Source organism: Clytia hemisphaerica, unplaced genomic scaffold, assembly GCF_902728285.1.
Source record: "Clytia hemisphaerica strain Z4C2 unplaced genomic scaffold, Clytia hemisphaerica genome assembly, whole genome shotgun sequence".
Lineage (NCBI taxonomy): Eukaryota > Metazoa > Cnidaria > Hydrozoa > Leptothecata > Clytiidae > Clytia > Clytia hemisphaerica.
Window position 1 is genome coordinate 1 of NW_027103625.1, and position 110,733 is coordinate 110,733.

General features: G+C 35.4%; 8 protein-coding genes and 1 long non-coding RNA gene across 14 annotated transcripts; 5 read left to right on the forward strand and 4 right to left on the reverse strand.

Annotated features, from left to right (window-relative positions):
• Positions 1-11,820: 11,820 nt before the first annotated feature.
• Positions 11,821-20,550, forward strand: LOC136802455 (transient receptor potential channel pyrexia-like). Its single transcript, XM_067059185.1, has 11 exons — positions 11,821-12,636; positions 13,543-13,704; positions 14,303-14,643; positions 15,504-15,676; positions 15,828-15,912; positions 16,170-16,545; positions 16,898-17,049; positions 17,597-17,729; positions 18,238-18,380; positions 18,944-19,181; positions 19,540-20,550. Exons 1-11 carry the CDS (start codon positions 11,952-11,954, stop codon positions 20,079-20,081), a joined length of 3,030 nt encoding a protein of 1,009 aa, XP_066915286.1. The 5' UTR covers positions 11,821-11,951; the 3' UTR covers positions 20,082-20,550.
• Positions 20,551-24,191: 3,641 nt separating this feature from the next.
• On the forward strand, positions 24,192-33,718 carry LOC136802456 (uncharacterized). 2 transcript variants are annotated; one of them, XM_067059186.1, is made up of 8 exons: positions 24,192-24,538; positions 24,800-24,890; positions 25,744-25,867; positions 26,775-26,950; positions 29,060-29,225; positions 30,250-30,359; positions 31,514-31,901; positions 32,915-33,718. In XM_067059186.1, exons 1-8 carry the CDS (start codon positions 24,218-24,220, stop codon positions 33,186-33,188), a joined length of 1,650 nt encoding a protein of 549 aa, XP_066915287.1. In that variant the 5' UTR covers positions 24,192-24,217; the 3' UTR covers positions 33,189-33,718. The 2 variants fall into 2 exon arrangements, with proteins under 2 accessions (XP_066915287.1, XP_066915288.1); XM_067059187.1 differs by having other exon boundaries at positions 24,529-24,576.
• Positions 33,719-40,130: 6,412 nt separating this feature from the next.
• LOC136802457 (retinal homeobox protein Rx-like) lies at positions 40,131-42,186 on the forward strand. Its single transcript, XM_067059188.1, has 3 exons — positions 40,131-40,323; positions 40,774-41,003; positions 41,244-42,186. Exons 1-3 carry the CDS (start codon positions 40,293-40,295, stop codon positions 42,051-42,053), a joined length of 1,071 nt encoding a protein of 356 aa, XP_066915289.1. The 5' UTR covers positions 40,131-40,292; the 3' UTR covers positions 42,054-42,186.
• Positions 42,187-42,815: 629 nt separating this feature from the next.
• LOC136802465 (adenosine receptor A1-like) lies at positions 42,816-59,742 on the reverse strand. 2 transcript variants are annotated; one of them, XM_067059198.1, is made up of 3 exons: positions 58,347-59,742; positions 44,524-44,660; positions 42,816-44,065 (listed from the first exon to the last, which is right to left on the reverse strand). In XM_067059198.1, the coding sequence occupies exons 1-3, from the start codon at positions 59,296-59,298 to the stop codon at positions 43,532-43,534; spliced, it is 1,623 nt and encodes a 540-aa protein (XP_066915299.1). In that variant the 5' UTR covers positions 59,299-59,742; the 3' UTR covers positions 42,816-43,531. The 2 variants fall into 2 exon arrangements, with proteins under 2 accessions (XP_066915299.1, XP_066915298.1); XM_067059197.1 differs by having other exon boundaries at positions 58,341-59,742.
• Positions 46,964-54,719, forward strand: LOC136802466 (uncharacterized). 4 transcript variants are annotated; one of them, XR_010846008.1, is made up of 6 exons: positions 46,964-47,034; positions 49,303-49,362; positions 49,707-50,031; positions 53,544-53,621; positions 53,859-53,920; positions 54,619-54,719. It is a non-coding gene; the product is annotated as an uncharacterized lncRNA (long non-coding RNA). The 4 variants fall into 4 exon arrangements; XR_010846009.1 differs by having other exon boundaries at positions 47,020-47,034; positions 49,231-49,362; XR_010846011.1 differs by lacking the exon at positions 46,964-47,034 and adding an exon at positions 48,753-48,767.
• A 1,784-nt stretch (positions 59,743-61,526) lies between the features above and the next one.
• LOC136802458 (uncharacterized) lies at positions 61,527-63,937 on the reverse strand. The gene is made up of 4 exons (XM_067059189.1): positions 63,709-63,937; positions 63,017-63,426; positions 62,574-62,742; positions 61,527-62,217 (listed from the first exon to the last, which is right to left on the reverse strand). Exons 1-4 carry the CDS (start codon positions 63,779-63,781, stop codon positions 61,625-61,627), a joined length of 1,245 nt encoding a protein of 414 aa, XP_066915290.1. The 5' UTR covers positions 63,782-63,937; the 3' UTR covers positions 61,527-61,624.
• Positions 63,938-66,515: 2,578 nt separating this feature from the next.
• Positions 66,516-92,189, forward strand: LOC136802459 (amyloid protein-binding protein 2-like). The gene is made up of 17 exons (XM_067059190.1): positions 66,516-66,653; positions 73,596-73,760; positions 73,953-74,041; positions 76,066-76,238; positions 82,680-82,806; positions 83,471-83,639; positions 83,968-84,024; positions 84,956-85,056; positions 85,654-85,759; positions 86,182-86,306; positions 86,869-86,954; positions 88,299-88,404; positions 88,710-88,794; positions 89,235-89,294; positions 89,614-89,719; positions 90,303-90,380; positions 90,819-92,189. Exons 1-17 carry the CDS (start codon positions 66,639-66,641, stop codon positions 91,007-91,009), a joined length of 1,839 nt encoding a protein of 612 aa, XP_066915291.1. The 5' UTR covers positions 66,516-66,638; the 3' UTR covers positions 91,010-92,189.
• A 3,975-nt stretch (positions 92,190-96,164) lies between these two features.
• Positions 96,165-98,957, reverse strand: LOC136802460 (uncharacterized). The gene is made up of 3 exons (XM_067059191.1): positions 98,700-98,957; positions 96,799-96,985; positions 96,165-96,415 (listed from the first exon to the last, which is right to left on the reverse strand). Exons 1-3 carry the CDS (start codon positions 98,883-98,885, stop codon positions 96,303-96,305), a joined length of 486 nt encoding a protein of 161 aa, XP_066915292.1. The 5' UTR covers positions 98,886-98,957; the 3' UTR covers positions 96,165-96,302.
• A 2,093-nt stretch (positions 98,958-101,050) lies between these two features.
• LOC136802461 (KIF-binding protein-like) lies at positions 101,051-103,269 on the reverse strand (the record flags this gene model as incomplete). Its single annotated transcript, XM_067059192.1, is given in 1 exon segment — positions 101,051-103,269. A coding segment is annotated over 1 exon segment (1,788 nt). The 3' UTR covers positions 101,051-101,474.
• Positions 103,270-110,733: the final 7,464 nt, after the last annotated feature.

Below are 110,733 nucleotides of genomic sequence, written 5' to 3' on the forward strand. Positions count from 1 at the left end.
CTGATGATGGATAAAAACATAAGCAAAGTTAAGAATGATCTTACATTCATTAACCTTTAGTAGCGAGTGATTATCTCAGCAGGGTTGATGGTACGATGACGTTTTAAGGAATCGATCGTCCAATTTTTTCATTCTGTCTGCGTACCGTGGTTACAAATCCGCCATTTTATTTACAAATTCAAGGACTTTCGCTTTCGTTTTTTTTTTTTTTTGATTTCTTAAAACTCCAAAAACTTGGACCCAGTCTTCTCAAAAATTTAAAGCTCAGTTCTCATTGGATAAGAAAGAAGTAGGCGTGGCATTTACCACCGCCGCGTAGTCTGTACACAGACTCCTTTAGCCCCTTTTCTCTCTTGTCGGTATGATTGAGGCTGTCTATATTCAGTTTAACATAAATATATTGATATTTAATACGAAACTTATATGTTTATTTTGTTAGTGTAGTGTAGTACCCTGAGTATCAGAGGTTAATTTTCAAAAAATATATTAACCTCTGAAGACCAATAATAGAATTTTAATCGCGCGGTGTCAATCTAATCACGGTACAAAATATCAAGATGAAGAGCAAATATTACCATATTAATGTCTAGCAGACTGCTATGAGTATGCAGTTTACTATTTACGAATTCCCCAGAAACCTCCAAGTGTAATTGAAATGAGTTTATTTGAAGAAATCTTTATATGATCCCCAAATGTATAACAGTAATTACTAAACTTCAATTAGGAAATGTCACTTTGATTGAATCGAAATAATAGACAGACTTTATGTTATGATTCTCTATCACTGACTCTTTTTACAAAGCATTGATGACTTTTTGTAAGTTGTGTTTTCAACGACGGAATAAAATATCAACTTTGTGCCTCATCCAAGATCTTGGGATGGTCGTCATGGTTACTTTGTCTTCGTTGATTGGCGCTGAATAGAATCTCGATTCGTCGGCACAGCGTCAATATATGATTTGCCTGTGCTATTCACGTAGTAGTGTAGGTCAGGGTTTTTTTGACTTTATCACCTTTTTTTGCCTACTTTTCCTTTTGGTCCCCTTCACATTCCCTATATTTATAGGGCGATTTCCCTCTTGTGTCAGAGTTGCCTGAAATGGTCTCCAGTCATGTATGGATAGGCCCCATAGCTTAACTGCAGCCTTCTTTAGGCATAGTAGGTCCCCCCTTTACCCTTCTTTGGGTAAATTTTTATCTCATAAAAACGAAATTTTTACTGCATTATAGGAGGGGAGACGGGCCTTTGTTGATGGGGTGGGTAGGTTTTATTCTGTGTTATATGATATAATGCTTGTTGGTCTCTGTTTGGTGTGTGTGTGAGTGTGGTGTGTCGTCTAAATAAACTCTTCCCTCTTCTATATTTCTAGTGGTCATGAGTTGTCTCGTACGTGTCTTACATACTGTAAGACTCAACTAATCTATGATGGCGTGGCGTGTCTATGCCTCTTAGCTTCTGAGGTGTATTGTGATACGATGTGGGACGTTGTGTGTGTTTGTGTTTGTGTGGGGGATCGGGGCGAGCCTTGTGTTGGTGTTTGGGTGTCTGTCTGTCGCTGATGGTTTGTCTGTTGTTAGTCTTTGCTGCGTGTGTTTGTGTGCGTGGCGGTGTGAGTGACGCTCGGCTTGACGTGGTTGTTTGTCTTTCGGGTTGGGTACTTTTCGGTGTATGGGAATTGTTTTTTTCTTTGTCTTCTTATAGTCTCGTGTGGAAAACGGTGTAGGTGTCTATGGCGTCGGTGTTTCTAGACGTCATTGGGGGTGGTCTGCTGTGTCTCATTTGTCTTCTCTCTGTCTATCTACTGCCTATATACGGCTCTCTTGTTTGATCTCGTTGTGGGTGGGTATAATTTTGGGGGAAGTGGATAATGATGGTGGTCAATTGTTTGGTAAAATTGGCACAAAATTGGTCAATTTTGGAGGAAAAATTCCACATTTTCTTGGAAAATTGCAAAAGTTTTCACCCTTACGCGTTACGGGCGAGAAATTTTGAAAAAGTGCACTGTAAGGGTATGATTTTTCATGGAAATTCACTGCACTGTAAGGGTCCGATTTTAGAAGCCAAAATTTTTGGGCCGAACGTATGGTCGTTTTCAGATCGAGTGCCCCGGGCCGCACCCTCCCTTCCTTTGTCTCTCTGCTCTTGCTATCGTCAATTTTTCAATAAGTTTAGTTTAGACAGCCGGCATATGTGATTTTCTATTACGTTTCATGCATTTTAGACATACCCCTTTGACAAATGAGAAATAGGGCTTAGACAGTTTGATGGCTGTTAGCAAAATTATAATGACACACTATCGTAAATATCGAAGCTTTCGAAGCTTATTTTCGTATTTTCTTATAAAAACAGGATAATGATTAGACAACTCAAGTTACTTGGTTATCGTGTGATTAAAACATTAAAAAGGTGTTTCCAATGTTACTATAGAAATAAATTTTTATTAATGACGACATACGACACTTCCTAAAGTAAACCACGTTTGTCTTTTTTTCTCTCTCTCTTCTCTTCTCTGTTTTTGTTGTTTACACTTGATTATATTTATCATTGTAAAAAAGGTAGTCAGCTTGGTTGATGGTTTATGGTTGCTGATTTGATATTTCATTTTTCTTTTCTTCAGGTCCTGGTGGCAACGGACAACACCCCTTTTCTATTCTCCTTTCTGCTACCCGCCCATGTGGGGGGCGTACGGTTTTACGGAATTGCGGAAATCGACCCTTTTTTCTTCGGAATTTCGGAAATCAGGCAAAATTCTTTCGGTATTTCGGAATTCTGAAATTGTTTCGGTATCGGAAACCCGTGAATTTTTGCTTCGAAATTTCGGTATTATAAAGTTTTAATCCCCTTTTTTCGGAATTAATACATGAAAAATCAAAAATTAGACTAAACGGGGGAAAAAACCCAAAAAATCGGTATCGGAATTGCAAGTATTTTTTTACGGAATTTCGGAAATTTTGGCAAAATTGTACGGTATTTCGGAAATCGCAAACCCCGTACGCCCCCCCCCGCCCATCATTCATTTTCCTCTCTTTTTTTCTCCCCGGGCCTTTTTCAAATGTAGACAGGGCTTTACATTCCAGAATCAGCAAACCAGAGCAAACACGGTTCACATTTCACGCCAGTTTTCTCCAGGTCAGAGTCAAGCTGTCAAGGTAAAAAGCAAAATTATGTTGTATCCTTGTATGTCATGATTTCAAAAATATTTGAAATCTTTTTATGTTTTTGTGTCACTTTACCATTCTTCTAACATGTTTTTTGAAATTTGCAGTATTAGACTAGTCAATAGAGCAATCTAAAAGCTCTAACCAGTGCATCTAGCCAGACTGACAGAGCGAGCCGTAGGCTAGCTGGGAGACCCGACTTCTCTGTCTATGTGGTTTCAAAAAAATATCAAAGTATAGACAGTAGTAGCCAGGAATTATACAAGATGCAAGAATTAATCGCAGAATTTGATTGGCTAATATCTTATTGTTATGATTTGATAAACAAAAGTATGACGTCAAACAGCTCTATTGTTTCAAGAAGTGGCGCGAGCTTTTGAATTGTTTTGAAAAAATAACGGTTTTTTCTATTGTGATTTGAAGTGATTTGAATCGAGTCAATAATTCCATACTCTGTATTTCAGTGAAGTTGTTGGGATTTTAACAGGATAGAAATATTTTTGTACAGAGTATGGTCTCCAGACTAGCCGTAGCCAAACCATTTTAATTTGGTAATCACTTACCTTAAAAAACTCAAAATGATTATTTTACAATTGCTTAATGACTATACTTTGAGTATTGTGAGACATACTGTCCACAAATTTTCAATAACGCAGCCAGTTAGAGTGGAAGCAATTCCCTTTATGAAGTGTCTTTACGTCACATAGACAGAACAAAAGAAAATAGCAAAGGAACAAAAAGGAATACCCATAGTCAGTTCGGCAAATTGCACAGATCCGCAACGCTGCAAAATTCTGCATCTTTAGCATTGTGATATTCCGCAACGTTGCGAAATTCCGCAGCTTTACTGCTGCATAATTTCACAGCTCTGGCCTTTGGACCAAAATCGGCATCGCAGGGCCTGGACCGGGGTCCCAAAATAATGTGCATTTTGAAGAACAACCCAAAAGGAAACTTTTCACCCTAGCATTTTAATTTCCTACCTAGCGATTATTCACAATCATTCTTGGAAGAAATGCTACCAGATGCTACTTCGTTCAAAAAAGCGCTACTTTGTTCAAGAAAGCAAGTTTTTGCGTTTTTGCCTGATTTTGCATGTGTTTAGAAGAAAATTGGTAGGCGCTCATAATTTTTAAAATCACAAGCTTCAATTCTTCGATCTATGCAATTTGCCGAACTGTAGTCACCAGGTGAAGGCTTCTTCATAAAAAAAGCGAAAGACAAAAATATATTTTTCGAATCTGGCATGTCTGGAATAAGTGTCAGGACCTGCAGGAATAGTGTCAGCTTAGGACCTTCAGGCAACCTAGTAGGGTTGGGTATGGGTGTGGGTGTGGTTAGGGTGTGGTTACGTATCAGTTTGGCTAGGAATTGGGTTATTATCAGTTAGGGTTAGGGTTGGAGTTTGAAACAAGCAAGCACTATAATAGACATTTACGCCTTTCCATCTGCCATACCGTAAATTGGTCTAATTCCGACACCCTTTTTATCAGCTGAAATTGACCCGAAATTGATAGAAAGGTTGAAACTGTTTTCTTTGCTTTGTGATCAGAGAAGAATAATCCTTTTTCAATCAGTGATTCAAGCTTGCATACTATTCTTGTCTCTTAAAGAAGGGTGTCCGAATTAGAGGAGGGATGTTTATATTAGACCAACTTAAGGTATTGAATTGTATGCAAAAATTATGTTGGCTGAATTGCAGTGGTGAAATTCTTTTAGAAAGTATGCAAAACATAGGCAAAAAGAAAGTATTTAGTATAAAACTTACATATGCATATTTGGCATTATATTAAAAGTGTAATCTTGTAGAAGAAAGATTAAATTTGCTTCTTTTGAAAACTAGAAATAATCTAATTTGCTCATCTTTTAGATCAAGTACTTTAAAAAACCATAACATTAGACATAAACTCAAGCTGAAAAATCGCCCGCAAAGGTACAAAAATAAATCTTATTCGGCTGACGGTAAATTATTCTCCTGGGAATAGAACCACCAAACAATCAAATCAAAACATTGATCTAAGCCCGCTGAATGTGTGACGTCATAATTACCGCTTTCATTTTGCGTGTTTTGAAAGTTTGATGTGTGTACTCCGTCTTGGTGGAACTTTTTAATGGCATGAAAACAGAATAATTCTTTATATATATAATACTTTTTGTCTTTTTAATGTTTGTGTGAACTTGCATATGTTTTGCATATTTTCCAACTAAATCAAACCACAACTTTCCTTTCGTTCCTCTATTTTTGCATACAATCCAAGATGTCAGATGGAAAGGCGAAAAGGTCTATTTTGTAATTTTCTCTTAATAAAGTATGGTCTGTAGTTTGTACAATATAAAAAGCCGTCAGTAATGCTTTCTGGCTTGAATTCGTGGCACAGTGGTTAGGATGTTGGGTTTCTGATCAGAGGAACTTTGCATTTAGTGAATTCGAATCCAAACGGTGGCAATCTTTTGATAAGTTACTCCATTAATCGGAAAACATAGAAAAAAACTCACAAAGTCCCAGAAAGTCAGAAAAACTACAAACTAGATATTGAAAAATATGAAATAAGTCCAGATCTGTCTTTTAGAATCCTGAAGTTTTTCCAAAGTTTATTATTACGCTTACGGAAATCCATGTCGTCCATATAGGGGGGGGGGTAACGGATTATAACTACCTGGTGTGCCACAAATAAGTTACCCTCTTTGATTTGATATTGTAGGCAGTAGAAAAAAGATTTTTCAAAGATTGTTTCGGAATCATTCAGAGGAAAGCCTTAACTTAAAATTTGGTGTATTACTTTTTAATTTTACTTCATTGGTTCAAAAGTTATGTTCAAAAACCTAAAATGTCAATTTTAAAAAATATTAAAAAAGGTGCCCTGTTTAGTGGTCTTGAGTAACCGGGACTCAGGTAATCACTGTTTGAAACCTGTTGGTGCCCTAGGTACCTTACTTTACTAACCTTGGTAATTTTGCTCAATTTAATTTATAATAAATACAAAGCCAAACATATAAGGTACAAAGCTACAAAGCCTAACATGTAAAGTATGCCCAACATATTAGGTTTAAAGCCCCAGAAATAAAAAACTTCACTTTTGGATGTTTGACTGGGGGCAACAAGGATTTTAAGAACAAGACATTGCAATGCTGCTTAAATTAATAAAAACAAAAGACTAGCTGAGGAAAATTACATAATGTAAATCATAATGAGGTAATTTAGTAGGTGTGCGCAATTTCAAAACAAGCAATCTTTGACATAGGATTCAAAAGATTTGAGCTGATTTGGTAAGACTGGAAAGCAAAACAAATAAAGCTCCTGCATTGAAAAAGGCTTATTGATTTAGATAAGACCACCTTTTACAGTTAGTATCCTAAAAGATACTAACCAGTACTAACTGCAAATTCCAAAAGTCACCCATAACGGTACTAACTGCCATGATGTTTGGTATCAACTACGTGCCACCCCCCCTGACGGGGCTTTAATTTCAAAACATGGGCTGAATGAAGTATAAACCAGGCTCTATCCGATTTTCGGAAAATGTGAAAATAACCGGCCGATATTTGTGTGACCTAAACTAATCTTGATGTTCGGTTATTCATGGCCTATCTTCTTTATGACTAGTTCCTTAATTGTAACTTTCTTCTCTTATTGGACCTACCTCGGAGGTCCTTTAATTTAACCTTTGTCCGTTCGTTCGTCTGTTACCAGCTTTTCTCAAGATTGGCTCATTAGTTTTTTTCTGATTTTTGGCACAAAGATGCAAAATATTATATTATTAATGCCCAAAATGTGACGAGCCCGATTTTCAAAAAAAAATTTCCGGAAAAACTGTTTTTTTTTGCATTTTCTCAAGATTTTATCATTAGTATCGAAAAAAATTTTCGGCCAGAAATCACTGTTTTTCTGGATTTTTGTTGGCCTTATAATTGATTGTTTTTTCATTCAAAAACATTATTAATGGCAATGCCCACCATCAAGCATGTTTCAATTTTCAATAAAATTGATTTTTGAAGCCGGAACTATCTAAAAATTGGCAGAACAATCTATTTTCACTGTAAAGACAGTATTTCTTGAATTTCTCGAGCTGTACTTTAAGGTTTTTTTATGAAATTTTGCATACTGATGCAAAATGACAATACCTAAAATGTGATGGAGCCCAATTTTTGAAAAACATTTTTTTCCGGCCGAAAATGCCAGAAATATGCCGGAAAAACCGTTTTTTTTTAACCTTTTCTCGAATTTTCATCCTTATTTTTTTCTGATTTTTTGCACGGTGACACAAAAATGGTGATTCCTGAAAAGTAAAAGGAGCTCGATTTTCGAAAAAAAGATTTTCCCGCCAAAAAAGTTGGAGATATGCCGGGATAACCAGTTTTTGGCTTTTTCTCGAGATTTCATCATTAGTTTTTTTTTGAAGCAATTTTAGCAATGCCCAAAACATGGCCTATTCGGATTTTTTAGTAAATTGACAATACCTAAAATGTGATGGAGCCCAATTTTTTAAAAACATTTTTTTCCGGCCGAAAATGCCAGAAATATGCCGGAAAAACCGTTTTTTTTTACCTTTTCTCGAATTTTCATCCTTAGTTTTTTCTGATTTTTTGCACAGTGACACAAAAATGGTGATTCCTGAAAAGTAAAGGAGCTCGATTTTCAAAAAAAACATTTTCCCGCCAAAAAAGCTGGAGATATGCAGGAATAAGCAGTTTTTTGGCATTTTCTCGAGATTTCATCATTAGTTTTTTTTTAAAGCAATTTTAGCAATGCCCAAAACATGGCCTATTCAGATTTTTGAGTAAATTTTTTTCCGGCCGAAAATGCCAGAAATATGCCGGAAATCGTTGTTTTTGCAGATTTTCATTGGACTTTTTCCTCATATTTCTTTGTTTCACACAAAAACATTATTGATAATAATGCCCACCATCAAACATGATTCAATTATCAATAAAACTGATTTTTGCAACCAGAACTTTCTATGTTTTTCTCTACTCCCCTTCCCTCTCCCCCAATCAACAATCAATGATAAAATTTAATGCGTTATGCAATTTCGCTAAACGCTATTTTTTCTGACTGATTGTTTTCATTTTTCTCCTTATTGCTATCTAATTTTCATCATCAGGTAGGTCCATTCAGCATCTAGCTTGTTTTTTGGTTACTTCAAACTATATTTCTTAGTAACTTTCTTTTCTAATTTCGTCGTTACTTCAAACACTATTCCATTGTGACTTTCTTCTTTTAACTTCTTTGTTACTTTGAAATTCCTTTGTGACTTTTCTCTCTAATTTATTCGTTACTTTCACTTATTTTTCTGTAACTTTCTTCTCTAATTTATTTGTTACTTCGAATTTTATTCTTTTGTGACATTCTTCTCTAACTTCTTCGTTACTTCGAGCTCTATTCCTTCCTAACTTTCCTCTCTAATTTTTTCGTTACTTTAAACCCTGTAAAACTTTCTTCTTTTAAAATTACTTCCTTTTATCTGAACTTAACTTAGCGTTTTATCACTGATGTCAGTTTGTCTTATGTTTTCCACTTTTAAGTTGAGAGATTTATATATACTAATTGACATGAAAATAAAGGTTTTAAAGCCATCAAGAAAGACAAATTTTCAAATTGTATGTCACACTGATGCACTTAATTAACCGATCAGAAGGAAAAACCTTATTTTGACCACTGTAATGAAAACAAACTTATCGAGAACAAAAACATTACTTGAGAAAATGAAAGTTACACACAGACAGTAAACAAACAAACATACTACCACTATTACAGTCTTTGCCTGGAAAAGATGTACGGGCCAGCACACATCTTAACTTGTTTAGGAGATTTGTATGTCTAGTCACTCTCATAAAGAGTGTTTCAAAGATCACGTTTATCATCTAACCATTTTCTTTAGTACTGAAACGAGTCGTTCCAAATTATCAAGAGGATTCAGGGTTTTGTATTTGATTTTAGTAGGACATGATGTTCTAATGACTAAAGATATTTATTTGCAGCCCTGTATCTAATTATTAATCGTACATCTGAAATTGAAATCAAGAGTACTATGATTCCATCTTAAATCTCTTGGGCGTACGAAATACAGTACTTGTCTTATTTATTCAGGGCAAAGACTGGCAATTAGATAGGTAGATATAGATAGATAGATATGCCCTCTAATGCATCAGATTTGGGTCCTACCCACGATGGAGTAGGAATTACAGCGCAAGCAGACATTGCAACCCTGCAGATGCGAGCTGCTGAGCCATAGTGTATACCACGACACTCAAACTACACGGAAGAACGAATGTCCTTGCAGGTTTAGAACCTCTTAAGTGTTGCACACCACAATGCTTGGAATATCTACCCATACTCTTGTATCAGAGTTATGGTACCCAGTCCCCCTCACATGGTAAGTGAATCGTAGTGCCATGGTGGGTATCAAACTTGGGCCTCCTGGACATAAGTCAAGCACAATAACCACTATACCACTACTCTCGGGTATCTAATAGCCGGGGGGTTCGGAATAAGCAGGGTGTTTGGAAAAAACCTCAAAACTTAATAAGCGAGGGAGGAGGTTGGAATAAAAAATGTCCTGGGTGGAAAATTTTCGAAAAGGAGGCTAATACAGCAGAATTAGGGCAAAATCAATAAGCGGGGGTTGTATATATAGGGCCCCCTCAGCTATTAGGTACCCAAGAGTACGCCTTGACTGGCAATTTATGATGATTATATAAAAGATGGATGAGATGCTGCTCTTGAAAGTGTAGATTTATGACTCCCTCCCCCTTGTCCTTATAAAACATCTTGCAGAATACCCAAATAAGAAGATTAAAAGCATGATATTGTTTTAGCTTTTTTACTGTCAGAAAGTCTTAGAAGGATCAGGAAGACTGCATTATTACACTGACTGTAACAATCCCAAAAAGAAAAAAAAATTTTCTCTTCCAGTTGATAAAGCAATCCCAAAACTGTTTCTTTTATTTCATTATTGCACAAAGTTCTTTATCTGGATTGTCATAATAATAAAAATTGTTACAATTAAAAACATAAAACTGCTGAAACTGCTACCAGTGGATACCCCTTAAAACCACATACCCCTTAAAACCCACAATGTTGCATTTTTGGCTTTCATAACTACCAGATTTAATTTTATGTGGTATGTTTCACTTTTTTACAACCTCTTATAAATGTTCTTTCATAAAATACCAAATTTTAAGGATTTTAAAGATGCTAAAGTATCTTAAAATTCGAAGTTATTCAAAATTTTATCAAAAATCCCTTCAAAAAATCAGGTTTTTGGACCTAGAAATTACACAATTGAATTTAAGGTCATAAAACCTATACTTTTTAGATACCTATACTTATGGTAGGTATGAAAAAATCATTTTCATCTTCGTGAATAGACCCCAACGAAAATGACAGGCCCTTAAAATTCTACTTTAAAGCACTTTTATGGTGATGATCAATAAAATCTGAAAAATCGACTTTCTCAAAACCTGGTCATGTTTGCATACCAAAATGTCACAAATTTGATGGAGATTTAGAAAAACATTAGAACCATAGGTCAAAAATGAAGCGAATGAAGGTTTTGGCCTTTCGTAGCCGTTTTTGACGAAAAAACCACACACAATTGCATTATGGGCATGAAATCCTGAAAAATGAAAATATTGTTGTGGGAATGAATTTCTAGCAAGTCTTTGAACCATTGAATCACGAAGCAACACCAAATTTGTATCCATCAGCTTGAGTATCCCGTTAGCAAGGGTCGGACTTTGTGGTTTTTTAGCCTTATTTTTGTAGGTTTTAAGGGGTATTTTGATTTTAACACATATTTTTGAGATCATTTAGGTACTAATGGTATATTCATAACATTAGTAACTTTACAGTGAATCACTGTTCAAAATTTGAGGTCAAAAGAACTTTTTTGTAAAAAGTTATTCGAGAAAAACCATTTTGTAGGTTTTAAGGGGTAAATAGCTAAAACTGCACTTTTTCACTTCCTCGTGAAAAACTGAAAACTGTTTTCTACAAAACATCACTGCTAGGGAAGACAATCATAGACAACGTACTTTCAACACAAAAAGTTTCAGCCTTACACTCCAACTAAACAATGAGATAGAGGGTACCACTTTTTATTGTGGGTTTTAAGGGGTATCCACTGGTACATGATATAAAGAAATTGTAATTGACAGCAGATGGCGTCTACTACAACCATTGTTATTCGAAAACATTCCATCATTCCATCATAATGTGAATTTACAATAGTATTGAAAACATTTCACTTTTTCTTTTTAATGTAGTTTTTAAAAGTAGTGTAGTAATCGTATAATAGTGTGATAGTAAGCTAGTTTTCCTTTCATTCCCTGGAGTTCTGTATCCAAAAGGAAATTAGACGAGTAGTGAATTGACAATTAGATTTTCCTTTGTGGAAAAGTTGATTTACATTTTTGTTGATTTTTTTGATAATCTCTATCACTGTTCCTTTTAATAACTGTTGCTAGGTATTAACCCTTGACCTCTGGACGTCAGGATTGATTTAAATGTCATGTTTGACTTATGAAAAGCTTATAATGATTATAAGCTATATAAAAAAAACACAAGATCTGTTAAACAGATCAAATATGTTTAACAGAAAAAAATCTACATAGTAACAAGTGTTTTACTACGGATTCTTAATTTCGATTCTCTGATTTTTTAGAGAAAAGTAGAAAATACAAAGAAGAAGGAGAAAATAATTATTTAATGAGGTGAATGACTATTAGAGATACCACTCTCACTTTATTTAATTTATTAAAACACACACAGCACAAGGCATTTAAGGAAAGGTATGTCGTACCATCAATTACGTTCTGACGATCCAGATAACATGAGCGAGATGACAGAACAGACTTCCTTTATAAATCCAGCTGATGCTATTGCAAACCAAATCTCCAAAAACATTGCACTGGACATAGGATCCAAATGGAAAGATTATAACTCGAATAGGAGAATCGAGAAACACAAAGTAGACAGTCATCGAAAGGGACCAGCTCCCATTGAGGAAGCAGATGGCATGAAAAAAGGAGTCACCAAGGCCACATATGGTACTCTTGATTCAGATGTAGAGGAACTCGAATTTGATGACATTGATACTCGACAAAATGCAGCATCAGACTCTAATCCATACAATAAAGTGAAACCTAAAACGAATGCTAAGGGTGACTCTTTAGCCAGTTGTCGAGCATTGATTGTTTATTTTTCAAAACTAGCCAAGAGTCGAGATGATGATGAGACTATAGATATGAATTTTGTTGATTCGCTACTACAAAATGGTGCTGATATCAATTTCTCTGATAAACACGGCCAAACAGTAATGCATGAGATTTCAAGGGCGTGGCACCCTGATGTCGCCAAATTTGCAATCCAGCATGGTGCAGATGTAAACAAAGCAGATAAACACGGCAGGTCAGCTTTACATTTAGCGGCTGCTGTTGATTATGATGATATGATTGAGTTTTTGGTACACAATGGAGGTGAGTTTTTTTAAATCTATTTGTTATCTTTTTGTTATCTTTCCCTCACTTTTTTGACATAAAATCTAAAATAGACCCCTGAGAGCATTTGCTTTTTCACCAAATTTCACTGGACTTACCCTTTATGGAACAAGAGTTTGAAGACTGGCGCTTGAAGGGCTCTAGCTTCTTCAAATGGTTTTATTTTAGATTTTCTTTCTAATGATTTTACTAAAAAATTCTCTTTGCTTTTTTGTCTTGCTCTATTGCACACTTCATTTTGAATGTCAGCTCAAGATAGCATAGTGTGTTTTCAGGTCATGAATAGTGTTTTAAATGAAAATATTACCACTTCACTTTCCACAGATCAACATCTGTAAATAAGACCCTGTTTACATCATACAAAACAGGGAACTTTTTCTTTCCTCCATCATTAAAAAGATTAGTTAATTAGAGATCTTGATATAATGACTTGTAGGTTTTCATTTTGTATAAATTATTTGGGAGTGCTGGTTGCTATGGTAGCTAATTAATCCTAGACCTTCTATTTTAACTAACTGACAATATTGCATAATATGTTTAGGTAGTTAACTTCTTTGCTTTGAACTATTTTCAGCAGATTTTACTCATTAAAAAATCAGACCTTAAAAAACTTTCTAATGCGGACCGAGCTAATTAAAAATCCTCAACATTCAGCTTTCCCCTAGCAGGCTAGCCCCTAGAATAAAAAAAATGTTCCCCCCCTCCCCATTCTATGTGGTATTCCTGATTCTTTCTTCTTTATTCGTGTCAATATATCACGGAACAACATGGACTATACCCCTTTTAACTTCAAAACAAATTTATAAAAGAAAAACAGCATCCATTGGCAACCCCTTTATTTTTCTTCACGATTATTTAATGACTAATCGTCTTTTTCAATTCCAGCCAACCTTGGTGCGAAAACGGTCGGTGAAAACCAAACTCCGATGCACTATGCAGCCAAGAACAATGCAGCAGCATCCTTGAAAATGATGTTAAGGCTCGGTGCACATATCAATGACCGTGATTACAAGAAGAGAACACCACTTTTTGTAGCTGCCGAAACAGGTAGGTTACTGTTCCTATTCGCAAATTTTGTTGAATTCTTAAGTTTCTCAACAACCCTTCGCGATTCTTCATTTAAGGATTACGGTAATTTTACTACTACTGTTAAATCTTTCAACTGCCTTATAAACCTTCGCTGGTATTAGCAGATTTTTAAAAGAGTCGAAATAGTGTAGTGGTTACCAACCAATGGCTTACGTAAAAAGGTCACGGTTCGTTTACACTTGGTACTATAATTCACTTGACAAGTGATAGCATGTACCTTTTTTCGGGTCAAACTACATGACATAAATGCCAGGCTTTTTGTCGACACTTATCAGGTTTTCGCCTTTGCTAGGAAAACAGCGTTTCTCTCCTACATGACAGAATAGAGTCATAAAATCATAAAATACGGCCTCATTTTCAAGTAAAATATGGTTACTTGCTACCGAAATTTAATACATATTCCGAAAAGATTTTCATCAATTATGGTGAAGAAACACAAACGTCTTTTAAACGCTGTATTTGTAATGACGTGAACAGATTTTGCAACAAGGACGCTGAAAATGATTTCTTTCGATTTTTTCATCATGTAACACTTGAACATTTCTTTTTACCTTAGCTCGAGCTGAGGCAGCACGTTTTCTGATTGAGCAAGGCGCACCGGCTGGTGTTTACGATTCGAGTGGAACATCATGTTTGGCTCTCATGATCGAGAAAATGCCGCACGTTGCCATTGAGGCGGCCGAACAGTTCCATTTGCTCGACCGCGCGTTCAGGAAGCATTATTACTACCTATCTTACATAGAACCAGATCCTCTCTTTCTTTTACCGCCTATACCGACCAGTAAACGTGAGCGGCGTGAACAAAAGGAGAACCAAAAGGAGGAGAAACGTTTGATGAAAGAGCAAGGAAAGAAAGCGAAGAAACGGGAAAAGACATACGCTAAAACACCACTAGAAGTAAGCATGGAGGATAGATTTTTTTTTGTTTTGATTAGTAACAGAAGGGATAATCAGATGGTTGAGATTCATTCTCTTTTCTTGAGAAAAATATCTGAATCTTTTGTCAGATTATTTTCCAAAGTTGAAATATTCATGACTTTTTTTGTAATTACAACGTAAAAACCATGCGTAAGACCCTTTTACGGTGACTTTTAATAATTATTCATCTCAAGTTTGGAAAATATTTAAAGGCCGGTCCATTTAGAGGATTTACTCGGGAATGCAGAAGGTTTCTGAGTCAAAAATCTCCAACGACCTGATTGTATCTAAGCTCTGGTTTAAACGGCCCACTTCTCGCCCTGCCTATTCTAATTTTGAATTACCGTGGGCATAAAGTGGGCTGTCTAAAGTCAATGCATTGCCCTCTTTTGACGTCAATGCAATGACTTCTTTCAATCTTTTTCAAGCGAAGATTTTAACTGCAAACTTTGTGCCTACTTTTTGCCTACTCTAACAATTAGAATAGGCAAGGCAAAGAGTCGGCCGTCTAAACTAGAGCTAAGCTTTTAGCATCACTTATACAAAATCAAAAAAGAAAATTGATCACCGTAAGAAAGAAAGGGGTCAGATAATAGAAGTTCATACCTTATCGGGGAAAACTTCGTCGGGGAAAAGTGACGAAATTTTGGCCAAGTGACGAATATTTTCCCCAACGAATATTTTCCCCGGCCTTAATGCGTTTTCCAACTACCAGCAAGTGACGAATATTTTTCCCCGACGAATATTTTTCCCCGACGAAAATTTTCCCCGACGAAGTTTTCCCCGATAAGGTATCAGAAAATAAACTTTATCAATAACTTCTCTGTTCATTTCAACAGGTCATCGTGCAATTCAACCAGTTGGATATGGTGATGCATCCAGTCTTCCAACGTCTACTACACGTCAAGTGGGGTTTGTTCGGAAAATTCGGCTCTCTCATCAATGTCTCTATCAATTTGGTTTACACGCTTATTTGGACTTTCCTTGGTATCTTTTTGCCCAAAGATCATGTGTAAGTTTGATTCAATTTTTAACACTGAAAATTGTAAATTGGTTTGGTATTTATAACTGTCAATTAGAAAATGTTCTACCGTTTCCTAATAGAAGTATTACAAATGTTTAGCGAACAAGATGTTTTGACATTTTCGTTGCCGTTCTTGTAGATACTACACTCCAATGTCATCAATGTGGTGGCGATTGGTGCTTGAATTGATTGCTGTTAGTTTGACTTGCTATTTTATTTACATGGTGAGTATAAAAGTCCGTTACTACTGGGTTCACTTTCTTACTCTATTCTATTCATGACTAGTTGTGATAGAGAAATTTTCCAGCGAATTCTATGACGGCCACCCATTGCTCTGAATAAACACAGGCTCTCGCCTATTTGTAAATTTGAAAGCAATAAAACTAATGATAAGTTCGATGTGTAAAAGATTACATCATGAATACCATGAACTCGAGTGAATTCATGGTGTAAATGGTGAAAATCTCTTTATGACTTTTAGGAAATATCTCAATTACGAATCACAGAGAAAGTGCACAATCGCTGGCGTCAATGGCGGACACGCCATGTCGAGAAAGATCTTCAGTATTGCCACGAGCGTTGGCCGGAGGAGAAAAAGTACCTGGAATCAGAGCTAGCCCAGATCCGGACCTTCCAGCGGACTTATTTCCGTGAGCCGTGGAATATTTTTGAATGGATTGCGTACTTCGTTGTTCTTACCCTGGTTCTAACGCGTATCCTTGCCGTCGCGATGAACGACCGCGTGGCCGAATCCATTCACCCGAGGATTTATTCGCTAGGCTTGATTGTTATTTGGTTGAGATTCATGAGAGCGTGTCGTGCGTTCAGAAGTTTGGGTCCTTTCATCTGTATCTTAGGTACGCCAAATTTGTTCAAAATATTCTTCTTTGACTGACACACGGGAGGTTTTTTTTTAGATAAAAAATCGTCCATGGGCAGTGTGGCAACCCGACCTACTTTTCCTCGTTACGGTAACCTACCCTATGTCTCCTTTTCAGGTTCTTCAATCTTAGTTTAATTATAAAATAATTTATACCTTAGACTGTCAACTTTTGAAAGGGGCTCCTTTTGACATGACATGATGTAAAGGATTATTGAGATTCGTTCTATGGAGCGTCCCCATATTGGAAGAGATGGTATGAACTGAAATATCTGAACAAGGAATCTGAAGAAGCTGTTTTATACCCTTAGTTTTTCCTCTTTTCTCAGGCTCTGTCATTGAAGACACGATGAAGTTTGCATTCCTGTTCTTTGAATTCTTCATTCCGTACACTGTTGGGTTCTGGATCATTTTTGGTGGACCAGAGAACCCGGGCACCGATTGGACTGAATTCAATGATCTCATCTATTCTGTCTGGGGTGTAAGTATCTGAATGATCTTATTCTTTGGTGGGGATTTAAACAAGTTATTTACTTTTTGTCAGGAATTCTTTGTTGGTACAATTTTAGCCTCGCTCTTTATTGGTTAGACAATTTTATAACTTTAAGAGGTTTTGATTGAGTACACCTAAGTCAGCCATACTTTCAAGGAAGAGCTGCAGCGTAACTACGACGGTTTTTTTGTGAAAGTGATTTTTTTCTGGAAGTAAATAATAGTATTTTTTAAGAATTGAGAAGATAGTAGTCAAAGGGAACCAAGAATTAAAGCAATAAATGTTATCATAATCAATGGAAGAAAGCAGAGAGATAAAGTTTACAGAAACAATGCAAGAGAGAAGTTAACAGAGTGATGTAGGATGACCAGGTTTGTCAGCAGCATTATGACTTTTTTTTTATATTTCATAAAGTTTTTGCTATTGAGACATTCAAAATTACGAATTAATAAATTAGTCTAGCATCAATCGACAAAGACTTTTATTAGTATTCATTTCAAAAGCTTTAAGTTTCCATCATCTCTTCATCTTTCAGATGACCTTGATGGGTGACTTTGATTGGGACGGTTTGATCAAAGTTGACCGCTTGATGGCTCAAATCCTTTGCGGAACGTATTTCGCTCTTGCTGGTGTGGTCTGTATGAATCTCTACATTGCTTTGTTGTCAGGTAAGCCAGGAAAAAAATACACGTATTTTACAAGCATAAACTTCTTCAAGAAGATTTAAGAAAAGTAGAAATAATCATTTTGACAGTATGAAGTATCATCTGCAGTATTTTTCGCCCCATTTTCTAGCACCCTTAAAATGTGTCATCATGTTCGGCTTTGAGCATAACTGATTCTATTAAGTAGAACCATTTCCTTAATGCCCCATCCGAACAAAATATCTTTTCATTCGAATGGCATCCAAGATTCTTCACAAAACTCTTTTCAAGAACTTGTGCAACTCAGAGTTAAAGAAACTAACGTATGGTATTACTTCGAGTAAACGTCCCCTTCTTTAAACGCCTAATAACCTAATAACCAAAAGAATTGATGAACACCCGGGGTGGTTTATTCAAAGTAAATACTGTATTCTTATTATGTTTGTTTGCACTGCAAAATAGAGTGTTACAAATTAGACTAAAAAAAAAAAAAATTACCAACTTGATAAGAATTTTTTTTCATTAACGTTAGATACGTTTGCACGTGTGTACGCTCAAGCGCAAGCCAACGCCGTCATGCAACAAGCCAAAACTGTCATCTTGTTAGAAGGAAAACTTGAAAAAGAGAAGAAATTGAAATTCGGACATTACTTACAAGATGAATGCTCTCCTGAGGTATGTTAAACGTCTTTTAGTGGTTCATATTAATTAAAATACATTTCATAATTTTTTCATGTTTTTCATAATTATACATTTTTAAACTCAACTCACTTATATTTCTGATATTTTTCAGAAAATAAAGCTAAATTTGATGGTAAACTCTCTGGTCGCCGACATCTGACAAGTACAAATAGGTCGAGCCTTTTCCGTGGCAAATAGGTCGAATTCTTAAAAAATACCAACGGCATTTAAAGGGTTAATATCCATGTCAATCCTTCACAGATAAATACATTTTGCGCTTGTTGAATTTGAATAAAATCTTCTAATGTTTTAAAGGTTCAATATGGTTTTATATGCTTGATCTTTTCCATTACCAAGTACTGCCTTAGGCTAGGTAACTTGTCCAGAGGTTTTGAAGGGATTTAGAGTTATTCGGTAAAACTACCAATTTGATCTAGAACATTTGGGACTATTTAAACCCCCTTTGAGAATTTTATTTGAAGAAATAGTCATCTTTATAAAGAAAGTGTATTTAGAACATCTTAAGAACAAGCTACTACTTACTTCTTCTCTTGCAGGAAGTGTACTCGCGTGATGAAGGGAATTCCCCTGATGACCACGATAACGACATGTTTGAAAAAGTCACACGTCAAATCACCAACCGTATCGATGAACTTGAAGATAACATGAAACGCAGTGGACAAATGCTCTCTGATGGACGCCATGGTGGACCCGGTGGCGGCGGTGGAGGACCCGGAGGACCTGGCAGCCCTGGAGCTGATGGAGGTGTCTCGTCACTTGTCAATCACCAAACAGGTAGGGATTTTCAGATGTTTTCACATGTTGACAAGAGAAGCGGAAAACTCGTTTCAGAGTTACTTTGTTGAGTTACTAGATCTTGTTAGTTAGCGTCTTTGCGTTAATGCAACATTTTGTCTTTTGCCAGCCAGCAAATTTTTTTTGGAAGTTTTCCTTTTTTTATACGGTAGACTCCCACTAATTCGAAATATTTTTATCGAATCTTTACATGATTTGTACTCATTTTTAGTCTCCGTCAAGAAGAAATTAAATTTTCTTATCGAGTTCCAACTAGTGTGGCGTATAAGTTGAATTTACGTTGGATAAAAAGAATACCTTTTCAAAATTTACCATCTTTTTCCACCCATCAAAACAGGTCAGATTGATGACGTCAAGTACGAGTTGAGTGAACTGAAAAATCTGATGCACAAAATGATGTCTTTGCCTCCACCTTCCAACAAGGAGCCCTCTGAAATCCCTCCCAAGGGTCTTGTCGTCTCTCTTGATCCAATCTACCCCCCTGCCCATCCGTTACCGGGGTATCAGCAACAACCACCACCAAACCCCTACCCACCACAGACGAACAACCCCTATCCCCCACCACCATCCATGGGGTACATGCCTCCACCCAACTACGCAACAGACGCAGAAGCAGATCGTGGCAAGGGACCACGACGACGCGGCCGACGTGGTAAAAAAGGTCCAGGTAGCGGTTACGATAGTGACAGCAATAGCTTCTATTCGGAACAAGTTCCAGTGCAACATCATCAACGCCCACCGCCCCACCACCAACAACAGCAGAGACGCCCTAGGAGTCCATCTTCAGTGCAATCAGCACCTATCAGCAAGAAGAACAGAAGAAAGAAGAAGAATCTTGGTGGAAGCTGGGAAGATATCCGAGCTGATATCAATACTTAGATCATACAATTTCGATTTGCAGAAGCGATCGATCCTTATGTGAAAGTTACTTACTAAATTTAAAATACTACCGTCAATTGTTTCAAGGCTGTTGCAGGCTGCACCGATCTTCAAATGGTCAAGTCATTTTGAATAATTTTCATATAAACTATTTAGTTGTTGGATCTAACGAGAAGAGTTGATTCTCCACCAACACCTTGCTACACAGCTTTTCACTTTCACTTCTTAACCTTCAAACATTCGAAACAATGTGCCCTACTCAATATCTATTGTTAACCGCTATCTGCTCTCTGCCAACATTAATTATTTTACTATGGTCTTAATAAAGTGGAGGCTTTGTCGGATGTTCAAACTCAACCCTCAGTCACGTGACCCTTAACGCCATTTATAATTGGGTATTTTTTTGTTTGAGATTAATTATTTTTTAGGGTATTAGAATTAACACATTAAATTATTTTAACTTTTTTGTATGAAAAACGACTCATTTTACATTTTTTAACATACAGTATATTTAGGTAACATGATAAAATTGAGAGACTTAAACACCCTCGCAAAAAGCCTATAAGAAACTTATGGATCTTTCTCTAGGAATTATCGGTGTTTCACAGGCATGACGAGTGCTGAATAATTGCCAATAGATTTATGAGACAGGGGTGTTTTTCAGATGAGGGTTTTAGATCGATTGATTAGGGATAGTGCAGAAAAAGTAATTTATATTTGTATTATATGTTAACCATCTAGTAATCGACCGCCGAAGGCGGTTAATTTTCCGAGCTGTATACGGGTAAAAAAGTTGGATTCAAAATTTGTCACAACTGTGCTATCCTTTTGAATATTTTAAAATTTGACTCGCCCATTCTGCACGTTTTGCAGAAGTTTTTCGGTTAAAGGTTTGAGCAGCTGAGACAAATTTGAGATATTTGTAGAATCGCTTGTTTTCTGAAATGTGTGGCGTTTTACTACGGAGATAATAAAAGCATTTTTTCGGAGATAACGATGTTTATCATGAATAGATGAAAAACATGCTGTGGCGCCCTGCTAGGGAGATAAATGTTAAGTAAATGAAAAAACTTATTATTTACCAGCTTCTGATTCAAACCACAAGTGATTAAACAACTCAAAATATACTATACTAGCTCATCATTTCCACAGATTTCGTCAGGCATCTTACACATGTTTTTTTATAAGCATACAAAAATCCGAAAACAGGCTCAGAGATGCTTAGGTTCAAAGCTTAAGGCTGAAAAATGCTTGAGTGGATGCTAAAATCTAAAACAGGAAAAAAACATTTTTCGTAGGCTCAAGTAATGTTTGCCATATGCTTAATTTTTCCCCATATCTGAGCCTAGATATGCTTATAAGTGCAATGCTTATAAAAAATATCCATATTTTCAAGTTAAATCACGCAAACGAGAGTGTCAAAGTGGATCATTGTCTAAACCGATGAATTCTTCATCAAATTTAAGGCGGTCGTTATCCAGTGATGTGAGCACTGTTCTAGTTTTAGAATTGACGTATGGATGCTTATGTGTACAAAACTAGCTAATGTGATAGACTCTCCTAATTCGAACCTCTATAACTCGATTGCCTTCTTAACTTGATTTCTCGTCTCTTAACAATGCCTTATAAACCTAGACTCGAAATTTCAATTTCAAATTCAAATCGAGTTCAGACTTTTCGTTATATTTTCTGAGGAAAATATAGAAAAGTCTGAACGAGGAAAATATATAGCACATATTATACGAGTGAAAATGGTAGTTTTTCTCTCTAAGAAAGAAGTTTTCACGATTGTTTTTGGCTGTCGATTTTCAGAAAAGTGCGCTTTTTTGCTTCTGAAAATACATTTATTTGGTAGATCAAAAAATTTATAACGCATCCTCAAACAATATTTTTGTATTTACGCTCTCACTATTCATAAAGACATTTTTTGCGTTTATTTTTTAGTTTATAACCTCCATATACTATTTTATAACAAAAAGTTAGAAATAAAAATTGATAATCAAAACATTTTGAATTTTGTTTCTCTACTATGAATTGCGTGCTCTTTTCTCTCGAGGGTGCGAAAAATCACTTAGGTGCCTAATAAACTAGACTTGAGTCTACCTCTGACCAAGGAATTATTATAGACACTGGAAAAACAACTCGCTGATTTTTGCCAATTTCTCATGTACAAGCCTTGTCCGCAGTAATGACATTATTGTTCCCCCTCCTTCCGCCATTAACATGATTCTTCATAGCATTTTAATTGCATTTCACATCAAAATACACTTATCCAATTCCCAAATGAGACTTTAAGCTCTCCTCCGAGATTCAAATTCATCTAGTTAATTACTAATTATACGTCGTTATGACGTTTTAAAATGCGCGGAAGATGCAAAAACAAGCTATGTATAAGAAATTGAATATTGACACCAGAAATTTCTATAAACTTCAACCTCAAAAAATCCACCGTGCCACCACGTGCCACCAAAATATTTTCATACCACAGTGGAGCTCTTCTCAGAGAAATATTGGAAAGATATTCCCAATTCAAAATTTCGTGTCATTATAAGCATTTTGTTTGAATTTACTCGTCTGATGATGTTTTTCTCACACCAGATTTCATAAATGTATTCGTTTGGTATTCTAGCATTTATTTTCAAACTTTTGGCCAGCAAAAGTACGATCAGAAAAACTTTTTAGAAATAAGAGTATGAATCATTTTTCAAAATCAGAGTCTTTCGAGCCGCCATGACAGTTGTCCTTTGCGGACAAAGCTAGATCCTCGATTGTTTTCTTAAACAAAAGAAAGACAATACTTCGCTCTCCACCGTTTCATTCGATGTTTATCCAGAGTCTCTATAATAAATCCATGCTCTGACTGAACTTTGCTTTCTGATGATTTTGATGGCGCCAGACTAGACGTTCGCCATTTTGAATTTTTTCACTTTCGTTTTCGAAAATTATATCAAAACAATAAAATATATTCATAAAATAAAATCCTAACAATAAACTCAAGAATACCTCCTAACTTTGAAAACAATCGGTCCCTTGGTTATAGTTTTTCTATTTGTTTTTGTCCCAATCTAGTGGCATGTATTTGCTACTACCTCAAGCAAAGCCAAAAAATTAAGAGTGCCAAATTACACCGGGGGCCATCCAGTCTATCAGCTATAAGAAGCCCCTGGGCTGCTAATAAACGCACTCCTCCGTCCGTCTGTTAATTTTTCAAAGAAAGAAAGAAGACTCGCCTAATTTAATTGAGTAAATTATATTAAAAAACTACACAACGTTGGAAAGACATTTTTGAGGAGATGATACCTTTTCAGGCCTTATCATCGAAGTGACGTCAGCTCTTTAAAATCGTACATCAGCAGCAATGATTTCAAGTGATGTAGTGCCCCGCCCCCCCCAAAAAAAAGTCTGTGAAAGTCAACGCCCTCCCTGTACAATCGATAAAGTCGCTCTTTGTTTTTGAAACAAAGAGTAATTTCGAGTAATGATTTTACATCCCTTCTCACAGATCCGGTAGGATTTTTTCAGCCAGTGGGGATAAAAATAACGGACCATAACTCGATGAGGATTGATATTTCCATCTTTATATATAGCTGGGGATCTAAATTCCATTATTTTCGAGCCTGAAAAATCAGTGGTATGGAATCAATAGCACAACAAAAATTACTTAGTTGCTACCATAGTTACAACTGTGCATGATGAATAATGGATGAAATAGGTGCTGATTTTTATTCATAACTAAGTATCATTTTCATAAATTTCTTTAAAAAATCCAGAATATTACAATTGGTTTGAATCATGCCTTGCAAAAGATCATCGGGTGTGGGTAAAAATTTTAAATTATTTATTAATTCATTTATTAATATCTATTTTTATTTTTAAACAAATTCTGAAATTTTTGTTCATAGCCGATACATTGATATGTATATGTATGTATTTTTGTCAATTTAAAAATAATATTTCATAAAGTTCCAGTTAACATTGCAGTCTGTTTTACGCCTTACAGACCATCACCAGATGAAATATAATTTTCTTGAATTTATATTTATATTCCAATAATAAATAGCTTTTTAATAAAGCAGTAATTTTGAGAAATTGTCGCAGAGTAAAGTATTCATATAAATTTGAGACAGATTAAAAAGATGAGTTTGATGGGTAACACTCTCTTTGTTTACTTATTAACGGCTCTGGTGTCGACACAACGTCAAGTGACATTCACTGACGTACGTCAAAATAAACGAGTAGTCGCCGACATTATTGCCAGAATCACGACTTCAACTCAAAACCCTGTCGAATGTTTAAAATCGTGTATGACGAACAGTGTAAAGTGCAAATCCATCAATTTCAACAAAGAATTGAAAAGCTGTGAATTATTGGGAGCTAGTCTAAATACAGATAACGGTTTGGAAATTGAAATAAATGAAGGATGGACATATTACGGACCAAAGAATTATGATTTTGAGGTATAATGATGATTTGCAAAGAATCTTTCACTTCGAAGGTGAAAGTTTGCTTTTTCACAAATTATTGAAATCTATTTTTTTATCTTGAAGGCAGCTGAGTGAGTTGCTTTAAGGGGAAAACATTTAAGAAGGAGATTACACCTCTTCTGTAAGCCCCAAGGTCAGTTAAAACGAAATACAGTCTGATGTTCATGAATGATGGCCAAATTTTGAAATTTCTATGTTGAATCATCTTAATTTTTAGAATTCTTTGAATTCTAGGTATATGAAGATTGCCACAAACACCGTTTCGTAGATGGGAAAGAAATTTGTTGTGCTGGAGGAAAAAGAGGACCCAATTGTCAAAATCAAAGTAAGGAGAAATCAAACTCGTTTCCAGTCTCTTAGCTCAATAAGTTACATGATATTGTCGTATTCTTAAGACTTTCTCAAAATTTTAGAGTCAATTTTGAAAATTCTCATCTCTACCACTCCCTTTTTGACTGTCCCCATTCTGGAAAATTGTACTATTTATCATCTTCTAATATTGATAATCTAAGCTATATTCAATTGGAAACTGAAAGTTTATTGACTAATGATTAAAAAGTTGAATGCAAATTGTTACAATCATCTCCCCTCTTTTGAAGATACAACTAAACCCTCCCTTGTAAATAACCCTTCCCTTTTAAAGACTGCCCTTACTTTTCCTTTGCTCTATTGGGCTATTCCATTTTTAAACCATTATTGCGGTATTGGCGAACTTTTCCAAGGGGGCTATTAAAGGTTTCCAGGGGGTTCTCTCCTCATAAACTGACATTAATAGTTATTTTCCAGGCCCTTTTCTACAAAATTTCACTTTCCATGGGTGTCGACCCTTAATTTCAAGAGGATTAGTTTGCTATCCAAAATTCCCAGGGGTTAGTGAAAAAAGTTCGTCCAATACCCCTGTATAAACAATTTTATTTTTTGGAATAGCCCATTTTGGGGCCATTTTGAGAAGATCGCGCTTCCTTGATAGAAAAGGAGAAGGTTTCAACATGAAATTGTACCGTAACTTACGCATAACAATTCAAAAGTCATCTCAACAATCGAACGCTTTTTCTGAACACTGATTGTTTTTTTCGGCTCAATCGCATCATATTTTGAGTTTCAACCAATCAGATTGATTTGATTGTTAAGGGAACTTTTGAATTTTTATAGCTAAGTATGGTATTCTTGTTATTCAGCACTATGGTGCGCAGACAAATATCATGGCTTATGTCATTCTTCATCAAACGAAGTACAAACGAATGATAAAACATCCTTGGGAATTTTTCCATCTACCAATCAATGTTTCAAAGCTTGCAAAAGGTACGATCATATCTAGGCTACGTCATACCTTCCTTCGTTTCGAGCGTAAAACTCCTACTCTTCGGGCTATGAGCACTGCTTTTGTTTTGAATATTGAAATTCTCCAGATAAATCGCATGCGCACTGAGGTTTTAATGAAACAATAGAGAGTTTCGAAACCTAAGCCAATCAGCTGTGTTTTAAACATTCTTTTATTTAAAATCTCTATCGATAAACATCTTTTGTGAATGTTGTCTATTATGTTTAAACCTATTAATAAGCAATTCCCGGTGGGGGTCACTAGTGGCCGCCTATAGCAGTGCCTATAGACCAAGAGTAAGGCCTAAAAGCCTGGATCTGTCTATTGTGTAGACTAGATCATATCATTCTTATCTCAGTTTAAAATTACGTCTTAAAATTATTTTTTAATTTAATTAATCAGTTTAAAGGGACAAAAGTTAAAATGTAAACATTGCCCGAACCACGTGTCATTAAAGAGAACAATTAAAATCACGTGTCCAAAACAAACTTGTAAAACAATTGAAACAATCAAAATCAGCCATATTTGTTTTGATTTTTTTTTGACATGTGACATTTGTTTTGATTTTGTATCCCGCTGCATACGGTTGGTTTACAAATTTCGTCAGTACTTTTATGTCCCTTTAATGTCTTTAATTTCATGCTAAGTTGGAGCTACCTGTTGACAGAAAAACAGTCAGGGTGTAGCCAAGTAATCATCAACTTTTGTTTTGGAAGGGGGTGAGTTGGCAAAGATTTTATCCTCGTAAATGTAACGCCGCTAGTGTATTTTTCTGGCGATTTCGACAGACTTGTGTTCACAAAAAAATTCATGAAAACAACACAAAATTTCTGAAATACTCCACTTTCAGAATGACATTTAAGTCTTTTCTTTATTCTGAACTTTTAGTCATATCAAAAGAAATTACCAAACAGTATGGACGGCTTGTGAAGCAAATGAAATCCTTCAAGGATACGAATGTCACATTTTCTCCAGTTATGTTCGATATGGCAAGGAAACAAACAAAGTTGGGCTTTACTATGCATCATGTTGGATCTTGAGGAAGTGTCTTGAAAGAAGCCATAGTAAGCACTTTTAAAGCATCATCGCTTTCACAAAATTTTATTTACTATATCTGTGTCAAAAGTATACGTACAGTATATTGCCCCCAAAACGGTGACGGACCCAAAACGTAGGTCGTTATTAAAATGAGGATTCTGACCTTTAGATTTATCAAAATTAGACAATTTTTGTTCATTTTGAAAGAATGATGGTTATACTTAAAAATGAGTATGTTTTTGATGGTTTGAAACAGATCCAAAATAACATATTTGCGTCGGAAGGAAATATTACAGCACCAAAATTTGATAAAAATTGCATTTCACTCTAACTCCTTAGATATTGAAAAGTAATTTACATAATAATATAACCAAAGATTAATATTATTTAAATTTTTTTTCGCTCGTTCAGTAAAAACGGCAAATTATGTCATTTTCTTCCAAAATATAGGAGAGAAATAACTTTAAAGCTTAATATTTTCAGTTTCAGTTGACTTGTTTTTCTGAAATTTCCACAGCATATTCCACACACGAATGGAACATTTCTAAAAAGAAATTTGTTTTCAGAAACTTGATAAAGACCTCGTTCAATCAAGATTGTCATTTTGAAAATTTTTAAACTTTCAGTTTGTACTTTGCATCATCGAAAATCTTGAAATATTTTATAATAATCATAATTTTACATCCATCAGGTCGTAAATTTAAGGGAAAACAAAACTATAATTTGATTTTTCATACACCTACATTTTAGGGGCCCCAAACTTGCGTTTTAACAACCAAGGGTATACTGTAAAAATTTTATCAAACAAATTTATGCCCAAAACCCTCTAAAATCACATTTCCAAACTATGGTAAAAAAATTGCAAACCTACGTTTTGGGGGCCATTAGAAAAAGCTGCCTATCTTTAAGCGATCGAAAAATATTGTTGAAATTGAAAATTTTGAATAAGAACTTTCGGGAAATAAAGTAGCGATGTTAAGTTTTGCGTGCAGCAAATATTTTTGTAAAACATTTCCTCTGTATTCGAGAAAAATTTTAGATTTGATCGACGTTTTGGGCACATACCGTAGACACTTTATTTTTTAACAACTTTGCAATGCTATATTAAAAAGCTATACACTGCGTTGGAAAGATAATTCCAAGGAGAATAATCTAACATGAAAGATTTTGAAATTGAAAAAGAAAAATGAAGATGGAAAAAAAAAGATTTCTTCTACTGGTTTAAAAATCATGACATTAGACTATCTACTGGCGTATAATTTTTTGCTAAATTTTGAGAAATTATCAAAAAAGTGTCCCCTTTTGAGACAACCTTATTTTGGGATTTGGAGGTACAATATCTAGACCCCCGGTAATTAGCCCCCCATTTATTAGAATTTGAAAATTCTTTCAATCTCACCGTTTATTAGCTAGGCACCTGAGAGTACCGTCATTCTTCTAATTTAATCCGTCCTCTAATTAGTACGAATTAATTATTTTGGCAAAATGAAATAATTTATCTAACTCTAATTATTAGTACGAGTCCATGATCACGAATTTCTGATTTTCCTCTAATTTAGTACGATAAAGGTCAAATTTTCCTCTAATTATAGTACGAATAGTAAAAATAAACGAATTTTTTTTGTTTCAAAGACACTTTCTTTTTTAAAAAAACATGAAAAATTTTTATCTAATCTAATTTACAAATCAAATGGATCGTCTTCAGTCAGATCGTCTCCACTGTCTAGGATGATACCAGCTGATTTCATTTTCAAAACGGTCAATGCAAAACTTTACAGTCAAATGAGAGAGAAAGTTCTCAAGGAACTGGAAACTTTTGAAGAAAAGAGAAAAGTTGGTCAAAATAAGAGTTTGAAAAAGAAAGAAAAAATAAATAAAAAGTACCAAAAAGTGTGTTTTTAATTTTTCAACCCCTAATTTAATACGATTTGATATCTCTTTTACTCTAATTATTAGTACGACAATCAACGTCAATTTCCAAGGTATTTTATTTCCTCTTATTATTAGTACGACCCCTTCAAAATAATTATTTTTTCCGGAGGATTAAATTAGAAGAATGACAGTAAGGAACTTGGTCCAAGGTTGATCGAAAGTCCTACGTACCGTTATAGTTTCTTTTTTCTTTTTCTTTACAGCAACCAGCTGCCATTTCGCTAAACTCAAATTCCATTCAGATGAAGGCCACATCTTAGCGGATACAGTAACTAAGAGTTACCGTTTTAATTGTAAAAAACATTGTATTACGTTACGAAGAACTACCAATTCTTCAATTAATGCAGTTAAATACAATCCGCAAAACAAGTAAGTACTGCATTCATTCTGGGAGGTGACCCATTAATTTTGAAAAGCTGTGATGAAAAGAAAGAGTGAACTACATTTTTAATCTGTGTGTTACATCCAAATTTCCAATAGTTATTTTAGTACGTAAAAAAAAAGTTATTACAGACTCTCACTTATTCGAACTTATTATTCGAATCTTTCTATAATTCGAACTTTTTTCCAGTCCCCGTCAAAGGGAAACTAGCCTATACTAGATGTCATCCGCGACTTACACAATTAACGTCTATTCCACTTTGCGACTTTTTCAAATGAACAATTTTTCGGGGTCCAAACATTCGATTTTTGACGTCACTTTAAACTTTCGAACTCCTGCAGAGTAGCAAAAATATCGAATTTGCGTCAGAACACTTTAAAGGCTTCTATTTCTCGAAAATCGTCAACGTGGACTTCACTAAGAAACAAGATGCAAAATCCCGGTTTTTAGTGAGGTGCTTGCTAAGGAGAAACCCTCATAAAATAATTTTTATAATTCAAATCTCTCTGTAATTCGAACAAAAGGTATTCCATGTTTGAGTTCGAACTAGCGAGAGTCAGCTGTGCTATTTTATTAATGTAACATTGCAAATGTGTCAATGAGACGAGTTTATAACCATGGTTACCTTTTTATAATCGACTGTTTTTTATGGGGAGAGGTGCGGTACTAGAATTGAGTAATGCTGGGTATGTGCCAGAGAACAAGTGAATAAAACACCCCTGTGTCACAGACCCGCTAGACCCTAGTCCCCACTGGAAAATTTTCCCTAAGCTTCGTCCCCGTTGGAAAAAATACTTTCAGCCCTACTGGGAGATCAACTTGGATTTCGTCCCCACTGAATTTTTTGGGCTCGGAATGATTGAATTTCTATCTCCAATGAGGTAAAAACTTGCACCTAGACTGGGAGACCGGGATGTAATAAAATAGAGATTAAAGTAAACCTCGCCAAAAATTTCGTTCTAACAAAAGTGCATCTATTTTATTTTGACTTTGTCTTAATTAATTTTCAAGTAAATGTTCTTGTATGATACTCGTTGGTAATGGAGATAGCACATTTAAAGTTGGCGACAAGCGAGAATCGTGTGTCATTCGAGATGAAGATTGGGGAGTGAAACACGCAGGTAATAGCAGTTGTTGGATTCCAACACACTAGGGATGTGTAGATGGATTTCTCCCAATTCACTACCTTTGACCAGTCAGTAGACAAGGATTCGCTTCAACTTCTAGCCAGTGGCAGTTGAGTCCTCGGATTTCACATTGACCCGTAGCTCAATGGTAGAGCAAATACCCGTGAATGGCATGGTTGTGAGTTCGATCTTCGCCGGATCTGTTGGTTTTCCAATGGTTCTGGTGGCTGGTCAAAAGACAACATGAGAGCGACTGTATTCACTTAACCATTATTTAAAAGCTGGATCAGTCCAATAAAAATCTTGATAAAGCTGGGTTTCCATTCAACGAGCGAGCAGTGACTTCTTTGCCCCAAAATAAATACGTTTTTTGAGCAGTCTACTGGTCATCAGCTACACTAAAAACCAATCAAAGCTATTCTTTGAAAGTCTTATAAAGTCAGCGCTATTCCCATGTGCTTTCGCCTTGTACTTGACCCATTTGATATAATGGATGACACTGTTTAATTCATTGTGGTTTCCAGAAATGTTTGTTGGGAAATCCCCCCCATATTTTTGAGACAGGGGTATACATTGAGTCTTTTAAAAGGCACATAGCATTGCAAGGATAGCACTTTTCAAGGCATTTTATAGCGAAAATGGGTCCTTAATGTTTTCTTCCATCAACTTTTTTCCCAAAGGGCCTCAACGTGAGGCTCTGAGTATGTTAAACCTTATAAAATTCCGCTTCCAACGGTACCAAGAAAGTTTACGCGGAATTTATTTCAAGGTCAACTTTTATTTCTGCCAGTCTGTAAGTCCATTTTTGTTGTTTTGAGAAAGTCGACTTTAAATAATTCTTCCTTAAATCCTGAAAAACCATTAACATTTGAAATATTTTTGTGTTAAAAAAGCCTTGGGTCCATAATTGTTTCCACACTGGTTTTAATTCTTATTTTTTTAAAGCTTAAAATTAGGCCACTTTAGGTTTGGTTTTTGATGGATTTAAGCCAAAAAGATGATAAAAATGGGTGTAAATCATCGGTATGGTCATAACTCAATTTTCCAAAAAATGGACTTAAAGCTTTTTTATTTTGATGCGACAATATGTGCATCTTGGGAGGGAGCAAGAACTGAAATAAGAAAAACAATTTTTTCAACTATTTTAGAAGGCTTATCAGCTGACAGCCCAGGAATATCTTGCCAACAATTAAAACACCGACATCCGGAATATCAAAGTGGGTATTATTGGGTATTCTATAAACAAGAATCTACTCAAGTGTTTTGTAAAATGACCGACAATGAGGGCTGGATGATGATCGGTCATTGGAAGTTGGATGCAAATAGCGATAACAATGCAAATACGTATGATTTGATTAAAGCGTCTGCAGAAAACATGCCCTTGGATATCACGGAGAAAAACAGAGCGTATGGCTTGAGAACATTGAGCCGTTTTCATGTCGCAAATGAGTTGACAGAAATCCGAATAGTTTGTTCGAAACCATCCCACGGACGAAAGATCGATTTGATCATAAAGAATGAACGTTATTTCATGAAGTAAGTGTTAGTGTTCAAAACCTTTAAAAGATTTTTCGTCTAAAGGCCGGTCTCCACTATCGCGCGAAATGGGCGACATTTTTTTCCTTAAAGGCTCTGCTCATAGTGAAAAATCTATTTCCGAATTTGAAGATAAAACCTTATGTTTAAGAACAAACTTCTTTTGAAAAAATTAATTTAAGTAATTACATCATGAGTAATTAAGGAATAAGTGTGGCATGGACCTTGATAAAACGTCATAACGACGCTATTCATATACTTTTCACAAAAAAAGCCTAATCTCCTTGAGGAAATCATTTTATTGTTTCAAACTGTTTTTAAGTTAATGACAAATAATTTCTTTATTTAGATTTTTTCGGAAAAATTTTCTATTTGGCTGCATCCCAAGTTATAGCTGTTTTCGTATGGAAATTTAGTGGAGAAAATTGCCAAAAATGAGGTTTTTTGGAGATTTTAAAAGAAATATACTTCTACAAAAATTTTCTGAAATTATATTTTTTAGATACTAAATAGATACATCACCTGAACCAAAAAAAATTCCAAAATGTTTGATTTTTACTGAGATTAGGGCTTTGAAAGGTGAAATACTCTTCTTCGAAAAACTCTTCGTTTTCTTCTTCATTCAATTTTTTCATTTCAACTTTTCGATTTTTAAATTTTAAAATAATAGGTTTAACAGGACATATAAAAAAGTTATACATTAATCTTTTTAAAATGCAGAAATTGCCATTTAGTTGGTCTAAAATCGAAAAATTCAACTTTTTTTTGGTTTGCCTGAAACTTTTTTATGATGTAATATTTAGGCAAAAAAGGTTGAGAAAAAAAAAAGAAACCAATATGAACACACTCGAACGAAAATCATACCGGAGTGAAACGGAACAGTAACGTGTGAACATGGTCTTAAATAAGCGCTGATTGAAAATAGAGACAAAAAAGCAGACAAGCAACCCCTATTTTGCTTCACCCTCTTCAATATAACATTTACTACTGAATAATTTCACATTTTTCTGTAGTTCATACACTGGAAACGGTATTAAGCAAATGTCGATGTGTTCTCCTAACACTGGTATATCACCCAACATTGTACGATTCCTGACCGACGATACGTCACTAATGATGAGTACAAGTTGTTCATCATTAATAGTACAGGAACAAATTGGAAGCGTTTTTACATACCCTATTTTTGTTTATGGCGCATATCATGTTAACGTTAACCAGGTAACCCGTTTTGAGTGCGATGATCATTTGGGAGAACAAATTGGTGAATGGTGGTTTTATATGCGCTAAGATGGAGAACAAAATATATGAACATAAAGCCCCTCCTTCACAGAGGCATAGCTACTACCGGCCCTCGATCCGCCACCGCCCATATTCGAGCTTACGCCAGTAAAGATATATAACGACAAAACCTTAATAGTAAATGTCGACTTAAAATTATATGGTAATAAATGTTATACTCCGGCTGGTGAAATGTTGAAACGTATTGCATCAATGTTTTTTCGTGATGATCTGTTTTATTTCTCCGTAAATCTTATCGCATTTTCTACGACAGTAGCTTTGTAGAGAAGCTAACTAAAATCTAAGAAAATTACAAGGCTTTAAAAATGATTATAGTTTGAGAAATAATATTTGCCAAGCGTATTTGAGTTCGTTATGTTATGTTCAGTTTTGTAATTTCTGCGCCAATTTTTTTATCTCTGCGTAGTTTTGTAATTTTGAACTGCACAATATTGTAATTGCACTCTTGCAAAAATTAAAAAAACCTTTTCGAAGCAGTTTGTTCTTATTTTATGTGATTTAATAAATCAGTATAATCGCACGGTGAGTAATTCTTTCTTATTTGGCGCGCCTTCAAAGAGAGCAATTAATCGTTAATCACACTCTCGATGCCGTGCCAATGTGCACAAAATTGATTTAAATGTTTTTTCTTACATTTTTTTCATCGAACGTTTTAATTGCATTCGAATTTCATTTTATGAGAAAGAAAATCTATAAACTTTAATAAAAGAAAAACGTAGATAGAAGAAAAAATATAAAACTTTCAGTGTAATTTACTTTCCTAACGGGGAAAAAGTAGTGAAACAAGTAGTGCGATTAGCTCGTAATCACATAATAACTCGTAAAATTCGAAAATTGCACTCGTGATTTTTTTGTTTCGAATTTTCCTCGTCCTTTCGGACTCGGAAAATTAATAGCAAAAAAAATCACTCGTGCAATTATTCTCGAATTATTCTCGTTATCATGTGATTACATATACTAATTATCAACTTGCAGAGCTTGTATTATTTCCAATGTCGCAATACTGAGTTTGTTTTTTTTACCGGCTGTTTCGAAAAAAAGTGTACAAGTTTGAAGGATTTCGAGAAAACTAAAAATGTTAAAAATATAAACTTTTCACTATCAGAAAGAGGAAAGGCTAACAAGAATTTTCTCACAACCTCACTTCAAATTTGTAAACTTTTTTTTTAAACACCCAGTATAATTTGCATATATATTGTAAGGAAAAGTTAGGTAGATTTTTCTTCAAAACTACAAATTACTAAAAGTTCACAAGGCCGTGCATAATAAAGTTTAAGGGCTCTGACCACAGTGAATTTTTAATATTTGCCACTTACAAAATGTAAAGTTCTACTTGATATAGCCCACGAAACTGTGGCATGTTATACATTTTCTGTTAGGCCAATTATCCGTGAGTCTGAAAACTTAAGAATCGCAATGAAAAAATTTGATGAAGAAGAAAATGAAGACTTTTGCGAAGAAGAGTATTTAAACTTTGAAAAGCTTATTTTCGGCGAAGAGAAAACAATTTGCAAATTTGTTTGCGCTAGATGGTGTATCTTTTACCGAACTAAAATTAATTTTTCGGAAAATTTTTCTAAATGCTTATTTGCTTCAAAATCTTGAAAATAGTGCTTTTTGACCAGTTTTCGATCCCAATTTTTGATAGAAAAACAGCCATAACTTTTTACAGTATGCATTAATATAGAAAAATTTTCCGAAAAATTTAAAACAGTTCAATTTTTTGTGGACAGTTTGAAAAAACTTCGAAACAAAAAGGTTAATTACCCATTAAAACTTGGCACTTTTTATAAAAGAAGGTGCTGCAACATATCATTAACGTCTTTCTTTCCGTTGCCCGTCCGGCTTTAATGACCTTAACCGTACTCGCTTCTACTTGCTTCGAGCCTGATGATATAACAACGATTATACAAGAACGCAATCAGTACAGTAAATTTTTAAATGTACTTAATTCGGAGTTTGGTAAAAAAAACTATTTTTATCTTTTTGAGGTACTTAGTTTGGCGGTAAGCCAATTTTGAGAATTTCGGCAGGTACTGCCGTTACTGTTGGTTTAGCAAAATTTCACTAAACCCGCCAAATCTAAAAAATATCAGAGGGGATGCGTTCAGCCTAAAACATCCCCCATAAATTTGTGGGACCTAAATAAAAATGTCAATGAAATTTCTGTTAATCTTCTACAGGCTCTTTTTGGAATATGACAAAGAAATGAAAATTACAACCAATGATATAATTAAAGGGTCATTTTCATAGCACGTACTTCATAAAGTAAGGCTTGTAAATAACCTGGAAACTGTGATTCTGATAGCACTCCCGAAAAGACTGATACGATTGCAAATGGATCTGGGTACGCGATTGAATAACCTCATGGTATCTTTTTACCTGCTCCGTTACCTCTTCAAGGCAAGGATTATGTTAAAGATTAGCTGTATATCCCTTTCCGTGCCCATGTCGACATATGCCGACATGCGAGATTTCGATTTCTTTGCCGATGTCGGGATTTGCCGACATGGGCACTTTCCATTTCTTTGCCGCAAAATTTAACACTTCTAAAAATATTTTGTATTAGATGGTTTGAAATGAAAAAAGATAATAGTTAAAAAATTTTCTATGTTGAAAAATAACTATTCTACAACGTTCAACTTCAAATTATAGTCCTTGGCTACTACTTCATATATCATTCAGAAAATTAAGTGAAAATCGTGACCTTTTGCCCATGTCGGCATATGCCGACATTGGGCAAATAGGTCGAACCTGTGGTCCCTTATACTCACACCATGACTTTGGATAAGAATGCTGAATTTCAATGCCAAGCTAAGTGGAGTATAAAAAGGCGAAAACACACATGTCTGATGTATTTAAATACTTTTCTATCTTCTATATGCTTGTTATTTTCGTACCAACTGTACTAATTGCGTATCGTATAGCTTAATTAGTTAGTTACATATGAGAGATCTTAAGTTTCATCAAATTCGAATGGGTAGAGGTTAATACAATTATTTCTAAACCTTTGAAAGAAAACTGAAACATGGTACCCCAAATTTGGGGTAATTTTGCGGAAAGGAATTTTATACACGATGTGCATCCTCTATATCAAACCATCTCAGAGGGGATGTGTGGTGTTTAAGACTCCAGCGACAAGGCCGTATTACAATTTAGTCTCCGCACGACGAATCTATATATTAATACGCTTAAACGTGTGTGTCTACAACGTCCTGTAAAAAGTGTTCGAAATTCTAACAAAGCTCTAAAAAGCCTCTTCTTCACGGCGTTGAACCATCGTCTCTTTGCACCCCATGCAGTTTTCCTACCACTAGACTAACTTTGAGACGCCAGTATACTATTTTCTTTACAGCAACCTTGGAGCTGGATGGGTTAAAATCAACCTTCTTCACAAATATATTTTTTGCATTAGAAGATTCCTTATTCAAATGATCTTTAAAACTTTCTGTTTACTATAGCGGCTCCCTATCACTTTCAAAACTTTTCAAAGTCTTTCAAAGTCATACTCTCGAATGTCCAGCCACGATGGCCAGCCACGATGGCTAAAAAGATCGAAAATATAATTCTTCTAAGCCAATTACTTAATTGTGGTTAAAAATTACAATGCAATGTTATCTTTTATCTATTTTTTTTCATTAAATGAAAATCGTATCACTATTTCAGCAGCTATATTTCTTCCTATAGAGATTTTTTATATGTATAGTGATTCGCTGGATTGGGACACGCAGCGTGCGACGCTGCGCATACGGCTAGTTGTAATTAATAGGCGACCAAGTCGTTGCGTATTTAGCTTCAACTTACGCCTGCATTTGTCTCACTGCGTTTACTGAGTACAAACCAGTGCCCCGCGGAAATTTATCTTTTTTTATAATCACTCTTATCCCGCGTTCCTGTGTTTCATGACATTTACTAGTCTATACTTACCGTTAATTTTTGGCAAGGTGTTCGCTAACAGAATATCTGTCTGTCTTTCTGAAATCTTCAGGATTAGTGTGGAGATTTTAAAAACTTGCTCCTTTATTTTGTCAATTTTTTTACTTCTATAATTTTGTATCTTATTAAGGCTTGTATTCTCGTGAAGTCAGGCAAAAATGAGTTGACATCGAAAATGGTTCCTGCCGTTAGGCGCGTGCGGTGTGAAAAGTGATAAAGGAAGTGAAAGATCTGCTAATGAATCAAGGGACGGGACCGATTTGAAGATTGGAAATCATAAAATGGGGAAATAAAATTTCATAATTTTTAAGGGAGTTTATTTATATAATATATTAACTTTATCAAGTAGAGACCTTTTATAGTTTTGCTGAATAAGAATCGTGAAAATCAAGTTTGAAAATAATGAAAAAGTAATAAAAAAAGTGATAGAGAATAAATTAAAAGGAAAAATTTTTAACATTGTAAATTTGAGATCTATTTTCTTTTGAAGGGAGAAATCTACCCTGATTTTTTTCTGATTATTTGAAGACTAATTAATTCGCTGTTAAATTTTCTTAATATTCTATAATTTGATATGAGCAGATTTAGAGGGGTGTATAAAATGACGTTTGACTGTGAAAAATCCAAAGTTCAATACAATGTACAATAAATTAGAAAGATATGAGATAATATTTTTGTTTGAAAATAAAATGAACCTAGATCAAACGAAATTTTACCCTTGATAGCCCCATAAAAACATATGTTGTTTTCATAATTAAAACGAAGTTGAGATATTTTTAGTAAAGTTTATTGGGTACAAAAAAAGAAGACTTTTCAATCGCTTTTAGAAAAATGGTTTGATAATTTTCCCTGAATGTCCTAAACCAGATAAACTATGGCTACTCAATAAAGTATAAATTTTGGCGGGTTTAGTGGATTTTGGCTAAAGAAATCCGCATAAATAAACACAGTACCTTACCAGACTTCAAATTAAGTACATTTAGAAATTTATACAATAAACATAACATTGATTTTGGTAGTATACAAAATTATTTCATTGCTTTACAAACTTCCAAAATTTCAAAATTTTTGTAACTTTACCAAGGTTTTGAAAATTTTATGTTCAATTTTTCATTTGTTCCAAGAATTCGAGCTAATCTGTGTCTTTTTTTTCTATTTCCATTTCTATTTCCTATTTCCATATTCGTCGACCAACCGACCCTCTTCTTTGGGTAGCTAAGGAATGATAATTTCACGAAATTCACTTTCTGCAAAAATTGTCATTTTAATTTCCCGCTTTTTTCAACATTTTGCAGTTAGCCAAATTTTAATGAAAAATTTATAACTATATCACAGTAATGGCTTACTGTCCCTATTATTAACCTGGTCATTCATAGTCTATCCCCCGGTGAAAAAATCCCAATCTCACTAAATTCTCCGGATAAATTTTGAGAATCATTATTAGTTCTACCCCCATACTAATCAAATTATTTAGGTAATTACATTTTTTTTGCCTCGTTTGCAATCAAAATATTTTACATCAGTTTAAACATTTGTATCAGTCCCAAAAAATTCTCACCTTACAGAGCAAACAGAAAGAGGAGTCGTTGTGTATCGTGTCGAGTAGAAAGAGTGGAGGTTCGAAACCGAGAACCCATAACTTTTTTAGCTTAGCCTTTTTGCAGGAGCCTTGGACTTGGACCAGAAAAAACATTTTGAAGCAAAAGTTCTAGAACGGCTAAGAATCTCGCTTAACGTAGCGTAGTACGGAAATGAATTTTCTGTCCCGGGGGGGGGGCACTCGATTTCTTAAAGACGACATGTGCCGCCAAAAAATTGCCTTTCAGAATGTGTAGTTTGATTTCATGTCTTATTTTGGTGAAGACACTCCCTTTTCACAGACCCGGTGGGATTTTATCTGCCAGTGGGGATAAAAGAGACGGACCGAAACTTACAGTGATCTAGTTATTTTCAGCGGGGACAAAAGCTAGAGTATAATTTTCCAATGGGGACGATATTTTGGCCAACTTTTCCAGTGGGAAGGGTTCCAAGTGGGGCTGTGAGAAGGAGGTGTGTGAAACTTCCTGAAAATGCTGTCCGGAGATTCATTGGAACTTTTTTGATAAAGTTTTTGCCATTTGGTGTCCCATCAGAAAGTGTTTCGAAAATAAGCTAATTTTTCTCGAGGGAAAAAGGGGATAGAGCAAACTGAGTCAGAAGACACAACAGGCTTAGAGCGTCCACACGTGCGAGACGCGCGCCGGATCATTGTACAAAAAAATCACTAAAAATATTGATTTTGATCAGATTTGAATATATATTTTATTCACAAAAAATGAAACAGTGTTTTAATCCTTTATTGACTTATCTAATTTATAATTCTTTCAAAAAGTCGAACATTTTTGATTTTTCTTCATCTTCATTTTATCAAAGAGCAAAGTGGACATTTGTTTGAATTATTTAAGTAATTATTAACATCAATCATTATAAAAAGCAGCGGTGATTTTATATAAAAATATTAAAAAAATATAAAAAGAGGGAATATTGGTTGGAATATAATAAAAGCCTACCCTCATTAAACAGCCTCACATTCAAGAGTTAATCAGATAGACTAATATTTAGTTACATTAATTAATCGTTTCAATAAAGAAATAAAATCGAACTCTCTCTCTATAATTTTTGTTTGTGACGTTTTATTTTCAAATTTCAAGTTCATTAGTTTTTCATTAAGCCTCTTTTTCTTTTTTTGTTTCCTTCTGCCCTGCTAGAGCCAACCAAATCTAATGTAAAAGAAATCTCTTAACATTTCTACACAAGACACCTGCTTAAAAACTTTCCAGAGAGAAACACTGTGAAAATTGCTGTTAAAATTTTGTTAATTTAATGTCTAAATAAACTCTGTAAGACGGGAACTCTCTACATTATTTCTCTTTTTCTTTCTTTCCATAAAACAATAGACAAAGAGACTGGGATCTAGTGGTTCATGGGAATATAAGATAGCTGCGTTTGGTATTTTAGGAATCAATTGCGTAGATTGTAGAATAGATGGTTAATTACTCCTTCGCTAAGGCTTACAATAAAAAGCTGTATTTTGTGGTCCGTGGTTAAAAACTCGTCACATTTTTGACTAAAAATCTCCGATAACAGACTCTTTTTTTTCTGTGTGGAGCTATCATCATGTTTCCTTGGTCAACGGCAACTTCAATGTGTAAGAATTTTATTCATGTACCCTGTATTTAAATTTTTACCATAATCTCTCGTTTACTTTTAAGTTTAATTCATTTTACCTTAAGGGAATAAATTAATGCGAGAATAAATTAATGCAGAATAAATTAATGCGCATTGGCCCTAATTCGCATTATTTAATTCCGCAATTCCTAACATTGGTCAATTCGCATTAATAAATTCCGCATTTTAAATAATTTTGCTGTGATTTTATCATGAATAAAGTTTAAAATGTGGCTCATTCGTATTAATTAATTCCGCAAAACATGAAATTTTTGAGGTGTCATTCGCATTAATTTATTCCGCATTAATTTATTCTCGCATTATTTTATTCCCTTTTTAGTCTTTTTTAGTGAAAACGAGTGCATACTTTAGAGGACGGATTTTCTTTGGAAATTGAAAATATCTTTAACTTTTTCATCTTTCATTGAAGGTCATTCCAGTTGTTGTGATGACAAACACCTACATTCTCCGACATCAACATCCGTCATTGACGACGAATATTACTCCATGTGTCGTTCAAAACAACGTCGTAATCGCACAACTTTTACTAAGCAACAATTAGAGGAATTAGAGCTTACCTTTCAACGTAAACATTATCCAGACATTAACACGCGTGAGGCTTTAGCAGAAAAAATTGGCATAACGGAAGCTAGAATACAGGTAATCTTTTCATCGCTGAAATTTCTCAGAAAGTGTCATATGCATGTCTAAAGCAGATAAAACACCACCTTCTAGACTTTTCAGGAATAGTACCAAAACTATATAGCTGTAAACTCTATGACCTGTTTGAAGTCTGAAATTCAAAAGGAAAAAAAACACAGAAATATTTCTAATCTTTGAAATACAGTGAAGTGAAAGGAAAGATCATTTTGATGTAAATTCTATTTCACTGTTTTATAGGTATGGTTTCAGAACCGACGAGCAAAATGGAGAAAACTTTCATCTGCTAAACAAAAACTGATTCAAAAGAACGTTCAATTACGAACACATACCACAGAAAACAACTCTGATAAACCACCATGGTTTACTGGCATCCCAAGACCTCATAGTCTACAAAACGAAAGCGAAAGACATCACCCTCATCCAGTCACTTTACTACCAAGATTGATCTCAGACGAGGTACTTTCTTCTAAACACGCTAGATATTCGGAACGTATGCACACCCATTATCATTTCCGAGGACATCATGAACCCTCTTCAGCCGAGATCAGCCACGTTCGCGGGGCCAGAGACCATGAAAAGTATTTCTCACATTCACCACCGCTTTTCATCAAACATCATCACCGCCATGCAAAGCTTCCATCTCCTCAACCATCCCCGTCATCCGATCGTGTTCATAGATCTCCCGATATCAAATCCGAATCAGAAATAGAACACAGTCCTAAAAATCCAATTTTCTACCCGTTTTCAACTCGCCAATTAGCGTGCCCCTGTCGCTCTTGTTACTTAAAATACGTCGAATCAACGTACGCTGCTAATCATGAGAAATTCGATCGGCGGCACCGAGACACTGATGACGTCATACTTCGACGTGATGACGTCGCATCACGTCATCATGATGACGTCACTTTTCTGAAAGACGAATTATGGAAGGAAAGAGAAGCAAAGAAAAGTCCGGCTTCTTCCATCTTTTCGAAAAGTCCGGACAATATTAAAACAGAACCGATTGATCACCAGTCTTCTTTCGAAGGAAATGATAGTGTTGAATAATCAGTGAACATTATATCACCCATGCGCTCGAATGACTCGTTCCAGTTCGTTTTAAAAAACAAAACGAAAATCGAGACAAAAGGCCGAGAAGTTCGTCTCTCAAGCTGTTAATCTATTTGTTTTAAATGATATTCGCCAGAAAATTCGATATTTATTTTGGAATTAGAATTATATTTTTATAGATCATTAAATTTGAAAAAATTTGATAAAAAACAACGTAAAACCATTGTATTTTATTTACTAGTACGGCCTTAAGCTCCTCCAATTATATGACTTTCACTTTCAGTGCATCTCACTGGACACGTTAAACTTTTAAAAATGATCGGTTTTCAATAGAACACTTAAGACTAGAAGATAGCACATAATATTCTTCTTTGATTAAAACTCATTTCAAATATATACGGGGTTATAAATTTTATAAAATGCAATAAATACATACACCACAGATAATGACATTATATTAAAAATTTTCCTTTAAAATCTCTTAACCCAATCGCTCCAACTGAGTGTTGTAAGCTCAAAAGACCAGATGGTATTTTCAGCAGCCCTTAGGCACTGTGGTTCGATTTTCACTGTGCTAACGAGGCGCTCATCGAAAGCATTCATAGTTGCAAAAATGGACCTGGAAGCCTCCTGCAACTCAATCAAATAGAAATAGGTTAAGTTAAAAATAAAACTCACAATAAACTTTCAAGGCGTAGAATTTCTAAAAATAGGCTTGTACTAACTGTTATACGTTAACATTGTTATTCTTGTGGCCTTAAAATTGAATTTGTACGATCATTCCTCAACGAAAAATAAACTGTAGCCTCTAAACTTTATCAATTTAGTAAAATTAATAAATTGACTGGTCCTAAACCATTTGACTTGAGGTTGTCCTTCAATATTAAAACGTTACTCAAATGAAATAAGTTTTGAAAATCTTTGCAATTATATCTGATCCATCCTAAATCTCTATCATAGATCAAATTCCTGTCATTCAGGTATTCATTATTTTATTAAAGTTCCAGGAGTATCAGGAAATGAGCTTCTTCGGCAATTCTAGTTCCTACCAGGGTTTTATAAAAGTTCTGCCCAATATTGATGAATAATGATAACAATCCAATAACGAACCAATCTGATGTCTTCATGCAAGACGGCAAATAATATGCATGTAGTTTATTCCATATCTTTATTTCTTGACTTACAACACAATCGAATTGTTAGTCGAAAATTTATCGTTAACAATGATGTCTGACAACCAATCACACGCCTTCTTTCAGGTATCAGCCAATCAAATGAACATAGTCCATTGAAGCACTAATGATGCATTTTTAACAAATGAACATCTCAACTATTTTCTAACTGAAGGTTTGTCAGATTTCCATTTATTAAAGTTACTTTGAATCAACGATATAATAGCCCTAATATTTCAACTGCTCGCCTATCGAAAAATCTCAAACTGTCAAAGGGATGCAATGCAACAAACTTCGTATCTTTCAGCTATCAGCTGTTGGATAAGACATGATTTTGAAAGTTACTCGTTTTCTTGGCCTACGATCAACGGAAGATGAATCACTCATTCGGTCATCATACATCTTCGCTTCATTGCATTGCTCTTTCAAGCTGTTCCGTTGCCGTTGCGTTAATATAAACCGATCAAAAATAGCAGGGAAGTGAACAACATACTTCCCTATCCGTTTCGATCGGGGGCCGTAACTCAATTCATCCGAATGATGGTGATGGTGATGCTGATGACTGTAATCGCAACGCAACGACGATACGATATGATCCTCATTATTCCTACGACTGGCCCCAGATGAGGAATATCCGGCCGCTAGCAACTCGGCCTCTTGACGCCGTTTATCGTACGCCTTCAATAGTTGCCACCCTTTACGTTTTTCTTGTACTGGCTCTTCTTGTTGTCTGGATTCCTGCTCCATTCGTTTCTTCTCTTGCATCATCCGTCGTTGTCGGCGCATGCGTCTACGTTTCTTCTTCAATCTCTTCTCGCGCCGTTCGTCTCGCCATACCTTGATTAAAGTAAAAGTTATTTTTTTGTATTTCTTCTGTATTTCATCTTGTGGGTATATAGAAACATACAATTCATGATATGCATCATTGAAATGTCTTCCATGGAACCAACAGCTAATTGGTTGCAAGTGACGCATTGACTGATTTTATTTACGTCACTTACAACCAATCAGCTGTTGGGTCCTTGGAAGACATTGCAATGGTGTATATCATAAATATAGCGGACTCTAACCCGGTTCCCGACAGTGTGCACTACTTAAAGGTCCAGTGTACTGCACCATTTTATACTTAAAAAGTGCAATGCTTTTCTTTGTAGTACAATGAACTCATATTAATACAGATATTCAATATCATTCGACATTTGAGGCCAAAATCTTACAGACGTTTGGTGAACGATCTGAAATTTATTTTCAGACACACATTTTAGTGGATTTACAGTTAAAAGACAAAAAAATACCTTTTTTCCTATAACAGCGGTACTCAAGGTTGTGGGAGCTTCGGTTGGTACATATTGATCGTACCATCCAGTTGTTACGACAGGTTGAACTAAGGGCGGGATTACGCCCTCTGCAGGCGTGGGCCGGACTTGCGATCCTAAAACAAATGAAAAATATAGATTTTTGAGGATTTAGATCTATGATGTCAAGGGTTTAGATGACTTGTTTAATATTTTCAGATCATTTATAGATAGACCAGCTCCCTGAGTCAGGATGGGTCACGAGACATGAGGGACTGGAACCGTCAAATCAGTAGAATCTTTTATATTCCATCAACGCATCCATTGGACTCTTCCGGAAACGAATTTTAAGTTCTAGATAAATAAAACAGGGATAATTTTTCAAACAAAAGTGACAACCACCCACATTGTTTAGTTGAATTGTCTCTAACTTGACTATGTCACTCATCTTAATCTTGGGTGGTGGGTTGACCAAATTTTGGTCAAACTGGGGAGACGTATTTCCAAAGTTGGCACTAAGTGAGAAAAGAATGTTCGGAAGAATTACGCAAGCATTTTTGGAAAACTTTTTCTTTTTGTTTGAAATTGCTAATTTGAGGTGTAAAAAAGCAAAGGGTGACAAAAGTCGTTTGCTGTGGGAGGCATATGCCCGATTTCAAAATAAATGCCGCGGATGGGAAAGAGGGAAAAAGACCAGTGTTTTTAGACCTAATCCTGGGATGTGATGCTGAAAAGTCTATAAAAAAGCTGATATTGAAAATATTCGAAAACGTCATTAGGTAGTTGGATAACGAAGGGTATTATTGGACAAATCAATTTCAACCTTTTTATTATACAGTGAACTTCGAAAGCAGCCACCGAGGGCAAATGATGGAAAAGCCGTTCCGGAGACCCCCCTCAGCTGGAAATGGCCTAGGCGTTCCGGGAAAATTTCAAAAAGTTTGCTCCTGGAAATGTATAGCCGTTCCCTGGAAAAATTTTGAAAGTTCTCTAACAATTCTCCAGCTGGAAATTCACACGTGTTCCAGGCTGATTTTACGGAACTTTTTCACAGCTGGTAGAATTTTGAAGCTGTTCCTTTAACCAACTAGCTGGAAATCTGGAGCCATTCCCGGGACGATTTCTAGCTTCTTTTTCTTTTTTTCTGAGCCGTTCCTTGAGTTAGCCAGCTGGAAATTTGGAGGCGTTCCGGTAGGTTTTTTCAGAGCTTTAAAACCAGCTCGGATCAAGATGTTTCCTGGAAAAGCACCCTACTGGAGGGGAACGGCTCATTTTGATGTTTTGATTCAGCTGATTTATTAAAAATTGACCCGTTCCACTGCAGTAGGGTACTTTTCCAGAAACCAGGAACGATTAATTTATAATGCAGTTGAATTTTCTAGCAAAATATACCCGTTTACTTTTTTCCGACAAAATATTAAAAAACTCAATCGCGAGTTCACCGTTTACAGTACAAGGCGAGAAAAAAAGATCGGTTACTAGTCTTGCTCAAAACTCGATCTTGGAGAGTAAAATGGCGAAACAGAAATGTTTTTTGAAATTTTTCACTGATACTCGTATTGTAAAGGGATCTATTTATCCTTTAGCAGTGTTAATATTAACTGAATTAGTTGTTGACATCATTCAACTATACGTGTATAAAGTTTTTAGGTGTATTTTTCAGTGATGATGGAGATACAGTTAGATATAATTTTTAAGGGTGAAATTTAAAGTGTCTAGCAAATGGTTACCAACTGCCAATATGGATTACAAAATGCAATAACATATCTGTATTTTGAAATTTTAGAAGTATAGAATCATGCCTGTTATAAGTCTCAATCAAACTACCTTTAAAATTTGGATGCAAAAGAAAAAAGAGCTTGGATATACACAGAAAACACACAGTGCATTTGCACATTTTCTGGTAACACATCTGACTGCTGGTGAGAGTGAAAGTGAACCAGAAACTGATTCCTCAAACAGCCAACAAAGTGAAACAGATGAAGAAATAATTGTTGCTGATGTTATTGAAAGTGATGACGAACAACAGACTGTTGATGTCAACGACCCTGGACACCGCCGTACATTGTACGGTGTTGTACGGTGGGGCTTGATTTAAATGTCCGGTGGGAATTAAAGGTTAACTTTGAAAACACCGTACATTTTCCCACCGTACATTAAATTTCCCACCGTACAATAGTACGGTGGGAATGCGATCGCGAAAGACAAGTTCCGTGGTCAGACTTAATGTACCAAAGAAAGTTTTTCCGACTTAGAAGTTTTTCAGTAAGTCCGACCACGGTTGAATATCTAAAAATTTGCATGCTTTCTGAAACTGAAATCAAGTTAAAATGTTTTTGGTACGGTGGTGAAATAGGTTAACTTGAAATCCACCGTACACCCCACCGTACCCACCGTACACCCACCGTACAACACTGTACAATGTACGGCGGTGTCCAGGGTCGTTGATGTCACTGGTGGTCTAGAACCTGAACATGATGATGGCAATGCTCTTCTTCAGCAAGATACAGAGTGAGTGATTCTTATAAATCCCTAAATTGCAGTAGCAATTTTTACTGCAATTAAGGTATAAAAACCAGGCGTAGTTAATCGATATAATCGATAATCTTGAGTAATCGATAAATAATTGATAAGTAATCAATGGGGATTAGATATCGATTAACCGATAGAATCGATAGGTAATCGATACTCAAGATTTTTTCAAAGCTCGATTATTTATCGATCAATCAGTTACATCAAAATGCCTCGAAAATGTCAATATGAAAATTGCGTAATCAGAGAACGTATGTCTCGCTCATTATAAAAAGGCCGAGACTTGTAAACTTTCAATAATTGGATTGTAACATCGAGTTAAGTCTCTTTTGTTATCACCAGGGGGTAAATAAAACAGACCTTGATACATTTATCGTTCGTTTCAACTTGACTATTTGTTTAAAACTCAGCCTCCTAAATATTTGGGGTAGGTAAAATATGTACAAAGAAATTCATACTTTTCCAACCCGGCCAATCTTTAAAAAAGAAGCGAACAATAAAATGTAATTACACTTTCCAAATAAATCTCTTCGGTGGCGAGCGTAGTCTACTCTGTAGTAATTGTAAAATTTATGTAATGGGAGTTTGACATGTAATGTAATGTTGTTTGGGGAATTATGAAGTTCTCTGGTATTTCGATTGCATTTATTCAGGTCTATTTTTTATGACTTCTAATGGTATATACTTTTTCTAACGAGTTTGATTACTCTGTTCTCACACTTATGTCTTTTATTTTTGCGTCCTTTTCCGTGATTACTTTAATTTATATTTTTAAAGACAGGTAAGAAGGCATATTGATATAACTGTCAATTTTGTCATCGATTGTTTATCGATTATAGATCGATTATACTTCGATTAAATTAAGTATCGATTAAAAATCGATCGGCTATCGATCACAGCTTTTGATCGATTACATATCGATCAAAAATTGATTAATCATCAATCAAATAGTTAATCGATCAACTATCTATTCGTGATCGATTATTTATCAGATTTTAGGGACTTTGGATTAACGTTCGACAATCGAATTTCAATCGGTCAATTGCGTTCTCGATTTGGTTCGACTGGTTCCATCGTCAATTCCGTTCGATTCAGATTGTCTGGCCGTGGTGAAATTCCCTTAGAAAGTATGCGAAACATATGCAAAAAGGAAGTATTAATATAAAACTTACATGCATAATTTGCATTATATTAAAGTAATCTTGTTGAAGAAAGATAGAAAATTTCCTTCTCTTGAAATCTAAAAATTTAAAACGGCAATTCGGCCACCATTTCACCGAACCTCCAAAGTCATTTGATTGGAGTTAAGGAACGGAGTAATTAAAAATACATGATTTCACTTTCAATTTTACAGTAAGTGAATATACAGACCAGATATGCAACAGTCCCATGTTTCGACCAATCGTCCCAAGTTAGAGTAGTCGACTGTACCCAAATCAAAACAACATTTTAAACGCAAAAACGCAGCTCTACTCTACTCTACCATTTTTGTTTCGATTTATTTTCGTATTTTAATGACCAGCCGGGCCTTTCATTTGAGGGCTATGCATGTTAGCCTCCACTGACGCAAGTTAACCTTTTTCACGGTATGTTGTGTAAAATTGTATATAATTTGGCTTCTTTTTTGATTGAAAGGATTGTAATGTTTACTGAACTTCTAGTTTGATGGATGAACTTGTTTGATAAGAATGATACCAAGAATTTCATTGAAGGTTTGTTTTGAATAAATATAAAAAATAAAAAATAGAAAATTTGTATCTTGTTTGTCTCAAGCATAAGAATCGTAAATTCCCTGCTAGCACTTCTGTTTTTTATTCAAAATTACCTAAATGTAAACAAACTGATAACCCTTCCATGGACGAAAATTTCATAAATTGCCAAAATAAAAAAAAAATTCTGACCGACCAACCCACCTCCACAATCTAGGGTCAGGTGATGGCAAACCAACAATTATTTAAGCCCAGCCCCAGCTAGATCTATATCGATTCTTTTTTTAAATTGAAGCAAATTATAGGTCCTGCTTTTATATATCATCACAACTCATTGTTGGTGCATTTTTATGTAAACAAAACTTGAGTTCACATTTTTGTCTGATTGTATGTTTGATGGCTTTTTGAAAGGAACTTATGTTCAAGAGTAGCTTTTTTAAAAGCTATTTCAAATTTTTGCTTTCAGATCACTCAATGTAACCCTCAATGTAAATATAATGCGGATAAAATGAAAGAATGAATGACTAATTTTTCATAGGAATGTTTGATGATCAAATGTACTCTACAACATTGGGGAAAGCATTGAGCACAGTCATCTGTGAATATAACTGAAATTCTATTACTACACATTTTAATGGAACTGCTGTAAACAACGTCACTTCTCAGAGCTAAATGAATTAAAAAAAATTTCTAGCTATTTTCATTGAAAAGTATGAATTCTGGCCCAAATACTTTTAAAAGGCTTTTTCGTGAAGGTGAATGCCTCTTTATTATATTAAGAATTCTTAACAAATTGCAAGAGTTTATGCTTGTATTCTCACATTCAATTTTTTTTTAAATTTGAAAATCTTTGAAGCTGTGAAATCAAAATTTAAAATGTCCCTAGTAGTAAAATCAATCATTGCCTTAATTTTAAGACTGACATTTTTAAAAAATTTTTAGAACTGCTGATAGTGAAAGAACATTGACTGAGAGTGAAAGAACATTGACAGCATTAAACTTGTCAATACATGATGAAGGAAAAATGAGTGGGTTTTTACAGAAATGGCAATGAACGTGTCAAGGAAATTTATTCAGACAGATAGAGGGAATCAGAATCAAGTGATGAAGAAAAATCTGCACTAAATGTAGCATCCTTGATGGTGGACAAATAAGTGACTGATAATGAATATGACAAGGATATTGATACATACACAGATACTGAAACAGAATCGGAAAGTTCAAGTGATGAAGAAGAATCTGATACGGATCAAATTGAATATATTGGGTATGTTTTGCTTACTTTTTACTTGATCATGATATCCAATCTGTTTTTCCACTGGTTCTCAACTTCAATTGAGCTAGAATCTGAGAATGTATGTCTGTTAGTCAGTCAGTATGTAACCTCAATAAAACATTTGGACAGACTGGAGACTTCAAAAATGGTCAGATTTGGCTTAAATTTTGCTCACTTGTTCCTTGTGTGAATATCTGGGGGTGTTTTTGAAAATTTACAATTTTGTACGCAACAACACAATGGCCTTACTTTTTTCTTTCTTTGTTTGGATATGTGACAAAATTATGTGGTTAGCTCGGTTGAAGTGTGCCAATGATTATAAGATGGTTATCTTTCAATTAGCAAAATGATTTCCTTTCTGATTTGATTTGATACACATGTTATGGATATAGCATGTGGCTCCCTAGATTTTGTAGAGAAGGAGATCTCCTATAAACAACTTAACTTAAATTATTATGTTTTAATAGCTAAAAAAAGACATGGGTACAAGCTTTTTGCTTATAGCTATATAGGTAAATACTTTTGAAACATGAACAGCCATGTGTCCTACATTCAGGTGACAGGGAGAGATTCATCCTCAAAATTTGGCTTTGCGTCAAAGTTTTACTAGCCAAAGGAATATTCTTGCTAAACATAAGATGATTATGTTTATATATTTCCTACTGTCTGGATTTCTGTCTCATTTGAATGGTTTAACTCTTTAAATAATACACAAAGAAATAAGAAAATAACATAAGAAATTGATTAAAGTTTATGAAAATGTTTGACTTCATTTGTTGTTTCTATTTATTATCAACACTTGCCTTTAATTCATGGACATATACCTAAACTTCCACTTACATTTTCATTTGTCAGATATTTTTATGATCAGGCAGACAAAGTCAAGAAAATTGAGATACAAAAACTAATATTTTGTAGTATGAGTGCATAGTGCTTTGTGACTTGGTTTATTGTACACTCAATGATCGATATATTTCATATCTAAAAAATTTGGGTTGGGAGACAAGATACATGGTGACGACGCGCCCCTCGAACTAGCTTATTTTTTCTATTTATTTTTTCATATTTTCATAGATTCCAGAGTTGTTTGCGACTTGCCTGTATCTTGTGATTTTTTCAAAAACAAAATTGTCTCTCGGGATTGATATGGAGCGACGCGCTCCTTCTTCCAAGGCGTTTGCGAACTACAATACTTTCCCTTTGAGATGATTCATGCTAAATGGCATTAAGCAAAACGATCATAAGAAAAACCACGACAAAGCATCACAGTGAGTTCATAACCAATACAGTTAGTCAGCGTTTAATGAAATATTATTTTGTTAGATCTGGTCAGCTTAGTGGAGTCAGTCTTGGTTTACTTGTGATTTGAAAAATCTAATTTCATATCCTAAAGAATTTGGGCTGGGAGACGAGATACATGGTGACGACGCGCCCCTCGAACTAGCTTTTTTTTTCCTTATATTTTTTCAAATTTTCTTAACAATTTATATATTTTTAAATTTAGTCAGGAATATTTTTTCCATTTTTATTAGAAATTAGGGATTCCAGAGTTGTTTGCGACTTGCCTGTATCTTGTGAGTTTTTCAAAAACAAAATTGTCTCTCGGGATTGATATGGAGCGACGCGCTCCTTCTTCCAAGGCGTTTGCGAACTACAATACTTTCCCTTTGAGATGATTCATGCTAAATGGCATTAATAAGCAAAACGATCATAAGAAAAACCATGACAAAGCATCACAGTGTGCTCATAACCAATACAGTTAGTCAGCGTTTAATGAAATATTATTTTGTTAGATCTGGTCAGCTTAGTGGAGTCAGTCTTGGTTTACTTGTGATTTGAAAAATCTAATTTCATATCCTAAAAAATTTGGGCTGGGAGACAAGATACATGGTGACGACGCGCCCCTCGAACTAGCTTATTTTTTCCTTATATTTTTTCAAATTTTCTTAACAATTTATATATTTTTAAATTTAGTCAGGAATATTTTTTCCATTTTTATTAGAAATTAGGGATTCCAGAGTTGTTTGCGACTTGCCTGTATCTTGTGAGTTTTTCAAAAACAAAATTGTCTCTCGGGATTGATATGGAGCGACGCGCTCCTTCTTCCAAGGCGTTTGCGAACTACAATACTTTCCCTTTGAGGTGATTTATGCTAAGGCATAAATAAGCAAAAAAGATTGTAACCAAATCAATACCAAGCTACAGTTTATTTATATACCAAAGACATGAAGTTAGATAACTTATGATGAGAAATAATTTGAGAATGTTTGTCTTTGTTTTTCTCTTCATCTGCATGTCTGTCTGTCTGTAACTTCAAAGATGTTCGGTTTTTTTGGGTGAAACCTGGGGTAGTTTTTGTTTTAACCAGTAGGTTTACAGTTTCTCAGGCTTTGTCATTTCAAAATTCCAGAATCATTCCAAAATTGCACTCCTAAAAAGTACTTTAGGCATGTGATGAGGAGTGCTATGAATAACTTTAGTAGTAAAATCCAAATTTATGGCCTGTGTTTGATTGTGTGAATCGTTAATTCAAACAACTGCGACCCAAGTTTTTCTTTATACATACCATAGATACAACAGAACATAAATTTATCTTTAAAAAGCTCTAAACACTAAAATAAAATCCTCCAAAAGCCAAAGCAAGCTTGGAAACACAAAAATCCTTCCTCTCGCTAAGGGCGTCATCTTGGTTTGAAAATGTTTAAATCAAAATGTCTCGTGGATTTCAGCGAATGGCAACATTTAGTGGGAAAGAGGATTTGCTGACTATTAAGCAGCCTCTATAAGAAACTTTTTCGTTAAACGATGAGCAGAAGCCTAGAGACTTCCAAAGACTTAAAGGGGAGTCTTTTATTTTCAATTTCCTAAAGGGGGTTACCACTTAACAGGGGGGATTCCCATAAATATCTGTTCTCATGATAATACTTGAAAATAGTATATCTCAACCAGTGAATTATTTCCCCTTGATAATGATATTGTCTAACCTTTTTAACAATAAGCTTGTCATTCAAGGCTTCAGGGGACTGAACAAAAAAAATTTAAGGAAGTTTTATGGGTGTTTTTGAGGAGATGTAAATCTGAACCTTTTCCCAAAAATTCAAACCTTCAGACAGACAGGAAATCTAGTATTATTATTCTGGAAAGATGATTCAAGTTCTTGTGGTTTTTGTTTTGATTTTTTTGTTTACTCATGAGGTCTTGGAAATGTTCTCAATCTACACGTTCTATTATTAGTTTTAACAAATTACCAAGATAACTGCTTTTGCTGCATTCTTTGTAATGCCAAATTTAAGATGGACTGAAATTAATAATTGAGTTTTAGAGGGCACATTGCTATACATTGTAATTGAGTTTTAAAAAGAAATCATTTGCTAAAAGAAAACTATTCGAATAATTGATAACCAAATATGAGGCACTATTCCTATCACTGTTATCCAACTTGTCAGATTTTCATACTTTGAAATTGAATTTCCTCTATTTAGCTTATTTAATTTCTTACTTAGACAACATTTCAGAGGAGCCGTGCTTTCAATATGTGAGAGGACCTGGAATATTAGTTGAAAATTCTTCTTGCACTTATGGTAAATGAGAAAGTGAAAAATATGACTTATTGTAACTGCTTCTGCTTACTAGTTTGGTTTTAATTTGATTGTCTTGCCTACTTTTAATTGTGATTTGTTACATTCTAGTAAATTTGTGTTCCTTTGAATGAGCTACTATAGCATTTTTATCTACGTTTTGTTGATACAATATTTTCAAATTGAAGAAAAAGTTTGAATCAAATATTTTTAATCTGATTAATTTTTTTTTCACTCTAGTGATCAAGTGATTTATTTTGATGGATAATCAGCATTCAAAAGATGTCCAAATTGAAGAAATGGTAAAATTATTGTTTCTTGGGTTTAATGGAATATTACATTCTGCTGGGGGTCTCAAAAGGGGGTGGCAAATGTTTCATTTCAGGGAGATTCTGAAAAGGAGAAAGAAGGAGAGCATGGGAAAAAAGTTCTGACAAAGCTCATACCATTTGCAGCAAATTTATTACTTATCAGTTGAAAAATCGTGCATTATTGGTTAACTTACAAAGGGCTGAATCACTTTCTAAAAAGTATGCATATTTTTGGCAAAATTTAAGAATAATGGGCTAAACGTCTCAGAGGGAGGGGCAAAAATGTTTCGATTTTCTGGTTTGGAAGGTAATTTTTTGGTTTACAGACATTGGAAAGGAACCTCTAGACCGGATGATGGAAAAAAATTAAAATTAAATTGTTTTTTTTTTCAAACTTGAATTAATGGTTGAGAAAATAAAAGAAATGTGTTTTGAGATACCAGAAAACAACGAAAGTTTTGTAGTAGTTAACTTGTGTTAAGGGTGCAATTAAGGAAAGCATACAGTATTGGAGAGCTTTTGTTATTCCTTTCTATCGCATCATACCATTTCATCCGATACGATCAGTTCCATTGATATCCTGTGTCGTGTGGCCTTCTTGGTAGAAAATTAAAACTATCCATCATGACGCCTGCTTTTAACCATGCAGATCATGGCTTATGATTGAAGCAATTCCCTTTCCATTTTAGCTGTTAACTGGATGCTGGACATTTATGCTGCCATACGTTGAAGTTCTTGAACGAAATTTGAAATGATAACAACGTGATCATACCTCAAAAGACTGCCATCGGAGAAAGAGTATATCGTGCTATTTCGATTGATTGACGGAGAACATATTATGGTAAACGATCGAATGAGACAATCCAACTTGTAATGGTTATATATTACATGATTTTTTTTAGAAGCATACAAAAATCCGAAAACAGGCTCAGAGATGCTTAGGTCGAAAGCTTGATAAGGCTGAAAAATGCTTGAGGGGATGCTTAAATCTAAAGCATAAATTTAGGAAATGCTGAAAATCCGTGAAATTCCAGCCAAAAAAGCCAAAATCAGGAAAAAAATATTTTGTAGGCTCAAGCAATGCTTGCCATATGCTAAATTTTTCCCTATATCTGAGCCTAGATATGCTTATAAGTGCAATGCTTATAAAAAAACATGTATTCTGCTTTCACTGAAACTTTGGGCGCGTTCACACTGGAAAGTTTACTTAATTAAATCTATCAAAGTTAAACAAAGAGATTTATGAAGGATAAATACACTGGTTTATTACAGTTCTTTGTAGGTTCACGAGATCTATTATTAACACGGTAATTGATTTTGCTTAAGGCTTCTCTTTGGTTTATTTTTTATTGAGAGTTTCGATTTCACCTGTGATTGGTTGATATTGGTATCCATACATCACTTGAAATCCGCAAACATATTTGTTCTAATGGTTTTACTCAATAACTGCATTCATCTTACACATCAACAACACCGTTTGCACTATTTCTAATTTTTTCCTCAGTTCATTCGTTTTTGAAATCGTAAAACTTTTTGTTCTCTGCACGCATTCTTTGTTTATGCTTCCTTAATAAAATCTTTTGTTTTAAGGGAAGCCTCTACCCTACCCTTAAGACAATAGAGCTTACGACTCTTAATTAAGGCAGATCGATTAAAAATTACAATACTACGCGTTCGACTCTTTGTTAAATGCACGTTCTGTTTTGTAGTCAACAAAAGATTCTCCTAACCACATTTTTATTAAGGAAGGTCTGTAGTGTGAACACGACCTTTAACTTGGTTATTAAAGACTGATTGACAATTGACAATTCAACGCAGACTATTTCATGAAGGAAGTAATGCATCATAAACTCTCGACGCCTAGATATTTTTCAATTTATTGTACTCTTATTAGATCAATATAATTCTATGATTATTTTGTAAAAATGGGCTCTCCCAGAAAAAAAATTGTACATGGGGGGGGGGTGGAGGATATTTTGTCCGGGGGTAGCAAAAAATCATAAAGATTTCCCTTGTCCGGGGGGTAAATTTGCTCTGTCCGGGGGTAATTTGGGGTGTCCGGGGGGTCAGCAGATGCTTGTCCGGGGGGGTAAACCTATTGTCCGGGGGGGCCAAAAGTTACCCTGTTCGGGGGATAAATCACTAAAAATTGTCATATCCTCCAACCCTCATGTACAATGTTTTTCTGGAAGAACCCAATACATGGAAAAGATAAACCTTAATTAGTCCAACCGAAAATAAACCCTTAGAGAGGTAAAATTCTTTTTTTGGGAACCCTTGGAAAGACTTCCTAAATTTTGGTAGATTTTCACCAAGTTTTGTTCGAAATTTCTGGGAATTTTGACCCTTTCTGAGGGAAACTCTCGATTTTCGTGATTTTGGAACTTCTCCTTCAGAGACTAACTTATAAATCTACACCCCATTCGAGAGACTTTTGAGGCGTGAAAAAGGTATCCTTATGGCTCGCACATACCCGTCCTGTTTTGATCAAGTGCAACCGCTGGGCTCTTTTGCTATGCTATCAAAATGTTCGAATAGTGCCTTCAAAATTCCCAATATCCAGAACATTCGGATTTGGAGAATTTAAATAGACTTTTACTCCACAGAAGGGCCTTTAGCGAACTTTCTACTTGATTTTCAACCTTTGAATAAGTATACGCCTGTGATAGATTCTCATGGCGTTATACTCTGCAACTATCGTCCCGGGGGGGGGGGGGGGTAGGATACTAGGGTTGGTGAATGAGGGGTATGTGCGGACGGGACCTCCGAAAAACCGACCCTTAAAGAGACTGATTTTTGCTGAAAAGGTGACCCTTAGAGAGACTTTTTGAATTTTTTTATTTAGATTTTTGAAAAAAGTGATACCCTTAGAGAGACTTTATTACAATTTTTTCTCTGGAAATCAAAAAAATTCCTAAAAATCTTGAATTTTCCGACCCTTAGAGAGACTAATTTAAAACTTTCTGATTTTTCCCCTTAAAGAGACTTTGAAAGGTGAAAAAACCGACCCTTACCGTCCGCACATACCCATCATCCATTTTTGCCTAAGTCCCCCCCCCCGGCCTATCGTCACTTGAAAGACTGCCAAATGCCTGAGCTAAGAGTGCTACATTTTCACCTCTTTTCAGCTGGAAATACAGTGCCGTTCCCATTAAATATTGTAATCATTAGGCAATTTTGGGACAGTTATTTTTGCATTTTTTATTTCCAGCTGGAAATAGAGAGCCGTTCCCATAAAATATCTATATTGCTCTGACGTTTGCTACCTTTATTTTCCTTTTTGATCTCCAGCTGGAAATAAAGAGCCGTTCCTATACATTTGTATATCTCCTCCTGGCAAATGTGAACGGCTATTTTAAGGAAAAGGTCGAAACTTTTTTTTTGAGAGCTGTTCCCGTGCAATTTGTTCCATTTTCCTGGCATATTTTTCTTTTCCAGTTGGAAATTTGGAGCCGTTCCGGACAACCCGATTATGTTCATTTTATAGAAATTTTCTCCTGGCTGGCAAAAAGGAACGGCTTTTTCGTGTTTTGCCTCGGTGGCTGCTTCTGGAACTTTGGCCACTGTACAAAATAGTCAGATATCGAAATTGTTGAAAAATCAAAACTGGATGAAAAATAGGGAGTGGTACGACACAAAAGTATTTTTAGCTCTTGCACCTGCGTTCGGTAATTTAGCGTTTCCCTTATACATTGAGTAGGTAGTTGTTAGAGAAAAGCTCATAAATTTTTAAATAAAAAATAATTCAGAGAACGCAACTTTTCTTGTTTGTTTTGATGCCTTAGTATCACGCCAGAAAATTTCAAAATAATATTTTGGTTAATTTTATTCTGACAGATTTTTGACAATCATTTTCAAAACGAGCTATTCCCTGTGAATAAAAGAAAACCTTGATATTTGAAATGTCACCTCCCCGACTGCGATTTGGGCAAATAGGATTTTTTATCGTATGGGTTGCTTCATTTTTTTATTTGCTTGTGATAAATGCATGATAGGGCCAAATAATTTGAGGTGTGATGCGTGATTTGGGCTATTTTTTGAATAAATTTTAGCGATTTTCGTGATAGTGATTTCAAATTTTACCTTTCGGCTCACAGCTAGGGGGGATTGGAAGGTGCACCACTTATGGACGAATATTAAATTTTTATAGTCAAATAGCTATATTAGAATCTTTGGGATGCAAAGGTTTTTGTTGAGAAAATGTGCTAGGAAAATACCTTAATGTTAGGTTTCCTCTCATATTACCCCCCCTACAGTCATTGTAATACGTCAGATTTGTGACATACCTTAACAAAGGAAATACATGAATCTGCCTAGCCTAATCTACTAGGAGCCCTTTCAGAATAAGGATAAAGTTTGAGTTACGGGGAGGAATAAAGAAATAAAGAATAGAAAAAAAATGATAACGTACTTTTACCTTGCTTCCGAACACCGAGGAAGATCGTAAACTTCTCCCATTGAAATCGAATCAATTTACTTGCGTGCCTATTATTATACAAGAAGATGAGGGCGTTGGCGCCCGCACTCAAACAAAAAAGGGCGTAACACCCTAAATGTGTAAATTGCATCCACCAAGATAGACGGCGGCCACTTCGGTCTGACACGACGGCTTTGATGACGGTTGAACAGAAAAACGGGATTCTAAGCGGCAGCAGGGTACATAAAGTAGACAACATGATTTTACGTAAAACTTTCTCTGAATATGCCGTATAATGCATCATGTAGCTTGAAACGGCTTTACGTCGTTTGGCAACAAGCTCTGTACGCCTGTATATCAATACAACCAGCACGATTAAAAGAACGCCAATAAAAGTCTGGAAAATCTCTGTCTGTAGGTAAGCGTCGACATCCCCATTACTATCAGCTAACAATGATATTAAAGACATTGATCCAGCTACGATAAAAGCCAACAAAAAAGCGATGTTGACTCGTGTATGGGTGATAATTTGCTTTACGCGTATCATGTGTCTTGTATGAATGTACCGGGAGATCGCTATAAGCACCACTAAACAAAGCGATAAATCAGCTAGAACAGATGATGAAAATTCCACTATAAGGTCAAAAGAGCATGGCAGTTCTGGATGGAAGATCTTTACAGCAAATAAAGTTTGTGCTGTGATGGCAAAACAACAATCACTCATACAAAGATAGACCAACAATGAAATAGAAGGTCTACGTTTGATTTGTTGCGACTTCACTAAAGCGTATATAGAGAGTACATTTGCACACAGATTGACGAAAAGGATGCTCAAATCAATAGCGATTAGGATTGCACGTTGTCCACTGGTGATGTCTAGTTTCCCAGTAGTGAATGCAGTTGTGCAAGGTGCTTTTGTCGTCTCGTTCCCAGTACTTGTATGATTTCCCATGGTGGAATTTTTCTTCTTCTACTCTGTTATCTGTTATCTGTAGAATTATTCGATTATGATTTTTGATTCTCTTTACGTATGATTCTTCTGTAAAAATCTTTTGAATTCGGATTGGTGCTTCTGGAAGTTTTATGATTAAGATACATTCGATGATGGAAATATGATATTTTACCTCCTGTTTCCTGATTGCGAAATCGGAAAATCTCGAAATTCTTTCAAGCCATTTGAGTTGCTAGTATTTGTTTTTGGAAATTATCAGTGACTCCATATTTCATAAATTCAAATCCAGGCAAGTATATTTCTGGTTAAAATGTGCGACCACTAAAATGAAACTTCAAGTAAGTGATATTTGCAATCAAATCACAGCAGAGTTAAAATCGAATCAAAATAAGTATTGTAGATTTTCTGGTAAGCTTTGGCTCTGCCTGGAATCAAATTTGCCGACGCAGAAATAAAACCATGTAGAAATGACACAATCTCAAAATCATTTCTTTCTCTAGGCATCGAATCAAAAAAAGAATTGGACAATTCTTTTGTCTTTTTTCTTATTCACGTATTTTTTCATTGCAATAGAATTTGTCGAAATTTTTCTTGAAGAATCTTTTTTTGAATATAAATTTCTTTCATTTTTTTGTGTTTGAACAATAGGTTAATTAATACAGACCTTTTAAACTACTGTGTGAAGAAAAATTGACAGTGCCACATGTTGAGAGTGCAAAAAACCTGAATTTTGACCTGTTGACAATAGAGGGATTTTTGTATATGCATGGCTGTCATGGTAACTTGCATCTGCCTTGACAACAAAAAAAAACAAAGAAACAAGGCTGAAATGCTTTTTGATTGCGTATGGCCAGATTTTCTCGTGAATTTTTCTTGAAATACGAATTTTTTGATGACTTATTTTTCACGAAAAATAGCCTGTTGCATTAAATTTTCCCAAGTCGAGTTAGTGGGTGAATATTTAAAACGGATAGGAGCTCTATGGTATTCCATTCTAATTTCTGTGTTTTAGAAGTTCAAAATTTTCCCATGACGCTCTATGAGTTTATGTAAAGATCCTTGACAAAAATCAAATTGCAATGAATACAGTAGATCATGTAAAGCTCTTCTTTTAAAGCACCTATTTAAAATTCATATCGACATGGCTTCACCGGAGCATTCAATTTGAAATTAATGTCCATCCGTTGGTCCAAAAAATTTGTTTTTTAAAAATTGAGGTTCAAAAAATTGATCGTGATCCTGAACTTTTTGCTGTCAAAAATTATCAAAATATGTGCATGACAGTTGAAAGAAGAAAGCCACCATAAAAATTTTGTTACTCTAAGTATATATTCCAAATAAATATACCTCATTTTGAAGGACGAAGGAACTGATTTTTTCAAATTAATTGGTAGAGCTTTGAAATTTCGTGACTCAAGAAAACAAGGCAAATTACTTTAAAATACCTATCAAATCAGTTTTTTCAAAAAAGATGAACAAAATAAAAAAATGTTAAATGAAATAATAGAATAAAATAGCTACATGTCATTCGAGCATACCTCCAAGCTCGAACAACTTATCCACAAATTAAAACATTCGAAGCCCTATATTCTTACTACTGCGAAAACCGCAATTATCGAATATAATCAAATAAAGAAACTGCATGAAAAGGGTTGGGTTCTAGCATTCAAAAGAATTGGCGCGCTCATCAGACAAGGCCATTTGAGCTTTTGTAAACTCGTTCTCAATTCCCTATTGTTCTAATATCGAACAAGTTGTCTAACAACATGACAAAAAGCCCGGGGGGGGCACTGGGTTTGCGGACTGACGGTATATGCGGGCCAAAAATTGGCTTTAAAATTGCACCCTTACAGTGCAGCAAAAATCAGTGAAAATCATACCCTTAGAGTGCATTTTCCCCCAAATTTTCGATCCCTTTTGTGCAAAAAAATGGTCAAAATTCTAGCATTCTTGGTCAAAATACCTAGATTTTTCAAGAATTTTCTGAAATTTCTACCCTTACAGTGCATCTCTAGTTTTTCCGACCCTTACAGTGCATTTTAAACATATTGGAAAAGGTACCCTTAACACCCGCACAAGCCCGTTGGTCCTTTTGCCCAGCTGCCCCCCCCCCCTCCGGGACAAAAAGGCTTCACGGAGATTACCAGCTGGCACACAACGTTGTTCGACGTTGGAAACGTTAGATAAACGTCGAAAAAACTTTGTGTGCCAGCTGGGTTGATTCCTGCCATGGTCAAATTATTTATTCGTGTTCACCATAGAAAACGATGCGTTAAACCCTTATAAAATTGATTGGACTTGATACATTTGGATTGCATATCCAAATTTACAACTCAGTTTTAGGTTGGTGTATTTCATGCTCACTTAGAAAACCAAGTGCGCCCTTCCTGACGCCCACATCGGGCGCCATATCTTTCTCAATAAATGGACATCTAATTTTCCCAAACTCTCCCTTATTTCCATCCCCAAGCTCTTCCCATTGCCATGACAACATCTCACAAATGACGTCATGTCTAGTAAATGGTGTCGCTGCCGGTTCTTTCGAACATTGAACGAACGGTATTGGAGTAGCTAACGAATGGCATCCATGCTCTTGCGATAATAATTCACTTCGTGCAGCTTGCACACCGTGCATTACAAAGTCCTTATCGATCTTCTTTTCGTCTGTGTAGGATAAATGTTTCTCTAATGTTTTCAAACATTTCTGATCAGCTTCTGATCGTTTGCAAGCCTTATAAGGTTTTGGACAGCAGCATAAAAAGACGTTTTCTTGATCCTGTAGAACAGTCAAAGGGTTTGTGTCTTCACAGATTTTCTCTAATTCGTCCAAGAAACAGCCTGATTGTTGCCAATAAGGACATTTTCGTCGGTCAGTGTATGAAGCGATTCGATAGAGTTGAGGAGACGTATCTGTTAAAGCTGAAAAGAAGAAGCATCTGGTTGTGAGTTTGTTGAGCTCTTAAGTGAGTCTGGGTTGCTGGGCTACTGAGGCAGCACTCTAATAGTTATGAATGTGATAAAACATCTTCCTTTTGTAATTTCAGCAAATAAGCAATAAACTTGTATTATAAAGTAAATTTAAGTATTTCGGGCTTATTCAAGGAACTCTTAACAAAGCATTTTTTTGGAAATTGCACCACATATTTACAAAATACTGAAAATTAGTAACATTTTCAAGCTTAAGACCCCAAAATTCAAGGACAATTCAAAGACAAAGACTTCAAATGTTTCTTGGCGAAATTACATAGAAACAAAACGTTGAATAGCTTAGATACCTGCTTCTTCTTCCTCTCTATCGTTAACGGGATGCAAGATTCGTTCGCTTGCATCGTCTTCATTCGAGGCTCGATATTTCCTTTTGAAAGGACACTTCGCTTCGAGCATCTCACCTTGATTGTCTATACCTAGTTCTTCATAAATCCAATATAGCTGTTCACATTGATGCTGCAAAGAGATGAACAGTTATCAGTGAAGAACTGAACATAAAAATAAAGTCTTTGAACAATAAAAGTTTGAAGCAAGTTCCTTATTTGAAGTAAAGTGACAATTTATCAAAAAAACTTTTGAGATTATTTGCTGACTTTTTCAGAAATTTTTCGAAATTGTATGAGGTCAGTAGTTTTTTTAGGAATGATTAAAAAAGATTATGGTTTTCGGCTGACAGGAAGAATATTCTTAGATCTTCTTATTACAATTAACAAAAACATAGTATACTAACCTGTTGCAGTTTAAACGGTGGTATCCCATTATTATCGCATTGCACTGGTTTTCTTGTCGAAAGATATTTTCCACAATTCTCATCTTGTTTTAATAGCTCCCGTCTAACATCGTTAAAAGCTTTTAAGGTCATTGCATAAGTTTTTTTCTCGTGGTCAACTTTGTCCATTACTTGTGCGAAAATGTCCACACATCTTTCATCTTTGTCTAATTCCCGGCATTCCTTGAACGGTTCTGGGCAGCAACAATGTTCTGATTGTATTAACAAATGTAGTTTAGCTTGTCCAAAATCTTCAGGGTTTTCATAGAAGTCGCACACGTTTTCGAGGATGGTTAAAAAACAACCCGATTGTTGGAAGTACGGACATTTTCGTCGGTTTTTGTATGAACCAATTACCGGTGACTTCTTTCCTATAAAGAAAAAAATTTTGATTTAAAATGTGCTGAACTTTTTAGCAGTTGCAATCCACTCACGCGAAGACTGTTTGTTTGTTTATTAATGGGCGGTGATGGGCGGCAGGCGCTAAAGAATTCTCAAATTCTTCAGCTATTTTGAAGGAGAAAAATATTAAAAAGGGAGCGCTTACAGTGAGAGTTCGTTTGTCGTTGTCTTAGTGGAGAAGCCGATGTTACAGCCTAAAAATGCGATTTTTCGTCCTAAAAATCACAATATCAAGTGCAAATCTGATATACCTTTTTTGCATTCCACACAACAGTGTTGCATCAGTAGTACTGCCAACAAAAATAACAAACCCAAAACCCTCATGATAACTGATTAAATGTTACAACAGTTTCACAAAAAACCACAAAGAACGTATACGTTGTCTCTCTCTCTCTCTTCTGTTTAGCAGTAACCTCGGAGTGTTTGGAGTGACTTTTTAAAAGAGTAATTGTCATATCATATCATAAGCAAATCATGACTGTTTTAATGTGTCTTAAAGAAACCAGGTTTTTTGTGTTACCATTATCATTTCAAGAGAAATACTAGAAATGGCAAAATAGTGGTTTTCACTCGCACAAGTTAATGAGACCTCTCAATTAATAAATTTACTAATATTATCTTCTTTTTATTCAAAAACTGCCATCCTTTCTCATCAGGGAGGAAGATATTTTTTAATTACGCTTCTTTGGTTGTTGCCTACTTAATCCAATTTTCTCTTTTCATGTTGTGTTGCGAGCACACAAGAAATCACAGTCAAAAGTCTATTTGTCTGTCAAAACCACATATTAAAAACGGAAGAAAAATGAGCTCTTTTACCCTTTGATTGTTAATCGCAATTCCAGCCAACTCTCTCCAAATCGAATCTTTATTATTCGAATCTCTCTGTATTTCGAACTAAAATGAGGGTTCTCTTAGCTAAGAAATGATTTAAATTGCTCGCTCTGTAATTCGAATCTTTCTCTCATTCGAATAAAATTTTTGGTCCCTGGAAGATCGATGGTCAATTGTATATATGGGGGTATTAAAATTCAAATAGTTTTTTAGCATTTATTAATCGATCGGGCTCAATTAATCAATCGAAGATTTGTGTATTTGGAATGAAAGTCGACATAAAGCCACAAGTCAGCTTATCTGTTTACTCTCTTATCCACTGGTCCAGAAAGATCAGGTCAGTCAAATCTTCCTAACATGCACCGTGTTAAATTTTCTCCCTTCTGGAAAAACTTTCCTGTTGTCTCTCTAACTCTGGAAAAAGGCAAATACGGTCAAAATACGAATCTTGTCTATTTTAATTGTATGAAACAATCACATTTAAAATAGCAAAACTATATAATTATCTGGAATAGTCACTTAAATAATGTTATACACTTGTTTAACCTAAAGAGGCAAAGATATTGATGATGATATTATTAATCTATTCAAAGCTGTTATCATCTATCAATGAAATTGTCTGTAGACAGGTTGTAGTGGTTCGAAATACCGTTTTCCCGTCAAAATCTTGACTGAATCCCGAAATCCCGAAAATTGAAAAAAATAATAACAACGTCACATCGGAGAGGTTAAAATACCGGAATACTGACAAAAAATAAAGCTAATCACCGTCACCGTCTGGTCTTGAAATACCGCTTTCCCGTCTCTTTTTACGTCAAATTCCGTAATACCATACTAAAAAAGGGTCAATCCCGTCACACCGTGGTGTGCTTCATTTTAAAGGTTGTCATACCTTGGCTATGCTGTATTCTTTGGTCCCGTGCTTTTATTTATGTCAAGAAAGCAGCGATGTCATAAAGTTCTTTTATGGTATCATTGGATCCCGGGGGGGGTACTAGGGTTGCGAGCTGACGGGGGGGTGCCGCCCGACTTTCGAACTTTGGACCCTTACCGGGACTAAAAAGGAGAAAACAAAGGAAAATTTTGGGAATTTTACGACCCTTAGCGGGACTAATTTGACCAATTTTGACCAAATTTCGATCTTTCAGGGGGTAAAAAGTTGAAATTTTCCTATTTTTCCGACCCTTACTGGGACTGAAATTTGATTTTCTGATTTTTCCGACCCTTAGCGGGACTTTGGAAGTCCAAAAAAGGTACCCTTAAGGGCGGCACATACCGTACCCTCCATTTGCCTAAGTACCCCCCCCGGGCATTGGATTGTTCTAATTTTGATTAAATCTCTATAGGCTCTTGCACAGTTACGGCAGGTCAAAATCGCTAGCGAAAATAAAAACGCTGCAGAGAAAGGCTTCAGACACGTTGGGCTATTATGATTGAGAAAATTTTGGAATTTCAGTCCCATTCAGGGTCACTTTTTTCGCAAATTTCGAGTCCCACGTAGGGTCCATTTTTCGAACCTCAGCGGAGCACCCCCGTCGGTCGACAAGGGTAGTACCCCCCCCCGGGGGACAAATTCTTATTCTATTTAGCGCATATTAATATTAGGACGTTAGGATATTCCAGATTTATTCGTTACCTTTGAGAGAAGAACTATTTTGGTTTAATTTGGTGGATGGAAGAAAAAGTTTTTTTCAGAGGGAATTTACAATAATTTAAATTTGGGATCAGGGGAATCCTTAGAATTGTGATCTTGATAAGTACTCAAATAAATTTTCCCGTTGTTTGAAATTATTTTGACCCAGTAAGAATCAGAAGAATTAACAATAATTTGATTTGACATTGACAATTTTAAATGGTGAGTCAATGATCGCTCAAATTTCGAAAATTTATTTTGTAAGTCATGAATTTTAATTGCGATTTTGACGCCTCAGTATAGCATCTCACTATTCAGTGAATGAAAAATCACCGAAATTTCAAATGGATGCCATAGAGAAGTTTCTTTGATGCCGCTATATCAATCTAACAGATATGCTCAATGTGAGCTTCTCCAGCGAAGAGTTTTTCTCCGAAATTTTGCTGCGATATTCCACTTTCACTTTCGCTTTCCCTTACGCCGGTTTCCGTGGTCAGATGGTGTCGCTACAAGGTCAGAGTTTTTATGTTTAGTAAATGCGACCGCGGTTTTGTAAACAAGCTTTTCGATTTTTTGAAAGCTTCTACAAAAAAAATTTTGAATGGATTTCTGCAGCAAGACATCAAAATGACTCAAAACTTTCAGCCTGTTAATAGCAAGGCAAAAGTAATTTTTTAAGCATGGAAACATCGTGAATCTTTGAGTATTTATGTCATCATGGATGAGTTAATGGTATGTAAATCTCACTTTTATCATATTAGTCTGAGGAAACAGATTTTTAGACAGCCATTTTTTTCTGTTTTGATTGGTTTGATGCTAAGCAGCTAAAGCTGGGATCCCGATAGCTGAGACCAGACTCTCTCACTATTAACTGCACGTGATAAAATTGATAACTTTTTCCAATCAATGACCAATTGATAACCAATTAATTGATTTGATATCAATTGATTCCGATAGGCATGGCAAAATGAAGATATCTTTTTCAACAAGATAAAAAACTACATATCTCTGCAGTGCTGCAAATAGGGAAACTTCAGTTGGCCGGTAATTTTTTGAGTGTAACGAGGGAGTCTGGCGGAACCATCTTTGTAGTCTGTTATTACAGATTGACTTATTGGATTATTAGATTGGCTAAACACTTATTTTAATTTAAAAACTGTTCCTCCTTTAATTAGAAGCGCTATTAAGTATTTATCTAAGCCTCTAATCTTCAAATTTTAACCGGACAAAATGAAAGATTGAGGCCGGTAGAAACTACGAAATGACCGGTAATTACCGGTCACCGGCCGTTATTTGCAGCACTGCTCTGAACTGAGTTTAGTCCAGACAGTGTTAGAAACAAAATTGCGATTGAGTCAAGCCAGTATAATCAAACACAATTGAAGAATTGCAATTTGATTATCGAATGCAATTGAATCTCAATCAAACAGCCCCAATTCCTGAGTATTATTATATTTTGTTCAATATTGCATTCAAATAAAACAGCAATGGCATGGTTTCTATCGCTAAGCGATTATGTTCAGTTGGTTTGATTCATTTTCTACGTTTTATCCATCTTTGATGATGTTAGATTAGTTCAATATTACGATTGATTGTATTTGATAATTTAAATTGCAATACACCTTTCCTTTATTTTGCAAAACAGTTGTGCGCACATATTTTATTACCATACGTTGGTCTAATGTCAAAATCCCTCTTCTAATTTTGACTTTCTTCTTCAGTGCTTCAAATAACGGCCGGTGACCGGTAATTACCGGTTATTTCGTAGTTTCTACCGGTCATTCTGAAGCTCAATTTTTTATTTTGTCCGGTTAAAATTTGAAGATTAGAGGCTTAGATTAATACTTAACAGAGGAACAGTTTTTAAATTAAGATAGGTGTTTAGCCAATCTAATAATCGAATAATTCATTCTGTAATAACAGACTACAAAGATGGTTCCGCCAGACCCCCTGCTCGTTACACTCAAAAAATTACAGGCCAACTGAAATTGCCCTATTTGCAGCACTGCTTCTTTAGAGATATGAATAATAGGAAGGTCACTGATGGACTCCTCAGCTGATTACTAAGCAAAGAAAATTAGTTTCAATCAACTATTATTCCCATCTCTAAAGAAGGGTGACAAAATCAAGAGGGATGTCGACATTAGACCAACTTACAGTTCTCTTCATTGTTTGGCCTCTGGGTGTTAAACATACCCATTTTTGACTGTGTTTCCTTAGGGAAAGTTGGCAAAAACGTGTTTGCTTACCTCCAAAACAATTTTATACACAATTGGTGGAGGGCGCATTTTCCTGGGCAATTTCTAAGAAGTTCAAAAGGTGTATCAAATTCGGCAGGTACAAAATGCATAAAACATAATGCATATTGCATAATGCATAATAGTATTGTGTAATTTACAGAACGATTTTATATTATCTGAAACTCTCCTTTGCAGAGGCTAAAACCGCGAAAACCTCTCTAGAAGAGTTCCTTGTAAACATTCCAATCAGAGGGATTTCCCCAGACATAATATTTACTTTTCGAATCCGAACAGATCCGAACGAAAGAGAAAATATTCGAATCATAACAACAAAGGGTTTTCCGTCAGCATAAATAATAGGCCATAATAAGAAGATGCAACAGATCAGATAAAAAAACAACATAAACATTCGAATGTAAAAAGATTCGAAGTCTATTTTCTTTTATCTAGCTTCCGGATGAAGCTCTTTAATTTATGTATATTGGCTGGATATTGGCTTATCTAACAAAAAAGCATTCACATGGTTCAGTAAGAGAGAAAACCTGTTGAAATTTATTAGCAATTGTTCGAAAAGATCTCTGAGAAAACCCAGAAAGATCTTGCTATAAAATTTACGTTTTCGGGTTAGAAAAGTAACATACGGAGTAGATATTTTCGTGTTTTTTCTACATTATACTACGTTCTGTAAAATACAACTATGAAAATCAAAATGGCGACAAGCATTTTCAGTGGATCATGGATTTTCTTCATCTTTCAAAATTCAAATTTACAGCTTTCTACCCTTTATTTTCTGGTAGAAATTGGTATATTTGTTTTGTTGAAAGTATAATCTTTAAAATTCTCCTTATTATAGGCTCTAAAATTGACATTTTTCAAATATTATGCATTATGCATTATGCATTATGCAATATGCATTATGTTTTATGCATTTTGGACCTGCCGGTATCAAATTGACCCATTCCTTTCAGTTAGCCACACTTACGCCCCCTGAAACGTATGCATTAAAGATTAATTTTGCAATAAGTGCTTTATCATTTACTTGGCGTGCAAGCAAAAGAATGCACCACAAAACTTCTAAAGTGTTTTATGAAAAAATAAACTGGTGCTTTTTAATGAAATAAACATTTAACAAAACTTTGAGAAATTACCTAAGTTTTGAGTCATAGATGAAAAGATTTGACCTGAGTCAACCTCAAAAACTAATTTGAACCAAAATTCTCAAGAAAAAGATTAACAGATGAGGAAACAACCACCTAAATCTGCGCACAACAAGATAGGCTATTTTCCAGGAAATTTTGCTGGACCTCGTTTACTGAGCTATTTACATGTGCAGAATTACTTTTACTTCAATGTATAAGTGTAATCAAGGCCTAAGAAATCAAAGCAATATCTCTGGAATTTAAATACGGCGATCTGTAACTAGATTAGTCTGATTCAAAATGTTCTGTTTTAGCCAAATTTTGAAAAATTGGCGAAGATTAAATACTCTCTTTTTATTTTATCCTTTAAAGAGCATAATAGAACACATTCTCTCAAAATTTCAAGTTCCTAGCACTTCCCGATCCGGAATTATCTTCATTCCTATTTAGAGGGATTCAGCCTGGGATAAAGAAGGAATAGAGGGATCTCTCAAAAACGAAAGTGCGTCCCGGAACTTATGACCTGGTGGATATATCGAAAGATTTCTTTCTTCTACGGAAAATCAGATGGTAGTGAGCACATAAGTACTGTACTGTACGTTTCTAAGAGAGGAAATATATAAAAACGACTGCTTTGAAATTTTCAAATAGAAATTTATTTGAACATGACAGCATTTGGATAATAATAGACCTTTTGCTAGTAAGGATGAATAAGTGAAAACTTGAGCATCAAAACAATGATAACAAAATTAATGCATACTTATAAAATAGACCTTTTCCTAGGCTTGATGCAGGGGGGGCTCGGTACTAAAATCCAAGACATATATGAGTACTAAAAGGTTTTTTGACGATTTTTGACATACCCCCACCTAATTTTTGAAAAAGGAATTTTAGTACACATGTACTAAAGTTTTTTTTGACATTTTAGCATAGTGACCACCTAAATTAGGCTTACTTTGGAACTCGTTTCAGAGAATGGGTCTTTGGACTTTCAATAAAATGCCAACTCTGGTTATTTAAGCTGTTAATGAACCTGATCTATCTCTCTCTATTCTAGATATATAAAGACTCAAAAACAGTCAAGACACTTTTGCTCTGCTCTACTTTAGTTATTGCAAAGATTGATTGGTTATTTTTTACCTCTAATTTACAGCTTGCTATTTCTTTTCTGTTCAGTTATCCATGGTTCTTTACAAAGACAAAGCATTCAACTTCGAAAACATTTTTTATTCCATAGTATATAAAAGCAGAACATTAAATACACCCCTGTTTCACAGCCCCGGTGGAACTGTTTTCCTCAGTGGGGATAAAAATTCTATTGTTCCAAGGTTAAAAAACCCAGTTGGGATGGTTCTGGAGTGCAATTTTTAAACATGGAATTTCGAGTGGGGATGAAATCAAAGTCAATTTCCCAGTGGGGCTGAAATTCAAGGGTATTTTCCCACCGAGGACGAAATTTTTGCTTAATTTGTGACACAGAGGTGTTAAAATCTTATTTGAAAAGTTTTTATTTTTTTCATTTTGCCTAAAATGCTCGGTCAATAGTTAAATTTCCTAAAATTTGATGATTTTTTTTTAAAACTTTTCTTAAATTTCTTGAAGACCCCACCTAATTTAGGATTTTAGTACACATGGTACTGAAATGCTTTAAGGCTTTTTTTGTAATACCACCACGTCACTAAAAGTCATGATGTCTGAAATTTTAGTGCTGACCCCCCCCTGCTTGATGTCCATGTTGGATAATTGAAAACTCCAGCATAAATTGTGATAACTAAAGTTTCCCTCACATCTGTTAAAACATGGAGGTATCATGATTTATGCTGGAGCTTTTTGAAAATTATCTGACACATGACATTGTGCCTAGGAAAAGGTCCATAGTTATGCATTATGTGCTATTGTTTTAATGCTGAAGCTTTTAACGATTCAACATGACATCCTAATTAGCAAAAGGTCTTTTTCAAACGTTTGCTAAAAGTCAATTCAAGTCAATGTAATCAAGTCTAATTTATAAATCTTGAGTATAGATTGATCATTAATTGGTTTTTTCATCAATTCACGATTGTGGCTATTGATTGTATTGCATCTTAGAGTCAATATATAATATCCAAAATTTATGATCAATTGATAGGCAATCCCTTAAAGTCTTGATTTTTTATTGTCTATTACTGTTATTGGTTATTGGCCATCAATTAGCAAAAGTTATTGATTTATCAAGTGGGAGAGTCTGGCTGAGAGCAACAGAGTGATAGACCTTTGCTAGTAACTATAAAAAACTCCAGCATCAGCATCAAAACAATGATAAGATAAAATTAATGCAAACTTGTAATAAATATATGCATTAATAATGTTTCATTGTTTTGAGGCTGGAGTTTTTAAACTATTCAACATGACATCATAACTAGCAATTTCAAGGTCTATCCCCCTCTACTTGTGGTGTGTTAAGGCAGACGATTTTGGTAGCCTATAATGCTCAAAGTGTCAAGCTGCTGCTTTTTGGACCTACCCCGGTGGGGGGTGGGGTGGAGGTCCTATAAATTAACCTGTGTTAGTCCGTCCGTCCGTCCGTCCGTCCGTCTGTTACCAACTTTTCTCAGGATTGGATCAAAGGAATCTTTTGATTTTTGGTACAAAGGTGCAAAATGGTAGTGGCCAAAATGTGACGGAACCCGATTTTCGAAAAAAAAAATTTTTTGGGCAAATTTGGGCCAAAAAACGGCTAAAAAGCGGGTTTTTTGGACTTTGTGAAAAATTGGATCATTAATTCTTTCTGATTTTTTGCATGAAAATAGGCTAACATCATTGGTAAAAGATGGCTCAAGCAGATTTTTGCAAAAAAATTTGTTGGCTCAAAAAACGCATTTTTATCTATAAGAATCACTATTAATAAGCATACATCAATGTTCTTAGTCAAATTACTCAATTTTTTTATGAGATATATGTTTTTTTGCTCATGAGGGCTTACTATTGAAGAATATATGTGTGTTTAGACAAGAAATTTTGGTTGCTTGGCGTGTTTTTATAGAAAAACTGGCCAAATTCAATATTTTTTTATAAGCACATTATCGATTACTTAGGTATTAGCTTTTCTCGAGATTGGCTCTTTCATTCTTTATGATTTTTTGCACAAAGATGCCTAACTATAAACCCTCGAATGTGACGGAGCCCGATTTTCGAAAGAAAATGTTTTTGGGCAAATTTGGGCCAAAAAACGGCTAAAAAAACGGGTTGTTTGGACTTTGTGAAAAATTGGATGAAAATAGGTAAAAGATGGCTCAAGCAGATTTTTGCAAAAAATTTTGTTGGCTCAAAAAACGCATGTTTATCTATAAGAATCACTATTAACAATGTTCTTAGTCAAATTACTCAATTCTTTGATGAGATAGATGTTTTTTTTGCTCACGAAGTTTTGAATATGAAAGAATATTATAAACGACTAATTTTAATAGATCGTCACTATTTGTGTTCTGAATGATTGTTTAACGGTCATGCTCACGTAGATATCAATTATATGTGTTAAATTCATAACCAGGTAGGTCCATAAAAGTATCACTTGTTTAACCAAATTCTATACAATAATCTGGCTGTACTGACCACCTGGATATTGCATTTGGTAGCAATTTCGGCCAGATCAACTTGTTAGGTGCCTGTCATTGGACATTTTAAAACCATACAAAGGTATTGGCAAACTTATCTCGCTAACTACGCTCTGAAAATTTGGACTTTCAAATCTCCAGGAAATTAAAGGGGTAAGCAAGTGAATTCTGCACTGTCTAAAAAGCTTCTCAATCACACGCTTTAAAGTCCAAGGAACCAAGTACACAATTAAACAGTTACAAGTTATGCCTGCATATACAAGTGCTTGCTTATCCTACCCGGTTTGAGATTCCTTTGACAGATGAGTAGGGTTCAGGTTTTTGCAGAATTAGGTACATGCACAGTCAAACAGAAGTTAACATTTTTTTACTACATCATTTCCTACGTTAATTTTCAAGTATAAGACAGTTCAAGGTTTTAAAAACCCAATAAATTGTAAGTAAAAGTGATCCTGAAAGTGAATTTTTGTCCCGATTCCGAAATGTAAATGTTTTTCTCTACACATTGTCCTTACCTAATGGGTGGCAGGGTGGTTGCTAGGGCACGTGGCATCCCTTGATTACAATTCCACTAAGACAAGCTTACGAAAAACAAATAAAATAACCTTTAGAATAGAATAACTAGTAAGTGTTTAAAAAGTACAAAATTAAATAGCTCAACCTCACAACTCTCTTAAATCATTTAATCTATATTTTTTTTAGGATCTAGAGTGGGTCCCGCATGAAAAGAAAGATTTGAAACCATCCAAACCAAACCTTCTACAACTACGAGTGATTAGTTTGGAATATGTTGCAAGAAATGTTCATTATTTCTTTGAACAAGTCCAAGCTCTCCCATCTTCCCAATTGATTGACCTCTTCAAAAAGGTAATTTTGTTTTTCTTTGGATTAATCTTAAAGTTTAACCTTTCTTCACCTATTTTTCAGCCTTATTTAAAGGAAACGTTACACTTTTCGATTCTCAGTTTAGTGAATGCATACCATAGGATTGGTTATTGGGCTAACATTTGCAGTACAGTACTGAACTTAACTGACGCTGTTATTGTTTTTTCTTTGTAGATGTGTCAATTGAAACTTGTCGATAATTTGCAAAGATTGATGTCCAATCTATCTCTGTTGGAGAGGCTTATTAAACATCCTTGTAATTGGTAAAGCTATTTTTGAATTTCATTTATCATGGGAACACTTAGGCTTAAATCAGATGCTTGAGTACGTGTCTTAAGTGTCACTCTTACAATCGATAAAATCATGCTGCTCGGAAAAACCTTTTGTGACATGATCAATAAATTTCCATATAGGGTCTGCAACAGTCTTTTTCAAACATCTTCAACTTTAAAAGCTATTAATAGATAGATCTTTACTCCAAAGTGACGATTTAGGAAAAGCTGTCAATATCCAATAATTTGAAATTAAGATAAACATGTATCAGCTTCAAAATTTGATCATTGGAGATTTTGAATAAGGAAAAGTGTTAGTATAATAATTTTTGGACCTACCCCGGTGGGGTGGAGGTCCTATAAATTAACCTGTGTTCGTTAGTTAGTTAGTTAGTACGTTAGTTACCAACTTTTCTCGAGATTGGCTCATTCAATTTTTCTGATTTTTTGCACAAAGGTGCATTATTATAAACCCTCGAATGTGACGGAGCCCGATTTTCGAAAAAAAAATTTTTCCGGCCGGTAGAACCGGAAATGTCCCGAAAAAAGCGGTTTTTTGAGATTTTCTCGAGATTTTATCATTAGTTTTTTGCGATTTTTTGCACATAGATGCACATTAGTACTGCCGAAAAGGTGTCGAAAACCGTTTGCCGAAAAAAAATTTTTTCCGGTCTGTAGAACCGGAAATGTGCCGGAAATCGTCGTTTTTTCACATTTCCGTCACATTTTTTTCAACTTATTTAATTGTTTCTTTACAGAAAAATGTTCTTTATGATGATGCCCAAAACTTAGCATCGTTTGATTTCCAAAAAAATCATCCTTTGAATCCGGAACTCCTTAAAAATCGCCGGAACAGCCGAAAACCGGCGTAAAACGGTTTTCCTTCATTTTTTCAACTTATACTCGACAGATTTTCATGATTTTTTGCACAATGATGTAAAATGGCAATGCCCAAAATGTGACAGAGCCCAATTTTCGAAAAAAAAAATTTTCCGGCCGGTAGAACCGGAAATGTCCCGAAAAAAGCGGTTTTTTGAGATTTTCTCGAGATTTTCTCATTAGTTTTTTGCGATTTTTTGCACATAGATGCACATTAGTACTGCCGAAAAGGTGTCGAAAACCGTTTGCCGAAAAAAATTTTTTTCCGGTCTGTAGAACCGGAAATGTGCCGGAAATCGTCGTTTTTTCACATTTCCGTCACATTTTTTTCAACTTATTTAATTGTTTCTTTACAGAAAAATGTTCTTTATGATGATGCTCAAAACTTAGCATCGTTTGATTTCCAAAAAAATCATCCTTTGAATCCGGAACTCCTTAAAAATCGCCGGAACAGCCGAAAACCGGCGTAAAACGGTTTTCCTTCATTTTTTCAACTTATACTCGACAGATTTTCATGATTTTTTGCACAATGATGTAAAATGGCAATGCCCAAAATGTGACAGAGCCCAATTTTCGAAAAAAAAAATTTTCCGGCCGGTAGAACCGGAAATGTCCCGAAAAAAGCGGTTTTTTGAGATTTTCTCGAGATTTTCTCATTAGTTTTTTGCGATTTTTGCACATAGATGCACATTAGTACTGCCGAAAAGGTGTCGAAAAACCGTTTGCCGAAAAAAATTTTTTTCCGGTCTGTAGAACCGGAAATGTGCCGGAAATCGTCGTTTTTTCACATTTCCGTCACATTTTTTCAACTTATTTAATTGTTTCTTTACAGAAAAATGTTCTTTATGATGATGCTCAAAACTTAGCATCGTTTGATTTCCAAAAAAATCATCCTTTGAATCCGGAACTCCTTAAAAATCGCCGGAACAGCCGAAAACCGGCGTAAAACGGTTTTCCTTCATTTTTTCAACTTATACTCGACAGATTTTCATGATATTTTGCACAATGATGTAAAATGGCAATGCCCAAAATTATACATTACTTCCATTAAATTCTAATTATTCGTTTTATAAATAGGTAGGTCCATTAAAGTATTACTTGTTTAAATTTAAAGTAATCTATTTTCTCCAATACAGGATTACAATGCATCAGGCGTTGAATTTAGTTTTAACCAAGGAGAAAGATTTTGATTACTTTCTGGCAGAGCAGAAGAAAGCAGCTTGTGAAATGCTGAAAAAACAATTCACCAAAGAAAACATATGTAACCTGAACGAATTGATGCAGTTTGTTCATGAAAGTATCATTCTAGGTAAGTCTTCCAGGGAGTGTATCAGAATTCTATCAGCCTCGTTTTTAACCACACCTATAACTTTAATACGCCTCCCTCAAGACGAAAATTCAAGACCTATATAATATGGTATGTATAAGAAATAGCAGGAAATACAGGGTGTCCCGAAAAAAAGTATCGAGTCGTACCACTTCTATGGAAAGTGTGTGTTTCACTAAATCTGCAATGTTTATCAAAGTTCCTCTCTGTGTCATATTAATTGTCATCAGACATCTTTTATGAACGACTTTTACAAAAAGCAATTCTCAATAACTTTAACGCTATGAAACTTGCAAAGAAAGTTCAAGAACCGTCTTCTCAGAATCATGTTCGAACTCGATACTTTTTTTCGGGACACCCTGCAGTATCTTTCTCTGATATGCATGGGTGCGATTCTGCTTGAGGTTATACAGGGTGTCCCTAATAAAAGTATCGAGTTTGAACGTGCGATTGAGTAAAAAAGTTTGTGTGTGTTATCGCTAAAATATAAGAACGTTCTCCATCATATAGGCTCATTACAAAAGGTAGTTACAACTTATAAATTAATCAATAGCCCTTTTACAATTCAAATTCCCTCGTGCGTTTTACTTTTTTATTGTTCCATACATTCCATTTTTATTATTTTCATAGTTTTACATACGATTCTTTACAAACATGTTTTAATTGTTGCGTTTTTCTCATGATCGTAATTTCGTTGCATTTGCAAACAGGCAGAGTATGTTTTTATTGTTACGTAATGACAAAGAAAAAAGAGGGAGAGCTTAAAATACAATTTTGTGAATACACACTTAAAACTTTCTACTCAATCGCATGTTCAAACTCGATACTTTTATTAGGGACACCCTGTAGATACATGAGATCATCTATTTGCAAAACAAATGTGATAATCACGTGCATGCTGTAATTGAATTAACTAATACTCGTTACAAATTAAATTAACACTAATTAGTAATTACAAAGACAAGGGAAATCATTTAGTATCTACTAAATCTTTTGTTACGGTAATGACTTTTTACTAACAAAAAGAACATTATCGTCATGGTTTGTCGTTCATTAAATGGATTTAGAGGGTCTGTCACCACAATATCAGGGTTTTCCATCCTCAGGAAATTGGAAATAATCAAATTTAAATCTAATTTCAACGAATTTGGCTTAAGTTGAAACAAATTAGCATTTTGCATTTAACCAATGAGCTTGATTTAACTTGTAATAATCTGAGAGTTTTTTAAGCCAAAATAGAATAATGAAAATGTCAAAAATTAAAATCGAGTGCAATTAGCATCAATCAGAAATAATATGTTAACTCTGTTAATTATTTTGGTGTTACGGAATTGCACGATTCAAAAAATATTCAAAAAAACCTTTTAAGCCCACAAATGTAGACAATTTTTAATATCAGAGATATTTTTTTAAGAATTTTTAATATCAGAGATATTTTTTTAAGGCAACAAGCTTCTTGTTAAATAATTAATGAGTTCACTGTCACGACCATAGTATGCGTAATATGCGCTATTATTTTTTAGAGCATTTTTTACGCTCGATACTATCTTTTTTCTCTTGTAGAGTAGTTCTTGTTGTGTTTTCTTCCTGAAGAGATGTCGGGCTTTATATACGGAAGGAAATGTAATTTGACACCGTTATTAAAGACAATAAAAGGGCGTGATTTTTACTCAGTAGTCTTTTCCAGTCTTTGGCTCTTGTCATTAAGACAACATAGAGATGACTGACGTCACTCAAGCTAAATTGGAACTAGTAAATTTTTTAAAAAACAATAAAAAGGGCGAAAACGAGAATGAAGACGCGGCCGAGGAGAACTTTGTCCCGTTATTTGACAAATATTTAAATCAAAGTTACACAACAAAGCAAAACTCGGCGAAAAGCCATTTAGCAGAATACGATTCTCCCGACGGCGTTGTAAGTTCTGATAAAAACTTTAACAGGTTATGGGCCCAGACACAACGTCCACAACAAACTGATAACTGATATTTTGTTTATTCTGGTCCAGTGCATTATCTCTGTTGATTATTGTTGAATTATTGTGATAATTCGTGATGGCTGCTGAAAAGGACTTTGATTGTAAGTTCGATAAGCTAACTGCTGAAAACTACCACAATTGGAAATTTAACATGAAAATGTTCCTAATTGGAAAGGATTTATGGGACATTGTCAATGGCACAGAAAATTGGTGACAATGCCACTGCAGAGGAAAAAAATTTAAGAAAAGAGAGAACATGGCACTTGCTAGTGTATGTTTATCTGTTTCTACAAGTCTACAAATTTATATTCGTGCATCAGAGACTGGCAAGGATGCCTGGGATAGTCTCGCAAAGCATTTTCAACAAAAGACTTTATTGCGTAAGATACAGCTAAGACGAAAGTTGTATTCCATGAAGCTCGAGAGAGGTGCTGAAATCATCCAACATATAAACGACGTCAAAACTATATCTGAACATTTGGAAGCAATTGGTGATCCAATCGCTGAACATGACTTGGTAATCATACTGATCAGTAGTTTGAGTGATGATTACAATTTCCTGATAACCGCATTAGAGACAATCGCCGAGGACAATCTTACCTGGGAATATGTTAGGGATCGTTTGATTCATGAAGCAGAGAAATTCAAAAGCCCAATGTCGAAAGGGAAACGTGACGATGCATTTCTTTCGAAAACTCCGAAATTCCAAGGTCGAGATCGTAAAAGCAAAGATAAAAAGTCGAAGGAGTTAACCTGTCACTACTGCCATGAGAAGAATCACTTTGCTCGAGATTGCGCAAAGAAGAAAGCCGACGAGAAAGCCAAGAAAGAGAAGGCTAACCTTGTAACCGATCAACAACCGGAGATTGCCTTGAAGTCGAACCAAGAATCGAACGGCGACGAATGGTGGATCGATTCCGGAGCATCACAGCATATGACTTACGAACGAAAGAGTATTGATAATTACAAGAAATTTGATCAACCGTTGAACATTCAATTAGCGGATGATAGTCAACTACAATCGTTTGGAAAAGGTCAAGTACGCGTGACTGTTTTGAACGGTAAAGAGAAAGTCGACATTCTTCTGAATGATGTCTTATACGTACCAAAGTTGAAAAATAAACTGTTCTCACTTCCATCCGTAACCGAGAAAGGAGCTGCAGTCGAATTCAAAGGACAATCATGTAATTTGAAAATCAACGAGAAATATTACACGATTGGTCAGAAACATGGAAAACTGTACAAACTGAATACTGTCGACGAGGCTTGTTATGTTACTCAAGCTCGACATGACATTGATCTATGGCATGAACGTTTCGGTCATCGAAAGCCTGAAGTTCTTGAATGAGAAAGAACTTGTCAATGGTTTGCTCATCAGTCCTGAAAAATCGGTCGATCCCAAATGTGAAGGGTGTGCTCTCGGAAAGCAGCACCGAGATTCGTTCCCGAAGAGTTCAGATGCTGAGACAAAGGAACCACTTCAGTTAATCCACAGTGACGTATGTGGACCTATGAGTACCGAATCTTTCGGAGGATCAAAGTATTTCGTCACGTTTATTGATGATTATTCAAGATACACAGTACTGTATACAATGAAAGCTAAAAGTGAAACTTTGTCGAAATTCAAGGAGTATGTTAGTTTGATGGAGAATGCCACTGGTCAGAAAGTGCAGAAACTGCGAACAGTCAAACGTCTTCGTACCGATAATGGTGGAGTACACGTCCACAGAGTTCAATCGATACTGCAAAGACAAAGGGATTCAACGTGAGTTTACAATCCCTTATTCTCCACAACAAAATGGTGTTTCAGAGAGAATGAATCGTACCATCCTCGACCTCGCAAGATCAATGCTTCATCAAAGCAACCTTGGATTAGAATTCTGGGCTGAAGCCGTCGCAACCGCTGTCTACATTCGAAATCGCAGTCCGAGATGGAAGCTGAAAGATCAAACGCCTATCGAATGCTGGTTCGAGAAGAAGCCTGTTGTTAGTCATCTACGTGTATTTGGATGTAAAGCTATGGTTCACGTTCCGTCTGAGAAGCAGAAGAGTAAGCTTGACAAACGTTCCATACCGTGTATCTTCGTTGGTTATCCAAATGACAGCAAAGGATATAAATTGTTCAACCCTGAAACTGGAAAGATGATCCGTAGTAATGATGTCCTGTTCTTCGAAAAGGAGTTTCCACTCGTTACCGGAAATTCTAAGGAAGAGGACATAGTTGATGAACAATGCCAGTTTTATTTCGATAATGACATTGTTCCTGAAGTCGCTCCTGTAGTCGTGCAAGAGGCTGCACCGGAAGCTGTACCAGAAGTCGTTCCTGATCAAGCTGTTCAAGGAGAACCTGTCGAGGTTTCTCAACGCGCTCAACGTGATCGTAAGGCGCCTGATCGTTTAGGTGTCATCACTGGCAATTGGTGGGAATTGGCGAATGTTGCTGTTGATTCCAATGAGCCCCAGACCTACACACAAGCGACAACCTGTGAGAAAGCTGAATACTGGCGGAAAGCTATTGATGATGAAATGAATTCGCTAGTTGCAAACCATACATGGGACTTAGTTGATTTACCTGAAGGCAAAAATGTTGTCGGTAGTCGATGGGTTTTCAAAGAAAAACGAGGTGCAGATGTCGAGATTACGAAATACTAAGCTCGTGTCGTCGCCCAGGGTTATTCTCAAGAGAAAGGGAATGACTATGACGAAACCTTCGCCCCAGTTGCAAAGTACAATTCGTTAAGAACTGTTTTAGCTGTTTCCAACGAATTAGATCTCGATATACATCAGATGGATGTCAAAACCGCATTTTTGAATGGTGAATTAGATGCTGAAATTTTTATGAAGCAACCAGAGAAGGCTTCATGAAAGATCCGTCCAAAGTCTGTAAACTGAACAAAAGTATTTATGGACTGAAACAATCGGCTCGTCTATGGAATGTCACTATTGACAGTTATTTGAGATCAAATGGGTACAAAGTTGCTGATGCTGACCCATGTGTTTATTCGAAATGTATCAAGGAGAACGACACAACCTCTTTGATCATTATTGTTTACGTTTACGGTTTTACCCTCGCATCAAACGATATCAATTTGCTCAAACGGGAGAAGAAGAATCTAGCCGAGAAGTTTGACAGGGTCGATCAGGGAGAAATCAATTACATCCTTGGTATGAGAGTTCGTAGATATCGACAAGCTGGGATCATTCGAATTGATCAATCTGCTTATCTTCGCAATGTTCTGCAACGATTCGGCATGGCCGAATGCCGACCAATCTCAACACCAATGGAGACATGAAAGTCTTTCGAAAAACTTGCTCCTGATGAGAAGCCTGTCAACCTGAAAAATTATCAAGCTGCTATCGGTTCCTTGATCTATGCGTCGATCGGAACTCGTCCAGATCTGTCTTATTCAGTGGGAGTATTGAGTCGATACATGTCCCATCCTAGTGAAGAACACTGGAAAGGTGTTAAACGCGTATTTCGTTACATCCAAGGAACTTTGGATCATTGTTTAGTTTATGTTTCGTCAAAATCGAGAAATGTTGAATTATCAGCCTACGCCGATGCTGATTGGGCTGGTGATAAGTCATCCAGAAAGTCGACATCTGGATATGTTTTTCAAGTCGGTACATCTCCTGTAACGTGGAGATCTCAACGTCAATCCGTTGTTGACCTGTCAACAACCGAGGCTGAGTACATTTTCCTCAGTCATTCTACGCAAGAAGCCGTATGGCTACGTCAATTGTTAAGTGATATTGGTTTTAAACAAACAAAACCAACAACGTTATACGAGGATAACCAAGGTGCTATCAGACTTAGCGAGAATCCGAAACTTAATTCCAGAACGAAGCATATTGACAAAAAGTATCATTATGTCAGACAAGCTGTTGATGAGAAAGTTGTTCAAGTGAAGTATTGTCCAACTAACGACATTGTTGCTGACATTTTCACGAAAAGTTTGTCGAAAGTAAAATTTGAACAGTTGCGAACATTACTTGGAGTACAAAAGTAGAAACTTACTGTTAACCCATTTAAGGGATATTTGGACTTGGTGACAATGATGACATGTCACTGTCATATTGTCAAGTGGGAGTGTTAAATATTTAATGAGTTCACTGTCGCGACCATAGTATGCGTAATATGCGCTATTATTTTTTAGAGCATTTTTTACGCTCGATGCTATCTTTTTTCTCTTGTAGAGTAGTTCTTGTTGTGTTTTCTTCCTGAAGGGACGTTTACGTTCTGATAAAAACTGTAACACTTCTTCTGATTGTTGATATTCAGAAAAATGGACCACTACGAAATTACATTTTCGAGCTCCTCTTTTGAGCTCGATTTTCTCGTATTACGGTATTTTTCAACGACTAAGTTTACAAGTCTATCCCTTTTAGAAGAAGGAAGTTTTTTGTGTTTTTTGTTTCAAATTTTCCGCTTTTTTATTGCTTCATAGGTTCATTTCTGACAGAACATGGACGTTACAAGAGTGCATACATTGTTTTCGAGTGTGTGGAAATATCTGATTTGAATGGAAATATTGAACCAGCTATGTTATCCATGGCATTTGATATAGCTCTAAGGTTTGAACTTTTTTCAAAAGCACTTTTATGCAAGGGCGTACAAACAAGGCAGCTAGCACAGGTGTCGCTTTTGGGTGTTAGTGAGATTAAGTACTCACATACCGTATTACTTCGAATAAGCGCCCCGAACGTTTATTAATGTTTTAGACTTTTAGGGGGGATGGGAGCGTTTATTTGATTTGGGCTTTTATTAAAAGTTTTCCTTCAAAGGAGGGGCATTTTTTTAGGGGGCGTTTACTCGAAATAATACGGTACACGGATACTTATCTTTTGGAAACAAAAGACTTGTTTAGTTCTTGTTGAGCAACGCTTCGTTATGGAAATGTGTTTGAGCGAGAAGTTTGAAAGCACTAAATCACTAAATCTTCACACGAGGGAGTTTATCACAATAATAATCTTCCTACTTTCTGATCATTGACGATATAATTCATCGATTAATACCCCTCAGACTGTCTGATGTTTAATGATAAATAGTTTCTGCAATTTAATTTAAAAAAGATTTCTTGAGTTATTCATAATACTGTTCGGATATTTTTATTTTCAAGTTGGAAAAATATCTGCCTTGAAAAGCTAAGCTTTTGCCAGCTAAAACACATCAGTATAAAACATTCTTCTAATAACGTTGTGTAGACGTTGAGAAAACGTTTATCTTGATTCTTTCTAGGACATCACATGTGTTGACAGTGGATTGCAAATATAACGAAGCAAACAAAGCCATCTTGAATACGTCTCTCTTACTCTCTTACATGCACAATTCAGGTTTACATCCGAATTGTGCATTGTTTTATACGACCTGCAGCATGTACATGTTTTCTCTATCACAGTATGATAAGGTAATATCTCGACACAATATGATTTTTGATAACACTTGTATCGTAGTTCATCTCTCTCTAAGCAGTCGTAGCAAGAAGGTAGAACATCCAGCTTCAGTGCGCAAAATTGTTGGTCCGATTCGAAGTCAGGTCATGCCAAAGATTCCCAAAATCGTACTTGATGCCTCTCTGCTTGATGTTCAGTACCTCAAGAGATGGAAAAAGGAGAGTGACGCCCTCACCTACCTTCGGGTAGACAGCTAGACCAAATTAGATTCTCCGTTCAAGGTCGTATTATCGAAGGTTGACTATTTACTTATTTTATTGAGTTTTTTTTTTCTTTTTCCAGGCGTACAATTTGGCAGTACAAGCCGTCCAAGAAATCAGTTGTGATCTGAGTCCAAAAGTAATAATTTCTCACTAACCCAAAATTTAGAAATATTAAGTATTAAATTAAAACATTCTTCTAATGCACTGTGTTGGATTTCTCCACGGGAATAAGGCGGGTTCGTGGAGGTCAAAATTCTTGCAACGTTACAAATCATTTTCAGAAGCTCGTTTTGGGCTCAAACGAAGCGTATAACTAATTAGAATAAGATTCAGTCTAGGCAGATGTTTTTTCATTTTGAAATTTTGTGTAATTCGCAAAAATCCTCAATTTTGCGCTATTTTGATGACGTCATAAAAATTTAAAGTCAAATAACTTTTGATAGAATCATCAAAATAATTTCAAACTTTCACCAGAGATGCATTTCAATGAAAATTTCCAAAAAATCTTCAAAAATTTTCAAAATCTTGATGACGTCAGCATTTTTTAAGGATTTTAGTTTTTTTGCCTAAAAAGTGATGACGTCATCAAATTTCATAAATTTTTTCATTTAATTCTGAAAACATTAATAATATGCATCTTTGGTCAACATTTGAAATTATTTTGATAATTGTATCAAAAGTTATTGGGATTTTAATTTTTATGACGTCATCAAAATAGCGCAAAATTGAGGATTTTTGCGAATTACGCAAAATTTCAAAATGAAAAAACATCTGCCTAGACTGAATCCTATTCTACTTAGTCATACGCTTCGTTTGAGCCCAAAATGAGCTTCTGAAAATGATTTGTAACGTTGCAAGCATTTTGACCCCGCCTTAATCCCCTGGAGTTACAACTATTCAAATTAAACCTCAAAATTAGTATACCTCCTTCTATAAATTTGAACCCGTCTTTTTTGTCTATATCCAATTTTTCTCGATTTCAAGTATGTTCTTTCTTAAATTTTTCAATCAAAACAAAACTCTGAATGAGATTTTTTTCGTCACACATGACAATTTATTCGTTATAGATTATAGTTGACACTCTACGGCAAGCATGCAAAGTCTGCATCATCAAAAGGATATTCTCACAAGCACACATCTACATCAACGAAGCTCTTAAGCTTGCAAAGTATGTACTCAAGCGAAAACTCCTGCTCTAAAATTATGGTTAATATTTGAGAAAATGGGGAATCCCTGTTATATTTTCAATTAAATTAGCATTTGTATGAATATGGGAAAATGATTTGAATTAATAAGTTCTCCCGTTTTCAGTAGTTTTTTGAACGCGGGCTCTTTTCCTACTTTTAATCCACATTTGACATTAAGTTGATAATGGTTTCAATCAACAGAAACTCGCCTACAGTTATCTCTCTATCCCTCAGGTAAGTTATGGCATATCTCAAAAACTGAAAATTACCGTCATTTTTAGATCGCACTAGCCGACAGAAAATGACCAAAATATGACTGAACATGAAGGGTACTATGATGTAGTTTCTAACCTGATGTGTAACCTAACAAAAACTGATCATGACGTCATCCTTCATCTTAATCATTTGTTTGGTCATTTTCTTTCGACTAAAGTAATGCGTTCTTAAAATTATGATAACTTAAGACATAACTTAAGTCTTGTTAACTGAAAAGTTACCAGGAAAATTACCAAGTAGAATAGAAGTGATAATCATGCTCTCCGCTTAATTCATATTTTCGACTGTTCTTTCCTGTCTAGATATTGGTTTGGAGAAGATCATCCAAAATATGCCGATTGTTTGGCTGATTATGGTTTTTATTTGATCAGTGTTGATTCAGTCACCGCTTCTGTTAAATTCTACGTGGTAAGTACACCTGTATGAAAAAATGAGTTCTCAATTTCAAATCTCAATACCATAAGGGAATTAATTTGGCTAGAGGTCAATTGTTTAAGTTGAATCTTAGCTAACACAAAACGTTAAAAAGTCATTCCTCTAACGTCAACTCCTACGTTAACCTATATACCGATGCTGTATCTTTTAATTTTGTTAATTTTGGTGTACGACGGAGTTAATCTTTAACGTCTAAGCCAAAACATTGCATTCGGAATTCCCATGGGCTGCTAGTATCCGCTTACGGAATTGTGCTTCTTATACTACATGCGCTTTTGTAGAGGTCTGCGATTCAGACCAGAATACGTCTGGTATTAAATGGATCTTCCATTATCGCCATTGGTTTTTCTTAGAACTTTAACGATCTTTTTAGTTAAGTTTCTGTTTTCTTTTAGATGGCACTTCAAATACGTCAATCACTGTTCGGTGACCGTAACCTTGTCACTTCAATGACGCACGAAGATTTAGCGTACGCTATATACGTACGTGATTACAGCATTGGGAACTTCGAAAGTGCCAGGTATGTATTAGCGAATACCTCACTAAAAACCGGGATTTTTCATCTCGTTTCTTAGTGAGTTCCACTTTGACGATTTTCGAAAAATAGAAGCCTTTCAAGTGCTTTGACGCAAATTCGATTTTTTCGCTCTGCAGGAGCTTCGAAATTTAAAAGTGACGTCAAAAAATCGAATGTTTAGAGCCCGAAAACCCGGGCTCAAAACATTCGAAAAAATCGCAAAGTGGAATAGATGTTAATTGCGTAAAAAACGCGGGTGACGTCTAGTATAGGCCAGGTATGTATCAGTGTTCTCTATTGTTTTCTTATTGGGATAGTGCTTTCCTATGATGGTAGAAGTCTGTCCAGTTTTAGAATTGACTATTCTGCTATGCTGTTTTCATTTTCGGTTGTTAACCACGAGATTCGAATGTTTTGAAATCGAAACGTTCGAAAATTCCACGTAAAATAGAAAATAACATGTCGGACTAAAGTAGTGTATTTTAAAACTTGACTAAATTTAAAACCCCATGTCTAAAGGTGTTCACAATATTTCAGACTTAACCTTTCTTCATCAAATTTGTAGAGGCCATGCGGAACAAGCACTAAAAACAATGGTTGAACTTTTACCAGAAGATCATCTCATGTTGTCATCCGTCAAAAGAGTTCAAGGTACGTTTAGGGAAATAATTTAACTGTTCTATAATTCCCGCGGTTCTGTATCTCTACCGCGAAAATCATTAGTACAATGACAATGGACAACTTTGTTTCAAAATTTGGATAGAAATCCCAAAAACCGAAAGAAAATATTCCCAATGAGCCCCCTTCCCCCCCAAAAAAAAGATAACTAGCTTTAGATATTATTCCGATTGACTTGAAATATTTTAGTGTGCACTCAATATGAATTGGCATCTTTGGTAAAAATTTCGGCATCATTGATGACGTCAAAATCTTAGCAAAATCTAACCTTGCCAAACACTTTCTGTTAAAATAATTTTTCCCTTTCGCTGCTGCTATCATGAACATAAATATACCTACACATCAAGGGTTGAAACTGCCAGAGATCATTTCAATTTGATATTTTATTGGTTCGGTGCACTGACCTTTATATACCCTGGACCAAGTTTCTCAATCCCGACCAAGCAAAATCTTTGATCGGAGTTTTTTTGAAAAGTGGTACCCTAATGGCGGCACTACTCAATAACGGTGTAAATGCATCGAGAGCGCTAGATCTACCTTCCGTGGAACCTCTAATTAGCGGACACATTCGGGGAAAGGGGTTAGTGTCCGCTAATTAGAAGTGTCCGCCTTTTAGAAACTTTTGATCTCGGAGCTCCAATTGTGAAATTAGGCCATCCCAGGGTGTCGTAAATACAAAATTGGGGTCTAAAGTACTTATCTGCAGACACTAGGCCATCAGAGCTCGAGCGACTGGCAAGAGGTTAAATCGAGGTGGTGGGTACGGACTTGAATTACCAGTGATTTATGATTTCTTTGGCCCATCTAAATTCGTTGAATGGGTCAAGGGAAAACTGGAAATTTGTAGAAATAATTTGAATAATAAGACTAATAAGTGCTTGAAATAAAAATATCTAAATTTTTTTTTTTCGATTTTGGACGTCTGTGACCCGTTTGGTATTCAGTCCGCTAATTGGAGAGCTAAAATAGGGGTTTTGGCCATTTCGTGCGAAAAAGTTTGTCCGCTAATTGAGTGTCCGCCTCTTAGAAGCTTTTTTATGAGGATTTGACTAGGAAACGGCCGGGGAAAATTAAATTGTCCGCTAATCAGAGGTATCCGCCTTTTAGAGTGTCCGTTAATTAGAGGTTTTACTGTATGATGTAGCGCCGTTAGACGTTAATTTTTAACACTGCAATGACTTCTTTACGGGGTACCAATTCAAAAAGAAATTGGATCAAAGATGGCGGATATAGCTTAGTCCAGGGATATATAAAGGTATGTGGTTTGGTCGAGTCTTGGTGTACAATTTATTTTATATTTCCAATTTTCATTTATAGCTCTGATACTGGAAGAGATTGCTCTAGATAGCGACAACAAAGTTATGGAAGCTAGGCTTCTAGGCTGTGCAGAAAAATTACATCTTGATGCACTGAAGTTAGCTAAGTATGTCACAGTCGACGTTCTTTTGACGTCATTTCAGTGACTTCATTCTAACAATGATGTTTGTAATTTTTTTCCAAATCCAAACAGATGAGACTATCTAGTAAACCTTTAAATCTTTGAAGAAAATATGAAATACAATACAATTGTATAAAACCTTAAAAATTCATTATAGGGCTAATTATACGGCATCGGCTTATAATCTTTACTAACTTTTGTGCAATGACTAGTGTAACAAGGGCTTAATAGGTGTACTTGACTTAAAAGTCCAATATGATATCAAACAAACTGCTTTTTTAATTCTCTAGACAAACTTTTGGTGAAGGAAACGTTCAGACTGCAAAACATTATGGAAATCTCGGTCGCCTGTATCAATCCATGAAAAGATTTAAGGTAGGTTTTTTAGTTCAATTTAATTCAATAGGGATTTTGAAGAATGACCATCAGATTGAGGGTCAAAATACCTACTTTTGTGCTCTGGTATCTAAGGAAGATGTCACCTTGTTACCCAACGGGCTATCTCTTGTCATTTAGATATCCTAGGGGGTAACTTTAAAAGGGGTTAGATCTTTGCGGGTTTTCGGCCTCATCTACGGAATCAAGTCACAAAAAAGAAAAAACCACAAAATAGTTTTATATCAAATTCAAAAATACTTAAAATTAACGTATTGCGAAATCTAAAAATTCACAAAATCAACCTCCTTAAAAGTATCCCCTTGATTAAGCATTTTTCAGAGGGTCCAATTTTAAAGACTAAAATTTCCTCTTCACGATTGAGACTTCCCTTTCACAAATTCCTCATCAAGAGAATTTCTTACGTTATTTTCTTACAGGAAGCAGAAGTCAATCATGTCAATGCTATCGAAATCAAAGAAAAACTACTAGGGAAGGAGGTTAGTCATAGTTTAGACGACCAACTTTCTACCATGTCTATTCTGATTGTTAAAGAAGGCAAATACTTGGCAGAAAGTTGGCCTTAATCTTGAAGGAAGTCATTGCATTGCCGTCAAAAGTAATACATTGATCTGAGACAGCTAACTTTCTCTACCTACTTTAAATCGAAATTTGAATAAGTAGGCCAAAAAGTGGACCTTCTAAACTAGAGCTTAGAATAGACTTTTCTTGAAAACTCTTGAAAGTTGGTATTGGTAAATCTTAACTGCAGTTTGAAAGCAATGTAGATATTTCTTAACTTTCTTTTCCATATTAAAGCACTACGAAGTCGCACTCTCCATTGGACACTTGGCATCGCTTTATAATTATGACATGAAACGTTACGATTTAGCTGAACCACTTTATTTGAGATCCATTGATATTGGTAAGTCCCACACGCGCATGCGTCTATGCATGATTATACTTTTCACGATCACCTTCTTTTGAAGAGGTCCAACTTTGTATGACATGCTTGCTTGTTGAAGCTTTTCTTTTAGAATTTCGAAATTTATCAGCTTTACACCATATATATCTTATATAAAGATAGAGCTACTGTGTATTTCCCAAGCAACGGCAGGTGAAGCAAAATAACGCGCCATCTTTGCTGAAAGTAGGTCACAGTAGGTAATTTTTTCAACCAAGCAAAAAAACCTGAACAGCGCGAAACGTAGCAACGAGGCGAAAGATAGATCTTGATCAATCAAATTACCGGCACCGAACTATGGTCTACTAATCAAAGATGGCGGATTATTTTGATTCAAATAGGGACGGAGTAGCTCTGTCTAGTGTTTTATATAAGATATGTGCTTTACACTCTTAGAATATCGCTTCTTTTTGTTATGGATTTTAGTTCGCCCCCTTTTGCCTCCCATCATACTTTAAACTATTGGTATTAGAACGTTGTCTTAACGTTTTTCTGCCAGTTTGGTTTAAAACCTAAGCAATCCTGAATTTTTATTCACTTTTAGGACGAAAGTTGTTTGGCGTTTGGTACAGTGGATTGGAATATGATTATCGTGGTTTGGCGCATCTTTATGAAAAGACTAGTATGAACAATTTCTCTTAAAAGATAATTCTATTAACTGCATAGGTGGAAAGCTGTAATTTTTCTATAATCGCGGTGAAAAACTGACATTGTTCATAGATTGCAACTTTTTATCGTGAATCTACCCAAGAAGTAACAGTGAATTTTGAATGAAATGAAACAGTGAAATGAATAATTTCTATTTGGCCTTAGACTACCCTCCATTTGCCTATGATAAAGGTTATACTAAAGTCTGTCTCAAAAGTCTATGAACACTTAACTTATTTTTAAAGAAAGATAATCTTTTACATTATTCTTCCTTGAAAATATCTTTCCAACGGAGTATAATTTTATAATAAAGCACCTATGTTGGTGCTGAGAAAATATAAAAAAGTGAAGTACCAACATATTTTTGAGACTTCATGTAGGTTAATTTTTCATTTTCTTGTGTATGTTACAGACCAACATCAGCAGTCATCAACTTACCACATGGCTTTACATGATTGGATGGAAGAAAGACGCAACAAAGTATTCAAACAACCCACAAAGTTAGACATTGAAATGGACAGAGATACCAACATCAAAACAGTCTTATCTAACATCAAGAAAAATGCTTCTTATGGGTCTGGCTCCTCTGGAAGCAATACCTAGTGCAAGTTGTACTTTTTGAGTCTTTATCTCTGATTCAACTTTTGGAGGAAAATAGGTTATGGACGTTGAAAGAATGTGCTTATTGGACCTGTATGCCTGGTTTCACCATAAATGATAGCTCGGTTATATAAATGTCCCATGGCTGTCTAGCTCCTCTGGATACAAGAGCTAATCTTTAACAATGTTTGAAGACTGAGCGTTATTATGTGCTTGGCTCTTCTGTAAGCCTTGAAGCAAAGCTAATCTATATCAATCTTGAAATATTGTGCTTATTGGCTTCGGTTCTGGATAATTTCCATATGTTGAGTTGCCTGGTTTGTGAATTCTATTTCTAAAATACAATTCTCTTTGAATACATCTGGAATTTGTTAGCTTGGACCGGTTTGATGATGGCTTGATATAATCGCACTTGCGGTCAGATACCCATTTCGTGATCTTCACCAATCGATAGAGTTTATCACGGAACAACTCCATTAAAAATGGTAACTTCACCGTGAATGAACTTTTGAATCGATCATATATTTTTTATAGTATCAAATAGTAAAACCGCTTCTTCTTCGAAATTGGCCTTATTTACGCTTGGTAATTTGTTTAGCACAGAGAGTAATCCTGTACGCTCTTTATTTTCATAAGAATAATTTTATGTTGGCAGTGAGGCTAAAAGATGCCAAAGGGAGAACATTTTAAGAACGACCCTGATCTGCAAATTATTAGAATAATTTTTAAGGGCAAAATTAAGAATATGAGTGCATAGAATTCCTCAATCTTGCAGAATAAAAGGAGAATGAGAACAATTTTAGGCTAAAATTGCTAAAAACTAAGAATAGGAACAAATGGTCAAAAGGATTTTAAAATGGTCGAAAAGAAGAGGTTTTACGGCGTTTATTTGTTGGCTTGTTTACATATTTCTTGTTGTTTATTTGTTTATTTGTAAAAAAATTGTGTCTTGTAATATTCTGTATTTTATACATTTGCGTTTGTTTATTAGAATATTTTGGTAAGGTTCGCGTTAAAAAGTATTTATTTAGATATATAGGGTTTTTACAGAGACTTTATAGTAGATCTATGGTATGTCTCTTTTTTCCCAAGGATTTAGAAAATTTCTTTTTTTTATACTGTAATAATATTTTTCATTTTCTAAACACATAAATTTTATCAATTTGATATGTTTGATTCTGAACCTCACAGTAGTATAAACGTGTCTAAAGGCTTGGGGACACGAGAAGTTTTTTTTCGCGTTAGTGCAATGCAACATGCTCCATCCCACCAACACAAGAAAAAAGTGTGTGTCTACATGGTTTTACCCAAAAGACACGCTAAATTTGTCCCTGGGACAATGGAGCAAAATTGATTCGAATCATTGTCCCAGAGACAAAAGTGAGATTTCACTTTTATTGGTAGAAGGAAAAATGGAGTGGAGACATGAGAAAGCGTTTCAGGTTGGTGGGATGGAGCATGTTGCATTGCACCAACGCGACAAAAAACTTCTCGTGTCCCCAAGCCTTAAATCATAAAAATGTTTTGTTGGTAGAATGATGAAAGTCTAGAAAAGAAAAAAAACTTTTACTACTTCTTGCTGATGCACGTGAAACGTTCAAGTGAAAGTAATAACTGTTGAAAGTATTTTGTTTCGTTGACGTAGGTTTCGAAGCAACTTGAAATGTTGTAAAAATGAACTTAAAACACCAAACGGTGAAAAATACATTGCTTTCACGTTGATATATACACTTCAAGGATTTCCAAGGATTGTTTTACCCCCGGTGGGGGTACTTAGGCAAAAATGCATGATAGGTATGTGCGGACGGTAAGGGTCGGTTTTTTCACCTTTCAAAGTCTCTCTAAGGGTCGGAAAAATCAGAAAGTTTTAAATTAGTCTCTCTAAGCCACGGAAATTTTTTTTCAGAATTTTTAGGAAATTTTTTGATTTCCAGAGAAAAAATTGTAATAAAGTCTTTCTAGGGGTACGACTTTTTACAAAAATCAAAAAAAAAATTGTAATAAAGTCTCTCTAAGGGTATGACTTTTTTCAAAAATCGAAAAAAAAAAATCAGAAAGTCTCTCTGAGGGTTACCTTTTCAGCAAAAATCAGTCTCTCTAAGGGTTGGTTTTCGGAGGTCCCGTCCGCACATACCCCTCATTTGCCAACCCTAGTACCCCCCCCCCCTGGAGTTTTTCCACAACACAAAATAATGTTTTTTTTGGCTTGAACTTTGCTTGAAAAATGATCCGGTGATTGTGTAAAATTAGATACAGTAATAAGAGACAAAGGAGAAGATCGTGCAATTCTTTGTCCTATATTTCCAAACAACTTTCAAGTAACAGTGTGAATACACCCTGTATTGCCCCTCCCCCTGTAGAGTTCTCTAGAGACAATGAATATTTGTAACTTTTATGAATTTGATTCAATTATCACGAGAATACAGTGAATATTACCTATGATGAAAATAACTTTTTCTTCGATTCTGCCCTACATCTCAGTATCTCAGATAAGGTGAGATGCTATTAAATCTTGCTGAAATGGTTTGGTAAAAACATCATCAGATATTTCACGTATATTCTTACTAAAACTCTCTCAAAGATGGTTAGATTAATGGACCAATCTATTGCTGTGCTGAAACAGATAAAGGTCAATATTGTTAACTACTCTCAATATATCTGAGATACTTGTCTATCTGAAAAGTTTACCAAATTTTGATTCAATATAACACCCCTATCTCAGCTTCTCGGTAGAACAATTCCCCACAATGGGTTTAAGAAATTTCTATGGAAATCTCAACGTGAGTAGAAATTCTATTATCCCCATCACAAAAAATATAATAAGGTTGTTTTTGAGTGTCATTTTTTTCATTGAATTTCAAATGGGGATGAAGTTAAAGTAAATTTTCCAGTGGGGCTAAGACTGTTGTATAATTTTCCACAAGGTACGAAACGCGGTACGAAATTTCGGCCAAATTTTCCAGTTGGGTGGGTCAACAGGGTTTGTGAAATCCAGTGAAATGGGATCATCATAAAAAAAATTCAATTTTTTTTTTCATGAAATATGTCAGAAATAATAAACAACGTCTTCAGTTTAAATTTTCGACCCAGCACTTTCCATGACCATCTTTGTTAATACGCTTCTTTTGACCAGAGGAATGTAAAGAGATGGAAAAACAGCTTCTTCAGACAGAACAATAGACAAACGGCTCGTCATATACCAGGTCCTTTGCCCTTAAGGGAGTTTGTTTCGAGCTAGTGGATTTCTTTTTTTGTTGCTTTAAAAAAGTTGCATAATTAGCGTGGTATGACGAAATTCTTTTGTTTCAGGTCAAATTATGCGAACTTTAGGGGCTTATATTTTGTGGAGACCTCTTTTATACCAAAAGATACCTATATTTTCTTGCTCAGAATTTTCTAGCGATTCTAATAATATAACGGCATCATGACCACATAATTAGAGAAAAAGCTAAAGTGCACGAAAACAAGAAATCAAATCTGTCTTTGATGAATTTCTATTAAATTTTTTAGAAATAATTTGGTATCATTGTGATTTTTTCTACAAGTCAGTGTAAAATTTGTTACTGGATACTGAAAGTTTAAAAAGTAATGGATCAAAAACGAAAAACATAAAACCACTTTTATAAACACAGCATATAGAAACCAGCACTCTTCGCATGGCGAGCCGTTTTTTTCTGAACTTTTTGTAACGACCAAATTAAAGCTAAAACAAAGGAGTTTTCAATAGAAACGATCAGAACACTTCGGGTAATCAGAGAAGCACTTTTTCTATTTCATCCCATTTCTCTGTTTTGACATTGAGCTATATGCGAGAGTTAAGGAACAATGGGAAGCGGTCGGCGTCACGCAAAATATGTTTTGGGCTTTCCTTAACCATAGTATAAGAAAGCCGCGGCTGGAATATGTACCGCATTGTCTTTTCAGTTAATTGCTGTTCCATCTCTGTCTCCGAGCTTTATAAGAACATCAAGATACTCGGTTTATTATTGGTAGATAGTTTTTGAAATTTTTCTCTTATTTTCCTTTAAAAAAAGTTTTTTTATTGCTAGATATCTTTGAATCTGTACCCAATAGAACACTTGAACTAATTTTGGACATATTTTAGGGGTATTTTGTGGAAACAATAGTTTTTCGCCAAAATTGAAATTATAAGAACTATATTCAAGATGACAACTTTCCTGTCAGTTTGAATTATGAATTTTGAAGGTGCTGGTTTGAAATTTTCACAGTATTATCTTGATGTAATTTTTCATTGATTTCTAAAAAGATTTTACTGAAATATTGCGAAGGCACCCGAGGCACTTAATTAATTTTTGAGTTCTTTCAGCCCAGCCATTTTGTGCTTGTTTAAATTTCTTATTGTTGATCTTTCCTTTACAATGATTTTATAATGCAAGTGTATTATCAAGAGCATATCATTAATGTCTAAAACGCGCTAAGAAGTAAGTATTAACGACAAACCAATAAAATCTACCATTAAAGATGCTACATTACTGATTTCTTGATCAACAAATAGTCATCAAATACGACAGAGATAGAACAAGAGAAGTTCAGATGTTATCATTCCAGCCGCGGCTTTCTTATACTAAGCCTTAACTCACCTGAGTGTGTAATTTTGCCCGATATTTTGAGAAATGTAAAAAGGAACGCTGACCAACGGCACGTTATTTTCCTTAAACGTGATATCCTTGGTAAATCCTTAGCCAGATGCATTTTTGTGGAAAGTTGTAAAAAAAAAGATTAAAGTAGCCTGGGTTCATTGAGAAAAAAATCAATGGGAATCATGCGGGTCGTTAGTAATCGTAGAACAATTACAAATTTTTACAGTTTAATGTCGAAATGCTATGTTTACACTTGACCAGATTTGACCCACAATTGATCAGAAAAATGGAACTTTTCGTGTTTGATTTGAATATATATTACATATATGTGTGACAAATGTGCACATGGTAAATAAATACAAAATAGTAAGCTAACAAAAAATAGAAAAGAAATAATTAAAAGAGAGGAAATCACTGACAAAGCCTGACAAAATATAATCATTCATTTTACAAAAACCTTTGAAATTTCTCTATATTAAACTAAGTGAAATTCATCAGATAGCTTAAAAGTGTTTTTTTTGTATGCGAGATCGTGAAGAATGACACGGAAAATAAAATACTGTAAAATATAAGGGTGCACCATTAATCAAATCAAATTCACTCTAATCTAAGTTTACAAAAAATTTTCATCTAATATATAAAATAAACAAAACTCAAAGTATTTTAATAAAATATTTCCGATTGTTGGATATAACTTAGTTTGCAGCAAGGTGATATAATGCATAACCAAAAGTGCTACAACAGATGAGTGAACGGACGGCATGAAGTTTGTTCCACTTGTGATAATTCGAAACAATGTAGTCTGATCCTGAAATGAATAATAGTCAGAAAATTTGTTCTTAGGCTTTTAGACCATTTTGAAAGACATTCTATGCATAATATCTAATTTGCAAATCAAGAATTGAGTCAAAAGGTGAAACAGGAAAAATCTAAGAATGTTCAAATAAAGACGAAAATTTCGGTGAAAGAAATACGCAATTCGCAGGAATAAACTTTTGCAAATGACAAATTTGACCATATCTTGCGGGAATTAACTTTCACGAATGGGGACTTTGTCATTTTTTGCGTAACTTAATTCTTACAAAAGTTTCTTCCGTAAAGATTTCTTCCTTTTAAAAAAGTATAGAGTTTTGATTTTCTAAAAAGTTGGGACCAAATTAAACATACATCTGAACCAAATAATCATGTTACCTTGCTTCTTGCATTCCTCTACATCTAATAAGAGGTTGTTTGTTGGTTGGACGAAAAGTAATGTGTAAGGGAACACAAGTTCACCAAGTAAAAGTGCAACCAGAAGCTTCTTATCTGCTTTCTCTGTACCTTTTGTTAAAGCATAATGTCCAATAGCCATCAGAAATGCTGCACTGTATGTCAGAGGCTGAAAAACAAGAAAATAATTTTGTTATTCTTTAAAAAAAGATTTTTTGAGAAAATAAATCTTGCAAAATTAAATCAACACAAAATTTCCTATATAATATATTCAGCTTAAAAAAGTACATTGTAATTTTTGCTATTTCTAGTGTTTTTAGGGCAACTTTCAACTAAACTTTTGGCTGATTCGTGATACTAAATCCATGCAAAACTCTTCAAAATGCTGATTGTAGTGAGAATATTTTATATGTACCGAGGATAGGTTATCCTTTTCTGAAAAATTTGATGAAAGCCCCAACATGCTTTAAGTCAAAGAAAGGTAAATACATTGCTTAGATCCTTACACATCGGCCTCTTTGTTTTAAAAACAGTGGGACTTTTGAAACAGGAATCAGTGACTACCATCACTTGATTTTTTATAGCATGTTCAAAGCTAGTTTTAAAACAGCTCCCAAAATTATACCGTGAGATTGGGTAACTTGCATCATTGGAGGCTAACATGCATAGCCCTCAAATGAAAGACCTGGCTGGTCATTAAAATACAACTACGCAGCTCCGCTTGCAGCTCTAGTCTACTATTTTTGTTTTGATTTAACTTTGTATTTAAATGACCAGCCAGGTCATTCGTTTGAGAGCTATGCATGTTATCCTCCATTGATGCAAGTTACCCAAAGCCGATGAAATTTACATATGAGTTTACCGTCGGCCGCCCGCATCTCTAAAAAGCACCCGCATGAAAATTTCATTATCTTCAAAATTCCTAAAATTTTCATTATTTCTATATTTCTTTACAACTACAACCTCCATCGTTGTTAAAATCGTCTCTACGCAGGATTCCCTCTACGCATGACCTTTTTCCCAGAATAAACACGGGTAAACAAAGAAGATTTTTTACAGAAAATGTGACCGCCCTCAATCCTACAACTACAGCGGGCGTCACGCCCGTCTATCTGCCTAACCGCCCTGGCGGCTATTTTAGTTTTTTGCCAAATCTAGCGCCACTGTAGCAATCAATCTTTATTTTTCGTTCGCAAAACATGCGTAGGGTTGAAGCGAAGCAAAATTTTTTATTTTGAGAGAGAATGGTTAGCAGAAATGGTGGATAAGGTGCTGTTGGGAAAATAATGAATAATGAATAATGAAATCATGCCGCATCTATTTTTGGGTAAGTTCACGACGGTAAACTCATATGTAAATTTCATCGGCCCAATCTCACGGTAGATCTTTTAAAAATTTTGATAAAAGTTGTTTCCGCTCAGCTTTAAGTTGTAATTTTGATTGCGATTTCTCAGATTTTGATTCATTTTAGGGCTATGCATGTTAGCCTCCACTGATGCAAGTGTATTGATACAGTCAATAAAATTCAAATTTCTGTTAAAACTGGATTCAATAGTCAGGTAAACGCAAATTAAGGATCCCTTGCGTGCGGGGGATACTCATAAACACAACATGTGCTGCACCTTTAGTATGGGTAGGTTTTTCAACACCCTCAAAATGCGCTGTATAAGGATGTACTTTTGATAGAGCGACTTCACTTTAGTGCCGTTTTAGATAGATGCAATGTATGTAAGGATAAATCTTTAAAGTTTCGACTCCAGCCAATCATTTCGCATTTTTTATTTGTTTTGAATTGACATACAGCACTACATGCAGGCACATGCCGCTAATAATAGGGAATTCAAATGATAGGAAAATTTACAACACAGTAACTAAGCACTTACACCAAACTTCTTTCCTCTTTTGAAGTTGCTGTTCCAACATTGCAAAGCATGTTCTGCATCATAATCGAGAGCACATGGAACTTCAACCACATTGATGTAAAGAGCAGAACCAGCAACTAGACCTACTCCAGCTGTACAGCCTGCTTTCAAAGCTAACAGAAGAGAATCTCTTTGTACAAATGCCATCGCTGTTCTTAGAGGGGTGGGCTTTTGCTCTGAATTCTATCTCTGCTGAATTAATGAAAAGATGAATTTGCTGTCCAAGGTCCACTTTGGAATGTTTTTGTTTACATTCTTAAATCCATGGTCCAAAACTACGCTCGGGCGGATTAGTTTCCGCCGCAGTCGCCCCCGCCAAAAATAACCTGGTCGGGGAAATAAATAAGAAGAATGAAATTTACGACAAGATAACAACAGGGCGGCGTGATATCCGTCCGGGCCCACCGTGTATTGTGCCGCGTGATTCTTTTACAAAGATCTGCGGGTAGAAACTTACAACAATGCAACGATGAAATAGAAATATAGTTTTTTCTCAGCAACGCCTATATCCTTTGTTTGCTTTAGTTTGGATCAGGTTGACATTAGTGAAGTTAAGTAAATCGGTAAATCACGACAACGAACGAAAATTTAACAGACTAGTGATTTTCAACCAATCAAATTTCGTACTTTCACTAGCCGATTATCTTGGTATGCTTAACCTCTTTGTGCCCATGGGCCCCTGTAATGTCAACCTGGTCCCTTCTTTTCCCCAAGCACGGGACAGTTTCTAAAGCGGATCTTAAATTATACCCGAAAACATCCTGTAGGTGGGGATTGACACCACTTGATGTATGTACCGCAGTACCGTTTTGAAGAACTAAAAGTTACTGGGCGTAAAGAAAAACACGATAAGCCGTTTTCCATTCAGAAGCGAGCCAGTTTGCAGAGCATGGCACGTTCGCTCGAGATCTCGAGCACACAACTAAAAAAAGTCGAGTGCAGGTGCAAAGTTTGAAGTTTTCAGGTGTAAGAGTGCAGCAGACGGTTTTTTAGCCCAAAGTGCAGAATTCTTTTTGTCTTTTTGCTTTAGTCCAATTGAGGTAAAGGTGCACCTTGTCCGGACTAAAATTTATCAGGTGCGCTCTTCCAGTGAGAAACTGGAGAAAAAAAAATTCCTCGAGTGCAGCCTTGCCATACTCTGCAAACTGGGTGTTGACTTGAACCAACCTTAGGATCCGTATTTTTTCGTTGAATTCATAACGAAAATGATTGATATGATACACCATTGGACAAGGCATCCAGACTCCGAGAAAAAAGTTTACAACAACAATGGGTTTTTTTCCTTGCGTGTTTTTAGCCGATTTTGTCCCTCTAATTCTAAATATTCTTTTTTCTCACAAAAATTAATGATGTGGTCCGAACCGCACATACCCAAATAATCTCTCCAACCAGAGCCAACTCTACAGGCCAGAATCATTGTTTCGATGGAAACCTACATTTTTAGAACCATACATGTGTGATCTAGATACACCTTCAAACTTTTGACCCAATTTCCCGGGGAGGGGGGGGGGGCACTTAGGCAAAATAGGGTGTGCCGCTGGTCAGGGTCCTTTTTTTAGGCTCTGAAGATATCTGTCAGGGTCCCAAATCCACTAATTTTCAAGATGTGTATCTGACAGGGTCCACTTTTGATTATTTGGACAATTTTTCAGGGTAAAAATTAGAAATTTTTTCAGTTTTTCGTCTACTTTTGGTCATTTTTGCCACTTATTTTCAATTTTTCGTTTTGACAGGGTCACCATTTTACCAAAAATTCATATCTGACAGGATCAACTTTTCGAACTTTTTCGAACTCCAGCGGCACGTCCTCGTCGCCGTCACCTTGTTACTCGCTATTTAAGCTGTCCAAAAGTGCCCATATGATGATTGATATTTCTAGAACGACACTCAGATCAAGGGGGGGGGGGGTTTCAAGGGGTACCCGATTCCGCAATTCCGCCAATTTTTTCTCCAATTTCCGTCAAACCGTCTTAAATTGAACCAAAATTCCGTCACCGAAAATTCCTTTGAAATTCAATATTTTTGTCGAAAATTCCGCAAATTTTGAATATCTTTTACCAATTCCGAAATTCCACAATTTTTTTTGCTAAATTCCGTTTTTCCGCACTAAAATTGTCCAATTTTCCGTCTCCGACAGAGAACCCGATTTCTGTAATTCCGTCTAAATTTTCGCCGAATTCCGCCACTCCGTCCGAAAAAAGGACCGATTCCGCTCCTCCGCCAAACATGAACCCCCCCATCAAGGGATCAATCAATATGGTAAGTATATTTGGGTACTAATGGATTAAGCACCACTAAAGTAAACCATTACCTTTTCAGTGTTATTTAAAAAGTAATCTTGCCTAAATAATCTATCACCAATAATCGAAATAACAAATGATATAACTTTTCCTAGAATATATAATATGTTTTAAGTATGAATTGATAAATAAAATGAATTTATAAATTGGGAAAAACTGTAATGTGAGCAAATAATAATAAAAAAAAAATTTGTTTGGAAAATAGAGCTTGACTGATCGGGTGGGTTTTATAGACGATCGAATGGTTCGCTTAGGCTTCCAATCGCTTTCTAATCGTTGAAACTTAACTGACCGTTCAACCATTATACTGTAAAGTTAAAGGGAATTTTGGAACAATAGGGCGGCGGCGCATATAGTGAGTTCTCTACTTCAACAAATTGTCCGATAGAATAAAATCTAAAATGGGGTAGTAAAAAACAAATCGAAAAAATATTATTTACATTGTATCTAATACTTTGTTGACTTTTGCATGAAACAGACCTAACATTTCTCGTGAAATACCAAGTTCATCTTTAAAAACATCACTGGCGTGTTCATCTTCATCACAATATTCCACAATAAATTCATAACATTTCTTTTCCTTTTCCAAATAAGATAACTTGGTTTGTTTATCATTAGTATAATATTTCGAATTTAATCGGGCCATATAGAAATAACAAATCAAAACACCTCGAACATCATCCGCCTCAATCTTGTCCGGTAATTTCCCTTCCTTTTGGTAAGAATCAACGAATCCTTGATAATATTTAATCGACTGTAACAATAGGTGATTTATTTTACGAACGGAACTGGTCGAAAATTTAGCAGGATTCTCCTCGATAATTGCTTTTTTAAGTTCAGATAAATCACTATACGCTTCAGCAATTTCGAATGTCAATTGACGACAAATGACCAAATAATGTTGAGGATTTAACTCAAGTAGAATCACATTTAACATATCAATACGACGTTTATGCATTTTACATCGATTATCAAAATTATCATCAAAAAATGAAAGATATTTGTACAGCTGACTAATATCTTGTGTGATCTCAACGTAGGCTGTAACGTAACCATCCAGCTGATAGAACTCTTTGGCTTGTTCCAAACATTTCAAACTATAAACAAACAAAGCTTTTGCTTCTGCATAAGTTGTGGGTAGTTTATCAGTTACTCTTTCCTCGTACACAGTCACCTCAAGATCTTTGAATCTCAATTCTTTAAAGTTTTCATGCTCCTCATTCATAGATTCGGTATTGATCTCAGAAGTGGCTGTTTTAGCATTAGAAGCATGAGCATGTTTCAATAAATTCAACCCATATTTAGCCCAACATCTAAATACATCAGCTTTAGATTTCAACATTTTCTCCTCGGTTCTCTCTTTCTCATTTTGCTCAGAAAATTCCATTGATTCTAATTTAACGAAAACCTCCTTGTTGATAAGCTCAGCACAGGATAGACAATAACGTGCAAAATTATACTGGTCCTGTGTCACATAATACTGTGAAAGAGTAGCACAATTCAGCGACCAATCTAATGGGTCATACTGTTTCATTTCCATTTGACGTGCCAATGTGATATGGCAATATTTTGATGAAGTTTTAGTGTCACCTCGAATACCATAAGCTTGAGCTAAATAATACAATGTATGAGTGTGCAAGCTCTCAAAAAACACATCCTTGTTTTCAATCAATTCATTGTTTGATTCAGCCCAGAATGATTTATAATTCAAAGGTGCTTCTGACGTTTTATTCTTATAATCAGTAAACAACTTTTCCGAGATAACCAAATAGTTGTAGGCTTCCTCATAGGAACATCTATTAGACCATAAAATTCCATACTGGTTATTGACAGTGATACTCAAAGTTACCCATGAAAACTCTAGATCACGCTTGTTGATAATTTGGATACACTTATCCAGATACTCTTGCCCAGTAGGAACCTCCTCGCACTCAACATAATTGACAGCTAATTCATAATGGATAACACATAAGAGATGTTGAGCTGTAACAGAGCTCGTTGTATCATCAACATTAGCTTCATTTTGAGAAACAGTTTCCGATGAATCCTCCATAAAATCCTCTAATTTACATTTCAAAGCTTTCAGAATGTCTCTAGCCTTGTATTTCGATTTGAATGGATCGTCTTCAGGATCAAACTTCGATTCTTCATTATTCAGATGGAGGAACTCTTTATACTTTTTGTAACCTTCCTCCTCTAACCAACTTTTGATAATGGAATGCATTTTTGTACTAAAAAAAATTGAGTAAAGAATTAGTTATTAAGTCAATCTTAATTGGACTGTTCAAATAGAGGTCTCTTGGTTCTTTTGTAATAACATTGCTGTGTCCTGGTAGACAGCAAAATTGTAATAAATTATTAATCAATTATTTTAATAAAATAAGTCGCAGTGTAATATGTGAATCTCCAAACAAGTTTAAGTACATAAAAATTCTTCCAGCTAAATACAAGCAAATCTATCAGCATAGTGCTGGAAACACTCCTGTTGACAGTGCTGCAAATAACGGTCGGTGGCCAGTCATTTTGTAGTTTCAATCGGCCATTTTAAAAATCATTATTTCATTTTGTCCGGTTAAAGTTTGAAGACTAGAGGCTTGGATAAATACTAATAGCGCTTCCAATTATAAGAGGAATAGATTTTGAATTAGTTTTTAGCCAATCTAAAGGTCATTTTTCTTAAGGGGTTCTTTTCAAACCTTTTTCTCCAATCTTTGACATATCGTGTGCTTTTCATTTTGCACAGGATATGTTCTAATTTAAAATTACATTTAGGTAAGCGTAGTCGTCTAAGGACAATCTAGTTTTTATATTTATAAAAACTAGATTGCTGACGTGTGGAAAGGAATTTCGGCTGATCCTTTTGTTTTGATAATAACATCAAAGCGGGAATTAATTTTCTTCTCGTTTCTTTCATTCCTTTTTCTTTCTTATAAGTTCACGCTTTCCCTCGCCACTCTCAAAGCGTGGTTAGCTCAAGCGGTTAGATCGTCTGTCTCATATGCATGGGGCTCCGAGTTCGATTCCAATGGGTGTCCAATTTTTCAATTCTTCAATTTTCTTTTTTTAATTCTCTTTCTTTTATAATGAAGTCAATCAAACAAGTAACTAGCATATATTACCTCCGCTCTCTGTCTAAGGTTTAGATAAGCTATGATAGCATCACTTTTTTAAGTCTTTTTTTCTTCAGTCTTTTTTTTGCCACAAGCGATTATTCAAGGCTGAGATATAGAAGAACGGGTATAGGCGTTTACGCCTGTGTTTGCTGACTGACAGTTTCAGTTTCAGTTTCACTGTCACTTTCACTTTCAGCCAGCGAGTGAGCGAGCGATTCTTTGTAAGAGAATTGTCAAATAACTCATAGGATCCACCCCCCAGAGATTTGGGGGTAGCTAAAAAAAAAAGTGTTAAAAAAGCCAGGTACCTGCATTTTCATTAGTGGGGCGGGGGCTGTTGTTTTTGTATGAAGTCATCACCCTTGAGTTCCTTGAAACCCTTGAAACACCCTAGAAAAGTCAATATTATTTTGGCGACTCTTGAATTTGAAATGCAAGATTTATACCCTTAAGCCCTTGAAATGCCAAATTTTGTGGCCATTTTCAGCCATTTTAACTTTCAGAAATACAAAATTTTTCCCATTGCCTGGGATACAAACATTGCAGTGACTTAAAAATGAGAAAACATACTTTTGGAACTCCTGAGACTCAAGGGGATATTACACGCTCATTCTTAGGGGTTTAACCTTCAACCCATTAAGTGCCACTGGAATTATATGAGATTGGCAGGCCAGGGTGATAGAATGGGTGGTTGTAAAATTATCAATTATCAGTTAATTTAATAAAGGCCCTCCTTTACACAAAAATTGTAAATTGAACCTTTCTCCTTTTGTCGACAGATTCCTTGAAATCTTTGAAAACTAGCAAAGATCAACTAAAAACCCTAGAAACCCTTAAAAGTTTGTGGTAAATAAAAATCTCTTGAAACCCTGGAAAATTATAGAAAAAAATGACACCCTTGAATTTGTTGAAAAAGAAGTGCTGGCCGCCATGGAAGTATTTTCCCAGGAATGACAAAAGAGCCTTTTTGTATTTTTAACAATAAAAAAAATAAAAAAGGGGGTAACTCAAATTGGGGGGGGGGGGGGGGTTACTTTAGAATTCTAAAAATTTTGGGGGTACCTGAACCCTGGAGGACCCTATGATAACTTCTTTCAGAATCATTGAACTTCTCGTTTTATACTTTAAAGGCAGATTATTATTCATATTTCCGGGTCAAAATGTTTGGCACTTGATCCAATCGTTTGCTTATCTTTCTTGCGTGGTCGTTGTTTGAATTTCAGTCAATGCTTATAAAATACGGTTGTTATAAGAGTATCTAACTCCTCACTAGGAGGGAACAGATCATAGATTCGAATTGAACACGTAATTACTAATAGCAATTAACATTACGAGACAGACGACCTAACCGCTTGAGCTAACCCCGCTTTGAAAGTAGTGAGAGAAAGCATGAACTGATAAGAAAGAAAAAGGAGAGAAAGAATCAAGAAGAAAATTAATTCCCGCTTTGATGTTATTATCGAAACAAAAGGATCAGTCATGCCGAAATTCCTTTCCACACGTCAGCAATCTACTTTTTATAAATAGAAAAACAAGATTGTAAGGAAGATTCTAAAAAAAATAGCTGTTTTCTTAGACGACTACGTTTTAAAAAGGTTCAGAGATCCAATGATTGTATAAAGCCATTCAAATCTAAAGATCTCTCATTGTTAGCTTCAAGTTTCTAAAACTCAAAAACACAAAGAGAGGGGTAACTCTAACTTATTCATTTATTACATACAAACATTTGATACTATTTTTAGCATAAAGTCATTTTGAAACCTTTCCTGGTCACAACTATCGTGAGATTGGGTAACTTGCATCAGTGGAGGCAAACATGCACAGCCCTCAAATGAATGACCCGTCTGGTCATTAAAATACAAAGTCTAAGCGGAGCTGCTTAGTTCATTTGTTTTGAAATTTTGCTGCTTTGAATAGTCAGTCACTTGATGGCTATGCAAGTTTCCCTCCACTGATGCAAGCCACAAGCTACCCAACTTCACGGTATACATCATAACTCTAAATCTCACGTTTATTTTTTGTGTTAGGAATTTTAGTCTTAATCTTCTCGCAAAATTCATTTTTGAAATTTCTCTTGCAGAGTTTCTGAAAATATTTGTTCTTCTTTTTTATGTTGCTTTTATTCGGTTTGTGTAATTTACGATGCGCGATCCAACGATTCACGATGCACGATGCATGATCCATGCATGATTTATGTCGATTTATGTTAATTATTCTAATTATGCACAAATAAGTTTTCATAATGCTACAATCCTTCAAGAAATATTTGAGACAAAAGGGAAATCCACCGGGGTGTTTTGAAACCACAATCGATTTGTAAGTGCTCTAAAGTAGGTTCGAAGGGTAGAGTTTTAACTCTGAGTTTTAACGCTAGACTTAAGACTTAGGACCTTAGGATCTGAGGATCCAAAAGTTCAAAAATGGTCCAGTAAGGCTCCGAATCTAGCCTGGAAGTCTGCCTACCTGTCTCAAATTGAAATATTTGATTAACTTAAAGAGATAGCCCAAAATCGGCTTTTTCGCCCGAACTTTAAATCTCGAAAAACGTCAAAATAACCGGAATTCTCAATATATTTCTTGAAAGATTGTCTGAGAAACTGAAAAATCCCAAATTCTGCTCAGCGGGGGTTCTTATTCCAAGTTTAAAGCAATTTTTCTGGCTCAAAAATCCCCTTTCTTCAATTTTAGGGGCTAAAACTAAAAAAAAAGTCAAAATTTGCTGAAATTTTCACGTTTTTGACTTTTCGTAAATTGGACCTTTGCAAAATATTAAATATTTCATAAAAAAGTGATTTTGGCCAGGAGCAAACCCTTTAGAATGGTCCGAAACATGCTTTAAGACGAATTTTAGAGGTCTTCAGGTAATTTTGGACCCCCCGCAGAGCAGAAATCAGCATTTTTCAGTTTTTCAGACAATCCTTCAAGAAATATTTGAGACAAAAGGGAAATCCACCGGGGTGTTTTGAAACCACAATCGATTTGTAAGTGCTCTAAAGTAGGTTCGAAGGGTAGAGTTTTAACTCTGAGTTTTAACGCTAGACTTAAGACTTAGGACCTTAGGATCTGAGGATCCAAAAGTTCAAAAATGGTCCAGTAAGGCTCCGAATCTAGCCTGGAAGTCTGCCTACCCGTCTCAAATTGAAATATTCGATTAACTTAAAGAGATAGCCCAAAATCGGCTTTTTCGCCCGAACTTTAAATCTCGAAAAACGTCAAAATAACCGGAATTCTCAATATATTTCTTGAAAGATTGTAGCTACAAACATCATATAACAATAACGAAAAAAAATTAAAAAAAGAAGGGGAAATAATTTATCATAATCATAATGATTAAAATAACTTTCTTCTACATCTTCTGTGTAGAAAAACCAAAAATTGATAGCGAGAGTTTGTTTTTAAAACGAAAGAAAAAGCCTTGACGTCATAGAAAAGTTTTGGCGCGAAAAATTTATTAAAAGAAAACTCATTTTTGTATGTTTATTATTTTTTTAAGAACAGTGAATAAGGTAAATAAGGAATCATTGGCTACATTACTTTTGGCATGTTCTTATAAAAGCCTTTTACCAACAGAATGGCAACTGGTGTTTTTATTTATTTGATTTTTTCTCTGTTTGATGATCAAGTTAATTCATTTTATTTGATCATTCTCAAAAAAGGTGAGCTTATACACGCGCTAAACGTCTTCCCCCTACTTTACCACAACATTGTAAGTTTTTGTTTATAACCCTGTCTCAATCCAATGCATTTGGTTGGTTTAATCAGAGAAACGTTGTTTTTTTTAAGAAAGAGAGCAAATAGGTTACATAAGATAAATATTCAATTCAAAGCATGGGCAAAAAAGTTTATGTTTTGTTTTGATTTGATTTGATTGTTGAGGTTAAATTTATACACGCATACTTTACAAAGGAATACAAAAGAAGGAATTAAAATATGTGATTACTAAAACCTATAAATGCATAATTAGAATAATTAACATAATATATGCATGGATCGTGCATCGTGCATCGTGAATCGTTGGATCGTGCATCGTAAATTACACAAACCGGCTTTTATTAGTGCTTTTAAATTGTTATTATTTAAAAAATATTTTTTTAGTATATCCGGGAAAATGTACATATATGTATGTACCCTTTTTTGGATTAATTTATAGAAATAGAAATAGAAAATTCAGAATTCTAAAATTTTGGGGGTACCAAAATTTTTGGGGGGTACCTGAACCCTGGAGGACCCTATGACAGTATATCTTCTCAGAGGTCTGCGACTCATAAAATATATAAAAGAAACAGATAAAAAAATTCACTCCATTAAGAATTAGTGAATAAGAATTAGTGAATAAGGCAAAACCTTGGGAAACCTGGTGGAGCCATCTTTTTCAGCGAACTAAAAAGAAAAAGAAACTAAAAAAGTTATAAAATACACTTACAAGACGCCCTGGTTTGGAACTGACAGACTGGACGAGGAAATCTGGCCAAGTGTCCAATACAAACGAAAAAGCAGAATACTACTGAGGTCTCGGCAAATAACCAAGGACCAGCTGTGCGTGTGATTGGATCCACGTGCAGCTGAGCAGGTACCTCTTACTCTATCTTATTCTATCGTATATAAACTAATCTTTTACAACAATGATTCTCTCGCGACTGCTGCTCATTGCTATGTTATCCTGGCAACTAACTGAATGTCAGATACCTTTGAACCAAGTAAACTCATTGCTTTGCTGCAAAGTTCTCTCTAAAAATGAAATCTCGCTGTTTTCCTTTGCTATTACTTATCAGGAAAATCGATACCACCCATGCAAGACGAAAACAAGTGCCATATTACAGCAGATGCTATTAATCATTAGTGGTACTGTCGAACTCAACCCTGGCCCATCACAGAAGTTGAAATATCCCTGTGGTGAATGTTCAAAAGGCAGTTTCTTCTGGTGCTTCTATCGCTTGTGACCTCTGTAACCAGTGGTTTCACCTTAAATGTACCAACATGGATGATCAAAATCTATCAATGCCACATCCAAGAGGAGAGTTTAGAATGGCTTTGTCCAAGTTGTGCTTTAGCAGACATCTCTTATAGTCTATTCGATACCTCGATCTCGTCCTGCAGCTCAACCTCTACCAACGATATCACACCCGAGAAAAAGAAAGTCAACCATCTACGTGTCGTTGTGTGCAATTTCCAAAGTATCTGGAACAAAAAAAAACTTCTGCTTGGAAACTATTTACATAAAAACGACATAGACGTTCTAATTGCTCTGAAACTCACTTGTCTTGTAACATTAGCAAACTCTCAATTCCTTCCAAAGCATTACCTCGCCATTCGAAAGGATCGCGATCATAGATGGAAAAGGAGGAGTAATCGTCATCCACAAAGATAACCTCCTAGTTCAAGAACTTCCGCAGCAAAAATCTGAAATTGTATCAATTAAAATAGAATCCTATGAGAAGCCAGTAATTCTCACAGCCTGCTACAGACCCCCATCAAGTGATGCTTCTTACAACATTCAGTTAATTAAAGATATTTCCAACACTGTGAAAAAGTATAAATGAACCCGCACTGGATTTGTGGAGACTTCAACCTTCCAGACATAGACTGGGAATCTAACACTATTGTCAGAAGCCAATACTCAAAACAATTAAACGAAGATTTCCTTGCCCTTCGATGCTCTAAATCTCAATCAGCTTTTTGACTTCACACCTCGGAAAAAGCCATACTTGACCCTAATTCTAACGAACCGACCTGGTCTTACTAACAATGTGAGCCGTATGAAGGATTTGGTGACCATGAGACAGCTGTTATTGCTGATGTTTTCTGCCATCCCCCAAAATTGAAACCTATCCAACGCAAGATCATGTTTGGCATCGGGCAAATATAGAAGGCCTTCAAAAGGATATGACTGAAGGTATACAAAAACTTCTGCACACAACAAACACTACAGAAACAGACATCGATAAATGTTGGGAAACGTTCAAGCCAAATTATCTCGAATTCGCAGGACAAACATGTACCAACAAAGACCACATCTCAGCGTTTCAATCAACCCTGGTTTAACGTAGTATGCAAAAAGGCAGTTCGAAAAAAGTCAAGAAGATACCGAGTATACAAAAGAACTAAACTTGATCGAGACTGGAAAATATACCAGGAGGCAGCAAAATTGGCAAGAAAGACCTGCCAAAACGTATACAACACCTACATCAAAGAAAACATTTGCAATGATAAGAAAAATAGCAAGAAAGTTCTTCTCATTTGTGAAATCCAAAAGAACAGACATTTGTGTTTATCACCTCTCTTGGGTGAAAACAACGAAATCCATACCAAAGAGGAGGAACTAGCAGAGATTCTAAATAACCAATTCACAAGTGTCTTCACAGAAGATGATGGTACAACCCCAACACCATTAGGCCCTAAAGGAAAAAAAGATCAATGACATCATTGTTACCAAAAACGGAGTCGTAAAACTACTTAACGAATTGAATCCCTTTAAAGCTAGCGGTCCTGACGGAAATCGGAGCCCGTATTCTAAAGGAATCAGCTGACCAAGTTGCTGACGGTTCACCCTATTATTCAATGCATCATTAAAGCAAGGGAAAA

Coding starts and splice junctions, on each gene's coding strand:
- LOC136802456 (XM_067059186.1), top strand. CDS start 24,218: ATGAGTTTGATGGGTAACACTCTCTTTGTTTACTTATTAACGGCTCTG. Junction 25,868..26,774: donor TGTTTCAAAGCTTGCAAAAG/GTACGATCATAT, acceptor CTGAACTTTTAG/TCATATCAAAAGAAATTACC. Junction 30,360..31,513: donor TTGGGGAGTGAAACACGCAG/GTAATAGCAGTT, acceptor CAACTATTTTAG/AAGGCTTATCAGCTGACAGC.
- LOC136802458 (XM_067059189.1), bottom strand. CDS start 63,781: ATGAGGGTTTTGGGTTTGTTATTTTTGTTGGCAGTACTACTGATGCAA. Junction 63,427..63,708: donor TTGTGTGGAATGCAAAAAAG/GTATATCAGATT, acceptor TTTTCTTTATAG/GAAAGAAGTCACCGGTAATT. Junction 62,218..62,573: donor TAGAGAGGAAGAAGAAGCAG/GTATCTAAGCTA, acceptor TCTTCTTTTCAG/CTTTAACAGATACGTCTCCT.
- LOC136802460 (XM_067059191.1), bottom strand. CDS start 98,885: ATGGCATTTGTACAAAGAGATTCTCTTCTGTTAGCTTTGAAAGCAGGC. Junction 96,986..98,699: donor AAAGAGGAAAGAAGTTTGGT/GTAAGTGCTTAG, acceptor CTTGTTTTTCAG/CCTCTGACATACAGTGCAGC. Junction 96,416..96,798: donor AGAGGAATGCAAGAAGCAAG/GTAACATGATTA, acceptor TATTCATTTCAG/GATCAGACTACATTGTTTCG.
- LOC136802455 (XM_067059185.1), top strand. CDS start 11,952: ATGTCGTACCATCAATTACGTTCTGACGATCCAGATAACATGAGCGAG. Junction 15,677..15,827: donor TTTTTGCCCAAAGATCATGT/GTAAGTTTGATT, acceptor CCGTTCTTGTAG/ATACTACACTCCAATGTCAT. Junction 17,050..17,596: donor TCATCTATTCTGTCTGGGGT/GTAAGTATCTGA, acceptor TTCATCTTTCAG/ATGACCTTGATGGGTGACTT.
- LOC136802459 (XM_067059190.1), top strand. Junction 85,760..86,181: donor CTTCTGTTAAATTCTACGTG/GTAAGTACACCT, acceptor GTTTTCTTTTAG/ATGGCACTTCAAATACGTCA. Junction 88,405..88,709: donor GATGCACTGAAGTTAGCTAA/GTATGTCACAGT, acceptor TTAATTCTCTAG/ACAAACTTTTGGTGAAGGAA.
- LOC136802457 (XM_067059188.1), top strand. CDS start 40,293: ATGTTTCCTTGGTCAACGGCAACTTCAATGT. Junction 40,324..40,773: donor GTCAACGGCAACTTCAATGT/GTAAGAATTTTA, acceptor CTTTCATTGAAG/GTCATTCCAGTTGTTGTGAT. Junction 41,004..41,243: donor TAACGGAAGCTAGAATACAG/GTAATCTTTTCA, acceptor ACTGTTTTATAG/GTATGGTTTCAGAACCGACG.
- LOC136802465 (XM_067059197.1), bottom strand. CDS start 59,298: ATGGGAAATCATACAAGTACTGGGAACGAGACGACAAAAGCACCTTGC. Junction 44,661..58,340: donor TGTTCGGAAGCAAGGTAAAA/GTACGTTATCAT, acceptor CATTTGTTTTAG/GATCGCAAGTCCGGCCCACG. Junction 44,066..44,523: donor CCGCTGTTATAGGAAAAAAG/GTATTTTTTTGT, acceptor ACTTTAATCAAG/GTATGGCGAGACGAACGGCG.